The sequence below is a fragment of the Excalfactoria chinensis genome, chromosome 3 (assembly GCF_039878825.1).
Source record: "Excalfactoria chinensis isolate bCotChi1 chromosome 3, bCotChi1.hap2, whole genome shotgun sequence".
Classification (NCBI taxonomy): domain Eukaryota; kingdom Metazoa; phylum Chordata; class Aves; order Galliformes; family Phasianidae; genus Excalfactoria; species Excalfactoria chinensis.
This window is the reverse complement of record NC_092827.1, coordinates 99,035,191-99,139,053: the sequence shown is the minus strand read 5'-3', so window position 1 is coordinate 99,139,053 and position 103,863 is coordinate 99,035,191. Positions and strand designations below refer to the sequence as shown.

The window sequence follows — 103,863 nt, the reverse complement described above, 5'->3', positions numbered from 1 at the left end:
GACCCCAGGGTTAACTCAACCTCCGTCACTTGCAGAGGTCTTTTGACCTGACAGGGAAACGGGCTGGAGCTTCCTCCAAATAGCAGCATCATTATCACAACATAAAGAGGTCTGGGATGCTCCTCTGAGCTCCATAATCAGGTCAGTAATCTGGTTAGCTCTTTATGAAGCCGCGGCAGTGTTCCTATCAGATGAGGTCCACAGCCCAAATGACCTGCTCCAAGCTCACTCAAACCATTCTCATCTACCTTATGTGATTGCTCCAGCCCCACTGTGATGTTTGGCAGACTTCAGGGCTCCTAGATCCTCCTGTGTAGTGTTTCTTCACTAAGTAATTCCTTTTGCTTTAAGAAGGGGGAAAATTTCCTTTCATTTTGTTGCTTCCATCTTTTTGAAAGGTACACTCTTTTTCCTGTTTATAACCAACAATACAAGTCCCTAACAATGACAACCCAAATATCTTCCACTGAGTTCCTGGAAGCCTATCTTTTTTAATGAAGGTTTTAAGGACATAAAATAAATAGCTTGAGGATAAACACAAAAGACCAAGAGCCAGCTTTACTTCTTTCTCTTTCTTGCTGTCCTTTGGGCCTGAAAAAAAGAAAACCCTTTTCCCAGCTGGAAAGGCTGATAGGAACAAAGACAGAGGAATCTGTCAGTGTCTTTCTCTCTGCAGGCACAGATTTTCCCCTTGGCAGCCCTGCTCACCTGCTGGTTCAGTGTTTATGCTGAGTCAGGAACAGTGTCCTCCATGATAAACTATGATAGAAAATGTCCAGAGACTGTTCTTGGAAAAAGAACTGTCTATATGACCTTATATAAAGAAATAGTAGAAAAGGACGCTGACACCATCATTAACCAAAGGAAGCTCAGTTTCTCATTTACCTGTAAGAAAAGCTCCTAGAGAAGTGCAAAATGCAATTATAGACACAGCAGCACCAAGCCAATTACTCCAGAATTTACCATTAGCTATTATGCAATGCACTGACAAAGCATGAAATTGGCTAGTATTAGCTGGAATCACATTCTTTTATAACTTTCTATATTTATAACAATACATACATATTTTCTCTCATCTTCAAAGGTCAGCTATTCCTTTTGTCCTTCTGACCTGGTTTCATTTATCACCCATTGTCACAGGGGAATCAGCATTTCACCTTGCCCAGGCAAACGTGCTGATCAGCTAAGTCACTCAAGCAAAGCACAAAGGTCCTTAACTATGCAGTAGCTTGTGGAAGGGACAGGGTGAACTGCCAATCAATGATGAGCTACTCCTAAAAAGCAGCACAAGGCATAAGAGAGAAGAAAGTCTGTTTTTCTTGTGTCTCTCCAAAGAAGGGATGATTTCTGACAAAAAGATTGTAACTTGCATTGTGTGAATCTGCTGTAAGTTACCCTGTTACATCAGCTTTACTGCTCTGTGCCATCCTTGCACGACTTCTTTTTCAAGCGACATAAGCCCAGTTCATCTGTAACAGAGTGGTTGGGTTCTCCAGAAATATGCAGCTCTCCAGCAAACCCAGCTGAATTTCCAGTAGAAATTAAATCAAACGCCACATACTCGATGACTGTACATGAAAAATAATAGAAGTGGTCTGCAAAGGTGATAAAGATCCAGCCCAGCTGCCAGTAGAAGTAAAATCTTTTCTTGCTTCTAATTCAGAAGCAGAGGTTTCAGAAGAATCACAGTACTGAACTGAGATCTGGTGAGTGCAAGTCTCAGCACAATTCACTCCATATGGCTTCACACATATGGCTATTTTTAGCAAATGAGAGACTGTGGCTTTACATCCACTTCTCAAAAAGAAACCCAAAACCAGGACACTTCCAAATTCAGCTTGATATTTAATAAGTAACCAAGGAGAAGAAAGCAGAAGTTTATTACCGGTGCTGTCCGTGTCACCTTGGAATCCAAATACTGCTTGCTCACTGTCCTAAACAAGGCATCTTGTGCTGACCTCGAGGCACATTTAACATATTTAATTCTTGCAGAGCTGTGCAGCAGGATTAATGCACTAACAGGAAAATGGGAACTCCTGCATAAATCGTAATACTGAAAAGTTAATGCACTTGGCATGCCCTGCATAGAAAGATTACATAAGGTGGCTTGAAAACACCAAATGGACTTCACCAGAACGTTTCCTAGGCAACTTGGACTAGCACATAGCATACACCATGGATGGCATGCATATTAGCTCTGACATGACACAGAATACAGCCAATTTCATCTGTGGCTTAGATCAGTGATACATGTATGTGATGCAGACAAAACACAAGAGAGAGGCATAGGAGGATATAGTTGCAATGCGAGAAGACTTTGTACTTCTGAAGAGAAAGATGAGGATGACTGAGCACACTGCCAGCAGATGACTTGAGCAAGCTTACTGCTCTCCTCGAGAGCATTAAAGGGCTCAGCAGTACACACAAGAATGGTTCAGTATTCCCATCTCAGGGAATGGGAATTAACCTAACATATCTTACTGACCCTGGACAACAGGCTGGGAAGTCTCACTTGAGAGGCAAACAAAAAGTAGACTTGAAAGACCGAAAAAATAAGTAGAAGGAAGAATAAATAAGCCCATCCACCTGTACTACTAAGCTACTGCTGTGACTTAAGAGAAATCGGATGTTGGCTCAAGCCCAATGGAACATCTGTTTAGCTTTCAATCTTGTAAGGGTCACCCCATTTGCCCTGTGCATGGGATGGGTTTCTCTAAGACCCACCTGACCTCTCTCAGTGAGGATGCAGAGCAAGATGCAACCCACAGCACCTCCATAAGAGCAGGCTGAAGTCAAGCCAGGTGGTCAGACTATAAATCAGGATCAATGGAGCTCATGGCTAGATAAGTCCATAGCAAAGCTGAAGACCAGCACTCCTGCATGCAGGGAAGACAGGAACTGGAAGTCCAGAGCTGAGCTGAAGTGGGGCTTGTACAGAAGTTGGGGTTAGAGACTCCAAGCAACACCTTAACTAGAGCCCACCAAGGCCATTAAAATGAGTAGCTGTATTTCAGGAAAAAAAACTAACCTCCCAGAAAGGCTTATGGAGACAACTCCTCCCTTGTCATCTACATAGATAAAAAAACACCTGGTAAGGTCAGATAAGTGAGAACACTAAAAGCAGGTGAAGTTATCAGATCAATAAAAAGACAGTGCTTACACTTACAATTGTTTCTTCTTATCAATGCTCAACTTTTATTGTATTTCACTTTCATATGGTAAAACAGCTACCTAGTCTGTGCATACATAACCCATACTATGATGCTTTTAAAATCTCCCTCATCTTTGCAGTTTGTTTTGTTTTGTTTCATTATAGTGGTCTGGAATAAAATCACAGCCTGAGCTGTGTCCAGAGAAAGATGATCATGCAGGCAGAAATAACAAGGTGAAAAAAAACTGATTATAGATCTGACCTCTTGTGTACTTGGGAAACTAATTGCAATCAATGCCTTCAGCTACACACAATTTACTACAACATGATATGTCTGGCTCATGAGAGGAGTAAAACCGATCCCTGGCAATGGCCATTATTCTTCACACCACTTTAAGTGATGCTATCAGGTTTCCCATGTGTAAGACCTCTGTGGTTTCTTACTGAATTACATTTAAACTCATAGAAGTGGGTATTGCTGCAAGCAAAATTTTCAACAAGCCACAAAGCACGGCAGTTCCCAGCAGAATATAATGGAAAAAGGGAAGTATTTTTCAGTGATCAAACAAAAAGAGGAAAAATGCACACATGGTCTTTTTTGAGCCGTAAGGTTATGAGATATTTGTCTAAATATAGTAACTACTTCCTTATCTGAACACGTAACTTGATTGATAACTTCCACTATATTTTCAAGACTATTCACTGTTGCTTTAGACAATGGTTGGAGGGCTGGAAGGATTCACTTTACCTAACTTTTTGCATCTGCTCTTCAGGGTCTTTGAAGTTAGCAAAGATCCAGGCAACAAATCTGTGGAGTTCAGTGTATGGTTTGTGATCAAATGCTGGCCCTCACTGCAGGAACTTAATACTTGATTAAATATAACTACTTTTTGATTAGACATCTTCCAGCAATACAATGGTTTTAAGTGACTCACCAAACTCTTAACATTATGCTCATAAACTGACAATGCTGCTACTCATCAAACAAGGGAACTGATTTTTGTTTGGTTTGAGTACTTCACCAGTGATGGTTCAGTGGGAGGAGCAATGACTGCATCGTTTAACAACTTCCCTCTATGACAGACCCTGCTACCAGTAACTGCTATCAAAGATGGGATGTTACTTACAGAGCTTATTACACACACAGTTTGAGATGAAGGGATCATGCTCTTCTCTTTTTGTTTCTTTTAGTTGGCTTCTGGCTGACTGAAATATGAATCCTATTCTTAGCTGGATAAGTAATTAAGGCAAATATAGTAAGATTTACATTGCATAAGCTTTCAGCAATATGTATTCTTTTGCTTACTGTTCAGAACTAAATTAAGAGACTAATAACATGCACACAGAAAGAAAAGTAGCTGGGTGATGTCAGATCTTCCATTTGACTTAGCAGTATTACATTTTACCACCACACGTACCATCTCAGCTCTAGAAAAACAAGAGTATTTCAGGCCTAGTATGTAGATGATGGTCGTTTGTTTGTTTGTTTTTTGTTGTTGCCGTTGTCTGGTTGCTGTTCTGTGGGTTTTTGCTTTTTTTCCTGCGAAAATATGAGAGTTGGGATAAGGCGATAACTGAAGATGTCAGCAGAAATCGTGCCCTATTGAGCCGCTGAGCGCCGCGCTGCTGTCCGCGCCCGTGGTGCTGAACAGCCCCGCCCGGCCCGGGAATGACGGCGGGATTAAGGCTGCCATAACAGAGGTCGGATTAACTCCCTGGAAACCCGCGGTGATTTGAGCAGCTGCAAATGTCCACCAAACAGGGAGATGGAGGGAAGATCCGCAGCACAGATGCTGCGCCGTGATTAGCGGGGGAGGGAAGAACAAATATATCATCCGCTGCTTTTGGGAAGGGCTGGGCTGGCTCGGATCCGGCAGCCCCTCCCCTTCCTTCTCCCTCCTCTTCCTCTCCCTCTCGGTCTCCTCTGCTGGCCGCCTTCCGCGGAGGGGGCGAGAAGGGCGCAGACCCCGCGGCCGCGCGATGGTTGACATCCCCAGCCTCGTGAAAATCAGCGTCTCCCTCAAAATCCAGCCCAACGACGGGGCGGTGTACTTCAAGGTGGACGGGCAGCGCTTCGGCCAGAACCGCACCATCAAGCTGCTCACCGGAGCCAAGTACAAGATTGAGGTGGCCCTCCGGCCCGGCACCGTGCAGGCCACGTAAGTGCATCCTCTCCATCGTGGGTCCCGCAGCCCTCCCTTTCCCGCTGCTTTTATTTTTAGAGGTTAATATTTTTTCCTGGCAGGCTGACAAAGCAAGGTTTCCGTCATTTCTCCCTCCCCGCCCTTTTGCTTTGCTGTTTCCAGGTTCCTGGCCAGCTGTTCCTGCTGCTTTGCCCAGCCAGTATGAGAGACTGGCTTGGCAGAGAGGCTGCCTTTAGGGGCTGCTTCCTTCTCTCTCCATCCTCACTCCCCTGAGGCTCTTTAAGATCCAGCTCCTTTTCTCCTTCCATTGTCACAGCAGAGAGAAAAGATCCCCTCCAGCCCTGCAAGCTGGGGATGCTCTCCAGTCGGAGCATCACTGCACCATGGCAAAGCAGAGACTGGAAGCAGGGAGGATGCAGATGGGAAAACAGTTCTGGGATTCCTGACATTTTTCAAGGAGCCCCAGTGAGTCAGCAGCACCTGGAGGCCTGCTAAAATCCCTGAAGCATCCCCAGGCTGCCAGGATGCAAGCCTACCTGCTGGCTCCAAGCTGCTAGGAAGTGGGCCTGCAGGGCTGCTGAAATGATGCATCCCATCTCTTTGCAGGACAATGGGCATCGGGGGTGTCAATGTCCCGCTGGAGGAGAAATCAAGGGATGCGCAAGTGGCCTCTTATACAGGGATCTACGACACAGAAGGGGTGCCCCACACCAAGAGTGGGGAGAGACAGCCCATCCAGGTCAACATGCAGGTAGGTGGTCATCTTTGCAGCAGGAGCCCAGCACAGAAAGGCACAGAGGGCAGCAGAGAGTTGACACCTATGATGGAAAGCATGGAGGTGAAATGTTCCAGGGCAAAGCCTGCCCACAGCTGCTGCCCTCCTCTTTGCTTTGCATCAGTGAGACTGCTAGTTAGAACACAGAGGGAAGACAAACATGGTTTCCCCAGGGGAAGCCATGAGAGCAGCAGGGGCTAGGAAGTACTAGAGGGATTTGTAGAGATCTGCATAGCTCTCTGGGTGCTGCAAGAAAAAGAAATGGGAACTGAACCTCCTTTTTGTAGATCAGAATGAGCAGCTACAATATTTGTCTAAACAGTAACTTTACAAACCAAATACTGATGTACTTACCATGAAGTTATTAGGATCTGCAAGCACTAAGCAAGTTTTCAGCCTCTCTTAGTAGTTGATTTTGACAGATTGGTTCTTCAGTACAGACTTAGATACCCACAACTGATACTTTTAAGTCTCAAATCCTGGTTGAGTTGTCTATATTTACATGCTTAACTCATTATTTATCTGCTTAGCTAGGCAGAGCTATGACAGATTTAGGGAACAAGCTACAGGCATCCCATTTCAAGAACTGCTAATGCTTGCTTCCTGAATCTTTAAAACTATGCTTACTGTGTGCGGCTTTACATTTTCCTATTTCCTTCAACTAGGAGGAACTCTGGCCTCCACTTCCTTTTGTGTAGCAGGCAGGATACTGATGTATCCTAGGCAGAAAAGGAATCTAAGGCTTAAAGCCTGAACTTGCACTAGAAATAGACTGACATCAAAACCATTTTGATAATGCCTAAAAGACAAGGTATTCATGAAAGTGATGCATTATAATTTCTTGTCTGCTCTGAGGTCAGTTTTACCTGACTGCTTAGTTATGCTCACGGCCTGAAAAACTGTCAAGCAAATGGTGTAAACTAAGTTAGAAACCTTTCTTCAGGTCTCATTTTATTCTTGTTCAGGCCAGGTTAAGATTGAATAGGGAAGCCAGACCTGTGTTCCCCTAACAGACACTGCACAAATGTAATGAAATACAACACTGCTCTTTCCACAAATAGTATTAGAAATACCTTTTCTTCTGGACCAATCTTTTTTTCTTTCTCAGTTTCTAGACAACTGTAGTTGATGCTCTTCTCTACAAAAGATTTCTCTATGCAGACTATGCACAGCAATATTCAATGTGCTTAACCTTTACTATCTTGCCTTACAAATGGTATCAGGGTTACCACGAGAGGGGTTTAGTGGAGGACCATTAATAAAGGTTTTGGTTGCTGAGAGAGATAAAATAGCATGCATCTTTGAATCTTTCTTCATCAATTGAAGTGGCAGAAACATTTCATCTACACCTTTATGGCAACACAACTGGAGCCAAATAATCTTCCACTGACAGCACAGAGTAATTCCTGCTGCTGTCAGACTAAATTTAAGAAAATTAAGTGGAATGGGGAGCTTCCAAGCAATGTCCATTCTGAGAAAACTAAGTATAAATGGTAGTGCTCAATAAGAGTTACTATATAAAAGAGCTTTCAAAACCTCTTTGCAAATGTGATTATTCTAGGTAGATGATCAAAGGTCATCTTCCAGGCACATGATGTGAATGGAAAAGAGTCAAGTGAAGAAGCCGTCAGAGTGAGTGATGGAAATGCTTACAAGGGAAAAAGTGCCTCAATTATGACACTGCTCTAAAAAAACACAGGGACATTAAATATTTGAGTCTGATTAAAACAAGGTATCTTCCCAGTTCACACTGCAGCCTCTAGATATGGTATAGAATAGAAGTGGTAGCCTACATTGCTACAGGTATCTGCTACATGAATTGTAGTATCTCTAAGCCAATTTGAGCTCAACAAGCCACCACGGGTCTGTTGTCCTGAGAGGGATTATAGCTTTGATTCTTCATGTTAATAACACCTACCCATATGGGAAGCTGAATATTTTACTCCCTTGCCTTTACCAGATACAAATGCAAGAGGGCAGTAAATGGAGAATCTGATCTCTCATCTTTTATGCATGTCTAAGTATAAAAGACTTTATGGCTGCTGGAGTAGGTTTTACAGGTCTTTGATTTGTTAACTTGAAGCACAATAACCCATACGTTAGCTATTTTCTGTTCCAATTTTATAACTTGTTCATATGAAGAAGAACAAAAAAATGAGCCTACTAATGCTGCTATTCCCTTTACCTCACAGTTTAACGACATTGGTGTTTTTGAAACAGTCTGGCAAGTCAAATTCTACAACTACCACAAACGGGATCACTGCCAATGGGGAAATAGCTTTGGCAGCATTGAGTACGAATGCAAACCAAATGAAACACGGAGTCTTATGTGGATCAATAAAGAGACCTTCCACTGAACACAAGTGAAACCAATACTGCTGGACAATCTCCTTAAAGGAAAATCTACCTTTTTAAACCAGCAAGAAGCCTTACCAAAGGCATACTGCAACGTCGCTTTGTTCCGTAAGGTTCCAATAACTCAGCTGTATGTACAGGTGGTGCCACTAAAGTCTTTGCCTATTACTGTATTTCAAGTTTACTATGGCATCTGCAAGTCTTTATACCCTGGAATATTGTAGGCTTTGAGGTAAAGAATATTTGATTCCTGGGTAGAAAGTCATACCATCATAATATTATCATAACTATTTGGATGGTACCTACTAAACAGTTCCATTAGACGTAAAAACCTTTGTGAAGTGTTTTGCTTTATTGCTTACAATTTGGATGTAACGTCACATTGGTGATTTCCATATCTGTATTTGTTTGCTCCTTCATCAGTGTGCTCCCTCAATAATTTTGTCTAAACATCATCTTGGTGGACAGAAAAAGTGTTAATTATGGATGTCTGTAGGTTTAGACAAATGGCAGCTACTGCACCGTTGATATTGTGCTTTCATATCAAGGATTTGGAAATTCACTCTCCTTTTTGTCGAGTGCTGTAAGATACCCTGTGATAAATATCCTATTTTGTGAGATTTGGTAAATTAGCACTCTTTGATGTTAAAGTTTCCCAGTCCCTGAAATAGCATTAGGAAATGGTATAGAACATGCTAATCTGAATGAAAGAAAAGCAATAAATCAGTTGTGGCATTAAAGACATCTAACAGCCTGGCTAGCATCCATGTTAAGATCATGTCACTGAAAGATACAGCAGTCATCCTCAATTTAGTTCTTAGAATTAAGAGTTTTGATAATAACCTCCAGTTTTGTTTCAATGAAATATCGTTCAAATTCAGTGAAATCCCACAAATCAGCTTTGTTAAGCCTGACCACTACATTATACCAAAATCTATATGATTCCCATCAAACAAAAATGCAGCATTGTGACAAAACTACAGATCTCAGCACATGTTTATACGTGCACCGTGCTCTTTCCAATGAAGAAAAGCAGGCCAGTATATAAACAGATACAATTAAAGGTGCTACCTAAACACTAGGCCAGTGTTTAACACATACAGAAAATGACAAGAATTAAAACAAACAAACACAAAAGGACGCCTTCCCTTTCAGTAAATAAAGCAGGGAAACAACTCTACCACCCCACCTCCTGCTTGGGCTAAAGTATCTTGCATATCTGTTACTTCCTTTGTGAATAATTTGTAAATTGTGTATGTAAATGGTAACCATGACTTTGATCTTTGTAATAAAGGACTTCAACAGTTTCTGTTGTGTGATCATCTAAACGAATAGAAAATAGAAGTGGCCATTTTAAACAGTCAGCAGAGAAAGTATAGCCCGTGCTTTCTGAAAACACAGTCCAAAGCACTCCAAGTTCAGATCCCAAAGCTGCTCTTTCTAGGAAATACAGATCTAACGTGCTGGTATGCAGGTCAGGAATGCGATACTGCATAGTAGAGATTACTACAAAAATTTAACAGCATTTTGTTTTATTAACTCTGTGGCAAGCTGATGTTCAGGATAAAAATGAAACACTAATATTTTCTTCCACTGAATTCTTAATCTTCCACAGAGAAAAAAGTCTGGTCGTTGTACTGATGTAAAACAGTACTGGAGCAGAGAGTACTGTTTTCCCAGGTAAATGCTCACATGTACATTAATGGTGAACAGAGCAGCTTTTTCCTCATGTCCTAGTAAGACCTGTAGCAAGTCAGCTGAAATTCAGACCAGAAGGTGGTCAAAAGAGAGCCTGCAGGGGGAGTTGCTTTTAAAGGAGAGAGAGGACGTGCTGACTAACAGTACCTTGCAGACTCCACATCCTGAAGCTGAATTTTGCTGACCAGAGCTGCAGCCCTCCTTTTACAGACAGCGATAAGAAGCATAAAAGTTGTTTACCTACTTATTTTGGGGAAGGTGTAAGTAGTATTTAGCAGCTGTTACTTTCTTTTCCTCTAGATGACATTTAAGTATGGAGAGATATGGCTTTACATCCTCTCCTTTTTCCCATCTTTAAATATATATACATATTCATACAGAAGTGATTTGAACATCACTCATGCAGAACAGCTCTGGCAAATTTTCGTTGAGCTCGTGGAGAATCAAATAAAGCAGCTGTTGCTCTGATAGTTTTATTCCATCAGCAGCATTTAATCCTCAGACAAGTTTGTTCTTTATACACCTTTTTCTAATTAGTGTTTCCATTCTTTGAGAGAAACTCCAAAACACAGAGCAGGACGCAATATACTAAGCTTAAATATATTTCCATATTACTCCAACACATTGTCATGAAGTGCTGATAATGTGCCAATCCAGCTGAAACCACACAGCACTGCCTGAAGATTTTATGCATTAAAGCCTTAAAATTTCTTCTCTTCTGTCCCTTGTGTTTCCGTGAATGTTTCCAGCTTTCATTTTCATAAGGAAGATTGAAATGAATATCTTGAACTTTAAAGAGTTTAAAGAGTTGCTTTTTAATCTATATTTAGGTAGCAGTTCACACTTTCAGAATGTTGAGTAAAAGGATCCAAGAACAAATTATCAGTCATGTATTAAAATAACAATAGTTGTAATCTGGCATAGAAGATCTGTATGCTTTGCTTTTAGCACAGTTACTGTGGGCTTTGGATATTTCCTACCATCCTACTGTATCTGAAGAAAACCAATACTGACATACTAACACACATTAGTGAGGTTTCACTGGCTTCAGTTTCAGAAAACTCATTTGTTCCATTCTTCCTATAGGAAACGTACAATGGAGCTATGAGTTTTGTAGTGCAAGATGTTTACATGTCAGAGTTTGGTTTCTGCTTCTTTAAGAGCACTTGCCTGATGTGATATGTGAAGTTCTGAACCATGTGCTAATTTTGAACAGTTCTATTTTCCAAGACCTCTACGTATATCTTTGATTAACGAAGAACATGGCACTGCTTTAAATACTAACCTTTCCCTGAGATTTGAAACGTTCTGTGACTCTCAAAACTCCAAATATTGCCCTAATTGCTGTGCCAACCCTGAAGCACAACACAGCAGCAGGCACCTCACAGCATTCATATTTTCCCTTACGCCTACAGAGCTCACAAGGGATGACTGGAAAGTCCTCTTGGAGCAGCTAACCCCAGTCTTTGGCTATGGAGATGGATACTCCTGCTCACAGGCCTTCCCTACTGCATGCTTGGCTGATTTTGCCAGCATTCCTTGGACCGTTTCCTTTCCTCTCTCTTCCTGAGGCCAACATCAAGGCTTCAAACCCCTGTGAGATCTGGCTTTTAGCCTCAGGAAGACAAAGCTGCATAAATCCAGTAAGAGCCAAGCCAATCCTCTCCACATTTTTCTGTTTTCTCTGTTTCTGTCTCAAATTATTTGTTATTTATCACTTCTCTTATTAACTGACAGATAATTTCTGTACACTTGTACATTACATACAACATTCTCTGCCTCTTCACACAGAAGAAATTCACAGGGACTAATCGGAACGTATTCCAGCTGTAAGAAAACAACCAGCCAGCTGAAAAATAAAGTTAAAATAGGCTACAGAGAGCACTGCTGATGTTCAGTGGTAGAAATCCTGCAGCATCTGCCTTTCCAGTGTTGAAGAAAGTGAAGAAGTGTAAATTTTGCAAGATCTCCTGCTGCAATCATTAGTATTCGTCATACTTGAAGTGCAATTAGTTGCACCACAAATGTGAGTAAATAGATACAAACAGATCCCCAATCAGTGATGTGGCTTAAAAGCAACATCTTTTCCATCCATATTGGTGCCAAAACATCTTAAATGCTGGCTAAACAAACCATAACATTGTATCTGTATTTTGACGAATAAGCTTCAGTCCTGACATACACAAAGGATTCAGATATTATCAGTAAGGACTTAGTTCTCCACTCCATCAGAGAACTGGCATGACAACCATATCCCAAACCAAAAGGAAGAGCCTCGTGCCCCCATTCAGTAAATTCCCCAGGTTTTGAACAATCCTGAGAGAAGTAATAAACTAGCAGATGATGATAACAAAGACAACACAAATAAGAATCCTGTGACTGTGTTGGAGGTAAGATGGACCTTCTGCCATTTCTCAGCACGGTAACTGCAGGGGCAGGTGCTAACCTGCTGGAATTGACTGTGACCATGTCTAGAGCAATATCTATGTTAAGCTGTGACATGTGCTTTAGAGGCCAAATGTTCTCAGTAGCTGGGAATGAATCATTATGAGTTTAATGGGATACCCAGAGAGTTTTTTCTGCTGGAAAAGTGGAAGGAGCATGCAGTAATCAGAGAATCACAGTACTGCTTGAGGTGGAAGGAACCTTTAAAGGTCATCTGGTCCAACTCCCCAGCAATGGACAGGAACATCTACAGCTAGATCAAGTGCTCAGAGCCTGGTCCAGCCTGATCTTGAACATGATCCAGCCTGATCTTGAACACCTCCAGGGAAGGAGCTTCCACCACCTCTCTGGGCAACCTCTTCCACTGCTGGCTGTGCTGCTTTGGATGCAGCTCAGGATACAGTTGACTTTCTGGGTTGTCAGGGCCCATTGCTGACTTATTTCCATCTGCTATCCACAAGTACCATCAAGCCCTTTTTGACAGGACTGTGCTCTATCCTTACATCCCCCAGCTTGCACTGGTAGTGGGGTTTGCTGCAACCCACGTGCAAGACCTTGCACTTGGCTTTGTTGAAAGCCATGAGGCTCTCCTGGGCCCACTGCTCAGCCTTTCTTGGTCTCTCTGTATGGCATCATGTGTCAGGAGTGTCAACAACACCACACACCTTGGTGTTATCCACAGATTTGGTGAGAGTGCATTTAATCTCCATTTAACACGTTAATCTACTGATGACAAGTCTCTGTAGTAATAATATCACAAAATATACTATTCTGGCTATGATTACAGTCTCCTGCCAACCAGTTAAGCTACAGTACTGCCAAATTCCACAGCCTTATTGCAGAGAACAAGCCTTGGCTAATTTTACATCCAGTTAACTGGTTTTCTTTTCCCACCCTACTGTTTCTTACCACCTGTATGATTTTTACTTCTGCTTTTATCTGCCTAAATCCTAAATTCTTAACAAATAGGCAAACTGAGAAAATAAATGCAAAGAGTGACACTGTGAGATAATAAAATTGCAGTCATCCCAGTTCTACATGGAAACTGTGACTGCACTGCAAAGATTTAACAGTATTCAAACAAAGATGTGGTCTCAGGAGTCTTTCAGCTCAGTTGCAGATGGAAGCCTGTTGGAGAGGCCTGCACCATTTTGCCAATCAATACAATGCAGCAATGACATATAAGTACGCAGATCTTATTTTCAGAGGCACGATGCTTATACTGAACTTTGCTACCCTTGAGACAGAGGTTAAAAAGAGCAAGATTCCAAATTCACTCTATATACAGAGCTCCACTGTAATACCTGTAGTCAACACAAGGAATAAATTTGCCCCAATAGACAAAGATGTGGATTAATACTGCTCTAGCCTAAAACAGAACTGTAAATCTCAGACCTAACCATCTTAATACAAGTGAAATTTAACACACTGAGGAAACCCCTTCCAAGGGATTTGTTTTAAATACTAAGAAGAGACTTCTTCTTCCTCCCACTTGCCCTATCTTTATTTTTCCTCTAGGGATCCAGAGCTAACATTTTGTCCTCACTTTCTAGTACAAAATAAGTAACCTAATGAACTAGCAGAGCTGAAAAACTTCCTGCAGGTTTGTTTTTATTTTTATTTTATTTTTTATTATTAAAATAGCTAACAATTCTCATTTGCTTAAAATCTATTCTTAGAAATTTGGATGGAATCAAGCATCCCTTTCCACAGACTTACCACAAAAATGGAAAGATATGGAAAAATAACTTTGAGAATTTTCAGTTAGTTCTGTACTTCTTCACTAGTTCCGACCTTGAAGAGCTGAAAAGGCACCCAGACACAAATAAGCAATCCAAGAAGGAACAAAGGAACGTGCTTAGCTCGAAGATGAAACATTCATTCTATGCACTCCATTGTACAAATCCATGAGTGCCTATACCTTATCTTAGGTGTCAGCTTCTGTCCAGATGTCCAAAGGGAAAACAACGAAAGGGCCAAAACTTGGAGAGAATCACAAGAACATTAAGATGTTGCTTTGAGAAGACCCACAAATAGTGAAAGAAACACTAACTATGAGACTTCATATTAAAATACAACAATATAAGGGAACCAGAAGAAAATTCTTTTGGTGGTCATGTTCTCAGTCACTTCTAGTACTCCTCCTTCCAGGTTGTGCTAGGATTGCTGCTAACATCAGATCTACAGAATTTCCCACATTTTTTTATAGGTAAATAAATATAAGCTCCTGACTTGTCACTCTCCTACCATCACTTCGATATCAAACTCCTCACATCTCACCAAAAGACATTCTCTAGGCAGTCAGTAGTTTAATAAATAGTCATAGGTTGCTCATCTCTCTCTCAAATCCCCTTTCATCTTTCTCCTGTAATGGTGGAAGAGAGAAATGGAAGAGAGAGCAGGTTTGCTATTCTCTCACTATTTGCTGTTCTATTACTTCTGTTTACCTTCAATCTCATAAGGTCCCCAATCATTCAATAGTTTTTAATGTATTTAACTGGGGGATGTGGGATAGGCAACAGAACCTGGGTACATCCCATGCAATGGGGCACACCAACAGTGTAACCAACATCCTGTGGAGCAGCACCACTCAGAAATGCCATGTGAGGGTGGCACAGCTTGCATAGAATGCTGTGCTCTGATATTGTGCTACTTCCAAACAGCACCAATGAGGTACCCAGGAAGTATAAAAGAACATGGCTAAAGAAGTCAGTGAACACTTTTAGTTCCCAGCTTGTACCTCAGCTGAAACCTTCTCCAACAGCTGCATCCTATTCTTCCCATGAAAAGGAAACTTCAGTGAACAATACAAATGTGTAAGAAAATTCAGGGACTTCCAATATAGAGATTCCGATATTCTTCATAGAGAAGACTGGGTAGAACACAATGTTAATTTATATTGCACCACAGTCAGGCTAACCTCTTAGCAACAGTCTCACCCATCTTCATTCTAATAGGAAGACCAAAATATAGACATTCATCAGGGGTTGCCATCACAACTTTCTTACCTGCTGTGTCAATACCGAGTCTCAGGAACAGACTATGAAAATAATAACTTTACACTGAAGAAGAGGCATGGATTTTCCCTGGTTAGCACTCCTTGCTTTTAAATTTCCCATTCCAAATAGAAGACAAGCCTAAACTATTTTGCAATCCACCTTCTGACAAATACTTCATATAACCTATACTTGGCCAGGAAAAAAAATTAAAAGAAGAAATTGGAGTTCTAAAATCCAAAATGGTTAGCCCAGCAGACAGCATTGCACAGCAGGTAGCAAGTCTCTGAAGTTGCAAATATGAGGAGAATTCTTTCTATCATTATTAGATTCCTGTACAAGGCTGAGGTTAAAGCTCCTTCTTAATGAACCTGACAGTGAGAGCTCTGGTAACCCACCCAGGGCCCTGACCATTTTGTTCTTGTCAGGAATCATCAATACTGCAGAAGCAGGACAGCTTCTCATGGCCAGTGGCGTTAACTAAAGCAAGTCCAATGATCAAAGAAGCACCTTTGTACACTGCTTTCTCTACAGAAAGTGTTTTCTCCAACAAAGACAGCATGAGGCAGCCCAGGACAATTCAGAGACTAATTTCACCATCACTTCTCTCATCTGCTTGTTCTAACGATGGTGTTCATTGTGTTTTTCAACTTTTCTCCATACCTGCAAGCTCTAAAACTTGAATGCATGGACAATCAGAGCAAATACTTAAATAGTCACCCAATTTTCTCTTTAACAGTACACCCAGCAAAAACAGTTCTCACTTGCAGAGAAAAATAACAAGAACTTGCATACTGATATGTAGGTCACACACACAAACACATGCAAAGAAGTGTTTTAATGTGCTGAACATTAGCCCTGATTTTGCAGACTACTACAAATAAAGGGGAAAAAAAAACTAACACAAATACAAGTCAACAATAAGTCAACCACCAAATCCAGGATACCTTTTCTCCTTTACGTGCTCTATGAGGTACCATGTCAACACCTCCCATTTCACAAGATTTAGGCTTGTTTTACTGAACATTTTATTTGATCCCAGAGACCTTTGTCTGAGGAGAAAAATGAGAACCAGTTTTAGCCCATCTTCATTTTTACCTGCTAAGCTTTTAAATATAACCCATAGACATGAAAAATTAAATGAGGTAATGGAAGCTGTGAAAAAATAAGCTGTCTCTGTTGTATCTCAGACCAGTTATGCATTACCTGCTGTGTAGCTTCTTTTACATAGAGCTCCTGGAGGACAGGCACGGTTTTACTACAGTCTACATCAAGCAGTCAAAACCAAGGCTTAAATAATTAATATAAAAACATCAGAACATTTATCCATAATATTAATTCATTCACAATCTATACATTTTCAAACAAGAGCTCATTTAATGTAAGTGGTTACAAATTATTAGTCATTACAGCCAAGAATAAACTCCCAGCTCTGGTTAAGTTTTCTTCCTTGCATTTTTAAATCATTATTTCAATTCTCACAGGTCCAGTAAAAGAAAATTAACTGCTTAGCATTCAGGGATTTGAAGCAGTATTCTTCCAGTTTATAGTGGCTTCACAAAGGTAAGAGCCATACTTATGACACACAAAAATCTGAGCTTACTTTTGATCTCAGTAGTATAGCTGAATGAATCACAGAGCTTATGGAATCTAATTTCCTGTCCATCACATGTGGATTCTCTGGTGTTTTAGTGTTATGGTTCACCTCACATTGCAGCGTTTCTGTCATTATGGACACTAATTTCAACCACTGTACCTGTTCAGATATGTAACTTCAATATCCTCAAAGCAACTCAGTACAGGACCTCAGGGTCTCCTTCCAATGTCATGAAAAACATTTAGTGTTGAGGGGTAGAGGCTGCAGACAGGAAGAAAAGCAGGACAAAATATGCCCCAACACGTTTCAGTTTCTTAAGAATCCAAAGCAGAGCTGCCAAAGAATAAAAGCAACCATCAGAAATACTCCCAGCAATGGTGCTACTGAGAAGAAGCACCTACTATTAAGGAACTTCAAAAATGTAGAAGTTATATGTAAGGTGTAAACCACCTTAAAAAGACTCTCCAACCCATTTGTAAAGGCATAGATCACTTCTCCCACATGCACAGCACACCCTGTGACCTCAGAGAGTGCAGTCCAACTAATTACTTGCAGAAAGAACATCCTTTCAGTGCTGCTGAGTTTCTTTTGATTCAAACTGATAGCTGAGGAGCAGCATCCGCTGTGCAGATCCAGCGAGCTAGCACAGCTCCAAACCTCACTATCAGGGTGCTTTTCCCAGCAATCATCATTATCCTGTTCATCAGCCTCCTGTGCATATGTATGTATGTGCAGCCTCCTGAGAAGCTCCTGCTTCCCTACAAGTTCAAACTCATGCATTTCTTGACAAGCATAACCATAAGAACTGCTCAACCAATTGCTCCTTGTTCACAGCTCTTGAAGGAGAATGCAACTTGCTCACTAGAGTAACTATCCCTCACTTGAAAGGGAACCATCTCAAAAAGAGCAGAATCTGTGTAGACACATCTCATTTTACCATTGTGTATTGTTAAAAACCTCAGATCCTATGCTTCCCTAAGTTCAGCTGCGATCACAGAGCCATGTTCCACAAGCTAGAATCCAGATAGCTCTGAACAAGCTCTTAAATTAGCATTTTGCCAGTTAACAGTGCAGCTTTTTTTGCTGCAGCAGCAGGTCAGCACACTCTGTGCTGTCTCAGCCCCATACCTAGCAATGAATCTGAGCTGATAAATGTAAACCTCCACTGTAACTCTAAATTATGTGTCTCTCTTCACCCGCATTAAGTACTTCATTCTCAGGGGAACAGCATTAGCATTTATGGAAGTAAATGCCTCCTGGTTTTGCTAATGAGATACAGCCTTCTGCCTTCAGATCACAAGCATGAATCCTACTCAGCCCAGAAGTAAATTTCTAAAAGAAATTTGGTATCAAGATGAATTCTCCTCCATCACAAATTCATCTTTATACTTACTGTGCAGCTGTACTTGATAAATCAGATAGCTTTGAGCCAAGGACTCCAAACCAAAGAAAGATCCAAAAATCACTTGATATTTTTGAAATACATACATACACTTTGGGATACACACTCAAGAAAGGGGGAAAAAATAAAAAGAACAGCAAAACCTTGAAGTTTAATACAGGTTCTATGAAGTATAATCTACAGGAATTTCCATAATATTGAGGGACTTGTATGTATGTAAAATATACATTTGTATTCACAATTATTACATAAAATTTGGTATAATAATCAACTGCTTTAGCTCCCTTCATGGCCACATCATTTAAACCGTTCGGTCTGTCATACACGTAGCAAACAAATAGGTGTTGATACACAGCTTTAGAAAGTAGTGCATACAAAACTTGAATGAGTTGCCTGAGGGGAAAAAGAACTTACAGCGCGAGGCCCCAGCATTGCAGCTCATCACTGCAGCGGTTCTTCTCATCCACACGAGGGAGCTTTCTCTCACAAGGATGACAAGCTCTTTGGCAGTTCTCGTTTTGGAAACGTGTAGGAGCTCCAAACAGTTCTGTAGGGCCCCACGCCTGACAGCTTCCACACAAGATTAGCAAAGCAGATTCAGAAAATGTGGGGAAAAAAAAAAACAACGAAAATCAAAGATCATGCATTTATAAGCTCAACCCTTTCTCAGCCCCCTGTATTCTGTCACATTTTCATTGCTCCCCATCTTCCTCCTCCGTAATACAGAAGAGAGCACACAGAGTGGATAAATCTCAGTATTTCAAGTCCAGCAGCACCATTTATGTCCACACACGTCTGACTCACATAAACTTGACTCACACAACTGAAGCGATCAGCTGACCAGACCTTAAGGGGAACAATAAATCACAGCAGTTCAAAGGACAGAACATCTTCGGATTAAATTTGGCCTAACAACTGAAAGAAATAACCCAATTCAAACTCGAAAATATAATTCTAAGGAAAGAAACCAACCCAATTTTCTCTCTGATGGCAACTTACTAATTGAGCTACAACAAAGTTCAGCTTCTACTGGGGTTAACCCAGATGGCAGTTTCCCCCACTGCTCAAATTTCTGTCTCACGCTTGATTTGGAGCTCTGAGCAGCAGTTTCTCTCAAGGTAGCACTGTGCTATCAGCACCTTTCACAGTTGCTGTTTCCACTACTGTTTCTTAACAAAAACCACAAAGCTCTCAGGTGATAAGCCAGCAGGGAGCAATGCTGAAGCTGTGCTGTTCACATCACCTAGCAGCCAGGGACTTTCACGTTCCCTACTGTCTAAGTTACAGCACAATGTACTGTACCCTCCTCCTCTTGGGTACAGCTTATTGCCATTGTCAATAGTGGCATTTGAATAACACATGCACACAAAGGGGACAATGAGCCCCTGAGGCCTGTTGTAATAATTTCAAAATATCAGAGTAAACATATTTTGTATGAGATCAGTAATAAGCCTGGGCACCAGATTCCATGTTTCAGAATGCACTGCAAGTCTGTGCACACAGAACACATTATAAACTGGAGAGAGCCTAGTTGCTTGGTCCCTGCTTTGGTCTGAGTTGGGAGGAACAGTCCTGCTGTGAACACCTAATTGCTACTTATACAGATCTATATATACAAACACATACACACTGATTTAAACACAGATCAAAGCTGTGCAAAGCCAAATGTGGGGGTAAGGATCAGGTGAAATACACCTCCTGCTCCAAAGGCCTCACTATCTTGATTGATGACTCGGCACATGAAAAACAGCACCTGCTGCTCAGAACTCTCTCCTCCAAACAACTGGAAGTTAATGACTTAAAATACTACAAGTCTTCACTGCCTTCAATACTTGCTATTACTTCAAAGCTTACTGTGCTATAAGCATATGTGCTGTGCTTGGGCTCATATGTAATTAACACTAGGAAAGATAGATTCAGCTGCACAACACAACCATCTAAACCGAAAGCCAGAAGTGATAGGTCAGAAAGGCCAGTTGTGGTTTGATAACTTACCGCTCAATCTTATTTAATCAAAGCTCTGTCTAACATCTTGGAAAAAAGTCATCCAAACAACCTGCAGGCCATGTCAGATCACACTCTGTGCTCAGTGATTTTTCAGTACAAAAAGCTTTTCCTGCTCATAGAAGATAAACCTTGCAAAGTTATCGTGTTGTTCAGCAAATGTAAATAGCTAACAATATTAATAACCAAACAAAACAGGCCAGACAGCACCGTTTGAGAAAAGACTGCAAGTCCCAATACAAGCTAAGGCAACTGAAGGGAGAGAGTTGTTTGTATAACACTTAATAAGTCCCAGAGGGAAAAGAGACAGCTACATGAAGCTGTCCAAATTTTTTCCCCCACCATAATTACGTGTTACTGGTGTTTCAGAAAAGTCCAATGTTCAGAGATTCTCCTGAAGGTTCAGTGTGCTGACTGATAAAGCTTGAACATAAGGAGCAAATTAAAAAAGCATTTTTGGTAGTACGTTTTGCAGCGTAACCAAGTGCTTGGAAGGATAATTCTCTTTACATCAACTAAAAATCGTTCCTGAGGAGCAGCATAAATGAGGTCCATTTTGTTATAACTTAAAAAGCAAACTTGACATCAAGTATCTGAGCAGGACTTGCAGCTTAGAAAGGCAGCTCCAATGCTTACGCTCATTCCATGATTATTCTTCTAGTTTTCCCCTTCTCCCCTCCAAATTCTAAAGAGAAATGATGGACCTTTTAAAGATCTTCCTGAGAAGAATAATCCGCGTTCAACTGGAAACTGCAACTGAGTAACATAAAGCACTGGAGTAGATTTTACTTTAAGACAAAAGGCAAATGACAGAATATAAAGTGGGTAATTAGAACTCGGGGTTATTAAACACAAATTACTTGGGTTAACTCCAGTTCTAGCAGTCACCTTATAAAGCGACCCAAAACATTCCGGTCAAAGCTGAAAACTTAAATATATGGCTTGAATTTCAAAGTTGCTAAACTTACTTCTGATTTAGTTGAGTCGAAAGAAAAAGGGACATTAGACAATTTAAGAAACTGAAAATTCTCAGGCAACTCCAGAAAGGAAGCAGTGGTCTCCTGTTACATAAAGCATTCCCTAATCATAATGATGTCTGGAAAAAAATCCAGTTATTTCTTCACATAAAGCTTAGCAGAACACATGCCAACTCAAGCTTTACCAAAACCTTTCTATTTTCAAGCATATTTAGCCGAAACTGAATACTAACACACACAAAAAGAATTAACTAGAAGCACTTAACACAATTGGCTTGATTGAGTCATTGGAAAACCTTACAAATCATTTTTCACACAAACTACATTGGCCTCAAGAGTTATTTCTCTGTAAGAAGTATGACATAATTAAGAGTGTACTTGAAGTGATACTGTAGGCTATTTATCTCTGTACTGTTCTTGTAAAATTAGTATGCCTCACACATGTGACTGATAACCATTAAGAATTTGCTTTCCCCTACTAAATATTGCTTTCTAATAAGATGAAGGGTTAAAACAATCATTTGTCTCTCTAATGTTCCCCTAGCCCTCCAAATCTATTATATAGAACTAGCACTTATTCCAAATTAACAAAAACAAATGAGTATGATGCTCAGTAAGCGACGTGTCTATTTAACCCCGATCATTAATGAGTACCAGATCTTTTCTCCCAATATGGCTCCTCTCTGCAATACTCTCGCATAGGAGGCATACCACAATTTTAATTAAAGAACAAAGATGCGACTGGAGAGTACAACTGCAGTCTGCAGAGGGTAAGACTAAACTCCTGCCTGGCAGCCCAAGTGCAGAACACAAACACAGCAAAATAGAAAGCTTACCAGGACTTTTCTGCTTCTGTTTCTACACAAATCACAGCTCACTGGACTTACACTGCTGTTTGACTATGAAACTTGAACTTGGGCAACTACATTGCTTCCCACCCCGGAGCAGTAAAGTCAATACATGGATTTGGAAACCCATGTGTAGAACATGAAACGCTCGCATGATACTTGGATATCATTATAACATGCATGAAGCTTTATGGAAGGCATTTAATCTTTTAAATCTTTTATGATCCAGAACAGCTTTATTTAAGGTATTTGCCTCCCTGCTGAAGGAAAGAATACACAGCACTCTGTACAATGCACTACCATTTCTAAATAACTTACAACTGTGGAGAATCAATGGAAACAAAAGTGTTCTTACTTTCCATATTTGGAACAATTAAATGTGAGCAGGACCCTGTAGAAGCACCTGCATTAAAGTAGAAACCCACCCGCACCCCCTAAAGATACCTGATATTTAAGATTTATTTAGACTGCATACAAGAATCTTTACTGAGACTTGAAGCATGTCATATTGAATCAGAGGAATCCAAAGTTATTCCTGTTTGGTACTTTAGTCCCTCCCTAATACATGAGGATCAATGTCAATAAAGTGCTTTTAATATTGTCTATACTATGAAATAACACCTAAAAGATGAGCAAAAGTAACCTAATATTAAAACCTAATATTTTGGAAAATATTATCTGTTTGTCAAACACAGCTGAAATTGAATAATGAGTCCAAAGTTACTACAAGGGCATACACAAGATAACTGCATGCACCTTCCTCACTAAAGCTAGCTATAAAATGCTACTCAAAATGTCAGTAGCAGTAATAGTCTTTTTCTGGCTGGGGAGTTTCTTTTGTTTGTTTTAAATTGCAAATAGCTACAGTTACAGCCATAAGGTAAGCTTTACTTCAGTTCAGTGCTACCATACCTTAACCCAAATCAGTGAGGACCACATTTAGCCTTGGTGTCCATTCCCTAGAGAAGTTACAGCAACTCAAGTGTCCCAATAATAGCATTCTTCTCATCAGCAGTGCCAAAAATGTAAAATGCAGAGACCTTCTAGGAGGTTACCAGATCACTCAGATCAGCTACGAGATGAAAACCTTGCACAGCTCTAACACCACATATGGAAAGCTGCAGAGTCTCATTTTCTTACATCTATGGTCTTTTTTAAACAGCGCTCTGAACATGCACAAAATGTTTTTATTAGAGCTGCAGTCAAGGACACATCAGCCATAATGAAGCAGTAAAATTTAACTGCTGCCAACAACATTCTGCTTTGGTCTACAGTCAGTTGAGTTTCTGCCCAATATCCACTAGCTATCAGGCTCCCACAGTATGACACTAAGCCGCTTTGTCAAAAGTCTTTAAGTTTATTTTGCTTTTACTGCAACTCTGCACTATGCAGTTGCGTGGTAGTAAACATGACCTTAAGCTAGAGTGGAAGCTTGGCAACAACGCGATTGCAGATGTAATCTACAACAGCCACAGGAGCTAACCAAGCCAAAAGCAGAGTTACAGCTCTTAAAAACTCAAGACTATAAATGGCTATACAAGACTGTATTTCACATTGCGGCTTGTTAGTGTGATTAACCATAGTGCAGTGTTACACCTGCAAATCATTTATCTTTTTGTAGATTCTGCAGAAGAAACTTAAATGTTCTTCTACCCGATCCTCTTCAAATCGTCTAACAGTACATGAAAAGCAATAAATAAGCGGTACCACTTGCAACAGGCATTTCTAAGTGTACATGCAGCTCCCTATAGCATCAGGACCTTGAATGGTGAAGTGAGCCAAGTTTGCTGGAAAATAAAAACGCACTGTGATTTCAAAGGCTCAAAATGAAGGACTTGTTAACATAGCAGATAAAAAAAACAAAAGCCATCATCAAGGCTTTTTAGGATAAATCTGTTCTAAAAAGCTTGGCCTGTAAAGTTTGGTTCAATAAAATGTAATTATAAAACTCATTCAACTGCAGTGTTTCATAAGGCAGAGTGAGCAGCCAAGAAATGAATACATCTGAGATATATTTACAAATAAGCTACAGAAATAACTAGCCACAAACTTTGTTCCTGCAGCAAAGAAAGCTACAGTAAAAAGAAAACGCTTCCCTAAAAAAAGATTGTTTAGATAGAGATAAAAAAGAAAACAAAGCTGAAAATCAAGTTGACTGTAACATAGTGAATCCACCTCCTGAAGTGAACATCTAATTAAAATCCCATAGCTACTTCTCAGAGATGAACAGCAGACAGGTCTGCAACAGGAAACAGACATCGAATTTCTATCCTTTTAGCATTTTTCTTTCTCAAGGCAACATTTCACTATAGGCAGAATGTATGCTTGGCTTCATTGCTGAAGCCATAAAAACACTTTAAAATGAATATGGATACGGTCAGTCATATCAGAAGGCTGATGATCTGGCACACAATGATTTTTGAAGGGTTATTTTTCAGCAGCTATTTTCCCAGTCCCATCACGCTCACAGCCACAGGAATACAAATACTAGCAGAAGGAAGAGGTCAGGAACACACAGCAAGAATGAGCTGTGCCTCAACCAACTGAGGAACTGCACTTTCATACTGAAGTTCAGGCCTTGGCTCACTGCAGCGCTTGCAACCCTGCTCAGCAAAGCAAACTGACTTGAGGCCTCAGTTACTATGGTGATGAGCATGGAATAAATGTTTATATATAAATTAGGTAAATCCTCCCTTCAAGAAAATAGTCATCCTCACAAGAAGTTAGTCCTTTTTTTTTTAATTATTATTTTTTAATCTAAGTAGATGTAAAAATAAAATGTATTAATATATTAGAGCTTAATGATCATTATTAGGCATTAGTAAATTAATGATAATTTAAGCCTATGGTAAGAACTAACAAAAAGCACACGGAAAATTAGTCAAAGAGAATCCCAGCTCTTCTGAGAAATAAAGTGCTCAGCTCCCTAGAGATGAAGATAATGCTTGGCTTTATGTGTTTTAAGTTCTTGCTTATGAAAAACTGGGATGATTACAGGAACTGAATTTCATTGTTTAATAAAACCTAAGTGATATCTCTTATTTGAATCAAAAATGAATGAGTCCTTTTTCTTCTATGCAACTACTAAATTTAATCACTCCTACTTGCAACATAGAACCTTTATTTCCTAACTAAGATTACTGTAAAGGCAGTAAGCTGAAATGAACAAACTCAAATATGCAGTTCCAACACTCAAATAGTTTACTTCCTTTTTCAAAAGCTCATAGAATCAGTAATTATAGCAGAACTATTTTCCGCAAAGATACTAAATCCTGAGTAGAGAAGATGGTTTCCTAGGATAAGCGACTATAAAAAATGACGACAAAATTTAACCAAACCCTGAATTCCTCCCTGAAGAAAAACAAATGATTGGCAAAACACACTGGAAGTGTTGCCAGCTGATGAGCTGCCTCATTCTTTCCACTATGATGCCATCTGTTGCCAGCTCTTCCCTGTCTGTGTGCACTGAACTCCCTTTGAATCTCAGCCTGACCCAGATCCAACACGGGTGTCAGAAGTCTGAGAATCAAATCCAGCTTTAACCACTCGATGGATGTTAATAACTACAACTGTGGTTGGAGGTGGGGCTTTGGTGACAGTAGGCAAAGTAAAGAGGCTTTTGCTCCCAGCCACTTATTACCACTCTTTCACTCTTTCCCCCTCCACCCCCACTCCCCCCAGTCCACAGACATGCATCCAACTGTCAAAGCTTTAGAAAACCTTCAGCTACATAAAGCATTTAAACTAACAGATAATATTTTAAGAACCAAGTTGGGGAGCAGCCACACACCAGCTGATGCAAATATGTCATATGGGGAAAGCTTTGAATAGCAGCAACAAGAGTTAGTAGATACTCTTCCTGAAGCACATCATGAGCTGATATACACATCTGCATGGTTGGCATATTTTCTGCATATTACAACCTAGAAGTACAGAGGGATCTTAACCCTAATGAAGGAACTATTCAGCCTCTGTATTTAGGCTGCAAACTGCTCCATGACAAAGACTTCTCTGTCTTGCATACGTTGTTGGTACACAAGAAATAAATGAAGATGTACAGCTGTTCATGAAGAGGCAGAGTGTAATCTTGACTTGCTCTAAGAATAGGCCAAATTGCTTCCTCCAGTTTGCATGCAAATTTATTACTGAAGACAATGGATGTATTTGATGGAAGAAATTCAGCTTAGAATCAGAATCTCTCAAGGGACCACTGGAATCAAAGAAGATCTTAAGCAACCATTTTCTGTCCAAAGAGAAAATTTTAAGGGACAAATATTTACATATTTATCAAAGTGATCCTTGTATCCACTGAGTACTTAGTTACAGATGCCAGGAACAGAACATCACTGCAAAGGGAGACAATAAGGTCAAATAATCTCCATTTATCCTTTGAAACACGATTATCAATGCCCAAAGCACTCATGAAAGTCTGCAAGATAATCCATAAAGAAGCACCAGACATCCCCAAATGCTGATACTGGAGCTATCAGTTGTACTGAGAGCCAGCTAAACTGCTTATTGTACTGACCAGCAGTCTCAAAGGGCATTTCCTTACTGATGTATTCAAAACTGTGTTGTCTTTAAACTCTTACAGCACACAGTCTTAAAGATCCTATTTTCAGTTAAGCAATGAACAGCAATTGTAAAAGATCAGATATTTTATTCAAGATTCACCATCGTTGTAGGGAATGGAAGAAAATGGCTACCTGTGATTCCATGAATTGATTATTTTAACCTCCTGTTGCATCCTATAGAGTGAGACAGACGTACATGGTCACATATATTCAGAGCAGGATAAATCTACCTGTTCACTGACTAACAAAATTAACCAACTGAGCATTAAAATGCAAACCAAATCTTAGAAAAATACCAGTAAATTTAAGCATTTACCATCGGAGAGGTGAGCTTTTCCTTATATATTACACAAACAAGATACTTAAAAACTACGCAGAAGTGAACCTGTGCATTCCTAACCCTTGCACACTAGGGCAGGTTCTTATTCTTAATTCTTGTTTATATTTCACTCCATATTAACATGAATTAAAATACGGTATTGTGGTTAAGTTGTATTTTAGTTCAGTTAAAGAACCCCTAAGAATCTCCTTTATCCACTGATGTCGAGCACTATAGAGAGCTCCAGCTCTGACTGCTTTGATGACAAGAGGTTGGTTTTTTGTTTGTTTGTTTCTACTTTAATACTAAAAGCTTTACAGGCTTTAGACATTCCCTGCCCTTCTCCAGCACTTTTCAGGACCTTCATCAGCAAGCAGCATTTCCTCTTAAAAGACTGTGCCAATGGTTTCTCAAACTTCACAGGAATTGGGAAGCTCTGAAAGCAATAAAGCCCAGATTTAGGCAAGTCTTTGTCCTTAGTTTAAAGCCTAGTTTAAAGGCTCTGACCTGCTAGCGCTTGCAACAAACAAATGGTTTTAGGCCACGCTCAAAGGTTTCTGAGTGCAGACAACCAGTTTATAATGAAAATAGGTTCTCCGAAGAATTAATCTGAAGTATGATCTATTTATTGCACTCAGAACAGCAGCGCTTAAAAAAAGCTAACAGCCCACACAAGGGCTGCAGGTCGTACAGCATCAAAGGTTCAGCATCATTTATATATCTGAGTGAAAAAAGAAAGAGGATGCCTTCATTCAGGCCGGCCAAATTCTCATGATACCAGATGTAACCACAGCTGGCATGCTATCGATCAGGACTGTCTTTGTCAGCAGAGGGAAAATAGGGTTTACTTCCAAGAGGATTTTATATATATATATATATATATATACATATACACACACACACACACACTCCTCCTTCTCCCTTACAGCGGTCCTCTTTTCCCCCACATCCCAAGCTAAACCCAATGCAATTCATTTGATCAGACGAGGACTGGACATGTGTTCCCTGGTACAGAGGCTTTAATGAGTCTGTCATTCTGGTGTAGGATTACTGTATTCAGACACAGGGAATGAAAGTTGTTGGATGATTACTACTGAGGTTCTGCTTAAAGTATTGCTAGAGCAATAGACTTGATAGCTAGAAGGGCAAGGTAGTATCTGTGACCTGTATTCTTGGCTACGTACACCAAAATCACTAAGTGAAGCAGGAAGCATGCAAAGAGGGAGTATTTCTCAGAATTGTTCCTATTCAAAAGAGAGCCAAAACATAAACATTTCCCAGACATGGCCCACACTTTTAGCTCTAGTGGTTAGCAATAGGGAGGTAGCAAAATAATCCCGTGAGCCTAAGTCAGCCAGAAAACAGCAAATTATGATGACAAGGAAGCCACTACAGGGTTGTTTATTCTAGTCCAAACTTAGCGTGAGCTGTAAAAGGAAATGAACACTGACTGCACCTTCACCAAGAAGGTGGGCTTCTGTCAGGTGCAGAACACTTGGTCCACCAGAACTGTACACACCGCATTAAATCTTTATCCAGCTGGGATGCATGCAGCTATAGCATAACTCAGAAGTAACATGCTTATAACAGCATTAAACAAGATTATTAATAAAAAAGCAAACAAGATTTACATGCATTGCAGAGCTTTCACAGAGCTGGAAAGTACAGATGTGAAGTTCACCTGCCTGTGCATTAGCAGTTTTACCAGTATGCCTGCAACAAATGTTCATAAATCAACTTCAGCTGAATAGGAAAAGGCATAACAAATTTAAAGTTCTTTACAAGATAATTGTTTCCCCACCCTGAGCACAACATTAATGAGAGGATGTTGCTTAGTTATCTAGGTAATTAATAATCGGCACATATGCTTAATCATCAATTATTCAGCTAAAAAAGCATTAGAATCATTACTGGACATATTTTACCCACAACCAACAAACACTGGAGGTTCTGTAGCTCCCGTTTGCTTTGTTAGTTCTCCTTCCACCAGGTAGGTTAAGCCCTCATTCTAGTAAATTCTTGTAGGAGAGCTCAGCAACAGCATGAGTGATCAGAAACTAATTTAAATCCACTGATTTATAAATCCATCCTACACCAGAGAGTGGACAGTACTTTGGCAAGCAGAAAGGAAGCAGAAGTCACAGGACTTAATAGTGCCACAGAAACAAGCTGCATTTCATACCTGGTAAGTGCCCCTCTTAATTAGATATCCATTTACATGATGGCCCAAAGACTTAGAGCACATAAAATCTTCAGATTAACAGAGCTGAACAATGAGTCCAGCTCCAGCCAAGCTGCAACTTGCATAAGGGATTCTTTACCCTCTGTGCAGAGCAAGAGCTCCCAGCAGTTGTAACAACTGTGCACAAAACTGGTGCTGTTTCAGATCTCCTTCAAGGAAAAGGATGATGCAGAGAAGCTAAATATTTTAATGGTTCCTTAAACTGCTCTATTCTAAGCACAGATTAGCAGAATCTAACTCTTCCAGCATCATGGTGAAAGGATAATACCTAGAATGTCTAAACACTTCGGATTGAGAACCTGGACATGCATTACAGGGAAAAAAACAAATGCAGACATCCCATCCAGCAGCATGAGAATAACTTCACTCTTCTACCAAAAGCATCAGGAATGAAATGATAGTCATCATCAAAGAGAAACTGAGGCAATTTTCTAGTCCTGTGCTTGCAACATTATCTGAAGACAACTGTAGTGAGCATAGCGTTGTATCCAGTGATGATACAGTGATAAATGAGGTGCTCTGGAGTTCAAGAAAAGAGCATCTCCAAAACCAGTCTTGCCATGCAACATGTGGAGCAGTAAAACCTCCCATAGCTATAAATATACAGGTGGTATTCTGTATTAGCACCAAGTGAAAGTTCTTTGAATTCTTAGATGCACTTTGAACTTCCACAGCAAAAAAATCACACCCTGTGCCAGTCAGACTCAATTGGTATTTAGGGTTGTACTCTCTCCTGTTTCTCAAACTGAAACCACAAACCACAGAGCCCTCCAAATAAGCTTCTGTGCCTGCATGGAGCAGAAGTACATAGTGGAAACTCACACAAGCACAGTGCTCAAAAAACATAAGAATGTTACTTACCTCAGTGTAGTCCCACATTCTGAGCTGAGAGGGCCTTGAATGTTCATTTGCATGGAAATATCTGATTGTGCTGCATTACATTTTCCTTGAAAGCTCTAACAACTTATTTCATTTCACACACATGATGGCAATGCAAACTAAAAAGGATTTTATGAGCACTGAGATCACAGCAACCAAAGCCACACAGATGCACAGCTAAGATGGATACAATTTACTATATGATAGCACAGTTTCTTAATGCCATTCTTTTACCTCTCCGTGATGAACAGAAAGAATTAACACACAGACCTCCACACTACTTTAAACTCCCACAACACAGATTGGTATGCTAAAGGGGGCATTCATTCAACGTGATGGCAACACCTATTTTGGTTAGTTTTGAAAGAGTCAGGTTCCTTACTGGTATTCAAATTCTGTTCCCAACTCAAACCATTGGGGGATCAGCAGCCAAGCAGTTCTCCTGCTTTCTCTCTGCTACAAGAGAAAGAAGTAAAATACTAAGAAATTTCGGCATTACTTTGGTTCAGATGTCACTGTTTCACTATTAAATTATCAGTCTGTTTGCTATTTGAATCACCACCTTTGGAGTTTGTACTGGCCAGAGCCTGAAACAATCAGCTAATGATAAAAACAGGTACTGCTTTAAGATAATTCAAGTGATTATTTCCACAAGATTGAAGTTATGTACATTAATAGCTCATTTATATCCCATACAGGGCATTCTCTGTTGTCTAATCAGTTCTTGCAAGAAGATAAGACCTTCATATCATAGATCAATGCCTGGGTATCCCTAGTAGAGTTAAATAAAAGCAATAACCCTCTACAACTGTGGGAGATGAGCATATCAGTGAAAAATCAAACACTGTACTCATTGTTGCAGCACTTGCCCCCAGTTACGCAGTCTCTGAGCAGTCAGAACACACTTCTTAACAAAATTCCCCAGAACAAATATCTTCAAAACCAACCAAATAAAAAAGCAATCAATAATACCAAGTCCAGCTACAGTTGAATGCCAGTAAGTAAGGCAAGTAACATCATATTAAATTATGATGCCAACAGCATAGTCTCAAGAAAAAACCATAACCCTTCAGTCTCAGCCTTCCTTGCAAATTGGTTCCATATATTTGTTCTGCACTGAGCTACCTGATATACCAACATGACAGGCACAGGGTCAAAGACACAGAAAGCATTTTTATCCTCAGCTTATCTCAGCCAGCACTGACAGTAAGTTTAGGAAATCAGAAGACCACTTGGTAAAGCACAGTTAAGCCAAAAAAAAAGAAAAAAGAAAAAAAGAGTGATATTTGCTTTGTGGCTTCAAGTCCTTGGGGGCTCTTAATTACCACTAAGAGCTCAAGAGGAAACCTTTGAAGGAAATAATCCTACTCTCAAGACATTTCATTCCACAGCACTTTGGGCAGCAAGATCTGCAGAAATATTTACAGCACTTCAGTAAGTGCACATGTGCTCAAGACAACTTCACATCCAAGCCAGGTCTGGCAGTTTGAAATGTAATGCTCTTCAGAGCTGCAAAACAAACAAGGAAGTTACCAAAAAGCCCCCTATTAACCTACAACTTCACATGAATTTTGTGGCCCTTCCTTTGCTCCTGACTTTATAGTGTCCCCTTCTCAATCTTCTAGGTAAAGAGAACAGTGTTCCCCTGTGTCCCTAACCCATTTATTTGACCATTTTTCCCTCTGTGTCTTACTGGATCTGAAAAATATTCCGTCTCCTCCCAAGTCGTGGCAATTCATACACGCTCACACAAATACGCAAGAAAACAAGGGCAGACTCTTTTTGATTCCTTTCAACTGAAAAGACAGATGTAGGTGTAAGAGAAATACAATGAGAGAAGTACTTTATTGCTCCATGCATTTGTCAGTTCTAGTCAGTATTATATCTTTAGATGTGCCTATTATTCCACCAGTTATTACAAATGGCATGAGATAGATGAATATCATGCATCAGCTTCACAGACTAAAGAGTTCAGGATCTGCAGCACCAGTGCAATTCAAACATGCTGAGGAAAGCTATTTAGACAGAAATTATAACCATCTTTTCTCTTCTGCTGATAAGATACAGCCATCCCTTCATAGCTCAACGTACTTCCCCTCAAAGCTAGGTCCTAAAAGGTAGCTTCCCTTCTTGCCTTCTAGAGCATTAAAGAAAAACAAGAATGCTTGTCTTAAAAAAAAACAACACACATTTGAAGCCAATAAGAACATATAAATGCTTAAAAAAGGCATATTTTCAAGCTTCACTGCTCTGTCCCAGGAGGTTACCTGCTTTGCTGGGAAAAGCTGCTTATAGCCTTTGAAGGGTCAGGACAGAAGATTATTTAATTAGGTGGCAGCCCTCACCCTGGGTTAGCAAGCAAATGCTCCATGCAAAATACATCCTGCGGCATCTGCAAGTAGAGAACGTTTGTATGAAGATCAGCACAAAGGGAGACAAAGATATGTTCAAAGATACATAATATCTATGTATACATTGATATAAGACACGAGTAAGAATAAGGTGAGGCCCACAATTAGCACTTTAAAAGGAGCATGCTATGAAAGAACTGCAGCAGAAGCCCAGTCACATAAACAGGGGCACGGAGAATGTTTTCCAGGCCAAGAACTATGCAAACCACATCATTCCTGTTTATGACACTGAAGAACATAAACAGGTACATAGTTAACTTACCTGTTCATTTATCTGTAACCATAACAGCCCTCCATTACATTCAAATACACACTTATCCTACTTTTAATGGTTGTAATTATGCTGCAAAAGGAGCTTTCTTAAGGCCTACAAAGTGACAAAATGCAGAACTGTCTGAAACTTTAAAAAACACATTGTTACTCGCAGGAATACTATTCAGAAATGTGATAATATAATGTAAATTGTTAAATGCAAGTCACGGCTTTCTGCACTTGGTTACACACTAACAAATGCCATTTCGCATTTTTAACATCTTTTAGAACCTGGATATAAAAGTACCTTTGACATGTTGACACAATAGAAAGAAAAACAACCAAAATTAATTACTGTGACTTTACTCCATTGAGAGGTTCAAAACTGCAAGCAATGCCATAGCTGCCTTATGAGATTAAAAAAAACATATTTTCATAAGCTCTTGGCTGTCTCTATTCAAAACCTTAGAAGGTATCAGCTAAGGTAATGTATTCCTCATTCCTTTTTATTTTAGTCCCATTGCTTTGTGTTATAAAAATTCTAGCCATATTCAACTTGAGTTAGCTGATTTTCACTCCAGATTTGCACCTGTTAGGAAAGGCTGCAGTGACAGAGAGGTAAGCAGAATGGCTGCTCGACATCAGCATTTCTTGTTCTTTCAGAGTTTTTAAACTCTTATTTTTGGCTGCAGTCAGTTTTAATACTATTTTTCGGTAAAATCTAAGAATGTTTTATTCCCAGACATCCTAGGATCTTGATTTCTACTTTTTAACTCCACTGAGAGAGCAGCTGTTCCCGATGCCTGTACCTAGCAGTGAGAAGAGGTGGGGTCTTCCTTGCCTGGGCTGGACCACTTTATGCTGTATCATCTCTCGCTGTGGTAAGGCTCAGGTTCCTATCACCAAAGCCTTTTCTCCTATTTCACTATTAAAGTAAAGCTTATGGTTCTGCTTTACTGTTTGTTTTGCTTTCTTCTGGCGCAGTTACTTTCTGTTTGCCACCATTTAGTTTCACTCATTCCCACGTTCTTCATTTCCTCATAACTTAAAAGATTTTTTTCTCTGCAATCTCTGTACCCCACTCTGTTTTTCCTCCAATTCAAGTAGATCTGAATGCAGGCTGAGTGCCAGCACCCCAGAAGAACTTGAGGTACATTTTTACAGGTACTTTTTAAGAGCTACACATTCATAAGTCTCTTCAATGAGAAATTCTAATCTGCCCTAGAACTCCACATTCACACCTTATTTAGCTTCCAGAACAGAGTTCTGTGCCGAAGATTCCCTGTTCCTCTCATCATTTATAAATTTCCAGCTGAAGATTCTGTTGTTGTTGTTTCTTCCCAGGAACTCTGAAGGTGACCTTTACTGGCCTCAGACCAGCTCAGACTCCCACACACAACAGTGATGTAGCAGTTCCTCTTCTGAGAAGCTTAAGAAAAACTACTGTTTGAAATTGGGGAGCTCATGCTCAGCTATGTTTCTAAATACATAAACGTGGTTTTAAAGTAATAACCCAGTGTTCCCTTTGCACGCAATTAAGGTTGCCATTCCCCTTGAGCCTGGTAGGGTGAATTTGCCTCCCCCTAGCAAAGTATCTCACTATTGTGAGCCAAATATCAAGCACCTGAAAGAAACATCAACATGGTACAGAATCTATTCTTCGGCAGCATTAACACAGCAATGTTCTATGTGTAATTATTACTTTCACATCGCCACTTCATTTGTTCCACCATTGCAAGCACCTCGTTGTGGTGCTCCAAAATAAACCAAAACCCACACTCAGCAGAGCAACCACAAAGAAAGGCAAAAGCAGCAAAGAGAACATAACATTCACGTATAAGGGTACTTTACCCTTCACTTCTAAAGGTATCACTTGGCCTACTTGAAACTTCACGATATACAGATCACGCCCCAAGGGTCAGCCTTATGCAAGCAGTCACGTTGCCCTAAATCTTGCCTCAAAGACATCACAAAGATGGTATCTTTTAGCTTGCACTTATCAGTCCTTTTATTTTATAGGTTATCCAGGACTCAAAGCCAAACTACAGGCACTGAAACAACAGAGAGAAGCAAGTACGCTTTTAATAACCACCTCAGCACAGGTGAGGTGCTGAGTTAATTAGTTAGCCCATTAGTTCTGTATAACCACTCACGAAAGCTGCAGCTCCCTACAAACCCACACAACGCTGAACACCTTCCAAAAGGCCCTACAGAGCACATCCTCTGCCTACTTTTATTTAGAAGCACTAAAAGAAAGCAAGAGCTCTAGCAACAAGGCTTATACAGCAGCCTCTACAAGATGGCACACAGAGAGCCTACGAAGACCCCCACCAAAGCAGCAGCACACTCAGCCCACCGCCCCGCGCCTTCAGCCCCTCCGCCATTTTGTCCTGTTCCCCCCTCCCCCTCCCGCCGCAGACGCCGCAGCCGCGCTCCGCCCCCTTCGCGAGGGCGGCGCGGGGCGCGGCGGGTGCCCGGATGTGGGAGGCCCCGCCTCCGCCGCCGAGCGTTAGCGCCGCTCGCGCCCCCGCCCTCGCTCGTTCGCTGCGCGCCGTTGCGGGTCAGCGCCAGCAGCTCGTGCCGCAGTGAGGGAGCGGAGCGGGCAGCGGGCCCGGCGGCGGCGCCCAACGTACGCGAGCAACAGCCAGAGCGGGCGCTCGGCGGATCCGGCTGCAGGGGACGACGCCTGACGCCCACCCGCCACCATGGTGAGGAGCCTCCCCGCTCCAGCCCCGACGAATATTCCAGGCCGGGCCGCGCGGGTGGGCGGCGAGGGGGGGGGGAAGCCGGGGCGTGGGGGCTTTCGGACCCGTCTCCTCCTCCCCCGAGCCTTCCGCATCCTTCGCGGGCCGGCGCCGCGTTTCCCTCCCCTTTCTCCTCGTTTTTTTTCCCCTTCTTTCCCCTCTCCCCGGGGGCGGCCGCGTTCCCCGCTTCCCCTCCGCCGCCCCCGTGCTCCCCGCAGCGCGGCGGGGGTTCGCGCCGCCCCTCGCGGCCCTCAGCGCCGCCTCCCGCGCGGCCCTCCCTCTCCTCCGTTCCTCTCTCCTCCGTTCCTCTCCCCTCCCCAGGTGCCGCTGGCTGCCCCCCGCCCCGCGCTTCGTTCTGCCCATCTCCGGAGGTTCCTCTCTCTTCCCCGGCTCGGGGAGCCGTGAGGCACGTAGCCCGTGGCGGCGGGCCGTGTGCGGGGAGCTCCGTGTCGAAGCCTCTCCGCTCCCTTTAATCATGGCGATTTAAATTTCCCTTTTACTGCCGTAAAATTAACCCGGAGATACGGTGCGGAGCCATGTAGTATTGCGCGTCGACACTAGGGGTGTCTCCTGCCTGCCGCCGCTGCCAAGAAATCAACGCCCTGTTATAACAAACACGTATTTTAGCCCAAATTCTCCTCTCCCGGGCTGCGGGGAGGCTGTGGCAGCGTTCTGGCGTTGCAGTTGGAGGACTGCGGGTGGCTTAAGCTTTTCCATTCTTCCTTCCCCAAGAGCGAGGCCAGCTGTCTGTCACCGCCCCGCAGGGCCCAGCGGCTCAGAAGGGGCTCTCTTGTTTTTAAGCCGGGGTTTGTGGTCACTGGCCTTAAAAACTGAGCTCCGTGCTGAAAGTGACGTGGCACACTCGTTGGGCTTCGGCGGCTGTTAGGTGTGAATTTGAAGAAGCATTCAGAAATGCGCAGAGGCTGGGTTTGTTGTCAGCTGTGGCCTAAAACAATGTGAGTAACGAATAACTGCATGCCCTCCTTGGAAGGCAGAGACAAGCGGGCTTGTATGTTGAGAACGAGGATTAGTGAGACTGGAAGCTTAACAGAACCAGACAGTTGAAATTAGAAGTGATACCACGGTTGTGGTACTGCTGATGCTGCTGTGAAGATGCAGGTGCCACCCTCCAGACACCAGCTGTGCTCACACTACCGTTATCTGGGGCTTCTGTGAAAATCTTGCTCTCCAGGACTTGCCTGATGCCAGCATGCATAAAAGGAAAGGAAATGTTATTTGGCAGTGATGCCCATGAGTGTATTAGTAGCCTATAAGGAATCGGACTTTTCTGTATGGTAACTTCTGTTTTTCTTCCGTCATTCTGCCTTAAATGAAGCTGCTGTAACAACTCCTGCTGATATAATCATGTCGGTTATTACTTTGGCTTCTTGAACAGTACTTCTTTTTAATCAACTGCCACGTGTAAATGCTGATGAGTGAAAAAGATATTCCAGATGTTACCCCGGTCAGCATCTTTGCAAGAACAAGCCGTAGCAACGTGGAGAGCATTGCCTATGACTGCATCAGTATCATTTCTGGTAACACCTGATCGTAGGTGCCTCGTGAAAATGATGAGAAAACTCAACAGTTGTCAGTTCAGTGTGTTTTTTAATACTTCTTGCCACAAGCATCATTTAAATTGCTGTTCTTAGTGTTGTTACCCTGCGGATATCCTCATTGTAAGCATTTGCTTTAAATAGCAAAATAGGGCAGATCTTGTTTCAGTCCTTATTTAATTTCAGTAGAGCAATCTTATTTTTGTAGCTTGAAGTTCTTTGCCTTTTCTTCTGCTGTGTTGTTACAGGGCCAGGGAGCTGACAGTTGTAGTGCAGAAAAAAGGTGAGCGTGTTCATAAGAGGTAGCTTAAGATGTAACATCAACATCTAGTAAGTAAAAGAAGGTAGCACTGGATATTTTGGTATAGCTAGTTTAAAATCACACCAAACAGCAGAGTATGATATTCCCGTTACATAATACAAGGGGTGTTGCTGTATTCTGTCAGAGTTGACTTGGAAAATACTATTCCCAGAAAAACGTATTACAGAAAGGTAAATACCACAGATAGATGCTGATAAACAATCTTGGGTCTGGTGAAATCTGTTTTGTTGGGGGAACCCGTATTCAAGCAGAGGGGGCTTCACAGTGGCCTCTCTGATACGTATCTAGCTCTTGAGCTTTGTGGTTGTAGGACAGAAGAGACAGAAATATTGCAGGAGTCACCCAAGCCCTGTTATATAATGCATCTTTCTAGCAAGCTGAGGGAGTCTTTGGGAAATTAAAGGAGCCAGTCTGAATTTGGACGCTGCTATTGCCAATCCCTGCTTAGCTGTGACTTGCTTTACTTGAGCAATGCTTGTGCTTCTGGCACTTGAGCATCCTTTCCAGATGAAACCATTCATTCCCGGGCTGATATAAAACAGTGTTTCTAAATGCCTGGATCCAACAGCCACCAAAATGTTTCTTTCTGAAATAAAAACAAACCAAACACCACAAGGCTGTCTTGAGTGCTTCTTTGCTATTTTTCAGGGAGGGTGCTAAATAAATCATTAGTTGAATGAAAGAAAACACCCCAGTTATTCTGCTACCAAATCACAGTTGGACTGCTACCATTCTAAACGCTCGGGAAGTCATTTCAGCTTTGCCTGGTGTCTAAGTCCAGGTGATGGGGACTGGGATGCGTTCAGTATTCCCTCCTATTACATCAGACAACAAACTAGAGGTCTTTAGAAAACAGAGGATTTGGGATGGGCTTACTGAAGGCATTCTACTAAGTATGTGATTTTGTTGTAGAAGTGAATTTTCACGTCTCTAGTTTTGAAGCCAGTTGGAATATTTAAGTTTACTTAGGTGTGTGATCTACAGAGAAAGATGGAAACTGTTGATAAATGAGGAAAGAAACTTTTAAAAACAGTTATAATGTTCCATTGATGGAGTAAATGTGGAATTTTTTGTTTATACCGTGGAAGATGCGTTTGGGAGGGAGGGAAAACTGAGTCAGTTTAAGGAAAATGATGGGCAAATCGAGTGCCTCGGGATCTTTATTTATCTTGTGAGGTATCTGACATAGTACTAATAGAGAAGCTTTGAGGAGGTGAGATTAACAACATCTAAATTAGGACTGTTATAGGCATGTTCAGGAAGGTGAGGCTGCCTTCTGACCATCCACGCTGCTGGAAAAGGCAGCCTCAATAATTGAGGTATTTCTGAGGAAAATTCAAATCTTTTGTGAGCTAAAAAGTCCCACTGTTCTGTTACTTGTAGTTTAGCAGCCAGTTCACTCAGTGACTCTTTTCTATGTTTTTGCACCCTTTCCTTCTCCTAACTTATGTTTTTTCTCTCCTCCTAAGCTGTTTATTCCTACAGGAAGGCCCCAAAAGCAGAGTTCCCATGCTTCCTATATGTTAGTTCTTTCCCAGAATCGCCATCAGGAACAGGGGAGATGCTCATGTGCAACGGTCCTATCACAATTAAACTCCTCTGCTTCTGGAGGAGTGAATGGTGAAAGGAAGATTGAAGTGATGGGGAAGGAATGATGTAAGGCCTTGGTCTACATCAGGACAGAGGAGTGGAAAGTGCTTGTGCTGTGCAGCTGTATATTGCTGCACAAGAAAAGAAATAACTCGTTTTTACTTCCATGTTCCTGTTAAAATAAGAAGAAAGTTCTGGCTCCTTACCTCTGGAAATGGCAAAAATCTTATTGGTTGACTTGATTATCTAAATTGCCTATACGTGTTCATTCTTTCCCCAAAATCATGAGCATCTTATCTTGCTGTGCTGTCATGAAGCTGGTAAGTGCTGCCCTTGTTCAACAAATGAAAAACACTGAGATTGGGGATAAGAACTTATCCAAGGCTTTTTGTCATGTAGAAGTTAACTATGTGTGATCTGAGAAACACACAGTGTGTTTGTACATCTGGAAATGCATAGGAAGTCTCAATCAAATGAACTGCTCAGAGAGGTCTTGGGGTTATTGGTTTAGTTTGAGTGCAGCCACCTGGCAGTGTGCTGTCCATTCAAGTACTTGATGGCAGCTGTACCTAAAAGCTCAGTCATGTGCACTACCTTCTTTCAGCTTCTTTGTAGCACCATGTTAACCATTTAGAGAGGCTTCCTTCAGAAATCAGGCCTGGAAACTGTCTGCTATATGCAATGAAAGCTATCCAGCAAAAGAGACTTGGAACTCTCTGACTTGTCCGTAACTTGGCATTTACAAGCTCTGTTGACACACTGTTCCACAAGTAATGAAGGAACTCTAATGATATAAGTAATAGTTAGCTGTGTTAAAGAAGTCTTAGAAGTCATTTAGATGCCTTGGATTAAAGGACAGCATTGCTCGGGAAGTGTTAATAAAAAGCTTGTCTTCCAAGCTGTAAACAGGTTATGAGAGCTAATACACACAGGTGAACGTATGTGGAATCTGTGTTGATGGACACTTCTAAGCAAGCTGTTAAAGCAAAGAACCGGAACTCCCCCAGTAAGCTGATACTGTGCCTTTAAAAAGCTTCTGTAGTCAGCCTGAAGATCACAAGCACAATTACATCATTACCTAAGGAAGTTAAAGTTGGAATTAAAAATGTAGTAAGACATTTGCTAGCTAAAAAAACTTCAGCCTGAGTTTGGGAGGAGGGAGTGTGATGGGTTGTGGTAGGATAAGAGATGGAAAGCTCAGAAATGAAGACCAGGAATATGTTTTTATGAAGACCCCGGCTACCAGCTGGAAAAGTAGACTTCAGCTGTGGCTGACACAAAAATATGATCCTAGTATGTTCTCCAGCTTTTGAAGGCTTAAGGATAGGATCACAGAATTGCTAAGGTTGGAAAAGACATCTGAGATAGTATAGTCCAAGTGTCAGCCCACCTCCACCATGCCAAGAAACCACGTACCTCAGTGCCATGTCTGCCCTTTTCTCTAGTGCCTCCAGGGACGGTGACTCTGCCACCCCCTGGGCAGCCTGTGCCACCACCTCACCACTCTTTCTAAGATTTTTTTCCTAATATCCAACGTGAACCTCCTCTGGCACAACATGAGGCCATCACCTCTTGTCCTACCCTTATTGTAAGAAACTTTTTACTTATATCCAATCTAAATCTCCCCTCTTCTAGTTTGAAACCATTTCCCCAGATTTAATTTACTATTGAGCCGCTGCATAACAGGCTTCGTGTCTGAGCAGTGTTGTTGATGCTGAGTCAGTGAGTTGTAATGGAAGTTCAGGTAGTTTTCAGGGAACCACTGTGGTTGTTGTGATGTCAGACAGCATATTGAAAGATCTCATTAGTGACAAAGCCCATTTATATACTATGAAAAGTTAAAGTTGAATCTTAGGTCATCTTGAACATTTGAGTGCAATTCTAATGTTTCTGAACCTGAGTTTGTCCAGAATTCAACTGGGAAACATTCTCCCTTGAGAGGCCTGTGTTAGCTAGGGGGTCATATTCCCTTTGCTGATGAGAAAACAAAGAGTCATGTGAGAGGAAGGGCCTAAAATCGACAGGAAGTATAAGATGATGGTTTTTAACACATAGGTGTTGTATGTAATAACAAAGTGCTGGAATGTTCCGTAATAGGATGCAGAGTAGATAAGGATTCCCAATGAATTGGGAAAAGTTGATTTGAGTGACAGATGAAGTGATTTTTAGCAGTAGTTTGATTGTGGGTTATTTCTCAAGGGTGTCATTTAGCCTCTGTGCTGTTGTTTTGTTAAGTCAATTAACCCGTGTTTCCCAGCATCTCTCAGAACAGCACTAAAAGTATTTGAAAAATGACGTTCTTTGATATACAGACTGGTGTACGAATGTATGTGTGTCACATGCCTCCAAGTTTGCAACCTGTAAGCTTTAGAAGGCCAAGGAGGAGGTGAGGTAGGAAGCTGCAGAAAGACAGCAGTAGCCTGTGGTCTGTGGGTAGATTGTGTATGCATGCATGGCTGTGTCAAAGCCTTTGGTGGATGGGTGCAGTGACTGGGGCTGTGACAATGGCATGGCTGGATTCTGGATTGTGAGTCTCCAGAGCAGCTTGGAAGTCCCTGGAGCTCTGCAGGACTTATTCTGGGAGGCTGTGAATCCTATCAGTAGCAGCAGTTCTTTTTAATGCTGCTTTGTGCGTACTGTCAAGCTTGCTTTTATGTACTTTATAAGGTAAATTTACAGCTCATCTCGGGACAGCTGATTGTAACCTTACTGCTAATTAGAACAACAAATGAGCTTTGACTTCTGAAAAGATGATGGAATTTTTTCTTGATGATGGGTATCACCTCACCTTTAAGATATGGAAGAAGTCAGCATTTCCTTCGTCATACAAGTTGTGTGAAGAAAACTGGTCAAGGCTTTGAAATGTTTCTTAGCAAGAAGATGAATTGAAAGCAATATGGCATTTTTGTGTATTACTCTTTGGCTTTTTGCATTCCTCTGCTGTGAAAGCCTGTGATGAGCATAACTAGAAGACTTTGGAAGCTTGCATGGCATCTTTTTCACTAGTAGCAGTGCTAGAAATTTGGACCATTCCCTTAGAATGCCCCAGATACCTATTTAATGTATTATAAAATTCTTGATGTTTTAATTATAATGGGTTTTGATCCATGTGTTTTGGATTGCTGTGTTGGAAGGGCCTGTTTTCAAACCGTGACTCATCTTTCTTCTTGACTGAATTAATTCTTCATGCATCCCTGAGTGTCATAAACCAAACCAGAGCTTGTTAAAATGTCTCAATATCTGTCAGCTGGAAGTTCTGATGAAATTATTTTCTTCTTTGGGGAAAAGAAGAGCTTAGCATTAAGATTAGTATCAACTATTAGACGCAGTTAAGAATACCAGAGTACAATATCTATTTTTCACATTCTGTATCTATGCAACCACTTCCCTTCAGCACAGCCTGCCCCTTCCTTTGCTTTGCACATCCACTCCAATTCTGCATCTTTGGCTCCTTGAGTTTCTGTTCTTGTCTGTTCTTGACATCAAGTCCCATAGTTGCTGGCCAGCCGTAAGACTCTTATCTCCCTTCTCTTAAATTCAGACTTCCCTTTTTTGCACTAAGTGGTATCAAACTCTTTATAAGCTGCTTAAATGAGGAGGAGGGGCTGCTGACAATGTCTATTTATGCGACTTGTTTCAGTGCTCTTACACTGCTCTTTACTTGAGTAAGTACTGTGCATTGACCTGCGTGACTTTCTTGAAACTTAGACTATGTGAATTGATGATACTCTCCAATTGACACTTAAACTTCTCCACTAAAGGACATTTGACTCTTTTAAACTGTCACTGCTGACTGCATCAGCTTTCTTTTTCTCCTAGGCCATCTCAGATCCATTTAAAAATATCCTTGCAACTGTTCCCATAGCCTTAGTCTTTGCAATTAGCGCATTGCTGAATAACCTGTTAAAATCTAGGAACTTAGGAGAATCAGTTGTCAGAGGTGGATGCACTGCTTACATTGCTTTGAGTGTTCCTAACCTATTTGCATGAAAAGGGAATTACAGTCAACTGTAATACATAATAATAGTATCTATACTAACTGATACTATTACATAATGAAGTATAAAATGTTATCTTCATTTCTTGCAATATAGAATGTATCTTTGCTATTTCTTTTTGCTTTTCAAATACCTTTTGCAGCAGGACAGTGAATGTTATGTCTAACCCATCTCCCCCCCCCCAGAAAAGCAGCCTTGATAACTGATTTGCTGATACTGATCTTCTGTTCTACACTTGCATAGTTCAGTTAACTGTTTATGGCAAGGGAAATTTATCAGATAATTCTGGAACAAATAGGTTAACTTATATTTTCCTTTGTTAGATGATATCGTGCTCCATTTGATTTCCAGCTAGGTTCTCATCTGGTATATTTGCCTCAGTCTGATACATACCTCAGATATATCTGTATATTCTCAAGCAGACCTTGTTGTATTTTCTTGCCAAAGTTAGGAAAAGATTTGTTTTTCCTGCTGGGTGTTGCCTGACTGCTATAGCTCATTTGGTGCTTCTGGAAAACCCTCTGCAAAGAGAAGTAGTAGTTCTCTTTTCTAATGCTCGGAGCTTTGGGTATTAGTTGTGTGAAACTGATCTAATGATTATCAGTTTTCTCGCTGCCTGTTCTGTCTTTCAGTACTATATCTGATCTTGGTGCAAGCAAACTAAGGAAGTTCAGAGGCTTTAGAAGACAGCTGCTGTTAGCTTTGCTTGCTTGCTTTTGCATTGTCACAGCTCGTACTTTGAAGAGGCAGGGCTGTTCATCCTACAAGTAATGCAAATGCTTACCTTTAACTTCTTTCAGAAATATTTCAGAAATCAGTGGAAATTTCCAAGCAGAGTAACAAATAATCATAATTTTCATAGCATGCTAAAGCGTAGTTACATGCATTGCAGAGAGAAGCCACACTATCTTTACAGCCCTCTGGGCTCAGGGACAATAGCATCTGGCTGGAGGTACTATAGAGAATATATATATATTATATATTTTCTCTATTCTCCCTATTCCAGAAATAGGATAAAATATATATAATATATAAATATTTTTTTAATCCTATTTCTGTGAACTTTGGGGGGATGTATTACAATAAATTGAGTTCTTGCTCAGTTGTTCTGGCGAGCTCTTTGCTGAAGCTCCCTAGTTTATCTTTTTATAGCACCTGGAAGTGCTGATGATTAAATTGGCATACTTGAAAGCAGCCTTGTGAGAGTATCTGTACAGAGCAAATCAGAGTTCAATATGGCCTTAGGTCAAATGAATATCTTTTAATAAAGTAACTCTTAGTATTTTAATGTAGGTCAGCCAGGGGTTGGCTCTCAGGTTGGTTGGACCGCTGTTCCTTGGCTCTGTATTGGCATGGAAGCTTTGAACACTTCAGACAAAAACTTTTACCTCCAACTTGGTGCAGAGAAAGGGAGACAGTAAGGGAGCCTTAAGAGCCTGCTTGGTGTTTTACTGGTAAAACTGGTGGTTTGACTCACGGTAGTTTCGCGTTTCATCATTTGCAGGCTGTGAGATGTTAGATAGTGGCTTAAGCATGATTTGGTTTTTTATTACTGGTGAAAACTGTCTTAGTCCTAGATTTTTGGCAGTGCTTGGATGTGTTGCCTTAATGCTGAATGAAGTTTGGTTTCCTTTGCTCTTCAGATTTGGAAAAATAAAGCAATCTGTAGTTGCTTTTCTTTCACACAGTCACACTGCTTGCCCAGCTGTCGTTTCTTTAACTCCTTTACTCTGATAATGATGTAATATCGTAGTTGTTGGTTAAAATCTTCAGTCATGCTTTTTACTTTTTCTGCATAGAAAAAAAGATTATTGACTTCTATAAAAGTCTTCAACTCCACTTTTGTTATTTGTAAAGGTCGGTGTTGTTTTTAAGCTTACGTCACCTGTATGTCTTTTAGCTGGTTTTGTACTTGGCTTACTGGTCGGGCAGCACAGTCTTGTTCTTGTTGTCACTAACACGTGGCACAGAGTGTCTTTGTCCTTGTTAGGGCAGTGCTTGGGGCGGCTTGGTTAGGCAGCTTTACTGCATTCATCTGAAGAAGTCTGCTGTGGTCTCTTCTCTAACTAGGGGCACTGAAGGAACTTGGCAGAAGAGCTCTGTGTGCTTGTTTCCTCTGCAGTAATATTCCTGAACAGGCAGGACTGTTAATGCTGTTCTGTCACTACAGGTTTGCTGATTCTGACCATCTCTCTTAGAGCTACTGCGAATGTCTGAGTAAGGCTTATGCAATTGTAGTGGGGGCTGGGATGCTGTCTTGATGCTGCCTTTTTTTGGTCCCTGTCTTAAGACTTTACATTGAATGTGTGTGAAACAGTGATTAATGCCAGGTTTCTGAATGTGCAGTAACCTAGAACATTGCTTGGGAGTACCAACCCCCAAACAGTTTTTCATATAGTGTAAATTTGATTTATGTGGTTTGAAAACAGAGATTGTGCCCTGTGAAAAATCACTTTACATGAGACCACATCTTACTTGTCATTGGGAATTAACTACTCACGTTTGTCAAGTGTTTTCAGGTTTTCTGGTAGCTTAAGTAGTTGCGGAGAGCCAGTGAAAACATGGCACGTACCTGATAAGTTCTTCCATATCCTGGGCTTGAAATTGTGAGCCTGGAAGTTCTCTGCTGTTGCCAGTTACACTAGTAAACCCAGTAAGAGGTTTTATGGGTGAAACCAGTGTGTTAATGTAAATGGAGCAGTTAAATTACTGCCTTGTAAAATTTTTGTGGCTTATCTTGAAGGTACAGAGAACCATCCAGGCTTCCTAACGCGTGCTCACATGCATGAGAACTTCAGTGCAGTGCTGACAGAACCTTTACCTACAAAAGATTAAGTTACTTCAGCATCTTTCTGAGAAACTGCCCCATCCTTGGCTTTTGTAGAGTTCATTATTCATTTATGTTCAGCAAATTATAGCGCTTGGGGAATTTTCAGTACTCCTGCAAGCTTTAGAAATGCCGGCTCTGCAGTGGTTGAGTAAGTAGATGGGGTTGTGTCCTCTCAGCAGCCATAGATGGGAACCGCCCAAAGTGAAGCAGTCCCATGGTTTGCAGGGAATCGTGCTTTAGCTCCTGGAGTTATCACATCTGTTCCTAACACTGTTGTCTCTGAGGTTTTATTCGCAGGTTGCAGTATTTATGCAGGTTTTGGCAGTGACATGTCTTGCTATTTCGTATGGAAGTTTGTGGTTTTTCATACATACGAGGTTTTCCTCCTCTCCTTCAGATAACAAGAATTATTTCTTTCTTTTCTAAACGTGGTACAATCTTGTCTCTTCCTTACCTTGTTATAAAGACTGTGCTACGTTTGTCTCCAGTGCTGCTAAATCTCTCTGTACTTGACATCTTTCGTATACAGTGAGGGAATTCATCAGATGAAACAGTACATTTTAATATTCAAAGCACATTACAGATACTACAATCAAGTTACAGTAGGTTCAAAGCAACCCAATTATCCTTTCTGGTTTTATACCTATGTCCAACCTGCTAGTTGCCTTGTGAGGTGGGCACATATCGCAGTGCATGGTATTGGTGATGCTAACTGTACCCTTGGACTTGAGGGCTCCATTTCACATACAGATGTGGGAAAAGTACTTTGCAGTAAAGCTGTTTTCTCTCTCTATTCTTTCTCCTTTGCAGACTGTTCCCTGGTGTTCCTCTGGTGGCCGTAGGAATCAGTCTATCTTAGGTGACAGCTTTTTTCTTGCAGACACCCATAGTTCATCTGCGAATGAGCAAATGCGTTGTGGTGTGCATACGGTATAGACTTATGATTAAGTCACATACTTCATTTTGCCTTCAAGATCATGAAACCTTTTATTTCTTCTGAAAGCTCTACAGTTGTAACTGATTTCAGATTGGAAAGACTATGGCATCAACATAGACAAATATGAATCACAGTTGCTGCCTTAACTGGACAGATTTTACAACACTGATCTTTGATCCTCAACACTTCGAAACATTAAAATCTAAAACAAGTGGTTTTGTTCTGTTTGAATCCATGTACTTTTATTTCTGCCTTCTCTTTGATAGTAATTATGTGAAAAGGCACACAGGATACCGAGTTTTTAGAACTGTGCGTGTTTCCTTAAGCTTTCTTGTCTGATAGAGATTTTGGCAACAGTAGCTTTCTCTAATTTCACGTCTTGCTTCATTGGCTTAGGGCTTCCCTGTGATATCCTAGAATAGATATTTGACTGTGACGGCCTTAAGCCATTAATATCTCATTTTGGAGGAGACCCCTGAACAGCGTAGTGTTTAAATAAAGCATAGCTCAAGTGACTGGCCCGATGCCAGCCAGAGGACAAGTGGCTTCCCTTAAAATGCCTGACAGAGCTTGAGCACAGCCCTGCCTGCATTAGGTGGTGACTAAGGAGGGCTGAGCAGGCTCTGCCAGAGACATGTGCAGCCTTCCTCACCTACTGCACCTTGGGCTGATGGGCTGTGTGGTGGAAGCCCATGCGCTAAGCAGGGCAGAAGCTTCTCAGGACATGCCTTTTCTGCTACTAATAAATGTATCCAAAATACCGTTCTCATAATATGTCTTTTTAAATGTGTCAAAGTGAACTCGGACATTTTTTCCATACTTGCAAAGAACAACAATACCAGGATACTGTAACTGCTTTAGCCTGACTTGATCCTTACAGTAATCCCCAATCCGGCAATCCCCTTTGCCTTGCTTCATTATCTCTGATGTCTGCAATTTAAATGTCATGCTCAAGTACTAGATATTTATCTTTTTGAGTTCCTTCTGTACTGACGGGCACCGAGTGCTTTCTTCAGAGGTGGGATTAATGAATGGAGGGCTATTTCATGAATAACAAATTAAAAATGTGAAGTCTTCCAAAGGTAAGTTGAAACAGGCTGCATCTTTTCCTCTCGGTGTGCTTTTTTAACTACAAAATGTTTATAGACTTTCTTGAAACTTGCTCTTGCTTAGCACCAGCATGAGCTATAAGACCTGTCCCTTGCAAGTACTTTTCCCCTTTGAGTTAAGAGGATCAAAACTGAGCACGGAAAGTTCAGTGGCTTTTCACAATTCTGATAAACTTTCCAAGCAGCCAAACTGAAAGTGTTGAGGCAAGTAATAACGTGGCTGCAGGGAATGATGGTTACACTTGGTGGGTGAGCGGGTGGCCAGTTTATGCTGTAGTCCTCCAGTAGAGACTAGCAAAATATGATGGCAGAATGGAAGGGTTTATTTTTTTCTTACTTCTAATCACTGTATTTTCAAATGGAGCTGGTATAGTATTTCAGATGACAAAACCACTCAGTTATATCCATCTCTTGCAGACTGGGGAAGAGAAAAGGTTGTTAGATTCTAAAGCTCTCGATTGGTTAGTTATTGTCTGAGCTGTTGAAAACATTGATCAGCATTTTCCACAGTTGTAGAATCAGCATCTGGAGAACATTTGTTAGTTAAATAAAAAGTGAAGAACATTCTGCCTTTACCTTGGCAGATTGAAAGTGGAAACACTGAGCACCTGTTTGCATTGAGATGGAGGAATGACATGATAGCACTTCTTGGTTTCTGTTTTTCTTTATTGTGGGGATGCATGTGGTTTAGTGTCCTCAACATGAGAAGCTTCAGGAACTTGTGCTGGAGCTGAGTCAAAGAAGCTAAAATTACTAGAGAAATTCCTGAAGATCTCTTGTAGTAGAATAAATTGCCTTTCTCTAACTTCTTCATGGACTTCTCCTAATGACCCACACTCATAATTCGGAAAACAAATATATCGCAAACGCAGTAACTTAAAAGCAAGTCACTGTTCAAGTCTAATCTTTGTGTTTTAATGCTTAGCATACATCCTAAAATTAAGTAGGTTTTAATTCCTTGGATACCTTTTGGGAATTTGTTGCTTGTGCTTCCTTGCTGTTTCCTTTCTGCTGTTGCTTATATGGATAACACTGGAGTGTGACGTGGAGATCAGATTCGACGTCCAAATTGCAGAAGATAAATGAGGTGGTTCCCAGATTTCAGATGCTGTATTGGAGTTTTGGACAGACAAAGATGATGGTCATGAATATACATATATATATATGTATGTATGTATTCATATATAAATATACATAAATGAGAGGGACACAAGCAGAGCTGAAGCTCTAGAAATACTAATTCATATGATGGCTCAGTAGGCTCAATAATCTTCTGAGTTGGATTCATCTTGGAAATAATGCATCTTAAATTTAGGTTATACCCTCTTAGTTCGTTTAATCCTTTCTGTGGTCAGACTCTTTGAAATGTGGTTGAGAACTGAGGGGTAAACAGCACAACAGTTGAGTTGTTCCAACTTTTGCATGCCTCAATAAGCAATCTGAAGTCAAGAGACTTCACTTAATTCTTTTGAATCACAACATCTCACTGACATGAGGATGGTTGTGAGAACATCAGGGTGGATTTATTCTTTCACCATTCAAGGAGAAGTTTTGTGCTGGACAGCCTCTAATTCTGAGGAGTGTTTGGGGAGTTGAGTTGCACTCGGTGTTGGATGTACATCTGTGGGAAGTCCTTAGTATTTACTCAAAGCAAGTACTGTGTAGCAGTGCAAGAAATTACTTCTATATTTTGGCTGTTAGTCTGCCCTATTATCAGCTCTTAATTTTAGTTTAGTCATTGTTTGCTGGTAACTATGCTGCAATATCCTTAAATAGAATTTTTTTACCCTTAGTGTCTACAGTGAAAAGCTTAAAAGCAGCCTGATGGCCCTTTGAGTTAAACACAAAGGCTGCGCTGCTAGTGATCGTATCTATAGTGACATCATCACAAGTTTGCTTGTGATCATCAGTAAAGTGCTTTGTCTCTCTTCACTGATCTTTGTGGTATTACAGGCTGCTCTCAGGCTATGACACTACTTCTCTGGATTGAGGGATTTCTTTTAAAACCAACAACAAGGAGACAAACAGAAAAGCAAGCAAAGAAAACTGTCACAAGACATCTTGAATTTGATTTAACCGAACAACATGTTCATGCTGCTTCTTGAATAGGATGGCCAGAGATGTTCTCGCTGCTTTTTTCCAGCTGTGTGTTATTCCTGCATGGCTTGTTTTAAGCCATATTTCATAGTATCATAGTATTGTGCAAGTTGGAAGGGACCTTAGAGATCATCGAGTCCAACTCCCGGGATTCAAGCCCTCTGTGTAGCAGAGCGGCACTTCTACCCCCTGCTCCACAGGCGGGGATTCGAACCCGGGCCCCCTGGTGTTGCAAACGGGAATTCTACCGCTGCGCCACCGGAGGCACACAATTTGTTGTGGTACCTACAGAAACTTTGGGCAGGTCTTTCATCTGTGCTCTGGTAAACTCCTTGTAGGTTTTAATTGCTCCAGTAAGTCACGTATTAGAAGTACAAATTACAGTTGGTGAGATATTGAATATTTTTCTGACCATGCATTCAGATAGTTGAGTATTAATGTGGCTCAAAGCCTCCTGGGCTTAGTGTGAACCTCGTCCTAAGAAATGTTTAAGCAACTATGGATATGTCTGTGTGACGTGTTCTATTTATGGAGAAGTTTTTGTAGCCCTCATAATAAACACTGTCCTTAATTTAGCTTGCCAATTTCCCTCTTAATGAAGAATATGGAACGAACCTATATGACAGCCAAAGCTCTAATAACTCATTTATGGTCACTTACCAAAACAAAAACAACAACAACCCAACACCAGAACTCTTCAGCAAGCTGACAGTTCTTCACTGTTAGACCTTTGGAAACAGCAGTACATGGAAAACAAGATCTGAAGGAGGAGGAAGAAGAATTCTCTGCAACAGGTAATTTTACTGATTGTTAATTTTGGTGGGATGAAGAATGAGATAAAAACATTTTGAATGTTTGTGGAGGCTTTTTGATTGCTCACTGCAAGTCTCTGCTGTCTTACCTTGTAACACTGATGTTCTTCTCTAGTTTTAGTGATAAATGATTGAAAACAGCTTTCTGTGTAATTTGAGCCTTGCAGTTGATTATTTCAATTAATCTCTAATCCTGACCCCCCAGCTGACATAGTTTGGTTAACTGTTTCACTCGCACTTGGGTTTGTTCCTGTAGCAATTTGCAAGGTGCAGGAGCAAATGCTGTTAGTGCACTGTATGTCACATGGACAGTGCGTCCTGATGGGCCCATGCATCAAACACAAATGCAGAAACACTGGTGAGATTGCCTTTCTGAGGGGGACTTGGTACATAGGATTAACAGCCAACTTTAGTTATCAAGGCAGCACATACTTCTTAAGGCCATTTACAGCAAGGATGAGGGATTTTGTTTGTACTTGCTGCTGAAGTTGAAGCGAATGCCAGACAAATATTCCTGAATGTACTTAACTCATTTTAAGAGCCTGCTCTTGGCACTGAATTAATGCATTGTCTGGACATGGACATAAATAAAAAGCTTTGAAGCAATCAAACTTTTCATCTGCTCTAGGTGTAGTCACTCATGCATAACCTTTTGAGGACTAATTTGTGATGAGGCCTAAGCTGACATTGTGACTTGCTGGCATTTAAACACATTTAGGTCTGCTTATCTAAGAGCAGAAAACTACCTGAAGGCTGATTATTAGATTTAAGCCTCTAACAACTCATAAAAAGATATGCTGCTAAGTAAAATACATTAGCAAAATATACCTTCTAGATCTGTTTTACTGTATGTAGAACAGGTTTGCAGTTGGATGTCTTACTGTGTACACTCTTTTTTGTATAAACAGATGCAGCTATGAAGTTCAGATTGTTTAATTTATGGGCAATTTTTGTTTTATTTTTTCCTGTCCAGAACTCTCTCAGTAAGAGGAGACTTGTCAAGATAGTTGCCCTTAGCCAGCCTGCCTTGGATGAGCATGTACAGCACTGATCTCAGGCAGAGAGACTGCAGAGTATTTGAAGTAACTGTTGAAGAAGGAAACCAAAACACACTTTTTTATGGGTAATCTACAGAAGAAAAAAAGACTAAAGGCCATTAGTAGGTTATCCTTAACCAGTAAAATGGCACAGCTGCTGGAAGGAGGAAGATCAGTGAAGAATATAATTACAAACAACGTTTGTTAAAGGAGCAAGCTACTTGACTTGCAAACTTACGAAACTGCTTTTGTGGCATATTTTGATTTATCTCAAGTGAACTGATATTCCTCCAGCATTCAGAACTTGGTTAGCCTTCTGTTACTAGACTCTGCACTGTTCCTTGACTGATATTTATTTCAGTCTAGAAGTCATGATCTTACTGCTGATTAACCAGGAAGTAACTTGTAGGGATCTTAGAGCACTGAAGAAAATCTCAGGACCATTAAAGAAGAATAAGGCTATTCAAAATACCACTCGTGTTCCAGCTGCTTGTTTTTAATCATAGAATCATAGAATTACCCAGGTTGGAAAAGACCTTGAAGATCATCAAGTCCAACCGCAGCCTAACCATAGTACCCTAACTCTAACAACCCTATGCTAAATCATATCTCTGAGCACCACATCCAAATGGCTCTTAAACACATCCAGGGATGGTGATTCAACCACCTCCCTGTGGAGCCTATTCCAGTACTTGACTACCCTTTCTGTAAAGAAGTGTTTCCTAACATCCAACCTAAACTTACCTTGGCACAACTTGAGGCCATTTCCCCTCATCCTGTCACCTGTCACCAGTGAGAAGAGACCTGCCCCACTCTCACTGTAAGCACATTTCAGGTACTGGAAGAGAGCAATAAGGTCTCCCCTCAGCTTCCTTTTCCCCAGACTAAACAGCCCCAGCTTCCTTAGCCTCTCCTCATAGGGCTGATTCTCCAAGCCCTTCACAAGCCTTGTTGTCCTTCTCTGGACCTGCTCCAGTACCTCCATGTCTTTCTTGTGCTGAGGTGCCCAAAACTGGACACAGTACTCGAGGTGAGGCCTCACCAATGCCGAGTACAGGGGCAGGATGAATTCCCTAGTCCTGCTCACCACACCATTCCTGATACAAGTCAGGATGCCATTGGCCCTCTTGGCCACCTGGGCACACTGCTGGCTCATATTCAGCCGACTGTTAATCAGCACACCAAGGTCCCTTTCCATCAGGCAGCCTTCCAGCCACAGCTCCCCAAGCCTGTAGGGTTGCCTGGGGTTGTTATGACCAAAATGCAGGACCCGACTCTTGGCCCTATTGAAACTCATGCTGTTAACCTTGGCCCATAGATCCCGTCTATGCAGGTCCCTCCATAGTGCCCTTCTTCCCTCTGTAAGATCAACAGTCCTTCCCAGCTTGGTGTCATCTGCAAACTTACTGAGGGTGCACGTAACTGAAAAGAGTTGAACTCCAGCAGCATGACAGTAATATCCAGATGCAGCTGAGGAAAGCATGTTTTATACTAGATGTAAGTGCCAAATAAATACGTTGTGGAGCTCTGATGTTATCCAAGCTGCATTTCTTCAAGAAGCTATATGTCACTCATTTCTAAATGTGCTAATATGGTGTATGTGGTAGGCTACTCACTTGTGTGAGGTGTGTGGATCTGGCAGGAAATGCTCATATTATCATGTTGTTTTTTTTTAAAGTTGGCAACCACAGAATGGCCTGGGTTGAAAAAGAACACAATGAACATCCAGTTTCAATCCCCTGCTATGTGCAGGGTCGCCAACCACCAGACCAGGCTGCCCAGAGCCACATCCTTGAATGCCTGCAGGGATGGGGCATCCACAGCCTCCTTGGACAACCTGTTCCAGTGCATCACCACCCTCTGTGTAAAAAACTTGCTCCTAGTGTATCTAAGCTAAACCTCCCATGTCTCAGTTTAAAACCATTCCCCCTTGTGCTATTGCTGTCTACCCTTGTAAACAGCTGTTCCCCCTCCTGTTTATACGCTCCCTTCAAATAGCTGTTTTTTGGAGATTTTGTAGTAACTTTTCTCTTTATAACTGAGTACCATTATTTGAGAACTTTATAAAATAAACAATATGCTATTCCTTTGAACGAGGTTTATTGTTAGAATCCTTTGGTGATAACTGTTGTGTTAATACATGCAATCAGAGTGATACCATTGTTTCCAGTACTACCTTCCATTAAATCTTCTTGCACTAAAACTGTACTGGTGACAGTATGCACCCATTCTTTTCTAAAAAAACCTTATTTGATACTTCCTGAAAAATGCCAGCTCCCAAGACCAAATCCTTAAACTTCCATCTCTGAGGAACAGGTCTCTAAGATGTAGGAACACATTTGTGCTTACCCAGGTCATAGGTGTGCCAACAGGAATCTAAACCTTGGCACGAGTAGGGCACGAGTTGCTCACACCTTTCCTCTTCCCAAAAAGAAAAATGAAAGATGAAGAAAATGCTTTAGAAACTTACTTCTGGGGAAACGAACACTCAGCCCATCCAGAACAGGTAACTGCTTCTTTAAATACCCCATTTAGATATAACTTAATAAATACTGATTAGACGGTAACTGTTGCACTGTCACTTAATAGACATTTCCTATTTTTTTTTTGCAGGGAATGCTGTCCCATTCCTGGACAGGTAAGTATTCTGAACATTCCTTGTTAGCATTAACATTTCACAGAAAAACTCAGATGAAATTTACTCACGTTTTCTTCTACTCTCCAAATATTTTTGTGGACAACTTCATGTAGATAACTTGGCTATGGTTTGGTACATGCATCTAGATGCCTAGTAAGAACGTTCATAAACATGAACGTTTAGTTGATGAACTGAAGAAAAATATTCCTGTTTCCTTCTCGATTTTAGAAGCATTTTACCCTGCTTTAACTAGTTTGAATTCAGTGGCCTGTGTTACTGATGTTGTCACAGTGTCTCACCAAGTATATAAGTGCCGAGAATGGTCTTGTTAATACTTAATACGGTTTTGTTGTATGTTTGTATGTGTATAAGCACACTGGTTTTAATTCAACTTTCTCCTTTAATTTGCAGCTTTCCAGTCTGGTGTTTTTCTTGCCTCTTCATGGCCTCATGTCTTGAGAGCAGCCTAGCTGGATCCCCTGGTTCCTGTTTCCTCCTGTTTCAGAATTCTGCTCTCCCCACGTTTTACATCCCATACCTTATACCATATACACACATTGAGCTTCTGCTGCTTTTTTTTTAGTCTTCACTGGTTTTTCTGAGACTTAGATTGGGTTCCATCCAAGATTTTCCACTTGACATTGTTCTCCATTCCCAGCTGCAGTGAAGAAGGTTTCTTCTGTTGAATATGTCTGTCATGGTTTTTAGGCTTTGGGGTGATTGTCCCTGTCTGTTTCTTTTCTGCTAATTTGAATCTCTGTAAGAAGAGTCTGGGGAAGAAGTTAGAGTTCTTTTTGTTGCTCTTCTCATAAAGCAAGAGTGGTAACTTTTGTAAAGAGATCTTGTGGATTATTGGAGGGTGGGAGGGTTACGAATGGTGAAGGTATGTATCTTCTGGATGTCAAGAAAAAAAGCAAAGAACACACACACACACCCCAACACTTCTCAGAGCACTTAAATTCATGAGATGTTTGTTCTGCCCCTTTCTGTCCTTATTAGGAAACGCAGTCGCATGCTTCCAGGCTAAATGTCCTCCTTTTTTCTTCTGTCAAGTGATCTCTGTTCCTGTGCAATTTGCATAATTCTGAGGACTTATTCTGTGCCAGTGCTCAGCTGTGGAATCCCTTATGCTCCACACCATGAGAGGACCTCTTATGAACAGAATGTGTCGCAGATTCAACTATGGGTTTTTTTCTTCTATAAAACACTCAGACATACCTTTTGAGGAGGTTTGGTTGTGAACGTCTTCAGTTATCTGGTCACTTCTTTGCTAACTGAATCTAAATAAATATCAAGTGTGTGCATATTGCTCTCTGGCTCAAAGCAGGGCATTTGAGGAATAATACCGGCTTTCGTTTCTAGACTTCAAAGTCCATGTTATAGCAGTTGCAGATCTTTCTTAAGTTCAGCATGTGTCAGTATGATTTGTGTAAGTTCAAAGAGACTGCACCCCCATAGCAGTTGTTTCCCTTGCTGTGATTACTGTATTGCAACGTGGATTTAGCTTCTCGTTCAGCTACAGTGCAGGAGCATGTTAAGATAGCACTTTGAACTGTGGTGCTTGAATTTGTGGACCTGTCAGCCACTCTTTCCCGTCATTCTTCCTGTGTGAAACCTTTGGGGAAGGGGAGAACGTGCTGGGATTTCCTTTGCTAGTTAAATAAAGTTTCGTATGGTGAATCTTAAGGATATGTCTGTTCTTTTAAAACAAAATGATAAAGCAGCCTGTGTGCATGTGAAGCCTTGGAAGGAACTTAAATCCTGTCTTACCTTGAAAAGAAGCATCTGTATAATTTACAAATAATCGGTGACTTCTGTTTTTGCAATACCGGATTGACATTACTAATCCATATCATGTGGCCGCCTGATATTTCCATGGGAATCCTCATCAGAGGAGACCTCTCAGTGGTTTTATATTACTTTGTGTGCTTTGGTAACAGAACTTTCCAAGGAAAATACTGTTGTAGATTGTTGGGTTTAAAAAAATACTGGCTTAAATTAATGGATAAAAGCTATTGTTTGAGATCTTAACAATGCTGGAACTTAAAATAATTGCTCTGAGTTAACCTGGGAATAATTGTCTTTGTTCTTCTTTGTGTTACAGGGAAATGAGGCAAGCTACCCTTTGGAAATGTGCTCGCACTGTAAGTTTTTTTAATGACTGTTGTGTTGATAGAGGTTAAGCTTATTTGGAGATAGCATACAACTTTCCACATAGGAATTTACTGAATTTGCTGCTTGAAAAGTTACTCAGTTTATGTAATAACTCAGAAAAACCTGGAAGATTGCCCTTGAAAAAACGTAGGCTTTTTTTCTGCTGGACTCATTTTTATTCTTCAGTTTTTCCATTAAAGCTATCAGAAGTCTGCTTCATCTTTCGGTGTCTGTGCAGTGAAGTGTTACAACTTAGTACAAGCAGTCAGGCTTTTCTCGCAGTCCTAATGCCAGTTCCTCAGGGATGTGGAACAGTTTGTGGTGCAGGATGTGCTATCTCAGGAGCTAAGTATATTGCCCAAGCTGTCTTTGCACCCTGGGAGAAAAGAGAAGTCGAGGCTGAAAGAGAATTTTTCCCCATCTCGTTCCTGTGTGTGCTTGCAGCAGGCATAGGTGAGAAGCCACTAAGTTGGTGTTACTTGCTTTTGGCCACGTGAGTTTAAAATTGTTCTGTCTCATGCATTTAGGCTATGCTATGAAAATACTGACCTATTTCTTGCTTAAAACCAACCCAAGAAAGCATTGTCCTATGAAGTGTCCCTGTGGTATGATGCCGGATGTGCTTCTTTGTAACTGTTTTATTTTTTTCCTTGGGCATTTTCTTCAGCACTAAATCATGCACAGAGCTGTGCGTGTGTGCATAGACTGCTAACTAAAGTTACCATTCTTTATCTCCTATGTGCTTGCTTTTGAACAGGATAATAAATCCTTCAAAATAGAGATTACCTTCTTGACTGCTTTCACAGTGCTGGTCATACCTGATCTGCAGCGTTCATCAGCAGTCCAACAGTAACACGGAAGTAAATGAAGAGGGATCTTCATTTCTAAATGTTTTTAAGAGAATTCAGGCTTTTGCTAGAAATTGGCAAGTTCTCTATGCTACATCAAGTAGTCATCAGCTAGCAAAGACCTACATGTGAGAAGCATCTTACACCCTTCAGTAAAGCATTGCCTTGCTGCCTTATACTCTCAATATGTGTTGTTAAATTCAGGTATGTGGATAGATTTTCACAGTCACTGAAGACATTAGCAGCCTTTTTCTAAATCATACATATATGTTCTTATGCTACTGCTCCCCTGGTCAGACTTTCCTTAGGGTTGAGTTGGTTTCTGAAGATAGTTTTATTCACTCGCTGTATCTCTGCCTGAGTTGTAAGCAGCAGGTTGATATTTTAAACTTCTGATTCTAGGACAAGCTGTTCTTATTTGCAGCAGCTGTGAACCTGAAGGTTTGTTACTGAGCTTGTTTGGTTCATTACTGAGCTTGTTTGCCCCTTTTTATTGCAGAGAAGAAAAATTATAGGGAAGATGTAGTTACCATAGATGCCCCTTTTCTTGATTGTAACCGGTCACTGGGATAGTTGCACTGCATGCCAGAATAACGAGGGGGATGCCAGGGTTTTGGGGTGGCACAGGGATGCTCCTGCAGCACATCTGTGAATGACTCTGCAAGGAAGGCATTCACCTCGTTCTTCAGATGCTGTGTGTACGTGCTGCTTCCAAGCAGCTGTCAGCTGACAAGACGAAAGCTTTTCAGGGGAGACCAGAAGGTGTTTTTTAGAGATCATTTGATAAGGATATTGAATGGTTAGACTTGATTGTTAGGAAACTGGTGATAGCAGTAACAAGTCTCTGCTGTCTGCACCGATGGTGTGTGGTCGTAGCCCTCCCCAGCGCTGCACTGACTGCAGTTTTTCTGTTTTGCAATCTGGCATTATAGAATGCAAATTCAGGGCGTTCCGTATGGGAAGCACACCATTAACAAGCCAGCAGCGTTTCTTTATCTCTGCCTTTCATTTCCAGTGTGTGAATAAGCATTATCAGGTTCCCTCAAATATATACCATTTTTTCTTCAGAAGAAAAATAAACCGTAGCAAAAAAAGCTGCAAAGAAGACCGTGCTTTATACCTATATCTTGGTTCTAGGCTACGGAGACTCATATCTTTTCTAAGTTAGGAAATTGTAATTGACACATCTGAAGTCATGAAAAGGATTAGACCAGCTGTGTGTAAGCGTATACAAGACAAGTGGCTGAATGTGTCCTCAAGGGCGTCATCTTTTTGAAATGTGATCCCCAAGACTGACATGGACTCTTGGGTGCTACTCTGAAACATTATATTCATGCAGCAGAGCCGGCTGCAGAGAGACCTTCAGCTAAAACTTGCCTCTGTTTTATTTTGAGACCTCTGCAGTTCATTCTTATGGAAAACGGGTGTTCTGGCTGGAAATGTAACATTTCAGAGCATGTTTTCTTTACCAGAAGTTGCTTTTTTTCTGATGCCTTAATATCCTTGCTTATACAGTTGTTTTTTAAGCATAGGTTAGGCTTGTGGCAACCACATTTACTGATCTGTTTTTAGTTAGCTACAGCTTTGAGCCAGTACTTGAATAAGGTCTGAAAAGCCAATCTTTGAAATACATCTTAGGACATTTAGATAAACAGACTTCAGAAGTCCTCAGTGCCGGGAAGTGCAGTTTTTCTGAGGTCAGCACACTGTGCAGGTGCCTCTGTAAGTATTGTGTACTCAGCAACAGTGGAGGGATGGCACGTCTGAATATGAAAGCAATTAGAGATCTGTATTCCTAAGGTGTTTTTTTTACTTGCAGCTTTCGTCTTGCTAGCAAACGAACCGTGCATGTGCACTTTTCACTGTAAAACAACTTTTGTTCTGTAAGCAGAGTACGTTGCACCTCAGACTTGCTTTTAGTGAAGCTTTAGGAGTTGCCAGCTGAGTGCTCTTTATAATACTGCCTCTGAGCATCAGCAGTGTGAATAACAACTTGAAACAGACTTTGGAAAACAAACACACGTGAACACATGTGAATCATCCTTCCCACTGTTCTGTGTTGGGGAATGTCATGGTTTTGAAGCGTTACATTCAGTGGTATGTATGAAGGTATCAGTGAGTGACCAGCTAGATGTACAGCTGCTCTACTGAAACGGAGCTGCACAGTAACTGTGTGCTGTTCTGTGGAAGCGTGTAGTTGTTGCACCTCAAGTTGTTCATCACGTTTCTGGATTCAGGATAAGAAGCAGGTCTGGTTGGCTCTGGAATCTTAATGCTAAGATATAGGAGTCGTTTGAAAATACTGTAAATTATTTGCAAGGTGAAAGGAATTCAAAATGGATTATGAGACAGACAAAAGCAATGTTGCGCTTTAAAACAGAATGATTTGATGTTTTTAGCAAACTGCCAGCAAAGCCTTTCAAGAAAATCACTTAGCAGGTATTATTTCTGCCAGTTAGTCCTTCTGTAAGGCGTAAGTGATAAGCTGATGGGATGCTTGGCTGCTTGAAAGTAAATGCAGAGCCTTACATCAGCTGGGGAGCAGAGCACAAAAAAGGCAAACTTGAGCATGAGGTTAGAGGAGTGCTGGCTGCAGCCAGAGCTCAAGGGAGCTCAGACCACTGCAATGAGTCACAGGCAAGCTCTGCTTCAAGTGATGTAAACAGAGCTTGATCCTCCTTATTTTGCTCGGGTTATGGTATCACCCTGTTTACACTACTGTGGACTTGGACCTCCTTGGATTGCCCAGTGTTTTCTTCTGTATCCTGAGCTTGAGTGTTGTAAAATGCTGCCTACTGCTGCCACCATCAGTCCTTCTAGTTCAAATACCTTTGCTGTACCTGCATTATCCTGAGCCTTGCAGCTGCAGGATGTTTGTGTGAGCATTAGGTTGCCTGGAAGGAGATGTTAGAGAAGGAAAGAAATGTTTGCTTACTTACTGATTGATTCTTCAGCCTCTGATAACTTCTGTCAGTTCTTGGTGATGGCTGTCTGAAGTTATAGGAAGTCAGCCTTCTGCTGAATGGTGAAGGAAAAGCAGTCTGGTAAGAAGGAAAACAGGCAGGTGATGATTGTTGTGTGTGTTTATAGAGGAAATCTGAACAAAAAATTAGGGGACAGTATTGGAATTTGCTCTTATACATAAACATTGGGGTTTTCTCTTAAAAGCCAAGGAAACAAAATCCTTAAGTAGCCCAGCAGGAGAGAACTGTCATAACTGGTGACTGAACTGAAGGGAGAAAGGATGGGCAAAAACTCTTCACGTTTGAAAGAAGTCGTACTGTGAATGAATGTATCCCTTTGTTTAATTTATTGCTGAATGATTTTATATTGAAAGCCGTTTTACGAAACCAAAATGTCACTGGAATATGAGTGTGTGCTTTTTAATTCCAGCTGTTTAAAAAGGTACCCGATATCTTTCCTTCTTAGCTGTAGCAGTGTGGAGCTGGCTTGTATGTGTGGTTGTGAGCTCAACTTAGAGCACACTCAGGACTCACTGCAGGTTTCATTTTCAGTCTTTGCTTATATACTTGTGAGGACTGTGGAGTGTTTTGATTTTCTCCATTGGGATTTTGTGAAATTACAGAAGTGTGAAGCATTTGAGGTTGCTTAAGAAGCAAGTCTTCCAGTTTTAGTCAGCGCTGTCCTTTCCCATAATGATCGGAAGTGAGATTTCACTGGTCTGCTAAGAGAGGGTCGGTGCGTTATAGGCATCATAGGTAATACCTTCTGTTTGCTCTTTAATATTGATATGTCAGTCCAATGGAAACACAATGCTGCTCCTAAGAAAATTTGGGCTCTGTTTTTTTTTGTTTTCAATTTCTAAATACCTGGCACTCATAAGAGCTGCCTGCCTTAGAATGAGATTAAGTACCTGCAATCCTTCAGAATGCTCTGTCAGCACGTGGCATTCAGTGAGTCACAGGGCTGACTGACTGTGCTATGGCCGCGGCAGGGAGGAAAAAAGGTAAGGTTTGATTAAAATGAGACAGTTGTATTTGTCTTCAGAGATTGACATTATCTTCATAACCCTCCATGAAAACAATAAGTAGTTGTAATGCTATAAGAGGGATACTGGTCGGAGAGCAGTTTAACTGCCAGAGGAGTTACTGGGAAGCCTTACTGAGAATAGGTGTTTTGTTTTTTTTCCTTTCAGTTGATGCTGATGAGATTAAACGGCTAGGAAAGAGATTTAAGAAGCTTGATTTGGACAACTCTGGTTCTTTGAGTGTGGAAGAGTTCATGTCTTTACCTGAACTGCAACAGAACCCGTTGGTTCAGCGAGTAATAGATATATTTGACACAGATGGCAATGGAGAAGTGGACTTCAAAGGTAAGATGCAATGCGTTGTGAAAAGCAGCGGCATTTTATCAGAATGGCTGGAACCTTGGAACTAGATGCACATTCAGTTGAAAAAGGGTGGGTGAAAACAACTTATTAATTAGAATAATAAAATAATTCCAGTAGGAATTAATACCTTGACTGTGAGTACAACTATGCTACTCAGCAAGGTTCTATAGCACATCAGGGCAGCCCTAGCTCAAAATGCTGAACAGAACAGTGTCTCTAGTAACAGTGCTTTCCAGGTTGTACTGCTTAATGAGTACCCATTCAGCGTCTCTTGAGTGCACTCATTCAGACTTGCAGTTGTGATGCTAGCTGGAGTGTATTCTTGGGTTGAGGAAACAAGGAAAAAGTGGGCTAGATGGTAAGTGGTGTGTCCATGTGTCTGTGCGCATGGTGTACTTGTTGTCAGCCTGCTCTGAGATCTTCTCAAGTATTTTGAGAGCAGTTCTCTGAATTGCGAGAGGTCCACGTTTTTCTGTTGACATCTCCTTCATGGGAGTTGTCTTTTCAATGGTTTCAGATGGACGCTGCCTGTGAAAAACAAATGTTTTCACTTTAAGTCAAAGAATGTTTCTTAAGTATTTCTTTAAATAGATTAGCGGGTCAGAAGTCCTCATTTCTACTTTGCAAACAGTCTTTGACTCTCAGAAGTGGCAACATCTAACATCCGTTCGAGCTATTACGGATCTCTCTTACAGTTCATCACTAGAAAAGATTGTTCATATGTTCTTTTTGCTTTCATTTGGAGAATGTTAATAAATCTCCTTTTTATTAACAGAGCTGACTTCTAAAATGTTAATGAATGTGGAAAAAGCTGCTAAAGCCAAAGAGCTGGACTTTACAAACCCACTCAGACTTCTGTAGGGAGAATTATAGTGTAACTGAAACAACGACTTCTTGTGGCATTTTCCTTTGTATCCATTCCCAAGTGCTGTGTGTTACTGACCAAAATCACCTTGTGAAAGGGAGGCAGTAAGGAAAGATCATGCTATGCTGTGTGTGATGGCGAGCTGTGATTAACAGAACTATCAAGAGCTGCTTCTCTTGGGTGGGAGCAGGAAGTTGTCAATATCAGTTCTGTGTAACGAAGTTTTCTGTGGTTTATTTAAAAATACACTGCTTTTTAGACATGATTTTCTGCACTGTATTTTAGAATTCATAGAAGGAGTGTCCCAGTTCAGCGTCAAAGGAGATAAGGAACAGAAATTGAGGTGTAAGTATTTTGACTTCTTTTTTTTTCCTAAACAAAACTTGACTCCTCCAAAATATCCTCTTGTTTGGTAACACTGAGAAAACAGGAAGGCTGGATCCTTCTTCAAAGTGGTAAACCACTGCGGTGGTTGCGGAGTTCTTGGTCACTACTTCATTAGTGTGAAGCATTTGGCAGTGCTCTATTCCACAGGGAGGGCTCAGGAGGTTGAGTTTCCCATATAAAAAAAAAAAGAAGTGACAAAACCATTTAAGGACTCACAAACCTGTTAGCAGTGTGCTGTATTTTAGGGGAGCTTAAAAGTACAAAGGGTTTCTGGTAGTTTGGTAGAACAGCACTAAGTTCATCTCGTTTGAGAGCTGCATCTCAGGAAGTCGTGACCCAACCTTTGGTGTGAGGAGGGAATGGGTTCAACTCATGGATGCAGCCTGCAGAAATAGACACAATATGAGTTTAGGAAATAAATTTGCTATATTGAAATGCTGAAAACAAATGCAATCTTACATGAAATAGTTGGCAGCAAAAGAACCAGGTGAGGTTTTGATTCATCAGTTTTAAGTTTGGCCTCCCTTGCAAATGGGGTACATGACTGGGTATGTTAATTGGAGCAGTGAAGATTTTCCAGTTTAGTGTTGATAGAGTCCAACTACTAAAACAGTCTTCACCAACACTTCTGCACTACTCCCTTCCAAACCCTCCAGTCATCCTATTCACTGCATTGTTTTTGGCGTTCTGTGTTTCTCAATATGAAACTGAAAAGCTCACACTCGGTTAAAACAAAAGTATTTTTTTCTCGGTGATGATGCAGCCTTTTGTTCTGCTACTGCAAAACACATGAATGTTTATTGCTCTCCTCCGACCTCATGGGTTGCTGAGAGTCTTTTTCTTGTCTGATTTACTTCCGCAGTTGCTTTTCGCATCTACGATATGGACAAGGATGGTTATATCTCCAATGGGGAGCTCTTCCAGGTGCTGAAGATGATGGTGGGGAACAATCTCAAAGACACTCAGTTACAGCAAATTGTAGATAAAACCATAATTAATGCAGATAAGGATGGTGATGGAAGAATATCCTTTGAAGAATTCTGTGCTGTAAGTAACCTCTCAGGAAAACTCAGTTCAGTATGATGGACTGAACACAGGACCAGACCTTAACGCTTTTGAATACAGAGATACGTGCTAGCTTGGTATGAGGATGAATGTTGGATTCCAGTCTTCATGCTGGTTAAGAAAAAAGCAGCTTTAAAATAACTTGCAATGTACTGGCTTTTCACAGGAGGTTGGATTTCTCTGTTTTCAGTGATAAAAGGGTGTTGTTCTCACAGTCTCTAGCTGCTTTACAGAATAGACTCAGTGAAAAATAAGAACAGTGGGCAAGCATACTCAGTCTGCTGAGTGAACAAATGCTTCAGATTACCTGGAAACTGTAAGAACAGAGTTTTATGGCAGGTCTCTCTTTAAAACACACTTCTCAGAAGTGGTAGCTGGAGCTTTGTTCCGCAGGGGTTAACTTCAGGTTAATCTCCCTGTCTCTAAAGTAGGTGTCTGCTCCAAATCACTCCTTAGAAAGGTTTATCTTTCTGCAGGAAGAGAGCCTGGGGAGATTATCACCCTCTGCAGAAGACAGGGATTGTACAAAGGCCAGGATAGTGGGATTTGAGTCACTTATGGGGAGAGTAACCCCAGAGCGCTGCTCTTTGAAGGACAAGCAGTTGAAAGGCACATCCTGAGATTTGGTGAATGCTGCTTTGCTACGGCTCCTAACTTCCCCTTACAAAGATGCACAGCTTTAAATGGTGTTTTAGAAGACGGCATTTCAGCCAACATGTGGAAACACAACAATGAGTCAGACCAGAAGATGAGGAGGAGGGAAGCCAAAGAGGTGTAACCTACACTGTTCTGCCGGGCCCCGATGGTGTGATTGATGGTGTGATTGGTGCCCGTGTAATGACTTTGGGTAACACAAACACACTGCACTTGGGGAACGTGAATTAGATTGGAGAGAGGTTGCAGAAGTATAGCGACTGTAAGAGGCACAGATATGTCTTCTGAATGCAGCACGCACTTTCTGTCTCGCTAACTTTCCCTTCTGACTTGCTTACAAGTGCTTGTTTTTCTCCCAGGTTGTAGGAGGCCTAGATATCCACAAAAAGATGGTGGTAGATGTGTGACTCTGTAGGGCACCACCCAACACTTTTGCTTTCTTCTCCATCTCTGAAGATCTGCTCAAGACGTCCAGCAATGCTCTCTGTGTATTTAAATGGAAGTATTTTTCTCTGTGAAGCCACATTTTCCAACATGAGCCTCATGAAGCCAACTAAGTGTTATTGAACTTTGATTCTCTCAATAACTCAGTGTAGCACTTTAAAGTCTGAAGGACAGCAAAGATGGAAAGAGCATATCAGTGTGGTGGAGAAAGGGAAGGGGTTGGCTTTTTAATTTATTTTTCTTCATCTTTTATAACAAGGAAATATCTATCTATATATATATATGTGTGTGTGTATTTATATATAGATATATATGTAGCTTTCTATATGTAGTAGCTAGGTGGGCTTTAATTTAATATACTTGATTCAGAAACGAAAACTAGAGTACAAAGTGCCAAGCAGAATATTAACAGTTCAATATATGGGTATACATCCTTACTTTTATTTCACACAGTTTTATATATATAGTAGAAGAATGTAAAATTGTAACTGGGTGTTAGGTCAACTCTTCTCCTTTTCCTGTGACTGTTGAGATGTTTCTATATATTGACTGGCTGACAAAGCATCGCTTCTTATTAATTTACCTTAATGACATGTTTTGTAACACAGGAGACTAAGTTTATTTATACCTGCTAATATATTACCAGGGACTGTGTCTCTTTGCTAAATAACTTAGTACAGTTCTATTTCGTATAGTTTAATGCTACTGCCAAGAACCAGCCCTCGTGTGCACATAGTAACTGCAGAATGCTTCGATGGCCACTAGATTTTTGTCACCTAGCAACTAGGGGTGGTCACAGCTGTCCCAAAGTTAATGCTCATCTGCTGTTTTGGATTCATTTTAGATACGGCTGCTCCAGGTGTTAGACACATTCACGACCTTCTCTCGTGCTCACCTTAATGAAATTAGGATCTGTGTAGCCGCAGGATCCCCATCTACTTATTTTATACAGTACGTAGATTATAAAGCATTCTCGCCATTTAAATTCTCTTGTTTCAGCTGTGATAGTTTCCCCCTCTGCATTTAAAGAATATTACAGGTAGCATAAATAACTGGTAATATTTTATATATATATATATATATGTATGTATATAGGATTCATACGGGGGAAAATCTTGTTAACCTACGCCACAGAGGAGGAAAACTTCACACTATCTAAATTGATACCTCTTGCGGTTCTCCAGTCCTTTGCCTGGAGAATGTTTTCTTTTCTAGATTTGTCCATATCATGATTTGTACCGGATGGGAACTTGATATATTTGTGTGATATAAAAGTAGCGAGCCACGTTTTACAAACTTTCTATCATCCCTTCCCTTTTCTGCAATGGTACTTATTGGCTGGAAGAAAAACAAAAAACCATTTGCTAGATTTTTTAGGACAGTACATCTTTCCTGTATGGTCGTTTTTCTATTGAAAAGAATTGTTTTATAATCAGCATTGGAAAGCGCAGGTTGTCTGAATCTACTTCTATCGAGCACCTGTCTGCCATAGCTGTTCCTTCAACTGAGTGCTGCACATCCATGGGCTCTGTCTGTGAGAGAAATCCAGGTGCTTGGTGTCCTTGCATGACATGAAGTTTTGCATGTAGATCGATTGGAAACGTTCCTCTTGTTTACATAATTTGCGTAATTTAAACGAATCATGTTGCCAAACTTTGGTCAATGTTAATGTTCAAAACAAAAATCTCCACTACCGTGTAACTTTCTTCCTCTGGATCAGTACGTGGCTTATATAATCCCAGCCAGTGGTTGTATCTGTTCCAGTGTCAACTGCCATGTGCTCTGCTTCGAGGGGGAACTGGTCTTTTGTGAATTATTTTTTTTGTACATAAGTATTTGTTACAAACATTTTAGCAAATGCTTTTGATTTCTCTTACCGGCTTGTGCATATCTTGGCTGTTGTTAGAGAAGTTATTTAGTGCTACCGTTATTTCCTTCGGTGGGGGGGAGCGGGGAGGGGGGGCAATAAGGGGTGGATGGGAAGGGGAGGGATGAGGTTTTCTTTTTGTTTTTTTTAGTTCGTGTGGGGAAAAAAAAAAAAGGATTTCTGTTGAATGTTTAGTTTTTCCTCTGCATGCTCCATCATATGTTGTGGGAACTATAAGAACCTTCATACTCTACGAATACAAAATAAAAGATTTGAACCTTGCTTTGGGTGCTGCACTACTTAAGGGACGCGCTCAAGGCAAATCGGAGACCTGTGCTGGCGCAGGAACTCCTCCCTGTTGGTGAACGCCCTGCGCAGACACAGCCCAGGAGCTGTTTGCTGTTGCTTTTCATGTAGCCTGTTGATTCCTGCTCCCTAAAGGCAGCCCATGGAGACGTGTGGGCTTCCTGCTTTGGGCTCCTTCTGCAGCCCCGTGCTCGGGTCAGTATCAGCACACACTGCTTTAGGAGAAAGATTAAGTCACTTTCCTACATCCACGCCTCGCTTTCCCCTCTAGAGCTCACTCAGGTAACTGACATACCCAGTAGCGCTGTGTAAGTGCACTGCTTTCCTCTGCACAGCTGACTTCACAGGTAACTAAAGGGAACTCAAGACAGCTCTGCACATCTGGAATCTCTTTGTAATTGGAGGCTTGAATGATTTTGGCTGTAAAAAAGTTACCAGGCTATGCATTATCCAGCTGTGAAGTGCTGCACAGTTAACTTAAAGCACTGAGAGAAACGCTCCCTCTATTTGCTGATGTTCTTTACTTTGCTTTGATTCACAGACCTGAAACTTGAGTTGTTTTTGCATGAGACCTGGTAACGAGTTTAGGTGCTGAAGGGCAGGAATAAGGTGCCCGCGCTTTGTGGTCTGTCCCTCCTGTCTGACGCCGTCTCTTCCTGTGATGCACTGCTGCAGTAGCAGAGACTCCTCCAGCAGCCTGCTCTTCTGCTTGGCACTGCAACCAGCGCTTCCTTTTTACACCACGATGCCGACTGGTCTGTGGCTGTGAACACTTAACGCTGCTGACCGCTTTCAGCTCCAGCCTTACAGGCTTTCTCAAGTCCCGTGAATGGTCTTGTAGTACTTGGATAATCAGTCAACTCTCAATCTCATTTAGGCTTGAGAATAAAGCAAAATCAGGCACCCATATACTTCAGTATTTCATCATTTTTACAATAGCTTTTAATGGCTGTACAGAGGTTGTGTTCAAATCAGACAGTATGCCTGGAGGACAGCAGACTGCACAAACAGTCCCATCTTTCTTCTGTGCTTCCCAGTCCAGCAGAAGGCCAAGTGCTTCCACAGCCACTGTGACTGCACAGCTTGTGCCCACAGTACACACACTCCCCAGCCACGGTCCTTGGTAAAGCAGCATCGCTGCACCTCAGAATCTTTCAGCTGCTCTGCTGGCCACAGCCCGAATATTGCCATAAACTTTGGATGGCGGACTTCCTGCAAGAGAAAGTATCTGTTAGTACGTGTATGAACAGACGTGCTGTTCTGCTCTCGTGTTTAAATCTGTGTCAGCATGGGCAGTTTGACCGTGGGTGAGACAGATGCTCGAAGCTTCATCTTGTTGTGAGAGCTGAGTCGGTCCCACTCACAGCACACGTAACAGCAGCAAGTGTCTGACTGCTGCTAAATGCTCCTGACAGCACCTTCAAACAGGCCCTGCTCCCTGATGCCAACTGAGCCCCTGGGGGAATGCAGCAGCTGCACCCCAGGCTGAAAGTCTGCCTGCTGTCCCAGGGGAGAGCTGTGGAGCCACAAAGCAAGGGCTGAGCTGAGGGAGGGGAAGCAAACTGAGAAGCAGAGCTCCCTGCCATCCCCACCCTTTATTCTCAGGCACAACCCCCAACAAGCCACCTGCTCCAAACACAGGCGCAGGCAGACCAGGGAGCAAAGTGAGACCACAGAAGGCACCCTTCAGAACAATCTGTTCTCCTGTAATAGAGAAGGTCGGGCAATGGGACTCACCTAAAATGAGATTGCAAATTGCCGTTCGTGCCATTTTAATGTTCTGAAAAGATCCTAAAATATGAATTTTCCTGTAAAAAGGAGTCAAAGCAATAATAGTTAATGTAAGAAATGCAGCGATGAAGACAACTGATGTCAGTACTCACGAGTCAGCAAGAACAATCCGCGTTCTCGTTACGTTTTCTATAGTGAATTTGGTTTTTCCACCTTTCCCTGCTATTCTCCCTATTGCTCTTGACAGATGATCTCCTTTCAAAGGTTTGACTGCAACGAGAACAAAGTACTCAATCAATGACGCAGCGGAGCGCATCCTCCGTGACACTTCCTCTATTCAAACAAAGGGAAAAGCATGCAATCAACACGTGTTGGAACACATCGATCTTAGATGCTGCTCTCCTTGTGTCCACCTCCAGGTTCTCCCCACAGACTGTTATGCCACGTATTGGCATCGGGGTTTTCCTTATCCCCGAGGTGAAGTAACACACGTGGAGAAGATAAAAGAGCACAGATGTGCTCAGGCAATGCATGCGGCTGCTTGAATAGCGCAGCAGAAACTACTCACCGTCCGTAACTTCAAACGACTCTAGGAAGAGGTCGTCCAATCTGATGAGAGCCAGAGCGTCCTACAACAGTCAGAGAGCCACCATCAGTCCGAGCCCTGCAGCACCGTCACACACACTTTCAAGTTCTTCTTTACGCGCCCAAACAAGATCACATCAGTAACACATCTCCATCTGACGCATCAAACATCGGTCTTAATTCCAAACATTACAGAAAACCACCGTGCAGGGTCCCGTTTCTTAATGTAATTTCCAGAATGCTTGAAGGATTTGAGCAATACCACAACGCGGCCACTTGGAGACTCACCTCCACCTGAAAGCCGAGTATGAACGCTTTCACAAAGTCAGCTGCTTTGGTCAGAGCACTGAGGTCCTTTGTCTCAGCACAGGTCTGCAGAAGGAGAAGTTACGTTTCTATATTATCAGGCAAATGGAATCGGGACTTGGAAGATCTGTGAGATAAAGGCCAGCCGTATAAAAGAAAGCCAAAGCCACATTCATGTAATGCCACCTCCGCATTGCGTTCTGCTGAAAGAGCAGACAAGTGGTGCATGTTGTGCTTCACACAGGCTGCACAGAGAGCTGCGGGTGCCCCATCCCTGGAGGTGCCCAAGGCCAGACTGGGTAACCTGGGCAGCCTGAGCTGGTGGGGGGCAGCCAGCCCGCGGCAGAGGTGTACAATTAGGGTCTGAGATCCCTTCCAACCCAAACCATTCTGTGCTTCATTCCATAACGACCCTCAACCAGAACCGTTACAGCCTTCGCTTGGGGGAAGAGGATGAAAAATTGGGGGGGGGAAAAGGGCTGAGAAGAGCCTTTCTTGTGGAAGAGGAACCTCAGCCCTGAACCATGTGATAGTACAGGGAAGAAGCAGATGATACGGGCACCTCAGGAGGGCAAAGGGTTCTAAGGCCGGCATCCCGGAGCTGCTTTAGCAGGCGATTACCAAACACGGCTTCAATAAAACGCAAGGGATAAAAGAAAGGCAGGTCAGGACACCCGGCGCAGCGCCCACCTTGATCTCCACGTTCCTCGTCTTTAAGTTAAACCTGATCTGGAGCTGCAGGTGTTCCACGACGGGCGTGAATATCTTCATCCAGTTCTCCTTCAGCGGGGTGTACCTGTTGGCCGGCACCGCCACCTTCCTCAGCTCCCCGTTCCCCACCTGCGGGCAGAGCGGCGCTGAGCGGCGGATACGGGCGGATACGGGCGGATACGGGCAGACCCTGCGGACCCTGCAGCCCAGCCCGGCCCCGCGCTCACCCCCAGGGCCGCGGCGGGCAGCGGCGGGAAGGCGGGCCTCTTGCTGGGCTGCGGCCCCGCCGCCTCCGCCGCCTCCATCGGCTCCGCAGCCGCCGCTCTGCGCTTCCTCCTGCCGCGCCGGGAAGCCACGCTGGTGAATCCGCTCTCGCTCCCTCCCGCCGTTTCTGTCTCCATGGCGACGTGCGGCCGGACCGCGGCTCCCACTCCCCGCTCGCCCCGCGTGGCCCTCCAGCCGGAAGAGCCCGCCGCTCCTCCTTCCGGCCCGCCCTCCCTTCCGCTTCCGGCTCGTGATGTCGGCGGCGGGGTTGGAGCGGCCGCAGCTGGTGGTTCACGCGCAGCAGCCGCTGAGCTACACCGTGTTCGACTGCAAGTGGGTGCCGCGCAGCGCCCGCCTGCTCTGCCTCGGCAGCGCCCCGCGAGGCACCGGCCTCATCCAGCTCTACGAGCTGCGCGCCGGGCGGCTGCTGCTGCTCAGCGAGGTGAGCGGGGCCGGGCGGCGGTGCGGGGAGGAGCCGCGTAGGCGGAACGAAGCGCCGCTTTGCGGGGCGCCCACCGCGTCCTTTCTGCCCGCAGATCGAGAAGGACAAGCCCTTCAAATGCGCCACCTTCGGGGCCGCCGCCCTGCAGCAGCGCAACGTGGCCGTGGGGGACTTCGCGGGACGCCTCGGCATCTGGTGAGCGCCGCGGGCTGCTGCGGCATCACCTCATTGGGCTGCCCTGCCGAGCGTGAAGGCAGCGCCGCGCTGTGTGCTCTGTGTCACACAGGAACCTGGAAGCGCCCGAAAGCCCCGTGTACTCCGTGAAGGGTCACAAGGAGATCGTTAACTGCATAGATGGGGTCGGAGGCCTCGGAATTGGGGAAGGTGCCCCAGAAATCGTGACGGGCAGCCGGGATGGTGAGTGGGTGAGCGCCGGGCTACTGGGAACGCGGCCTGTGGGCACCGAGATGGAGGGCGGCCCTTTGGGATGGGCTGCTCTGCTTCCTTTGGGAGCTGCAGAGCAGCAGAAGGTGCCATTGCGGCTGAGGAACAGAAAGCAGAACAAATACAAAACAGCAGCTAGAGACCTTACCCCTTCCACGTGGGTTTCTGTTTGTTATTATGTTTCGTTTTTGCATCTACATTGAGGTAGGGAGGGATCAGGCTGCCTTTCCCTGGGAAAACCAGAGTGGTGCATCAGTGCATCCGTAACGCTGGCGGCTCTGCTCTCCTCCTTAGGAACTGTGAAGGTGTGGGACCCTCGGCAGAAGGAAACTCCCGTTGCTAACATGGAACCGGCGCAGGGAGAGAGCAAGAGGGACTGCTGGACCGTGGCTTTTGGTAACCAGAGAACAGAGATAACAGCCCCCCTAACGGGACTGCGATTTGACAGTAATCGAACTGCTGAAGGCAGGGTTTGTTGTTCAGCGTTATCACATCTGTGTCTTTTCATGGTGTTTTAAAGGCTGCCCATCACATTCTGTGGTAGTTGGCTCAGGCATCGTTTTCTTACCATCTTTGGTCAGTCTCTTCACAGACAAGCTTTGTTCCGAGGCATTTTTACAGCCCTAGCGTGGGAATTGAACGTCTCTATGTCGAGGGATGTAAAAGCAAAGAAACCACTTTGCCCTGGAGGGGTCTCAGTGTGGTTGTGCATGGAGAGCCAGTAGCTGCTGATGTGTAGTTCCAGCTATCAAGCATTAAGACATCCATGCAAGAGACAATCCTCAGAGCTAATTAAGGCAGCAGAGATGCTTAACTTGTGCTCAGCACTTTCTCTTTGACGAGAGCAAGCCGCTTGCATTGTACACAAGCAGGTGTTTCTGGATTAGCTCTGTTTTGGCTTCCAAAGCCAGGCATGAGTTTTACAAACCACTAATGTGTGCGTGGGTTTCAATAACAAGATTGATAGTAGGGAGATGGTATTCCTTGGCTAACTACAGAGCTCGTTGCTGTTGAGATCTTTGTCTTCTGTTTTGACACACGGAGAGAAAAGTGGCCTCGTACTTCCTTAGGTTTGCCTTTGAGTTAGGGATGCTTGAGCCCAGGCCGTGTCCATCCCAAACTCTGTGCTCTCAGCTCATTAAATCCTACTATAGTGATGCTTTGCTGGCATAAATCTAAGTTGAAATCGCTGACTTAAGAGGTCTCAAATTTACAACCTCAGAGGGTTTTCTGTATTGCGATTAATTCTGTCTCTGTGTCCAGGCAATGCTTACAATCAAGAGGAACGTGTCGTTTGTGCTGGTTACGACAACGGGGACATCAAGTTGTTTGACTTAAAAGCCATGTCACTGCGATGGGAGACCAACATTAAGAATGGGGTAAGGTGGAAGCATGGCTTCGTTCTAGCTTCAGTGCGAGTCTGTTTACAGGCAGTCGTGTTATTGCTGAGTTGGTGATGCTGTTGTAAGAATAACCAGTGATTAGATACGTGTCTGCAAATCACACTCACAAATACATGTTGGTAGCAGTGGCTGAACGTATCGGTTTCTCTATTTCCAGGTTTGCAGCGTGGAGTTTGACAGGAAAGATGTGAACATGAACAAGCTGGTGGCCACGTCACTGGAGGGAAAGTTCCATGTTTTCGATATGAGGACTCAGCACCCGACTAAAGGTTTTGCTTCTGTTTCAGAGAAGGTATGGGGAGGTGGATCATTTCTTTAGCAACACGTATTACAGAAGTTTGTCTCTTAAGTTGCTGGAAGCACTGCGGGTTTAAAATTGTCTTTGGTAGGCAATGGGATCCCAGGTCACTGAGTGAGCTGTGTGACAGCGTGGCCCTGGAGCAAGCAGGGCTCCCATGCATCCCAGTGCCAGCACTTCCCAAGGCTTCCTCTCTTTCACAGTCAATTATTTGGGCTCCTCTGGTCTTTGGCTCCTGTTGCAGCTCTGTACACTCAGCTGTGCCCCTAGATCACGTATATTGCAGGTGGTATCAAATTGTGATGAGGACGCAGGTTCCAACCTTAAATATATCCAGAAATAAAAGGAGTCCTCTGAACCCTTTATGGGCCTGATGTGGGCCTTGGAAATAATTATTTTTCAGAACCAAACATTTCTGATTTGCAGTGTTGTGAGTAAGTGAAGACATACGGAGAGAGATTTACTGGCCGAGATTCCATTTAATATCTTTATATTAGTTTTCCACATCACCAGGCAAAGCAGGGAAGGCGTTGGTTTAATCAGGTAGCACAAAAGTACTTACTGGATTAGGGTTTGAAGTCATAACACTGTGAACGTGGAAGTTCTTCTCTTTCACCAATTGCATTTAAAGGTTTCCTTTCAGACCTTTGTAGACAGATGTGCTCCAGGTCAGGTCATGATTTCTGTGGCCTGGCTGAGATTTAAATTGGTACCTCAGAATGGATGTTCCAGTGTCCAGTACACCAGCCATAGAAGCATAGAATGGATTGGGTTGGAAGGGACCTTAAAGTTCCAGCGCTCCTGCAGTGGGGTTGGGTCTCTTCATACAGGTAACCGCAGTTTAAGATTCTCTTTCCTTTCTTGGGAAGCTCAGCTGTCAATGACTTTTTGTACAATGCTGATTGTTTCCTAGGCACACAAATCCACCATATGGCAGGTTCGGCACCTCCCACAGAACAGGGATGTGTTCATGACGAGCGGAGGAGCTGGGAGCCTTCATCTCTGGAAATAGTAAGTGATCACCTTCTGGTCTATGACACGGGAATAAGAAACCAAAACAACTGTTTATGGTTGAAAGAATCATTGTAAAAATGGTGCGTGGGGACTCGCTTCCAAGCTCAGAACATCTAGTTAGAATTACTGCTGCAAGCGCAGTGAAAAGGGATTTTGGTGTCTGTACTCAATCTGGAATCCCGAATCAGTTCCTAAAAGAAAGGGGCTGCAACAGCACAGGTGAAATTAGCTCTTGTCACTCTTCTAAACAAAGTCAAGATCTAGTTATATTCTCAGTCAATACTGAGTAGAAGAAAATAGATTTCTTCCATTTCTCATCTGGGAGCAATTACATTACGTTGAAAGCCTGGACTTCCAATGATTCTTTACATGTTCTCATGCCACATAGCAAAATAATTTAGTCCTCCTGAATGCAGTGAAGTAGATGCACCAAGTTGCAGGGGGGCAGCTGAGGTGGAATCGTCTTGCCTGTGGCAAAAGCATTGCTGTTGAAAAATAAAAGGCTATAGGAGAGAAATAACAGCACTCAAAGCTTTCTGCCTCGTTGTTTTGCTATGAAATACTTACCATGTACGCATTGTGGCTCCACCTGGATGTGACGGCTCGCTATTTTGGAGACATTTGTCTTCTCTTGAGAACAGGGGAGACCTTTCTGTGTGCTCTTTTGAGAGCAGCATGAGATTGCTGTTAGTCTCAGCAGATTCTAAGCGCACGTCTCCCTTTTCTTTCTGCCAGCGAGTACCCGGCTCAGCGCTCAAAGAAGGACTCGGAAGGAGCTGAGATGGGGGTGGCAGGTTCTGTCAGCCTCTTGCAGAACGTCACTCTGTCAACGCAGCCCATTTCCAGCCTGGATTGGAGCCCTGACAAAAAGGGGCTGTGTGTTTGTGGTGCCTTTGACCAAACTGTGAGGGTGCTGATAGTTACCAAGCTTAACAAAGTGTGACAGGACAGCTAGGATTTCTGATGAGAAAGCAATGCAGGTTGATGTCTGTACATACGGGAGGGAGGGCCCTCTTGGTTTTAATTTAATTTCTCCCTTTTTAGAACTGGATTAAAGAAATAGAACCCAGATCTTTCTATTGAAAGTTGAGATACGTGCACTTAAGAGTTGTTTGATTGTGCTGCGATGACTTGAAAAAGCTTCCAAGGCGTAAAAGTTTTACCTTCTGGAAATGTGAATTTACATTAAAGTAAAACGTGCCTTTCCATGAACACAACCTGTAGCTTAAATCACAGGACTTGTTTGCGTTCAGTTTAACCACGGTGCAGATCCATTCGTGCTTGTGGAATTGTCTGGCTGTTTTCTATGTAGTGATGTCCATATGCGTTCATGCAGTGGAAACTACTACACGCTCCCCCCATAGAAACTCTGTGTTTACTGGATACGTGAGTTAGAATGTTGGTTAAGGTGACTGAGTTCTTTATTACACTATAGGAGCTACGTTGAGTACTAAATATCCAGGTTTAATGGTGTAAAGTTTTTGTTGTAGATGGAATCCAAATTAAACTCTTGCACATGCAGTTTTATTCTTTTAGCTTGGTTTTGTAATAAGCTTTTTTAATGTTCTGTTGATTTTTTTTGCATCTCTTTTTAACTTTATATCCCACAAATAAAATTGTTTGGGGTGTTGTTTCAATATGAGTGAAGTATCTTATTGGGACACTTTGACACTCAGGGAGGGAATGTGCTCCCAAGAACAGCGTGTAGTCCTTAAAGTTCATCGTTTTGCATCAGAAGTCACTACAGCTAACTCCCCCTTTTACAAACTGGTTCTGATGCTTTGTCAACCTCAGAAAGATTCAGTATTTCTTCAGAGCCAGCTGTGGCAGAGTAGCTTTGTTGCTGTTCTCTGTGGTTCCTCTTGCCTACCCGGTGCTTCTTCTCTGAACAGAGTATGTTTCTGCCAGCTGTTTTTCACATGCGTGTCCACTTAGTGCTCTCTGTGTATATACTGAGGTTCATAATTTCAGCAGGCTTCGATAGTTTCACTGATCACATTCAGTGTCTGGCTATTAGCCTACAGCCGACTTGTTTGTATAGATTCAAGTCTCAGTTAAAAGGATTTGACCATTTCTGAAACCAGACTGTGGTGAGAAAATGTCAGCTTTGCCCATGCTAACAACAAGAAAGCTCCATTTGTGTGTCCATTTGTCATGTGCTGGGGGGAGGCAAGTCTTAACGGTCTGAATGTGCTGACGGATACAAACTGGATCAGCTAAGTCACAAATATTAAAGACAAATGAGACCCAGATTTGCCTGCGCTGTGTCAGTCAGCTGCTTTGGGGCTGTGGGGGAGGAGGGTTGGACTGAGAGACTTCACGTTTTTCTTCTGGTCTAAGAAGGTTTGAGCTAAACACAAGCGAGGCAAAATTGTCCCTATTAACTCCCAGGTACGTTAATCGATTAAGCCAGCTGAGGAAAAATGCACCTCTGGGCAGAAAAGGCTCACAGGCTGTTAGACCTTGTGGAACAGAGAAATCATTAATGCCTGTGTAGCAATTAGGTGTTGGCAGGAAAATCGCAATAGACCATAAACCCATCTGTGGAAGTCTGCTTTTAATAGACTGATGCTCAGCTCTGGGCTGTCTTCAGATTCAGAGCCCCTTGTATCCTGCATTTGCCAAGAGCCAGTGGAGATGAAAGCACAATGACTGAGAGTAGTAAACCAGGAGGTATCTGAAACAGGAACAAAGGTTTCCTTCTAGTAAATGAGCTCTTAATTTTGATGAGTAGCATCTGTCCCTGCATGGAGGCAGTGCCTTGCTCGTGGGCTTGGCACTGGGAAGGTCCCGCAGCATGGCCAGAGCTGTGGGGATGCCCTGGCAAGGAAACATCCCAATGCTGTGGGCAGGCACCAGAGCTGCTAAGGCTGAGCCCAGAATTTGAGATCCCTGAGCAAAGGTTAATGAGGTCTGTCCATCTGCCAAAGATGTGCAGCACTGACTTCAGCTTTGTGCAGAGAGGTATGCGGGGTTCATTCTGACTTGGCAAGCAAAGGGCAGGTTTCGTAGCATGTCAGATGTGTGTTGGCCCAAAGTGCTCTTTCAAGGTATGTAGGCTAAATATTTGGCTGAAAGCAAAGACTTGAGATCCAGCTGTCTCCCATAGACTTGATGGTTTACTTAAAAGTGTAATATCTCGTGTGTGCATATGGGTATCTATTTAACACAGGTGATGCGTCTTATGGCCTCAAGTTGCGCCAGGGTAAGTTTAGGTTGGATGTTAGGAAACATTTCTTTACAGAAAGGGTAGTCAAGTACTGGAATAGGCTCCACAGGGAGGTGGTTGAATCACCATCCCTGGATGTGTTTAAGAGTCATTTGGATGTGGTGCTCTGAGATATGATTTAGCAGAGGGTTGTTAGAGTTAGGGTACTATGGTTTAGGCTGCGGTTGGACTTGATGATCTTCAAGGTCTTTTCCAACCTGGGTAATTCTATGATTCTAATACACATGGCATAATAGTGAGAGCATATCCTGAAATCATTTTAAATGTTGCCACTTTTAGGGTGTATTTTGGGCTGGAAGACAGCAGAGGGAACACTCTGGGCAGCACTGGGCTCTTGGTGATAGTTACTAGTTGGAAGGAACTGCTGCTGCTGCAATGTCTGTACTACGCTTTATCTCCTTGGCACACTGGATCTCTGCATCTTGGTCAAGTCAATCTCTGATACGTGTACAGACTGGGAGATGAACACCTTGAGAGCAGCCCTGTGGAGAAAGACTTGGAGGTCCTGGAGAATGAAAAGCTGAACATGAGCCAGCAGTGTGTTTTTGCAACATAGAAAGCCAGCGATATCCTGGCTGCATGAAAAGAAGGGTGCCTGCAGGGCAATGGAGTTGATGGTTCTGCCCTGCCCTCAGGAGGCTCAATCTGGAGCGCTGCATTCGGGCCTGGGACCCTCAGCACAAGAAGGATGTGGAGCTGTTGGAAGTGGGTCCAGAGAAGGGCACAAAGATGATCAAAGGGCTGAAGCACCTGAGCAAAGGGCCCCTGAGCAGCCTGGTCTGTTGGGTGGCAACCAGCCCACAGCAGGGGGTTGGGACCAGATGGTCATTAAGGTCCCTTCCAACCCCAGTCATTCTATGAACTGGAAGAAATGCAGCGTTGGAACAATATCAGAACAAATACTCTGTGCGTGGCAGACTGCTTTTGATTTATTTCTACTGTTTTCATATAGAAATGCATATAACCTCATCCATATATTTGCACCCAGCAAATAAGTACAGTTTCATATGTAAAGTAACCAGATACAGCATCCAGCACTTCACCACATCCTGCCATTTAATCTAGCTGGCATGGACACAAGCCCTTTTGATCTGTATTAACTGTCTTTATCTCAGTGTAGATCTCAGCCTCCCTATCTGTTATGTTAAAAAAGCTTTAATCAAAGAGTTTAAGCCAGTTTTATTGAATTACATTATTTTTCCTCCCAAAAACAGAGTTACATCGAGCTCAGTTTCCTTCTTTCCATATTGTTTTACATCTGTATTTTGATTAGAAATGTTTTCAAAAGGGAAAAGAGCCTCTGTTCAGTAAGTTTAAAGCCATTCTAATTTAATTTGAATGCAGAATAAATAAATAAATAAATAAAAATAATGAAAAACATTTCCAGAGCTTTTTATCTGAAAGGTGAGTCTCCATAGAATACATGCAGAGTGAACTACCATAACCATGCTGTTGCGTGGCCTGTAGTTAACATTTAGCAAGTGCTTGTCTTCCGATGCTCCAAGGGAGACAACAGGTACTCACCCTTCTTGCTACTACCTGAAGCTTTCTTTCCTTCATTTCTTTTTGCCTTTATTTCTGTGCTAATCTCTGCTGCATTTGAACAAATCCTCGCTTGCTGCAACCTGGAACCTTGCAGCTCTGCTGTCACTGCTGTACTTTCCATCACATAACAGCCAAGTAATTCAATTGTGAAGCAGTTTGCAGGTCAGGTACCCAGATGCAGGCCAACTCTTTATTTGAAATAGAATAAAATGGGATATTGTACGGTCTCAAACAAGCACACTTAATCAAACCCAACCTATAGGCTGACCAGAGGTGACACAACACTTCTCAGCTTCAAAATAGAACAGCTTTACCCTTCCAGAATTAAATCTGATTTAAGTCTGAATTATTTCAGCACTGCTAGTGAATCTCTAGAGGCTTAAGATGCGGTTTGCCAGAATAAAAGTGATTTACTGTGTTAGAATGCTTTTTCAGTAGAGTTATTTCCTGGGACTTGGAATGAGAGAGAGCAGAACAGGCAACAAGCAGCTTTCTTTTAAACAACATCTGCGGGTCTGACCCTCTGAGGTGAAAACTCGAGAGCGCGGTGAAGAACCGCCCCACAGACAGAGGAGGAAAGCCGTGTGGTAACACCCGCCCTTCCTCTGACGTGACGCCATCACCGCGCGCCGAGGCAGGCCCGGCCCCTCGCCGCTTTTCCGCCCTGCTGTGCCGTACGGCGGGCGCTGCTGCTGGCTCGGGCCCGTCCGCAGGGCCACGCTGCGATAGTGGGGCTGAGGAGGGAGGAATCGAGGCCTTCTGCCCTTCGGTATCATTGTCATCACGTCGCTGCGTGTGATTTGAGGACTTTCGGAGCCGCCTGGAGCAGCAGTTTGGGAACTAGGGCCTCTAACGTTTGGTGCGTTCTCCCGGCTCGGCGTGTCTGTGATGGAAGAGATGCGGAGGTGATGCTTGCCAAAAGGTCGGTATCGCAACCCTAACATACCGCAATCCATGTTCTGGGTCGGCCAGGCGTTCCTTCCATCACAAAGAGCGAGAGGTGTGAGTTATAACCTGCCTTGGTTTGTGCACGTGCTTATTTCAAATGGAACTTGGAGGGCTGGGAGCCAGCTGGGCTTTCGGGGGGCTGTGAAGCAGCATTAGGTGGCCCACGTTGTGGCAGTCTGTACTGCTGATACAAGCATATAAGGGCAGGACACAGCCCTTATAAGAGGCTGGTTTTCAAAGAGGAGATGCAATTTGCATGTACAGGTTAAAATAGTTCAGTGTCGCTCTTTTCCCTTGACAGAAAGGCAGGTTATACATAGAACTTCTAACCTTTAGTTAACAAAATACTCTCCTGTAAAGGTGAATGTGTCTTCTTCCTTATGCTAGGTCGCAGCATCCCCACTGCAGGCTTTGTTGCTGCTAGCAACTTTGTGAGGGACTTTGAAACAGAAGAAATGAGAGTGATTGACTGAGGGGCAAGAATGAGAGTGAAGCTTGACATTGTTATAGTTAGAGCTGATGCCAAGGGGGTGTGCTAACAGATGAGGAAAGCTCTGAGCTTGTAGACTTTGCTCCCTTTGCCTGAGTTTTTTTTGGTCAATGTAACTATTTGCTTTTCTCTGTTCTTCACACAAGCTTGCTTTGGGGCATCCTGCTGGGCCTCAGGGTGCACAACACCTCTAGTTACCTCTCCACACAGGCAGCGTTCCCTGTATGTGCTGTTCTGTGTAAGCTCCTTTTCATCTGTACTGGGAAGTTGTCTGTCCAAGTTCCTTCTTCCCTGCCTTCTTTGTCCTTCCTGTTCATCGTTCCCCTTTCTGTGTCAGGCTGTGGTTACTGCTGTGCACTTTCCTCCCATGCCAGGAAGCTCTTCCCTCCATCCTTCAGTGATTTCATACTTAATTCTGTTCCTTTGAAATCTCCTGTGTCCCCAGATGAATTTTTTCTATTCCCTTGCGTCTGTGACTTTGTGCACATGAACGCAGTTGGTCTGTCTCCTTTTGGTCAGTTTGTTAGTTCCTGTTATTTCTCCTGCACTAATAAGATTGTCGGCTAATGCTTAGAAGGCAGCATTCCACAGCTACTGCATTATGCCCATCAACAAACGAGTCAATACGCTTCTAATAGATGGACAGACTGTTCTGTTAGCATGGTTAAGTAACGAACAGCCAAAAGTAGATTAGGATCACTGTTCAGAACAGCAGAAAAAGGTGCTGCATAAGGTGTAAATGTAGGAAATGAAATTCCAATGAAGGGAAGCATGTTTTTCATGTAATCTAGAACTAGAGTGCAGACAAAATGAGTGGCAGCATGTGTTGGAAGAAGCAGGAAACGGCAGCGCTGAGTATACATCAGCTGCAGATGGGGCACGTGTTCAGTTCTGCTTGCTGGGAATTTGGTAGGACAGAACTATTGACTGCTGTCACAACTGGAAAAAAACCAGCCATGGAAATACAGAGATACGCTGTCAAAGTGTGTGCAACTCAGTAAACTGTATTAGGGGACAACATTTTGCTGTACAAGTACTTGATATTCAGTGCAACCAGAAATGTGAGACCAGTCAAACATTCAAATCTAACATCACTTGAAAGCCTGTCTTGAAATGAGCTGCCCTAACATAGCGTGAGAGCTTTTATGAACATGCCTCACAAAGAGGTGCTCTGGATGTACACAAAGACAGCTGGTTTTATCTTTGTCCTTGCTGATGGGAGTACTGACAGGTTGGAGCGGAACAAGAGCCAGTGTATATTGGATTTGTTCAGCAGAGGAAATGACTTTGTCATCGGCTCTGCAATCTAGCACTGCTGATGACACTGCACAGAGAATAAAAGTGTTTGGGGAATCATAGGGATCGAGTTGAAGGTTTCTGCCTATGTAAATAGGGTAGAAGTGAATAAGGGCCAGGGTGAGATACTTGATTTCTCACCATATCCCTGTGGGCTGAAGTGTGAGCGAGCCTCAAAAATACTATTCCCTTCCTTTAAATTTTGATCTTCATTTAAGACAGAGTAAAATAAACTTTGTCGATCCTCTGGAGCTGCCGAGTTTAAATCTCAGTGGCATCAGCAAGAACCTGGTGGCTGCTAACTGTATTGCAAAGCTTTTCTGTGCAGGTTTGAATACTGCCAGGAGCTTAGCTTTGAAGTCAAAGTTAAAAGTCATTGCTTGGCTGTTACCTATGTATAATATAGTGCAAAGGATAACTACCGTGTCTTGAGTTGGGATGTTTTTAAGGGGATCAAGAGAAGCCTGCTGCTGTGTATTTGGTATTTCAAGATAGGCTTAATTGCTTTTGCAAACAAGACTGTGGGTTGGTGTTTGAAGAGCGCTGTAATTGCACTTAGTAGATGCGCTCTCCAGCTGCCCCAAGCTGCCTTGAAAAAACAGCTCTATGGACACAGTGATAAGTAGCAAGTAACTAATTATTTGTTATGTACTGAGAAGTCTGCCGCAGATGGGAGCCTTTGGTACTTACAGCTTTGCAAATACGGGATAAAATGGACATCTCTGTCCAAAATAAAGTGGATTTATTTGCCCAAAAGAGGTGTGTAATTAAAAAGCTTTGTTGTGGCTTTTAGTAGCTTTAAATTTAAGGTATTTGTTCCGTGTTGCTCCGTTGCTGTACAGCTACAGCAGTGAATTAATGTTGGAGCAGAGCAGACATCTGCCATGCTTGTGTCTCACCTACAGTCACTACAGGTTCTCATTCAGCACTTGAAAGAGGGAGAACAGTGCCAAACTTCAGATACTGGCGGAGATGGTTTCTCATACCAACGTTGCTAATGCATTTGATTTGAATCTGGAAGCAGTTTACATACCCTGACTGACAGTGCTTGGGTTTCTTTTGGTTTTCGATACATCATCTACAGATATCAATGAAAAGCAGGAAATTCTCATCTGTTTTTTTTGTTAGGTGAATCATCTGGAAGAAAAAGATCTGAGCTCAGTTTGAAAACAAAGCCTTCTAGTGCTTAAAAAAGAGGTGAGAACTAGCAGGAAGTGCTAAGTGAGATGCGACATTAAACACAGTGCTGGATACACTTGTTACAAACTACTTCAAATAGATACTTTTTATCCTGAAAGAGCTGTTTTAGTTCTGGGTGAAGAATCACGGGTGATGCTGACGATGCTTTAATTTTGTCTTGGAAGTGTTGATGTTGCCATGTTGATATATACCTGTAGCTTCCGTTACTTCCCCTATGCTTCTTGAGTAAAATCATTATGCACCAACAAACTAATTAAAGTTTATGTTTTTCAATATAAGAGGGACGTTTTTGATGTCCAGGTAGGTGGGAGGGATTGGGTTGGTTGGGTTCTTTTTTGGAGCCAGCGTGCAACTGATTGCTGAGGCGTATGTTGGTTTTTGAGCCCTAGGGTTAAAAGGAAAACTTATTTTCCCAGATTTTCCCCAGTGCTCACATTTGATCAGCACATACTTTCTTATCTTCACGTATCTGAATACGCGTAGTATTCCTATTTTTAAGTTGGGTCTCTGTGGCAGATAAAATACAGTTGAAAGTCAGCAACTCCAACAAAAGAAATCTGTGTAGTGAACATCCACTCCTGGAACTGAATTTCTGCTCGTTCAAAATACATAGGGAAACACTTGCAGAACTTTGAGGAAATCCTGTTTGTGGTTTAATAACTGAAACGTAACTATTGAGGGCAGTATAACCTTTAGGCATATTTACAGAGTCACTGATACGCTCCCAGTTCCTCCCGTCCTTGCCTTTGTCATTCAGCAGGTGTGACCGTGCGGTGTGTGTGTTGGTTTTGGCAGGAACAGTTCTGCAGAGCTTCTGGTGTACATGTTTCCTAATGCAGTGTAAGTTTGTTCTTGTTGATTTAATACTGTTGAAGCTATTGTAGGCTGTTGACTGCTGCCTTATTGTTGGCATGTGCCCACAGTGTAACATATCCTGCTCAGAGATTAGTAATGCTGAAACAACAGTCTAATGAAAAGAGAGAGGGCCCCACACAGCAGGAGGAGGAACTTGCTCTGGTTCCTGCTGAACTGCAAACATGAGTTTGACACATTTCTCCCTCCTTCCTTGGCACAAGGAGCAGACTTAGGCTGAGCGGGCCTACCCTTCACTGCTTGTGTACAACCTTGTTCCAGAGATGGCTGACATTTTTTCCCTTTCCTTGCTAATGAAGCGTCAAGTAGATATCTCATGTTATGAGAGCAGCTCTCTCTGGCTCATGAGGCAGCAGTTGTAGGAAAAACTTATTTTGAGCTGTGTCTCTTCATTCCTACTGTCTTTGTATTTTTTCTCTGCTTCATTCTTTAGGATTACCTTGGGGTATTGAGGGGAATGTAATGCTCGTTCTGGTGACTGCTTGTCCATGCAAATAGCTTGAATTCTTTTTGACTGGTGACATGCTTCTGTTGTAGGAGTTTGTTGCTGTTGTTTGGGTTTGTTTGTTGTTTTTTGTGCTGGTTGCCCTGATAAAGAGAGGGAGAAAAGTTGGGATTTGTCAGTGTGTTCACGCACATCCATAACATTAAGATCATAGTAGATATATTATTGTAGGCAATGGTAAGCCCTGTTTTTGATTGTTGGATTGGATAACACTTCTCTCCCTGTGTGTGTAAGTGCAGCAAATGCATGCTGACAGATATCTTCTAACCTGGCTTAACTGTATTAACAGCTGGCAAAATCTAGTTTCTTCTGTAGCTTTAAATGTTTTCTGTGTTGTATTATAAGATTACCACATAGCTGATGGGCTCTCAGTCAGTCTAAGCAGGTTGACTGTAATGCAGGTAGTCAGGACAGAATGAAACGCAAACAACACTATCAGAAGGGATAGAAGTAATTATTATATTGCTATGTGCCTTTCCACAGGCAGTGCTTTGTAGGTTCAGCTTAGCTTTCATGCTTAGGTATGCTGCAGCTCACTGCATTGGTATTTAGATGGTTTGAGTTTCATGCTGGGGTAAGGAGGGGACTCTCAGTGTACAGTAACACATCTCTGACCAAGATGAAAACTCATCTGAGTAGGATTATAACTCAACCACGTAAATAAAAGCAATGGAAATGGGCTCGTTAACTGGCTTTTCATGTTTTTGGGATTGCATTGATGTGGCTAAAAACTGGAGTTTCAGGCAAACCTGAGGCAAATAGTGCCACGCTGTTGTCCCTCTCAGTCTTCCTCCTGCTTGACCTGCAGGAGACTATGTAAATAAAAAGAAAAGAAGCTCTCTCACACAAACCATGATCTTGCCTGGAAAAGGGAAAGATCAGATCTTTATCTAAAACAAACAGCAGTGATGTGACAGCTGTTTGCTGTTTCCTTGCAGTTTGTGCTGGCTGCAAGGTTTGGTGTTCAGAGATCAAACTTTAAAAGTGTGGTTTCTCCAACTTGTGCTCCCACCTTCTGTACTCAGCAGCTGGGAGTGAGATTCTCACGCTGACCCCAAGCAGAAGGGACTGCAGCAATCCAGGTGCTCCCACTTGATGCAGCCGTGCAAGTTAGCAGGAAAGCAATGTATTTCTTCTCATAACATTAAAAAAAATAATAATAAAAGAGTTGCTCAGTCAGTAGAAGCTGTAGAAAATGATGCAGCTTTAAGTAACATCAGCTTTCCAAGATAATGTGTTTTATGATAAGAGAGGAATTAAAGATCTTGATTGGAAGCCAGCAGCCAGATGACTTGGCAGTAGCCATGCCCCGTTAATGCAGGTGCTGGGATCAAAACTGGAGTGCTCTGGGATTGTTCACATCTTTGCTGATCTCACAGTTGCTTCACGTGGATGTGTCTGCAAGATTTGCATTCTGAAATCAAAATCAACTTGGCTTCATTACTGCTGGAGTTATATCTCAGGTTAAAGTGGCCCACAGAGAATTCAGAGAACTGGATGCGGAGTTCACAGGAAGCATTTCTTGGACCAACTCCTAAATTTAAGATTGAGAGATGAAACTGACCCTGGTGTAACTGGTGCTTTATAACCACTCTAAAGCTGCAGTCATGTCTGTTCCTAGGATGGGCTGAAGCTGTATCCCTAATTTTTGTACGTGTGCGCTTGGTATAGCTCTTTATGTACTGTGATTTACTAGATGTTTAGAGCACTTTTAAGCAAGCGAATAATTTCCTTCTATCATAGACCATAAAAGTTAAATACTGGTTTGGGACTGGTACAAGAATAGATGTCACTTGTAATTCTCCTTCATGCTGTTTTGTACAGCAGGTGGGAGTTATCCCTGAAACTACAGAATCTTTAACTGTGTCACTACTGATGCTGATTGCTGGAACTCTGCAGAAGGAGACACTTTTTAACATGTAATGAATAACTGCTAGAGGTTTCTATTTCAAAGTAGTCTTTTGAATCTGTAGGGAGCGTTACTGATTTTGCTGCTTCCTTCTAGATTGAAATGGAAGAAGATATTAACGCAGAAGAATATCCCACTGAGATTCATGATTATCTCACAACATTTGAAAAATCTCTTACTTCAGTAGATGAGATGTTGAAGACAATGATGTCAGTTTCTAGAAGCGAGCTTCTCCAGAAGGTAAATCATCTTCCTCTTTATAGCCTTTCTGTTAATAGTACGGGGTCTGTTTGGGTAGCCACTGCACAGAGAAATAACAAATATCACACTTCCTACCTCTCACACTTAATATTTGAAACTTCTGCTTTTGTAAGATACCCAGATGATGTTAGAAACTAAGTGACGAAATGCATACTCTTCAAAGGTGGAAAGTGACGATTCTACCAGTGAATCATTTAGGTAATGGGCATCCTATCCTACACTTGACCTTCCTGAAAGCATGTGCTGAGTGTTCTTCCTGAGCACAGAGCTCATTCAAAGTTGTCCATGGCCTTTTCACAACAAACATCACGGAACCTGGTTAATATAGAAGGATATAAAGATGAATTGACAACATTGAGAATTGATCTCCTGTTGACTTGCAGAATCTGGTCCCTAAAAAACTGAGTTGTCTCTTCCAGCTGTGTTGTAAGCACGAGGCTGTAAAGTCTGTGGGTGTATTTTTCTTTTTCTTCTTATAACATAAAGAGATCAAAGTACTGCCTGAAGACCCCATACAAGTCTGTCTGTCTTGTAACATTTAAAACCATACATGTATCTTCTTTCTTTAGGGCAAGGAAAAGCTAACACGAGAACTTTTTTTCTTATCCTCTGAGGGTTTCTAACATAAATGAGTTATGAGGAAAACAGCCTTGACAACGCCAGTCTTTTGACAGTATCCATGTTAGAGCTGGCGAGCTATACAATGATCTTATCAGTTCTGAAAATCCTTTAGGACTAAACCAATAAATTGACTTTGACAGTTGAGGGGAAAAAAAAAACAACAACGCATAACCTTTTTTTCTTCCTTTGCTGGGCAGCTGTAAGTGTTCTAGCATGCATCAGTGCAACCTAATGCTATATGTTACGTCCTCTGTATATTAATGTTCATCACTTGTTTGTAGCATACTCATATCTGAGCTTCAGTAATCACGAGGCATTCTTGTTTCTTCTGCTGATAGCAGAAAGTATTTTGAAACTATTTTTTATGAAAAAATAGGGTATTTTTCCTGCCTGTGGGAACTAGAATCACAGAGCTCCGCGTGAAGAGATTTCTGTTATTTTGTCCATATGGTACTGTGGCATTTTAGATCTAGCTGAGAAAATTATGTGAATGTTTGGAGGAGAGGGCATGGTCTTGTGGTGGCAGGAAAACACAGGCTTCATCCAGTGAACCTGTGCTGTAAAAATATGCTAATTTAGTATGTATCTATGAGTGCGTTAATGCTCAGTTCTAAAATAGGCACGTTGCTAAAATATGTGCACATCTTGAAAATGTGTAAATAATTTTTCTCTTTCCATTCTAGTTGGAGCCTCTTGAGCAAGCAAAACTGGATTTGGTTTCAGCGTACACACTGAATTCAATGTTCTGGGGTAAGTACACAATAGGAAGACAAGGTTCAAATCATCAATGTTTGAACACTTCCTAGCTACAAACATCAAATATCTATTTCATAGCCAAATAGATAGAAACTGATGATTAAGGACTCAAATTATTGCATTTTCTTAAGGTAGGTGATGTTGATAATACAAAAGCTGGCTTTGTACTTGCCTGAGAATCTTTGTTTTTGTTTTTGTTTTTTCCCCCACTTAGCAACCTTTTCTGTCCTTAAAAGGCCAAAGTTTAACTGCATTATGTATTTTATATAATTAATTACTATATACATGTATTTTTAACAGCAGTATTTGATAACAGTATTGCATCAGATACTTAACCATGTGGTTAAACACAGTGATTAATACTTTCATGTGGCAATTAGAGTTTTCCTATATGACTGGTTAATTGGGCAGTAAGTCATCACAGCCATCCATATCAAAACCCCGTTTTCTTCTTGTAGTGTACTTGGCTACACAGGGGATCAATCCAAAGGAACATCCAGTGAAACAGGAACTGGTAAGATTCTTACATTGCATGCTTTCAATACTTTACTTGCCCAGGACCATTAACTCATATAGGAGTAGATGTATATTTATATCTGCTTCTAAAATCAGCGTATTGCCATAATAGCACACATACGCTACATAGCGTTATATAATTGCCTGTTAGTCTGCCCTGCTGGCTTCTCTAAACTAAGGAATTTGTATTTTTACTTCCAAACAGCACAGTTTAAAGTATCATTTGTAGAGCCTGCTGAAGTAAGAAAAAGCAACAAGATGACACTATTCATCTCATCTTATCTTTCTGCTTCCCCATTTCTCTTTTTGAGAACTGAATTCTGAACAGGATAGCTTTTCACTTGTATCTGTTAAATAGAAAAATGTTACATGTCTGACAATAATTTATAACTTCCAGTATGGCTTTTTTTTTTTTTTTTTTCCTTAGGAATACTTGGAATCCTGTTAATCTCTAAGGCTGCCTTTTCTTACTTTTGTATGACTCTGAAAGTGCAGTGTGGTTGATTTACTAGCGTAGACGGGAAAGAGCCCCCCCCTTCCTCCAGGTCCCCCATTAATTCATTTTCTCAGCAGTAAAGAATCCAGTTCAGCAACAAAGCTAAAAGCTTTTTTGGCACCAGTTGTGTGTGTATTGTCCAGTAATTCTGCATTAGTGACATATTTACAGCCTGTAATAAATCTTTTAGGTTTGTCTTTATATTCCATTTAGATGCATGACTACAGTACAGAAGGCATGGTATCTTGAAAATTCTGCTGACTTAAAATATCAAATCATTTAGCTTAAAGAAAAAAAATAGAGCTCAAAATTTAGAGCTACCCTTCTTAATTCTGGTATAAATGAAAACATTAAATCTAGGCAATCATAATATACTTAAATGTAATCCTTAGGTAACTGGAGCAATAGAAGATAGGACTGAGAGAAGTGGAAAGCTAGCTTGAATAACAAGAATCCTTCTATTTTTAATTTTGTGAGGTTTTTAGTAGTCTAGACTGCATCACATTAAAAAAATGGATCAGTCAATATTTCATGGGCTTTCAGTCAGTTTCTTGTTCCTCCTATAATATATATAGCATCAGAATATTGTGTTAATTTAGTTATACAAAAACTAAATGGTATCTCTTCCATTGTGGATATTTTATGCTGGTATTTTACTTCACAATTGCCAGTCATTTTAAATCTGAAGAATGAGTGACATGTCGTAGGCTAGGTTCTTATCAGCTCTGTTTCAGGTGTCAAGGTGAATGTATGTACTTTCCTTCCTTCCAGGAGCATTGTGATGTTCTTATTCATGTGGAAAGGGAATAAAAAGACTGTTCCATCATGATTGTTTTGTTTTTAGGCTTGCTCCTTCTTCATATACAAGGACATTGGGATTCAAATGATATTAATAAAACTCACATTCAAGCTATCAGAGTTCATTTCTTCTAGCATTTTGATATTTGTCAACTGCTTCTTCCCCTGTTGGTATATGTAGTCTTGCCACTTGTTCTCATTAACCATCTCAGTCACCAAAGAAGTATTGCAGTCTATCATGATTTCAGACCTTGAAAAGCACACTTGATTAAAGCTGCATTTTTGATATGGAAAGATTACCCAATTTTTTTTGACAAACCATTTGCTTGTAAGGGTCAGCGAAGAACTGAACATCAGATCTGTAGTGTAGGTCTTGTAGCTGATGTTTCAGATTGAAAAAGGTGTCAGTAGTTATGTGGGTTAGGTAATACCAGGATGTATCTCGTTATCTATATCCATAAATGTCCTGTTAGTCCGCTCTGCATTGGGTAAAACACTATATATGTGCATCACATGTGCACGAGTTACTGTTGTTTATTGCATGTAGTAGAGTAACACCTAAATACCCGACAGTTCAAAGCCATGTTGGGCTAAATATCTAGATGTCGAATCTGTGAGCCAAACTTTTATGTATTCCACAGAATGACTCCAGGTGTCCTTTCTACTAAGTGAAGAAAAGCAGGCACTTAACAGAAGGTGATTCCCACCTTAGAGGGTTTACACTCTCAAAGTAATTTTCTTTATTGATGATAGAACTGGCTGAGGGTGAACATGCACATAAATGAGATGGTTAAACTGGTGGTGAGGCTGAATCAAAGCCATGCTTTACATGACATGAGACACTCAATGACTGTGGTAGGGAAAGGTGACGGGAAAGGAAGTATTCCCTCTCTTTAGAGAATGGCAGTGAAAACAGGCTTTTTTGATTGTTTATGGTCATAAAAGAAATCTCTAGCACAGCTGAAGTGTGTATGGGGGGGTGGGCAGGGGGGGTGGAGGAAACAATGCAAAAATAAATCTTGTATGTATATTTTTTTTTCCTAGGAGAGAATAAGAACATACATGAACAAGGTCAAGGAAATAGCAGACAAGAAAAAGGCATCCAAACTTGATAAAGGAGCAGCATCCAGATTTGTAAGGAATGCACTCTGGGAACCAGACCCTGAAAATGGCCAAACTCCTGCTAAAGCAAAGAAGAGAAAGATGAACTAATTTGTTTTTCCCCCTTTATGTTATCAGAGACACCTAGAGTTATCAAAATGTGCTTTCTGCACCGTATGGCTCTCACAGAAGTGCTGCATAGCAACATCTTGGTTAGGTTATACTTAAAAAAATGTCGCAGGGTTGTATTTCGTCTAGGATACTCTGCTCTGAGGTAACTATGCACTGAGGATAAAAAAGAAAAGCATTGTTTGTATATCTGTAATTGTCAGGTAATGCTCCAGAAGTTAATGTTTCATTATTAAAATGATAATAGCTTGTCGTATGTTTGTTGGTAATAGATACTGGTATTGTTTTGATTATAACGCCTAAGAATTGGGGTGTTTTTTTTACTTATGAATATTTTTGTATGTACTTCATCTCTTGAATATTAAAACAGTCTCCAACAATGCTGTCCAGTTTGTGGTGTTTCTGTAAAAGCTAGGTTTACTTTCTCATTACACCACTGATTGAGTTCTTGTTCACAGAGTATTGTAAGGTTTATTCACTATACTGAGCTGTTTTGTTTTCAGCTTCTGGAATAGAATGTATGCCATATTCCTTTACTTCTGTCGTGTCTGTGTCTAATCCATGCAGGGAGGGAACCACAACGAAAGCAGCCCAAATAAGTGCTTTGTAGGGCCTGAACAAAGGAGCAGGCAGAGGACAGCAAACAGGAAGCAGCACATGCAGGAACTTGATTGGAATTTTGGCTGTGGTGCGCATCTGTTACTGCTGACACCGAGATAAACGTGCTGTGAGGTGGTAGGAGTACTGTTGTTAGTTGCTGTTTTTCAGATCATTCTTGGGTACACCATGCAAAATAGTCTCCTTCCCTCAAATGTGAAGCTTAGTCGTTTAGGGGAGGGAGTACAATAACTCCTTTAGGAGAATCTAACAGTTTATTTTTCAGTATGCTACAAAGCAAAACTCAATTATTAGTGTGAAAGCTGCCTGAAAAGTGTTGGTAAGCTAATTATGAAAGATAAATACATAATTTAATTCACCAAAATGCCGTTTGGGTAGCAGTCTGCAGTCTTGGGAAATAGCGTAGAGGACTGAATGATTAAAGCAAATAAATCCAGAACCCCTCTTACAGTACTGCAAGCTGAGTGATTTACAATGGATGGTGTCGTCTTTAGTGTTGTCCTGCTTCGTGCAACGTAGTGCATGGATTAATTTCAGTGAGGTGCTAAAATGAAGATTCTCTTATCACTGACTATCTAAAAGCAAGGAAACAGGTAGATCAGCTTCTATTTATGTGCAGTACTGTTAATTAAAAGGGAATTGAAAGACATTTCCATTACATGATTTTCCTCTTAAGCTTTAATTATAGCTTTTGTTTTAAAAGGTTAATTTCTGAAAAGGATCATAATTCAGTGTCCAGTAAAGTACACAGCTTTCACTGGTAAATGTTTAAACAAGCATAACACAAGGATATTAGCAAAGAGTTATTGAAGTAGAAATCCATCTGGTATAACTAATTATATACACGTAGTTGGCATTTGTGATAGGGAGGTTTATGTACGTGTAGCAAATCCAACTTTCTAAATGCTTAAGGTTTGTGTGGCTGTTCTGATGACAAAGCCTGGGTCTGTAGCTTTTCTAATGCAAAGACAATAACTCCAATAGGTTCCCCAAAAATGGAGGTGCATCACCATGTGTATCTGTTACTGATACTGAGCCCTATAACAGCTTGACATCACCCTGCATTACTTTGGTTCTGTTCCTAAAAAATACCCCTTTGTCTCTAAGGTAGGGTGTACTGCGGCTGCAAACAAAGGAGGATGCTCACTGCAACTTGCATTTGCCCTCTTTTAAATGCTGGTTGTGAGGTAGCAAGTCAACGTATCACTGATGTTCATTTTTATTCCTTCAGTGTTTTTATTTTTTGAGAACTGCATCCTCAAGAGTGGGTATTTTATTATGTCTTCCTAATTTCTCCTGCCCTTGAAAATCAATACTAGCATAAGATCTTGTCAGAAAGTATTAACGTTCCTGTTTCATTGGAAATCTCCTCACAACATAGTTATCTGGGATGACAAAAGCTAAAGAAGGATCAAGTTACCTTGGAAATTTAATATAAAAAATATTCACTATTGAATACTATAAAAAGAGAATTCAGAGGGACACCAAAATGCATTCTTTTTAATCTGTAGGGCTGGGACCATTATAAATGTAAAGAAAATACTAGATTTCCATATGTAACTAGGAGGCATTACTTTTGGAGTGAGCTGTGTAATATGACATACTTTATCCAGGAGCTGATGAAGATCTGCAATCGCAGAAGGAGAGACCAAGAGTCCTCATAAAGGTAAATGGATGGCAACAGGAAGGCTTCTGGGAGTTGAGAACAGCAGACTCCTATCTGTACCTGGAAGCAGAAGTGGAAGTCCACTGATGTTAGTGATGTTCTGTGGCAGAGTTCCCTCTGACAAGATCCCCCTGAACTTTTGACTCAGTTTACACAGATTCTCTTCTACTGAAAGCAGCTTCAAAACTCCCTCGTACGTAGGAGAAGCATCCTCTGATCTTCATCATTACAACCTGATATGTGCCAAATGGATTATCAAAACCATTTTTCTTTATCAAACGTGGCTGGCTAGTAATGTATAGCTGCTTTGGACAGCTGAAGTGTAAGGGAACAACTGCGTACCTTTTTTTAGGCAAATTGGCTGTTGAAAAGAAATAAACACCAGCTAACATTTGAGATGTGCAAAATTAGAGAATAATCGGAGAAAAATTTACTCAGCAGGGATTAAAAAACAAAGAAACAAACACAAAAACACCACACTAGGCTACAGTAATTTAAGAGCAATAATGAGTAATTAAAGCAGTTTATCAATTTAAAATCAACTATAACATGCTAGGAAAAAATGTACTCATGTTCTGCAGCATGACACTGTCATTTTTACTTACTTGCTTGTGTGATATTCCTTGCATTGAGCTCCAGAGTCCACATGAATGCATTTGTTTTGCAGATCGTCTTATCCTTAGTGTTAACTTTCTATTTATTTTTTTTAATTTAATCCTGCATTCCAATATGCTGCACCTGTGATGTTTTACTGATCCTCCTAACAACTTGCCTTTTTGATGACTTTTGTCCTTCCTTGCAGAATCACAGACCTGTGGAACGTGTAGTGGTGGTGATCTAAGAAGCAGACCTTGAACAACTCAGTTTTCATTGGCTGCACCAAAGGGAAAAGAGAGAAAGCTTGTTTTTACTACTAAGCTGAGTGAATATGGTGTGGAAATCTTGTAATGGCAAAGTATCAATTTTGTAAAGTGATATATTTCAGAGGGGATACTAAATTTGACTGAATAAAAAGCTTTATAAGTGGAACATTTAAGAGGCTATCTTTTACTTTTCAGTGTAAGGTTGCCTTGACATGCATCATTTCAATTTGGCAGTCCCAGCAAATGGATGGAAGCAGTTCAATATGATAATTCAGTATTGCCAAGAGGCTTCTTCTCAGTCTAGTGTGGACACATTCCATGGAGGGATTTAAAGTCTATATTAAGTGATAGAAAATGGGTCTAATTCTGTTCCACTTTTACACCGGTACAATCTTGATTTCAAAGGTACCTTGACTTGCTATCTTAGGTACATCAGCAAAATCACTTCCAAGCTAAGGATCACCTGAAATTCATGGTGATACGTCTTGCACAGCAATAATTCAGCACAGGTGGGAAAAGAAATGGAGTCTAGCTGTGCTTGCAAATGGGCTCTTTAAAAGCAGCAGTTCTAGGGGAAAATTCCTAGCCATGTTTCACCAGGACACTCGGATAAAGTAAACAAGCATTTACTGAATCACACAAGTGAAGTTGTCTGAAAAAGCAGTAGTCTTTGACATCCTCTCATTTGATATGACTGTTCACTTTCATGAGCGTGTTTCTTGTATTTTCTCCTGTTTTCTAGAACGTCTGTTATTCACCATTTGAGTGATTTTTGGCCTCATGGGAACAAACTTGTCATTGCTTAAGTGCACAAAGTTACTGTTGCCGTTATTAAAAGGTGAGAGAGAGAAATGCCTAGTAACGATCATTGTCAAGGTGGACAATATAAACAGTCCTTTTAATTTGTTGCCCTGGGCTAATGAACATACTCCCCAGCTCACACACAAGACAAAACATGTTTTCTTGTGCAATGCTTCCATGGAGAGAGCATTTCCTCAAGGCAGTTAATCTCAAGAGATGCCATCTGTGTATGTACACAGTGCATATCCACCAGTATGTTACATACCTCCTTGAATGGCAGGCAGTATAAGTTTTAAGTTCCTCTCTGAATGTATATCAGAATCAAAAGTGTGTATCCATGAAATGCTACTGTTGGAGACTGAAACATCATTGACTTAGTTCTTTATTCCTTTAAGTCATCTTAAGTCTTGATTTAGTTAAAGTCACAGTAGCAAGAATCAAGCACAAAGGAATTTGGTTTTATGTAGCAAGTCTGTATGTGTTATGTGACCAAAACAGCACTAAAATTTAGCTGATGTTAAGATTAAGGTAATAGCGAAACTTTGGAAAACACCATAGTAGAAACTGGCTCCTAATTTGCTTATGTTCCAGCTTTCCCATGCATGGTCATCAGCATCACAGAGCCCCCAGCACCATTTCAAAGCCGCAAACCATTCTGAGAGGAATACAGGCTGTACAGTTGAATTCAGATTTATCTCAGATAACGACAGGGCGCTGTAACATACTGTATTTGCAGAACTGCACATTTAGTATAACTCTGGAACTTCAACTGCCTTGCTTTAACATAGCTTTATTCAGAATTTGGGCCTTTTAAATGTTCTAGCGATGATGCTCTCCTACATGTTTGATCAATTTATGTTCAGATCATACTGGAGTTTGTATCATTTGATTAAATAGAATTAATTCATGTGTCACTTTCTCAGCACCAGTGGAAGCATCTCTTTTTCGCTCAGGTATGTTGAACATAATAGAAATCTGAAACTTAAATATTTTGTCACAACTCAAACTGTGGTGGAAAGGAGGGGTTACTGTAGCTAGACTGTATTTTGCTAGTTTTGTCTTGGGGGATGAAGGAGGAAGAACTTTGGTAGGTAAGCAAACTGTGTCTGGGCATAGGTTAATATTTCCAGTGTTTCTAGATGTACATGTTTCTCATAGTGCACTTTGTTGTGGTTTTTTTTCTTGTTTTCTTTGTTCTTTTCTCTTGAAGCCAGGGAAAAAAATGCCCATTTTTGAGACTTGGGCCACCTAATTGTTAGCAGAATAAAACGAGCTTGGAAGATTTTCTTTTTGCCTCATGCCATTCATCTAAGGTTGCATTATCAGAAAAATAACATGCCAGATTTTGCCCACAGCTTTGCTTGTACAGATTCTCAAAAGGCAAATAGGCCAGAATCTGCCATTAGTTACAGTGACTTCTGAACTGCAGAGAGCATTCTGACCCTATGGAACTTCCATTCCCTTATTTAAAAAGTCATTTAAGACAAGGCCTGTACCGGATGCACCACTGGCCTCAGGATTCTTAGTGGCCACTGCTTCAGCTGGCAAAGATTAGTAATGATTTATTACATTCAAGAATATAAACTATATAGCACAACCAACATCAGGGAAAGGAAGAAAGCTGATTCTCTGCTAGTGTTAACTGGAGTGTCTTTGCTGGCACTGTGTTACCACATCTGTGGACACCATGTTGTTAAGCTTTATTTCTGTGTGACATAAGTGAAGAAATCTTATCTTAATAGATTCTGGAAGACATCTGGAAAATGAAACAGGTAACTATAAGCTTAAAAGTTGCCATTTTCTATACTTACCCAGAGACTTTTAGGTCTGGTTTATTTGTTGACATTAAAGAAAGGCAGACATTTTATTTATTTATTTATTTATTTATTTATTTCAGTTTGATTAAAACACAACAGCCAGTGTGCAAATCATTTTGCTTAGTTGCAATCGTGGTTAAAGTCCACTTGTCCATTTCACCTCTTTTGAGTCTTTCATCCGCTTTTCCTATGTCTGCCTTCAACATAACTCCAGTGAGTTGCTTTCCTTCTGCCTCTGAACTTAGATCGAATGAAGAAAATACTGCCAGAAATTCTTCAGGTCATCCCACAGATTTGGGTTCCTTGGGCACATCTGTGTGATATTACCTCCATGACAGTAATTGCAACAAAAACAAGATCTATAGAACTGAGTAAACATAGCAGGTTAAATTAGTTTAAATTGAAAGGCAGGGGTGAACGGTGCATCTATTCCTTAGAAGGCTGTTTGATTTCTTGCAGCACCTGCACAGAGATGTGCCTCAGCCCTCTCCACTGTGGGTTGACTCCCTGCCATGCCTTCTGTACCTACCAAGTGTCCCTGTTGTCCCCAGGCGGAGGAGGAGCAGTTCCCCAGTGATGCAAAGTAAGGTAATACTGAATGCTTGCCGAGGCTCTTTTCATTATAAGTGCTGTGTGGAGAAGCTGCACGTTAATTATTTCCCCACTACTCTTTAATTATTTCCCCAAAGCTCATTGTATTATGATGGGTGGGTGCACTGCGGGCGGGCCAAGATGGCGGCGAGTGCCTCTCCTCACAGGCACGCCCAGAGGCTGAGGTGAAGGCTGGGAGAGGGAAGCGGGATAGCCAATTTTGACACGCAGCTGTAGGGTCTGCTCCAAAACTGTGGACGTTTTGCTTCTTTACCGCTTGGTGCCAGCAAAGGAGCGTCAAACAATCTGTGGGCAGCGCCGAGAGCGCTTTTTAAAGCCGTAGAAATCCGATCCAGAGATTCACGGGTAAGAAACAAGCGAGCCGAAACCGACCGACCAACCAAACCACACAAGCCAGAAAATCGGAAAAAGAACCCAATCCCTCGACTTCTTTATTTGAAAATACAGAAATATTGCTTGTCTAGGGCAATGCCATCCCACCCCTCAGGTAGCTATAGTTAAAAATGCAGCTTTTCTTGTTTCATTTCTCCCTAATGAGGCTGTAGGGTAGGCCACGCAGCACTCACTGAGAGCAGTTGTGTTTCCATAAGCTCTGCTTGGTTTCTCTGATTTCTTGGAGAGGCTTTAAAACAGTGTATGCGTGTTTGTATGTGTATATACCATGCGGTCTTATCTCTGTGCGGTTCAAAAGTAATACATTGACTTTTTAAATTCAGTTGAGTTTACAGACCTGTTTGTTCTCTCACTTAAACCTGTTTTATACTCATGGAAGGCCATTAACGCTGATGGGTTTGTTTCTAATTTACACTGGTGTAAACAAGAGGCACGGTTCTTCATTCTTCTGCTTAAAATCCTGATAGGTGCAAATGCTGACTGAAAAGGCAGTGTTTCTCAAGTGCAGACTGGAGGACAGGATCCCAGCTGCTGAAATGAGCACTAATGGGCTCCAAAGGGTGATTTTTTTTTTTCTTCTTTGAGAATGAAGTGATGCAGATTTACCAGAAGGGCTAAACAGGTGTTGACTTGTCTTCTCTGCTTAATACCTTTCAGTCCTAGCTGGCATGATGTGTCGTGCCAAGTGTTGTTTGAGGTGAGTGCATCTGTGCAGTGCCACATTAGACTGGAGCTGTGTCCTCCCCAGTGGGAGGGAGAAGATAGTCAATGGTTATAGCTTTGGCCAAGCAGAATTGGATTGTTCCTCTGTTATTGAAATGATGCTGGTTTTAATCAACACAGAGCGTTAGTCATAAATACCTAGTTTTCTTAATACATATGCCTGGGAAGCTTTTTGAGACAAGATCTGATTCTCACACTGTTTATTCTTTTCTTAATGTCTGATCACTGATGATTTTTATGTCTCTGCATGGACTGGCAAACAAATGCATCATAGGTCCAAGAGATTTTAATTTTAAAAGTTGAATCTTGCTTATATATATACCTCTGCATATCTTGAATAGTCCTACTGACCCTTGTGGATTTGCACCGTTCAAATAATATGGCATTAGCAGAGATTTATTTTAAGGGATTCCTTGCACCTGAGGTTTGATTCCGTTTTGGCTCTAATGAAATTAAGTAGTTGTGAAATCCCGATGGGAGTAATAGACCCTGTGTTCTGCTTTACATTCCTTGAGCAAAACTTCTGGTGATTCACCCCCTCCGGCTCCAGTTTCCCCACTGAATTTAGGAGGAATGTGAAGTCAAGTCCTTTAGCTTCAGTCACAACCCACTGACACATGTAGTTACTTACACATTGGTCATTGCTTTTTTCCTCTCCAGAATTTCAGCAGCACGAGTCTCTTTGAAGATTTTGCTCCTGAATCAGCCCGTTGGTGTAACATTATGCTGGCTGAGTCTCAAAATGAATTCCCTGTTTGCACTTCAGTGAATGCAAAATGCTCAGCTCCTGGAAGTCCAATAGAGAATGGATACTAACTGCAAAGGCCTTTAGCTCTTTTTTTTTTTTTCCCCATCTCTTTTTCTTCATAAACCATGTGTCTATACCTGTGCTGCCTCCTAGAGCACTTCTGAATAGTGCAAGGATAGCATCATCATAAAAATAAAAGAAATTCAAGGTCAGATGCCTGAAATCAAGTCCTCTATTAGAAAACTATGTTGTCTAGTACTGTTAAAAAAATCTCGTTGCTGTCCTTAAACTCATTAGGCTTGCTGGCCCCAAGAAAGATGATACAGAGTTGTATTTCTGTATTTAAGTTCTTGGTGTAATAGCCTTTCTTATTTCAAGTCAGAATGTATCCAGGAGCAGCTTAAAGCCATTTGTTCAAATGGGAAAGTAGTGCTTTAATTTAACTACAAAATCCAATCTCAACTGAAGTGAGGTTTTTTTCTTTTACTGTTTATTACAACCTCTGCTAATCTTGGGTTTGCTCTGCGAGGGAGGCACTAGGACTAGAACTGGTAGAAACCTGTCCACAGGTGTCGGAAATAGCATGTTAACACTCCTTCGCTGCCAGAACTCACATAGAGTTCCCAGTGACTTTGGCATTGGTTTTGCTGCCATAGCTTTCAAAATCACCCTCCCTTAGATCTGGAGTTGAGCTCCTTCCTTGAATGCATGAGTTAATTTTCTTTCTGCTTTGTAGTGGGTGCTCTTTTCATCTACTGGAACAACTCATTAAGCTTTTCAGTCTCAGCAAAATGATGTAGAATTTAGTGAATGCTGGATTAGGCCCCTCGTCCTGAGTGATTGGAACAAAGGGAAAGTTAAAGAGCAAAACAAGCGAATGAGGCAAATAGCCAAAGGGATATATCCATTTGCCATCTCGTGAATGTTACCGAGCGAGACACTGCAATGTTATCTACAGGTGCAGAGGCCTAGCCCTCCTAACTCTCCACGCAAACCTTCCTGAAACCTCAACAAACCACCCTCCTGGGCTTGGATTCCAGCCAGCAGCATATGTTGCAGAGAAAATCAAATTGGGAATAGAAAACATTTAACCCTTTTCATTGCATTACCTTGTAAGGGCAGTTTGATTCTGTTATGCCCCGTGAGAATAAGTCCTTCCAACCCTGCAGTGCTCTAGTAAAATCCAGTTGGCAGAGCACTTTGCCACTGTGGAATTGGTTGGTTTGGGTTGTTTTTTTTTTTCCACCATCCCCTATGAGACCACTGTTACTATTGTTGTCTGCAGTAGATGCTTTTTTTATGGTTTTGGTTGATTTTTTCTTTTTTTTTTTTAACTAAATTAAATCCATTAAGACAAGATTGGCAGCAACAGTTGAAGTGATATCATTTTGATTACAAGTTTATTATACCTTGATGATGGATGAGTCACGGAAACAGACATTTTTCATGACAATGCCAGGTTAACTGGCAGGTTGTAGCTAAATACGATTTTCCAGCTGCCTTCAGCAGTTATGGTGGGAGAGCCTTTTAACTTGGGAACTGTGAGTTCTGCTCATGTCACTGCTGACTAAAAGAGCATTATGTTGAATCATGCCATTTGCAGATGTGGACATTCCTATGTGAGGCAACGTTGCAGATAGAACCATTTTAAATGGCAGTTGTGTTTTTCTGCAGCATTTTAACACACTTTAGTTTAAAAGAATTTTGAGTTTTAGCTTTTTACCTTCTGTGTTGCTCTTGGTTTTGGTTTTACAAATGACAGTAGCCCATTTCCTTTTCTGCCGACATTTCAAATGTGAGCTTTGGAACATATGCCATAAGTGTCACTTTCAGGCTCTCAAGGGATTTTTTTCCCATGTACTTTTGAGTGTAAAACCTTGTACCCTACTCACAATTACTGATTGTCTAAATAATTACTCCTCTACGTTCACTGAGACTTGCTTTCTGCACTGATGCAGGTGAGGATGGATGCTTATGGGAGCTGCCTTGAAACGGGCTACTGTGTTGCCCTAAACTTGAATGAAAGTAAAGCATTATTTTCTGTGCAAATAACAAAACATTAACAAATATTTCAATTTAATTGGCTGCCAAAAGTGAGCCAGACAGCTTCTTGTTGTCATTCACAGTAGGAATAGGCTTGCTGGGTCAAGCCATTCCAATCCATGCATCATTTTGTCTGTATGTCATAAGAGAAAACGGAGCACTTGTGGTAAGACTTAAAGATTTATCTTTTTAAGGGTACATTGTTCCTCCTCTTTATTTTCTTCTGTTTCTCTTTGCTCTTTCTAACAAAAGCAAGCCCATGATTCTAATGAGAAGAGGTAGGTCTGGGTGAAGTTTTCTGGGGAAGAGGATAAAGAACAACACTGCTCTTGCCAAACAGTCACTGATGCTAATAAGGAGATTAAAAAGAAGTAAAGAATTAAGCAAGAAATGCAAAGAAGTAGAATGCAAAACCACTATTTCTCAGTATTTACCCTGAAGTCTTCCCCTCAGAGATCATCCTATAATGTCAGCTCTGTTTACTCCTTGAGTAAATGTCTGGTGTCACTTTAATAAATCAGATGAACTCTGCTCAGAGAGATGAAGCCTGTCATTTGATCATTAAGATTATTTACTGTAGGGTATGTAGCTGAAATACAATAGTAATATAGACACATACAAACTTAACCTCCTAATCAGGAAAAATAAATGGATCAAACCTGCCATAATCAGTTTCAAGGTAAAAGAATGTTGACATAAATCAGTCAATACCTAGTTTAGATCACTGTGGTGGTGTTTGATTCAGAAGCTTCTGAATCAATCCAAAACAGCATACCCTATTTTAAGCAGATCGACACAATAGATAGAGCTAATTATTACAGGTTGGCTGTGCGTGACAGGCTTCTTCCAGATACATCTGCCTGTACTGAAGGTACAAGATGGAACTTGCAGCTCACCGAGCAGCATAGGCAGCATGAGCCTTAAGTGTAGGCATGTTTACAGTAGTAAAACTCTGCTTTTACCCATGGAGTTTGCTTCCTTAGGGAATAGCAACATGGTGTCACTACCTGATTTTTTTCTCTCTCTTCATGGGTAATTTGCATTTTGTTGAGTTCACTTGCATTTTTCTGATGGAAATGCTCATAACAGATACATCCCTAGTTGTCTCCAGAGGTTGTAGTTATGGAACAGAACTGCAGCAACAGGGAGACCGATAATAACTGGTGGATTTTGGAATGTGTGCTTTTTGCTTTCTAGCCAGGTGTGGTTTTTTTCCAGTATACTTACAAATGTTGCCTGTATGATTCCTTGAGAATACAGCAAACACTGGCGGAGATCTGGCAGCTTTAGGACTTTGCAGTTCTTATTGCTTAATCCTAATAAAATTCTTCCATGGCTAGAGCAAGGCTTAGAGCAAAAGAAAGCTCTGACATCCAGAAACATAACAAGGTGGTGCAGAGGGCCAGCCCCCATTCTGAGGGAGGATATGCAGTGATTTCTGTCCAGGACAGAAAACTTATTTGGTGTGCACCGTGATGTTGTTTGGAGGTTACAGCTGAACTCTGTTGTGAGGAATCGTGATGTTCTGATGGATTCCTTAGGATAAGCTCAAGTGGAGACTGGTGGACCAGCTCATTAAGAGCAAAGCTTTTGTCTCATGCCTTGTGTGCAGCCCTGCCTCTGGCCAGGCAGGAGGGGGACCTGCCTATTAATGGGAAGTGTTTCTCTCCCCTCACTGGGAATAGCATCGGACTTTTATCCTGTGATTCCCAGGTCTGCTGAAACAGTCTGGAAGAGCAAACAGAGCTGGAGCAAACGCTGTCTTGCTCCCTAGATTTTTGTGAGGCCACTGGCACAAATCTAATGCCCTCAGGGGCTGAATTACACCACAGATCTGTTGCTCAGAACCTTGCACACTTGTGGGATCCAATTGCAGGCCTCAGTCTAAGCTGTATTAAGTTTCACATGGAAGGCTTGTCTAAAGTCTTAAGCCCCAGTGTAGCAAAGCTGTTAAAAATGTGCTTAGCTTTATACATCTGAATTATCCCCATCTCTCCTTCCACAGAGATGTTGCTGAGTGGAACAGAA

At 41.8% G+C, this 103,863-nt stretch overlaps 5 protein-coding genes and 1 long non-coding RNA gene across 8 annotated transcripts; 4 read left to right on the top strand and 2 right to left on the bottom strand.

Moving 5' to 3' along the window:
- The first annotated feature begins 4,748 nt into the window (after nucleotides 1-4,748).
- Nucleotides 4,749-9,732, top strand: CNRIP1 (cannabinoid receptor interacting protein 1). Its single transcript, XM_072333531.1, has 3 exons — nucleotides 4,749-5,310; nucleotides 5,902-6,046; nucleotides 8,263-9,732. Exons 1-3 carry the CDS (start codon nucleotides 5,132-5,134, stop codon nucleotides 8,425-8,427), a joined length of 489 nt encoding a protein of 162 aa, XP_072189632.1. The 5' UTR covers nucleotides 4,749-5,131; the 3' UTR covers nucleotides 8,428-9,732.
- A 6,656-nt stretch (nucleotides 9,733-16,388) lies between these two features.
- On the bottom strand, nucleotides 16,389-35,483 carry LOC140250417 (uncharacterized). 2 transcript variants are annotated; one of them, XR_011903162.1, is made up of 5 exons: nucleotides 33,879-35,483; nucleotides 32,674-32,798; nucleotides 18,978-19,133; nucleotides 17,321-17,494; nucleotides 16,389-16,610 (listed from the first exon to the last, which is right to left on the bottom strand). It is a non-coding gene; the product is annotated as an uncharacterized lncRNA (long non-coding RNA). The 2 variants fall into 2 exon arrangements; XR_011903163.1 differs by having other exon boundaries at nucleotides 16,512-16,616; nucleotides 33,879-35,377.
- A 125-nt stretch (nucleotides 35,484-35,608) lies between these two features.
- On the top strand, nucleotides 35,609-67,656 carry PPP3R1 (protein phosphatase 3 regulatory subunit B, alpha). The gene is made up of 6 exons (XM_072330917.1): nucleotides 35,609-35,777; nucleotides 56,844-56,883; nucleotides 61,898-62,074; nucleotides 63,243-63,302; nucleotides 64,207-64,391; nucleotides 65,423-67,656. The coding sequence occupies exons 1-6, from the start codon at nucleotides 35,775-35,777 to the stop codon at nucleotides 65,468-65,470; spliced, it is 513 nt and encodes a 170-aa protein (XP_072187018.1). The 5' UTR covers nucleotides 35,609-35,774; the 3' UTR covers nucleotides 65,471-67,656.
- Nucleotides 67,657-68,185: 529 nt separating this feature from the next.
- PNO1 (partner of NOB1 homolog) lies at nucleotides 68,186-71,506 on the bottom strand. The gene is made up of 7 exons (XM_072330916.1): nucleotides 71,241-71,506; nucleotides 70,993-71,142; nucleotides 70,285-70,368; nucleotides 69,980-70,040; nucleotides 69,564-69,681; nucleotides 69,418-69,488; nucleotides 68,186-68,892 (listed from the first exon to the last, which is right to left on the bottom strand). Exons 1-7 carry the CDS (start codon nucleotides 71,412-71,414, stop codon nucleotides 68,825-68,827), a joined length of 726 nt encoding a protein of 241 aa, XP_072187017.1. The 5' UTR covers nucleotides 71,415-71,506; the 3' UTR covers nucleotides 68,186-68,824.
- DNAAF10 (dynein axonemal assembly factor 10) lies at nucleotides 71,495-76,513 on the top strand. Its single transcript, XM_072330915.1, has 8 exons — nucleotides 71,495-71,719; nucleotides 71,814-71,914; nucleotides 72,006-72,136; nucleotides 72,458-72,559; nucleotides 73,427-73,542; nucleotides 73,724-73,858; nucleotides 74,778-74,875; nucleotides 75,614-76,513. Exons 1-8 carry the CDS (start codon nucleotides 71,531-71,533, stop codon nucleotides 75,819-75,821), a joined length of 1,080 nt encoding a protein of 359 aa, XP_072187016.1. The 5' UTR covers nucleotides 71,495-71,530; the 3' UTR covers nucleotides 75,822-76,513.
- Nucleotides 76,514-80,288: 3,775 nt separating this feature from the next.
- Nucleotides 80,289-94,862, top strand: C1D (C1D nuclear receptor corepressor). Of its 2 annotated transcripts, XM_072332040.1 has the most exons (6): nucleotides 80,295-80,574; nucleotides 83,515-83,583; nucleotides 86,970-87,113; nucleotides 88,439-88,505; nucleotides 88,970-89,025; nucleotides 91,366-91,936. In XM_072332040.1, exons 3-6 carry the CDS (start codon nucleotides 86,976-86,978, stop codon nucleotides 91,531-91,533), a joined length of 429 nt encoding a protein of 142 aa, XP_072188141.1. In that variant the 5' UTR covers nucleotides 80,295-80,574; nucleotides 83,515-83,583; nucleotides 86,970-86,975; the 3' UTR covers nucleotides 91,534-91,936. The 2 variants fall into 2 exon arrangements, with proteins under 2 accessions (XP_072188140.1, XP_072188141.1); XM_072332039.1 differs by lacking the exon at nucleotides 83,515-83,583 and having other exon boundaries at nucleotides 80,289-80,574; nucleotides 91,366-94,862.
- Nucleotides 94,863-103,863: the final 9,001 nt, after the last annotated feature.

Excerpts from the sequence above, each read along its gene's own strand:
- CNRIP1 (XM_072333531.1), top strand. The coding sequence starts at position 5,132 with ATGGTTGACATCCCCAGCCTCGTGAAAATCAGCGTCTCCCTCAAAATC. Across the intron at positions 5,311-5,901 it reads CCCGGCACCGTGCAGGCCAC|GACAATGGGCATCGGGGGTG; the intron begins GTAAGTGCATCC and ends ATCTCTTTGCAG. Across the intron at positions 6,047-8,262 it reads CCATCCAGGTCAACATGCAG|TTTAACGACATTGGTGTTTT; the intron begins GTAGGTGGTCAT and ends TTTACCTCACAG.
- PPP3R1 (XM_072330917.1), top strand. Across the intron at positions 62,075-63,242 it reads TGGAGAAGTGGACTTCAAAG|AATTCATAGAAGGAGTGTCC; the intron begins GTAAGATGCAAT and ends ACTGTATTTTAG. Across the intron at positions 64,392-65,422 it reads CCTTTGAAGAATTCTGTGCT|GTTGTAGGAGGCCTAGATAT; the intron begins GTAAGTAACCTC and ends TTTTTCTCCCAG.
- PNO1 (XM_072330916.1), bottom strand. The coding sequence starts at position 71,414 with ATGGAGACAGAAACGGCGGGAGGGAGCGAGAGCGGATTCACCAGCGTG. Across the intron at positions 71,143-71,240 it reads TGCCCGCCGCGGCCCTGGGG|GTGGGGAACGGGGAGCTGAG; the intron begins GTGAGCGCGGGG and ends CTCTGCCCGCAG. Across the intron at positions 70,041-70,284 it reads TACTCGGCTTTCAGGTGGAG|GACGCTCTGGCTCTCATCAG; the intron begins GTGAGTCTCCAA and ends TGACTGTTGTAG.
- DNAAF10 (XM_072330915.1), top strand. The coding sequence starts at position 71,531 with ATGTCGGCGGCGGGGTTGGAGCGGCCGCAGCTGGTGGTTCACGCGCAG. Across the intron at positions 72,560-73,426 it reads CTGCTGGACCGTGGCTTTTG|GCAATGCTTACAATCAAGAG; the intron begins GTAACCAGAGAA and ends CTCTGTGTCCAG. Across the intron at positions 73,859-74,777 it reads TTGCTTCTGTTTCAGAGAAG|GCACACAAATCCACCATATG; the intron begins GTATGGGGAGGT and ends ATTGTTTCCTAG.
- C1D (XM_072332039.1), top strand. The coding sequence starts at position 86,976 with ATGGAAGAAGATATTAACGCAGAAGAATATCCCACTGAGATTCATGAT. Across the intron at positions 88,506-88,969 it reads ACTGAATTCAATGTTCTGGG|TGTACTTGGCTACACAGGGG; the intron begins GTAAGTACACAA and ends TTCTTCTTGTAG. Across the intron at positions 89,026-91,365 it reads ATCCAGTGAAACAGGAACTG|GAGAGAATAAGAACATACAT; the intron begins GTAAGATTCTTA and ends TTTTTTTCCTAG.